We start from the raw sequence: 144,179 nt of genomic DNA on the forward strand, positions 1-144,179 counted from the left end.
ACAACATAACTACGACTTCCATGGTATATTTTTGCATTCTCTAAAAATTCGGCCAAAATGGAGGTTAAAAAATCTCCTCGTTAATTTAGGACATTACTCGTTTTCGACCCTTTTTAACTAGGAAGGCCATAATGTGGCCGATTTGCATTGAATCTTAGCATGTGACAATTCGTTGGATAGGTAAACAACATAACTACGACTTCCATGGTATATTTTTGCATTCTCAAAAAATTCGGCCAAAATGGAGGTTAAGAAAATCTCCTCGTTTCATTTTCGACCCTTTTTTACTAGGAAGGCCATAATGTGGCCGATTTGCATTGAATCTTAGCATGTGACAATTTGTTGGATAGGTAAACAACATTACTACGACTTCCATGGTATATTTTTGCATTCTCTAAAAATTCGGCCAAAATGGAGGTTAAAAAATCTCCTCGTTAATTTAGGACATTACTCGTTTTCGACCCTTTTTTACTAGGAAGGCCATAAAGTGGCCGATTTGTATTGAATCTTTGCATGTGACAATTCGTTGGATACGTAAACAACATAACTACGACTTCCATGGGATATTTTTGCATTCTCTAAAAATTCGGCCAAAATGGAGGTTAAGAAAATCTCCTCGTTAATTTAGGACATTACTCCTTTTCGACCCTTTTTTACTAGGAAGGCCATAAAGTGGCCGATTTGTATTGAATCTTAGCAAGTGACAATTCGTTGGATAGGTAAACAACATAAATACGACTTCCATGGGATATATTTGCATTCTCTAAAAATTCGGACAAAATGGAGGTTAAGAAAATCTCCTCGTTAATTTAGGACATTACTCCTTTTTGACCCTTTTTTACTAGGAAGGCCATAAAGTGGCCGATTTGTATTGAATCTTAGCATGTGACAATTCGTTGGATAGGTAAACAACATAACTACGACTTCCATGGGATATTTTTGCATTCTCAAAAAATTCGGCCAAAATGGAGGTTAAGAAAATCTCCTCGTTTCGTTTTCGACCCTTTTTTACTAGGAAGGCCATAATGTGGCCGATTTGCATTGAATCTTAGCATGTGACAATTCGTTGGATAGGTAAACAACATAACTACGACATCCATGGTATATTTTTGCATTCTCTAAAAATTCGGCCAAAATGGAGGTTAAAAAATCTCCTCGTTAATTTAGGACATTACTCGTTTTCGACCCTTTTTAACTAGGAAGGTCATAATGTGGCCGATTTGCATTGAATCTTAGCATGTGACAATTCGTTGGATAGGTAAACAACATAACTACGACTTCCATGGTATATTTTTGCATTCTCAAAAAATTCGGCCAAAATGGAGGTTAAGAAAATCTCCTCGTTTCATTTTCGACCCTTTTTTACTAGGAAGGCCATAATGTGGCCGATTTGCATTGAATCTTAGCATGTGACAATTTGTTGGATAGGTAAACAACATAACTACGACTTCCATGGTATATTTTTGCATTCTCTAAAAATTCGGCCAAAATGGAGGTTAAAAAATCTCCTCGTTAATTTAGGACATTACTCGTTTTCGACCCTTTTTTACTAGGAAGGCCATAAAGTGGCCGATTTGTATTGAATCTTTGCATGTGACAATTCGTTGGATATGTAAACAACATAACTACGACTTCCATGGGATATTTTTGCATTCTCTAAAAATTCGGCCAAAATGGAGGTTAAGAAAATCTCCTCGTTAATTTAGGACATTACTCCTTTTCGACCCTTTTTTACTAGGAAGGCCATAAAGTGGCCGATTTGTATTGAATCTTAGCAAGTGACAATTCGTTGGATAGGTAAACAACATAAATACGACTTCCATGGGATATATTTGCATTCTCTAAAAATTCGGACAAAATGGAGGTTAAGAAAATCTCCTCGTTAATTTAGGACATTACTCCTTTTCGACCCATTTTTACTAGGAAGGCCATAAAGTGGCCGATTTGTATTGAATCTTTGCATGTGACAATTCGTTGGATAGGTAAACAACATAACTACGACTTCCATGGGATATTTTTGCATTCTCTAAAAATTTGGCCAAAATGGAGGTTAAGAAAATCTCCTCGTTAATTTAGGACATTACTCCTTTTCGACCCTTTTTTACTAGGAAGGCCATAAAGTGGCCGATTTGTATTGAATCTTAGCAAGTGACAATTCGTTGGATAGGTAAACAACATAACTACGACTTCCATGGTATATTTTTGCATTCTCTAAAAATTCGGCCAAAATGGAGGTTAAAAAATCTCCTCGTTAATTTAGGACATTACTCGTTTTCGACCCTTTTTAACTAGGAAGGCCATAATGTGGCCGATTTGCATTGAATCTTAGCATGTGACAATTCGTTGGATAGGTTAACAACATAACTACGACTTCCATGGTATATTTTTGCATTCTCAAAAAATTCGGCCAAAATGGAGGTTAAGAAAATCTCCTCGTTTCATTTTCGACCCTTTTTTACTAGGAAGGCCATAATGTGGCCGATTTGCATTGAATCTTAGCATGTGACAATTTGTTGGATAGGTAAACAACATAACTACGACTTCCATGGTATATTTTTGCATTCTCTAAAAATTCGGCCAAAATGGAGGTTAAAAAATCTCCTCGTTAATTTAGGACATTACTCGTTTTCGACCCTTTTTTACTAGGAAGGCCATAAAGTGGCCGATTTGTATTGAATCTTTGCATGTGACAATTCGTTGGATACGTAAACAACATAACTACGACTTCCATGGGATATTTTTGCATTCTCTAAAAATTCGGCCAAAATGGAGGTTAAGAAAATCTCCTCGTTAATTTAGGACATTACTCCTTTTCGACCCTTTTTTACTAGGAAGGCCATAAAGTGGCCGATTTGTATTGAATCTTAGCAAGTGACAATTCGTTGGATAGGTAAACAACATAAATACGACTTCCATGGGATATATTTGCATTCTCTAAAAATTCGGACAAAATGGAGGTTAAGAAAATCTCCTCGTTAATTTAGGACATTACTCCTTTTCGACCCTTTTTTACTAGGAAGGCCATAAAGTGGCCGATTTGTATTGAATCTTTGCATGTGACAATTCGTTGGATAGGTAAACAACATAACTACGACTTCCATGGGATATTTTTGCATTCTCTAAAAATTTGGCCAAAATGGAGGTTAAGAAAATCTCCTCGTTAATTTAGGACATTACTCCTTTTCGACCCTTTTTTACTAGGAAGGCCATAAAGTGGCCGATTTGTATTGAATCTTAGCAAGTGACAATTCGTTGGATAGGTAAACAACATAACTACGACTTCCATGGTATATTTTTGCATTCTCTAAAAATTCGGCCAAAATGGAGGTTAAAAAATCTCCACGTTAATTTAGGACATTACACGTTTTCGACCCTTTTTAACTAGGAAGGCCATAATGTGGCCGATTTGCATTGAATCTTAGCATGTGACAATTCGTTGGATAGGTAAACAACATAACTACGACTTCCATGGTATATTTTTGCATTCTCAAAAAATTCGGCCAAAATGGAGGTTAAGAAAATCTCCTCGTTTCATTTTCGACCCTTTTTTACTAGGAAGGCCATAATGTGGCCGATTTGCATTGAATCTTAGCATGTGACAATTTGTTGGATAGGTAAACAACATAACTACGACTTCCATGGTATATTTTTGCATTCTCTAAAAATTCGGCCAAAATGGAGGTTAAAAAATCTCCTCGTTAATTTAGGACATTACTCGTTTTCGACCCTTTTTTACTAGGAAGGCCATAAAGTGGCCGATTTGTATTGAATCTTTGCATGTGACAATTCGTTGGATACGTAAACAACATAACTACGACTTCCATGGGATATTTTTGCATTCTCTAAAAATTCGGCCAAAATGGAGGTTAAGAAAATCTCCTCGTTAATTTAGGACATTACTCCTTTTCGACCCTTTTTTACTAGGAAGGCCATAAAGTGGCCAATTTGTATTGAATCTTAGCAAGTGACAATTCGTTGGATAGGTAAACAACATAAATACGACTTCCATGGGATATATTTGCATTCTCTAAAAATTCGGACAAAATGGAGGTTAAGAAAATCTCCTCGTTAATTTAGGACATTACTCCTTTTCGACCCTTTTTTACTAGGAAGGCCATAAAGTGGCCGATTTGTATTGAATCTTTGCATGTGACAATTCGTTGGATAGGTAAACAACATAACTACGACATCCATGGTATATTTTTGCATTCTCTAAAAATTCGGCCAAAATGGAGGTTACAAAATCTCCTCGTTAATTTAGGACATTACTCGTTTTCGACCCTTTTTTACTAGGAAGGCCATAAAGTGGCCGATTTGTATTGAATCTTTGCATGTGACAATTCGTTGGATACGTAAACAACATAACTACGACTTCCATGGGATATTTTTGCATTCTCTAAAAATTCGGCCAAAATGGAGGTTAAGAAAATCTCCTCGTTAATTTAGGACATTACTCCTTTTCGACCCTTTTTTACTAGGAAGGCCATAAAGTGGCCAATTTGTATTGAATCTTAGCAAGTGACAATTCGTTGGATAGGTAAACAACATAAATACGACTTCCATGGGATATATTTGCATTCTCTAAAAATTCGGACAAAATGGAGGTTAAGAAAATCTCCTCGTTAATTTAGGACATTACTCCTTTTCGACCCTTTTTTACTAGGAAGGCCATAAAGTGGCCGATTTGTATTGAATCTTTGCATGTGACAATTTGTTGGATAGGTAAACAACATAACTACGACTTCCATGGGATATTTTTGCATTCTCTAAAAATTTGGCCAAAATGGAGGTTAAGAAAATCTCGTTAATTTAGGACATTACTCCTTTTCGACCCTTTTTTACTAGGAAGGCCATAAAGTGGCCGATTTGTATTGAATCTTAGCAAGTGACAATTCGTTGGATAGGTAAACAACATAACTACGACTTCCATGGTATATTTTTGCATTCTCTAAAAATTCGGCCAAAATGGAGGTTAAAAAATCTCCTCGTTAATTTAGGACATTACTCGTTTTCGACCCTTTTTAACTAGGAAGGCCATAATGTGGCCGATTTGCATTGAATCTTAGCATGTGACAATTCGTTGGATAGGTAAACAACATAACTACGACTTCCATGGTATATTTTTGCATTCTCAAAAAATTCGGCCAAAATGGAGGTTAAGAAAATCTCCTCGTTTCATTTTCGACCCTTTTTTACTAGGAAGGCCATAATGTGGCCGATTTGCATTGAATCTTAGCATGTGACAATTTGTTGGATAGGTAAACAACATAACTACGACATCCATGGTATATTTTTGCATTCTCTAAAAATTCGGCCAAAATGGAGGTTAAAAAATCTCCTCGTTAATTTAGGACATTACTCGTTTTCGACCCTTTTTTACTAGGAAGGCCATAAAGTGGCCGATTTGTATTGAATCTTTGCATGTGGCAATTCGTTGGATAGGTAGACAACATAACTACGACTTCCATGGGATATTTTTGCATTCTCTAAAAATTTGGCCAAAATGGAGGTTAAGAAAATCTCCTCGTTAATTTAGGACATTACTCCTTTTCGACCCTTTTTTACTAGGAAGGCCATAAAGTGGCCGATTTGTATTGAATCTTAGCAAGTGACAATTCGTTGGATAGGTAAACAACATAACTACGACATCCATGGTATATTTTTGCATTCTCTAAAAATTCGGCCAAAATGGAGGTTAAAAAATCTCCTCGTTAATTTAGGACATTACTCGTTTTCGACCCTTTTTTACTAGGAAGGCCATAAAGTGGCCGATTTGTATTGAATCTTTGCATGTGACAATTCGTTGGATAGGTAAACAACATAACTACGACTTCCATGGGATATTTTTGCATTCTCTAAAAATTTGGCCAAAATGGAGGTTAAGAAAATCTCCTCGTTAATTTAGGACATTACTCCTTTTCGACCCTTTTTTACTAGGAAGGCCATAAAGTGGCCGATTTGTATTGAATCTTAGCAAGTGACAATTCGTTGGATAGGTAAACAACATAACTACGACTTCCATGGTATATTTTTGCATTCTCTAAAAATTCGGCCAAAATGGAGGTTAAAAAATCTCCTCGTTAATTTAGGACATTACTCGTTTTCGACCCTTTTTAACTAGGAAGGTCATAATGTGGCCGATTTGCATTGAATCTTAGCATGTGACAATTCGTTGGATAGGTAAACAACATAACTACAACTTCCATGGTATATTTTTGCATTCTCAAAAAATTCGGCCAAAATGGAGGTTAAGAAAATCTCCTCGTTTCATTTTCGACCCTTTTTTACTAGGAAGGCCATAATGTGGCCGATTTGCATTGAATCTTAGCATGTGACAATTTGTTGGATAGGTAAACAACATAACTACGACTTCCATGGTATATTTTTGCATTCTCTAAAAATTCGGCCAAAATGGAGGTTAAAAAATCTCCTCGTTAATTTAGGACATTACTCGTTTTCGACCCTTTTTTACTAGGAAGGCCATAAAGTGGCCGATTTGTATTGAATCTTTGCATGTGACAATTCGTTGGATATGTAAACAACATAACTACGACTTCCATGGGATATTTTTGCATTCTCTAAAAATTCGGCCAAAATGGAGGTTAAGAAAATCTCCTCGTTAATTTAGGACATTACTCCTTTTCGACCCTTTTTTACTAGGAAGGCCATAAAGTGGCCGATTTGTATTGAATCTTAGCAAGTGACAATTCGTTGGATAGGTAAACAACATAAATACGACTTCCATGGGATATATTTGCATTCTCTAAAAATTCGGACAAAATGGAGGTTAAGAAAATCTCCTCGTTAATTTAGGACATTACTCCTTTTCGACCCATTTTTACTAGGAAGGCCATAAAGTGGCCGATTTGTATTGAATCTTTGCATGTGACAATTCGTTGGATAGGTAAACAACATAACTACGACTTCCATGGGATATTTTTGCATTCTCTAAAAATTTGGCCAAAATGGAGGTTAAGAAAATCTCCTCGTTAATTTAGGACATTACTCCTTTTCGACCCTTTTTTACTAGGAAGGCCATAAAGTGGCCGATTTGTATTGAATCTTAGCAAGTGACAATTCGTTGGATAGGTAAACAACATAACTACGACTTCCATGGTATATTTTTGCATTCTCTAAAAATTCGGCCAAAATGGAGGTTAAAAAATCTCCTCGTTAATTTAGGACATTACTCGTTTTCGACCCTTTTTAACTAGGAAGGCCATAATGTGGCCGATTTGCATTGAATCTTAGCATGTGACAATTCGTTGGATAGGTAAACAACATAACTACGACTTCCATGGTATATTTTTGCATTCTCAAAAAATTCGGCCAAAATGGAGGTTAAGAAAATCTCCTCGTTTCATTTTCGACCCTTTTTTACTAGGAAGGCCATAATGTGGCCGATTTGCATTGAATCTTAGCATGTGACAATTTGTTGGATAGGTAAACAACATAACTACGACTTCCATGGTATATTTTTGCATTCTCTAAAAATTCGGCCAAAATGGAGGTTAAAAAATCTCCTCGTTAATTTAGGACATTACTCGTTTTCGACCCTTTTTTACTAGGAAGGCCATAAAGTGGCCGATTTGTATTGAATCTTTGCATGTGACAATTCGTTGGATACGTAAACAACATAACTACGACTTCCATGGGATATTTTTGCATTCTCTAAAAATTCGGCCAAAATGGAGGTTAAGAAAATCTCCTCGTTAATTTAGGACATTACTCCTTTTCGACCCTTTTTTACTAGGAAGGCCATAAAGTGGCCGATTTGTATTGAATCTTAGCACGTGACAATTCGTTGGATAGGTAAACAACATAAATACGACTTCCATGGGATATATTTGCATTCTCTAAAAATTCGGACAAAATGGAGGTTAAGAAAATCTCCTCGTTAATTTAGGACATTACTCCTTTTCGACCCTTTTTTACTAGGAAGGCCATAAAGTGGCCGATTTGTATTGAATCTTTGCATGTGACAATTCGTTGGATAGGTAAACAACATAACTACGACTTCCATGGGATATTTTTGCATTCTCTAAAAATTTGGCCAAAATGGAGGTTAAGAAAATCTCCTCGTTAATTTAGGACATTACTCCTTTTCGACCCTTTTTTACTAGGAAGGCCATAAAGTGGCCGATTTGTATTGAATCTTAGCAAGTGACAATTCGTTGGATAGGTAAACAACATAACTACGACTTCCATGGTATATTTTTGCATTCTCTAAAAATTCGGCCAAAATGGAGGTTAAAAAATCTCCTCGTTAATTTAGGACATTACACGTTTTCGACCCTTTTTAACTAGGAAGGCCATAATGTGGCCGATTTGCATTGAATCTTAGCATGTGACAATTCGTTGGATAGGTAAACAACATAACTACGACTTCCATGGTATATTTTTGCATTCTCAAAAAATTCGGCCAAAATGGAGGTTAAGAAAATCTCCTCGTTTCATTTTCGACCCTTTTTTACTAGGAAGGCCATAATGTGGCCGATTTGCATTGAATCTTAGCATGTGACAATTTGTTGGATAGGTAAACAACATAACTACGACTTCCATGGTATATTTTTGCATTCTCTAAAAATTCGGCCAAAATGGAGGTTAAAAAATCTCCTCGTTAATTTAGGACATTACTCGTTTTCGACCCTTTTTTACTAGGAAGGCCATAAAGTGGCCGATTTGTATTGAATCTTTGCATGTGACAATTCGTTGGATACGTAAACAACATAACTACGACTTCCATGGGATATTTTTGCATTCTCTAAAAATTCAGACAAAATGGAGGTTAAGAAAATCTCCTCGTTAATTTAGGACATTACTCCTTTTCGACCCTTTTTTACTAGGAAGGCCATAAAGTGGCCAATTTGTATTGAATCTTAGCAAGTGACAATTCGTTGGATAGGTAAACAACATAAATACGACTTCCATGGGATATATTTGCATTCTCTAAAAATTCGGACAAAATGGAGGTTAAGAAAATCTCCTCGTTAATTTAGGACATTACTCCTTTTCGACCCTTTTTTACTAGGAAGGCCATAAAGTGGCCGATTTGTATTGAATCTTTGCATGTGACAATTTGTTGGATAGGTAAACAACATAACTACGACTTCCATGGGATATTTTTGCATTCTCTAAAAATTTGGCCAAAATGGAGGTTAAGAAAATCTCGTTAATTTAGGACATTACTCCTTTTCGACCCTTTTTTACTAGGAAGGCCATAAAGTGGCCGATTTGTATTGAATCTTAGCAAGTGACAATTCGTTGGATAGGTAAACAACATAACTACGACTTCCATGGTATATTTTTGCATTCTCTAAAAATTCGGCCAAAATGGAGGTTAAAAAATCTCCTCGTTAATTTAGGACATTACTCGTTTTCGACCCTTTTTAACTAGGAAGGCCATAATGTGGCCGATTTGCATTGAATCTTAGCATGTGACAATTCGTTGGATAGGTAAACAACATAACTACGACTTCCATGGTATATTTTTGCATTCTCAAAAAATTCGGCCAAAATGGAGGTTAAGAAAATCTCCTCGTTTCATTTTCGACCCTTTTTTACTAGGAAGGCCATAATGTGGCCGATTTGCATTGAATCTTAGCATGTGACAATTTGTTGGATAGGTAAACAACATAACTACGACATCCATGGTATATTTTTGCATTCTCTAAAAATTCGGCCAAAATGGAGGTTAAAAAATCTCCTCGTTAATTTAGGACATTACTCGTTTTCGACCCTTTTTTACTAGGAAGGCCATAAAGTGGCCGATTTGTATTGAATCTTTGCATGTGGCAATTCGTTGGATAGGTAGACAACATAACTACGACTTCCATGGGATATTTTTGCATTCTCTAAAAATTTGGCCAAAATGGAGGTTAAGAAAATCTCCTCGTTAATTTAGGACATTACTCCTTTTCGACCCTTTTTTACTAGGAAGGCCATAAAGTGGCCGATTTGTATTGAATCTTAGCAAGTGACAATTCGTTGGATAGGTAAACAACATAACTACGACTTCCATGGTATATTTTTGCATTCTCTTAAAATTCGGCCAAAATGGAGGTTAAAAAATCTCCTCGTTAATTTAGGACATTACTCGTTTTCGACCCTTTTTAACTAGGAAGGCCATAATGTGGCCGATTTGCATTGAATCTTAGCATGTGACAATTCGTTGGATAGGTAAACAACATAACTACGACTTCCATGGTATATTTTTGCATTCTCAAAAAATTCGGCCAAAATGGAGGTTAAGAAAATCTCCTCGTTTCATTTTCGACCCTTTTTTACTAGGAAGGCCATAATGTGGCCGATTTGCATTGAATCTTAGCATGTGACAATTTGTTGGATAGGTAAACAACATAACTACGACTTCCATGGTATATTTTTGCATTCTCTAAAAATTCGGCCAAAATGGAGGTTAAAAAATCTCCTCGTTAATTTAGGACATTACTCGTTTTCGACCCTTTTTTACTAGGAAGGCCATAAAGTGGCCGATTTGTATTGAATCTTTGCATGTGACAATTCGTTGGATACGTAAACAACATAACTACGACTTCCATGGGATATTTTTGCATTCTCTAAAAATTCGGCCAAAATGGAGGTTAAGAAAATCTCCTTGTTAATTTAGGACATTACTCCTTTTCGACCCTTTTTTACTAGGAAGGCCATAAAGTGGCCGATTTGTATTGAATCTTAGCAAGTGACAATTCGTTGGATAGGTAAACAACATAAATACGACTTCCATGGGATATATTTGCATTCTCTAAAAATTCGGACAAAATGGAGGTTAAGAAAATCTCCTCGTTAATTTAGGACATTACTCCTTTTCGACCCTTTTTTACTAGGAAGGCCATAAAGTGGCCGATTTGTATTGAATCTTTGCATGTGACAATTCGTTGGATAGGTAAACAACATAACTACGACTTCCATGGGATATTTTTGCATTCTCTAAAAATTTGGCCAAAATGGAGGTTAAGAAAATCTCCTCGTTAATTTAGGACATTACTCCTTTTCGACCCTTTTTTACTAGGAAGGCCATAAAGTGGCCGATTTGTATTGAATCTTAGCAAGTGACAAATCGTTGGATAGGTAAACAACATAACTACGACTTCCATGGTATATTTTTGCATTCTCTAAAAATTCGGCCAAAATGGAGGTTAAAAAATCTCCTCGTTAATTTAGGACATTACACGTTTTCGACCCTTTTTAACTAGGAAGGCCATAATGTGGCCGATTTGCATTGAATCTTAGCATGTGACAATTCGTTGGATAGGTAAACAACATAACTACGACTTCCATGGTATATTTTTGCATTCTCAAAAAATTCGGCCAAAATGGAGGTTAAGAAAATCTCCTCGTTTCATTTTCGACCCTTTTTTACTAGGAAGGCCATAATGTGGCCGATTTGCATTGAATCTTAGCATGTGACAATTTGTTGGATAGGTAAACAACATAACTACGACTTCCATGGTATATTTTTGCATTCTCTAAAAATTCGGCCAAAATGGAGGTTAAAAAATCTCCTCGTTAATTTAGGACATTACTCGTTTTCGACCCTTTTTTACTAGGAAGGCCATAAAGTGGCCGATTTGTATTGAATCTTTGCATGTGACAATTCGTTGGATACGTAAACAACATAACTACGACTTCCATGGGATATTTTTGCATTCTCTAAAAATTCGGCCAAAATGGAGGTTAAGAAAATCTCCTCGTTAATTTAGGACATTACTCCTTTTCGACCCTTTTTTACTAGGAAGGCCATAAAGTGGCCAATTTGTATTGAATCTTAGCAAGTGACAATTCGTTGGATAGGTAAACAACATAAATACGACTTCCATGGGATATATTTGCATTCTCTAAAAATTCGGACAAAATGGAGGTTAAGAAAATCTCCTCGTTAATTTAGGACATTACTCCTTTTCGACCCTTTTTTACTAGGAAGGCCATAAAGTGGCCGATTTGTATTGAATCTTTGCATGTGACAATTTGTTGGATAGGTAAACAACATAACTACGACTTCCATGGGATATTTTTGCATTCTCTAAAAATTTGGCCAAAATGGAGGTTAAGAAAATCTCGTTAATTTAGGACATTACTCCTTTTCGACCCTTTTTTACTAGGAAGGCCATAAAGTGGCCGATTTGTATTGAATCTTAGCAAGTGACAATTCGTTGGATAGGTAAACAACATAACTACGACTTCCATGGTATATTTTTGCATTCTCTAAAAATTCGGCCAAAATGGAGGTTAAAAAATCTCCTCGTTAATTTAGGACATTACTCGTTTTCGACCCTTTTTAACTAGGAAGGCCATAATGTGGCCGATTTGCATTGAATCTTAGCATGTGACAATTCGTTGGATAGGTAAACAACATAACTACGACTTCCATGGTATATTTTTGCATTCTCAAAAAATTCGGCCAAAATGGAGGTTAAGAAAATCTCCTCGTTTCATTTTCGACCCTTTTTTACTAGGAAGGCCATAATGTGGCCGATTTGCATTGAATCTTAGCATGTGACAATTTGTTGGATAGGTAAACAACATAACTACGACATCCATGGTATATTTTTGCATTCTCTAAAAATTCGGCCAAAATGGAGGTTAAAAAATCTCCTCGTTAATTTAGGACATTACTCGTTTTCGACCCTTTTTTACTAGGAAGGCCATAAAGTGGCCGATTTGTATTGAATCTTTGCATGTGGCAATTCGTTGGATAGGTAGACAACATAACTACGACTTCCATGGGATATTTTTGCATTCTCTAAAAATTTGGCCAAAATGGAGGTTAAGAAAATCTCCTCGTTAATTTAGGACATTACTCCTTTTCGACCCTTTTTTACTAGGAAGGCCATAAAGTGGCCGATTTGTATTGAATCTTAGCAAGTGACAATTCGTTGGATAGGTAAACAACATAACTACGACTTCCATGGTATATTTTTGCATTCTCTAAAAATTCGGCCAAAATGGAGGTTAAAAAATCTCCTCGTTAATTTAGGACATTACTCGTTTTCGACCCTTTTTAACTAGGAAGGCCATAATGTGGCCGATTTGCATTGAATCTTAGCATGTGACAATTCGTTGGATAGGTAAACAACATAACTACGACTTCCATGGTATATTTTTGCATTCTCAAAAAATTCGGCCAAAATGGAGGTTAAGAAAATCTCCTCGTTTCATTTTCGACCCTTTTTTACTAGGAAGGCCATAATGTGGCCGATTTGCATTGAATCTTAGCATGTGACAATTTGTTGGATAGGTAAACAACATAACTACGACTTCCATGGTATATTTTTGCATTCTCTAAAAATTCGGCCAAAATGGAGGTTAAAAAATCTCCTCGTTAATTTAGGACATTACTCGTTTTCGACCCTTTTTTACTAGGAAGGCCATAAAGTGGCCGATTTGTATTGAATCTTTGCATGTGACAATTCGTTGGATACGTAAACAACATAACTACGACTTCCATGGGATATTTTTGCATTCTCTAAAAATTCGGCCAAAATGGAGGTTAAGAAAATCTCCTTGTTAATTTAGGACATTACTCCTTTTCGACCCTTTTTTACTAGGAAGGCCATAAAGTGGCCGATTTGTATTGAATCTTAGCAAGTGACAATTCGTTGGATAGGTAAACAACATAAATACGACTTCCATGGGATATATTTGCATTCTCTAAAAATTCGGACAAAATGGAGGTTAAGAAAATCTCCTCGTTAATTTAGGACATTACTCCTTTTCGACCCTTTTTTACTAGGAAGGCCATAAAGTGGCCGATTTGTATTGAATCTTTGCATGTGACAATTCGTTGGATAGGTAAACAACATAACTACGACTTCCATGGGATATTTTTGCATTCTCTAAAAATTTGGCCAAAATGGAGGTTAAGAAAATCTCGTTAATTTAGGACATTACTCCTTTTCGACCCTTTTTTACTAGGAAGGCCATAAAGTGGCCGATTTGTATTGAATCTTAGCAAGTGACAATTCGTTGGATAGGTAAACAACATAACTACGACTTCCATGGTATATTTTTGCATTCTCTAAAAATTCGGCCAAAATGGAGGTTAAAAAATCTCCTCGTTAATTTAGGACATTACTCGTTTTCGACCCTTTTTAACTAGGAAGGCCATAATGTGGCCGATTTGCATTGAATCTTAGCATGTGACAATTCGTTGGATAGGTAAACAACATAACTACGACTTCCATGGTATATTTTTGCATTCTCAAAAAATTCGGCCAAAATGGAGGTTAAGAAAATCTCCTCGTTTCATTTTCGACCCTTTTTTACTAGGAAGGCCATAATGTGGCCGATTTGCATTGAATCTTAGCATGTGACAATTTGTTGGATAGGTAAACAACATAACTACGACATCCATGGTATATTTTTGCATTCTCTAAAAATTCGGCCAAAATGGAGGTTAAAAAATCTCCTCGTTAATTTAGGACATTACTCGTTTTCGACCCTTTTTTACTAGGAAGGCCATAAAGTGGCCGATTTGTATTGAATCTTTGCATGTGGCAATTCGTTGGATAGGTAGACAACATAACTACGACTTCCATGGGATATTTTTGCATTCTCTAAAAATTTGGCCAAAATGGAGGTTAAGAAAATCTCCTCGTTAATTTAGGACATTACTCCTTTTCGACCCTTTTTTACTAGGAAGGCCATAAAGTGGCCGATTTGTATTGAATCTTAGCAAGTGACAATTCGTTGGATAGGTAAACAACATAACTACGACTTCCATGGTATATTTTTGCATTCTCTTAAAATTCGGCCAAAATGGAGGTTAAAAAATCTCCTCGTTAATTTAGGACATTACTCGTTTTCGACCCTTTTTAACTAGGAAGGCCATAATGTGGCCGATTTGCATTGAATCTTAGCATGTGACAATTCGTTGGATAGGTAAACAACATAACTACGACTTCCATGGTATATTTTTGCATTCTCAAAAAATTCGGCCAAAATGGAGGTTAAGAAAATCTCCTCGTTTCATTTTCGACCCTTTTTTACTAGGAAGGCCATAATGTGGCCGATTTGCATTGAATCTTAGCATGTGACAATTTGTTGGATAGGTAAACAACATAACTACGACTTCCATGGTATATTTTTGCATTCTCTAAAAATTCGGCCAAAATGGAGGTTAAAAAATCTCCTCGTTAATTTAGGACATTACTCGTTTTCGACCCTTTTTTACTAGGAAGGCCATAAAGTGGCCGATTTGTATTGAATCTTTGCATGTGACAATTCGTTGGATACGTAAACAACATAACTACGACTTCCATGGGATATTTTTGCATTCTCTAAAAATTCGGCCAAAATGGAGGTTAAGAAAATCTCCTTGTTAATTTAGGACATTACTCCTTTTCGACCCTTTTTTACTAGGAAGGCCATAAAGTGGCCGATTTGTATTGAATCTTAGCAAGTGACAATTCGTTGGATAGGTAAACAACATAAATACGACTTCCATGGGATATATTTGCATTCTCTAAAAATTCGGACAAAATGGAGGTTAAGAAAATCTCCTCGTTAATTTAGGACATTACTCCTTTTCGACCCTTTTTTACTAGGAAGGCCATAAAGTGGCCGATTTGTATTGAATCTTTGCATGTGACAATTCGTTGGATAGGTAAACAACATAACTACGACTTCCATGGGATATTTTTGCATTCTCTAAAAATTTGGCCAAAATGGAGGTTAAGAAAATCTCGTTAATTTAGGACATTACTCCTTTTCGACCCTTTTTTACTAGGAAGGCCATAAAGTGGCCGATTTGTATTGAATCTTAGCAAGTGACAATTCGTTGGATAGGTAAACAACATAACTACGACTTCCATGGTATATTTTTGCATTCTCTAAAAATTCGGCCAAAATGGAGGTTAAAAAATCTCCTCGTTAATTTAGGACATTACTCGTTTTCGACCCTTTTTAACTAGGAAGGCCATAATGTGGCCGATTTGCATTGAATCTTAGCATGTGACAATTCGTTGGATAGGTAAACAACATAACTACGACTTCCATGGTATATTTTTGCATTCTCAAAAAATTCGGCCAAAATGGAGGTTAAGAAAATCTCCTCGTTTCATTTTCGACCCTTTTTTACTAGGAAGGCCATAATGTGGCCGATTTGCATTGAATCTTAGCATGTGACAATTTGTTGGATAGGTAAACAACATAACTACGACTTCCATGGTATATTTTTGCATTCTCTAAAAATTCGGCCAAAATGGAGGTTAAAAAATCTCCTCGTTAATTTAGGACATTACTCGTTTTCGACCCTTTTTTACTAGGAAGGCCATAAAGTGGCCGATTTGTATTGAATCTTTGCATGTGACAATTCGTTGGATACGTAAACAACATAACTACGACTTCCATGGGATATTTTTGCATTCTCTAAAAATTCGGCCAAAATGGAGGTTAAGAAAATCTCCTCGTTAATTTAGGACATTACTCCTTTTCGACCCTTTTTTACTAGGAAGGCCATAAAGTGGCCAATTTGTATTGAATCTTAGCAAGTGACAATTCGTTGGATAGGTAAACAACATAAATACGACTTCCATGGGATATATTTGCATTCTCTAAAAATTCGGACAAAATGGAGGTTAAGAAAATCTCCTCGTTAATTTAGGACATTACTCCTTTTCGACCCTTTTTTACTAGGAAGGCCATAAAGTGGCCGATTTGTATTGAATCTTTGCATGTGACAATTTGTTGGATAGGTAAACAACATAACTACGACTTCCATGGGATATTTTTGCATTCTCTAAAAATTTGGCCAAAATGGAGGTTAAGAAAATCTCGTTAATTTAGGACATTACTCCTTTTCGACCCTTTTTTACTAGGAAGGCCATAAAGTGGCCGATTTGTATTGAATCTTAGCAAGTGACAATTCGTTGGATAGGTAAACAACATAACTACGACTTCCATGGTATATTTTTGCATTCTCTAAAAATTCGGCCAAAATGGAGGTTAAAAAATCTCCTCGTTAATTTAGGACATTACTCGTTTTCGACCCTTTTTAACTAGGAAGGCCATAATGTGGCCGATTTGCATTGAATCTTAGCATGTGACAATTCGTTGGATAGGTAAACAACATAACTACGACTTCCATGGTATATTTTTGCATTCTCAAAAAATTCGGCCAAAATGGAGGTTAAGAAAATCTCCTCGTTTCATTTTCGACCCTTTTTTACTAGGAAGGCCATAATGTGGCCGATTTGCATTGAATCTTAGCATGTGACAATTTGTTGGATAGGTAAACAACATAACTACGACATCCATGGTATATTTTTGCATTCTCTAAAAATTCGGCCAAAATGGAGGTTAAAAAATCTCCTCGTTAATTTAGGACATTACTCGTTTTCGACCCTTTTTTACTAGGAAGGCCATAAAGTGGCCGATTTGTATTGAATCTTTGCATGTGGCAATTCGTTGGATAGGTAGACAACATAACTACGACTTCCATGGGATATTTTTGCATTCTCTAAAAATTTGGCCAAAATGGAGGTTAAGAAAATCTCCTCGTTAATTTAGGACATTACTCCTTTTCGACCCTTTTTTACTAGGAAGGCCATAAAGTGGCCGATTTGTATTGAATCTTAGCAAGTGACAATTCGTTGGATAGGTAAACAACATAACTACGACTTCCATGGTATATTTTTGCATTCTCTTAAAATTCGGCCAAAATGGAGGTTAAAAAATCTCCTCGTTAATTTAGGACATTACTCGTTTTCGACCCTTTTTAACTAGGAAGGCCATAATGTGGCCGATTTGCATTGAATCTTAGCATGTGACAATTCGTTGGATAGGTAAACAACATAACTACGACTTCCATGGTATATTTTTGCATTCTCAAAAAATTCGGCCAAAATGGAGGTTAAGAAAATCTCCTCGTTTCATTTTCGACCCTTTTTTACTAGGAAGGCCATAATGTGGCCGATTTGCATTGAATCTTAGCATGTGACAATTTGTTGGATAGGTAAACAACATAACTACGACTTCCATGGTATATTTTTGCATTCTCTAAAAATTCGGCCAAAATGGAGGTTAAAAAATCTCCTCGTTAATTTAGGACATTACTCGTTTTCGACCCTTTTTTACTAGGAAGGCCATAAAGTGGCCGATTTGTATTGAATCTTTGCATGTGACAATTCGTTGGATACGTAAACAACATAACTACGACTTCCATGGGATATTTTTGCATTCTCTAAAAATTCGGCCAAAATGGAGGTTAAGAAAATCTCCTCGTTAATTTAGGACATTACTCCTTTTCGACCCTTTTTTACTAGGAAGGCCATAAAGTGGCCAATTTGTATTGAATCTTAGCAAGTGACAATTCGTTGGATAGGTAAACAACATAAATACGACTTCCATGGGATATATTTGCATTCTCTAAAAATTGGGACAAAATGGAGGTTAAGAAAATCTCCTCGTTAATTTAGGACATTACTCCTTTTCGACCCTTTTTTACTAGGAAGGCCATAAAGTGGCCGATTTGTATTGAATCTTTGCATGTGACAATTTGTTGGATAGGTAAACAACATAACTACGACTTCCATGGGATATTTTTGCATTCTCTAAAAATTTGGCCAAAATGGAGGTTAAGAAAATCTCGTTAATTTAGGACATTACTCCTTTTCGACCCTTTTTTACTAGGAAGGCCATAAAGTGGCCGATTTGTATTGAATCTTAGCAAGTGACAATTCGTTGGATAGGTAAACAACATAACTACGACTTCCATGGTATATTTTTGCATTCTCTAAAAATTCGGCCAAAATGGAGGTTAAAAAATCTCCTCGTTAATTTAGGACATTACTCGTTTTCGACCCTTTTTAACTAGGAAGGCCATAATGTGGCCGATTTGCATTGAATCTTAGCATGTGACAATTCGTTGGATAGGTAAACAACATAACTACGACTTCCATGGTATATTTTTGCATTCTCAAAAAATTCGGCCAAAATGGAGGTTAAGAAAATCTCCTCGTTTCATTTTCGACCCTTTTTTACTAGGAAGGCCATAATGTGGCCGATTTGCATTGAATCTTAGCATGTGACAATTTGTTGGATAGGTAAACAACATAACTACGACATCCATGGTATATTTTTGCATTCTCTAAAAATTCGGCCAAAATGGAGGTTAAAAAATCTCCTCGTTAATTTAGGACATTACTCGTTTTCGACCCTTTTTTACTAGGAAGGCCATAAAGTGGCCGATTTGTATTGAATCTTTGCATGTGGCAATTCGTTGGATAGGTAGACAACATAACTACGACTTCCATGGGATATTTTTGCATTCTCTAAAAATTTGGCCAAAATGGAGGTTAAGAAAATCTCCTCGTTAATTTAGGACATTACTCCTTTTCGACCCTTTTTTACTAGGAAGGCCATAAAGTGGCCGATTTGTATTGAATCTTAGCAAGTGACAATTCGTTGGATAGGTAAACAACATAACTACGACTTCCATGGTATATTTTTGCATTCTCTTAAAATTCGGCCAAAATGGAGGTTAAAAAATCTCCTCGTTAATTTAGGACATTACTCGTTTTCGACCCTTTTTAACTAGGAAGGCCATAATGTGGCCGATTTGCATTGAATCTTAGCATGTGACAATTCGTTGGATAGGTAAACAACATAACTACGACTTCCATGGTATATTTTTGCATTCTCAAAAAATTCGGCCAAAATGGAGGTTAAGAAAATCTCCTCGTTTCATTTTCGACCCTTTTTTACTAGGAAGGCCATAATGTGGCCGATTTGCATTGAATCTTAGCATGTGACAATTTGTTGGATAGGTAAACAACATAACTACGACTTCCATGGTATATTTTTGCATTCTCTAAAAATTCGGCCAAAATGGAGGTTAAACAATCTCCTCGTTAATTTAGGACATTACTCGTTTTCGACCCTTTTTTACTAGGAAGGCCATAAAGTGGCCGATTTGTATTGAATCTTTGCATGTGACAATTCGTTGGATACGTAAACAACATAACTACGACTTCCATGGGATATTTTTGCATTCTCTAAAAATTCGGCCAAAATGGAGGTTAAGAAAATCTCCTTGTTAATTTAGGACATTACTCCTTTTCGACCCTTTTTTACTAGGAAGGCCATAAAGTGGCCGATTTGTATTGAATCTTAGCAAGTGACAATTCGTTGGATAGGTAAACAACATAAATACGACTTCCATGGGATATATTTGCATTCTCTAAAAATTCGGACAAAATGGAGGTTAAGAAAATCTCCTCGTTAATTTAGGACATTACTCCTTTTCGACCCTTTTTTACTAGGAAGGCCATAAAGTGGCCGATTTGTATTGAATCTTTGCATGTGACAATTCGTTGGATAGGTAAACAACATAACTACGACTTCCATGGGATATTTTTGCATTCTCTAAAAATTTGGCCAAAATGGAGGTTAAGAAAATCTCCTCGTTAATTTAGGACATTACTCCTTTTCGACCCTTTTTTACTAGGAAGGCCATAAAGTGGCCGATTTGTATTGAATCTTAGCAAGTGACAAATCGTTGGATAGGTAAACAACATAACTACGACTTCCATGGTATATTTTTGCATTCTCTAAAAATTCGGCCAAAATGGAGGTTAAAAAATCTCCTCGTTAATTTAGGACATTACACGTTTTCGACCCTTTTTAACTAGGAAGGCCATAATGTGGCCGATTTGCATTGAATCTTAGCATGTGACAATTCGTTGGATAGGTAAACAACATAACTACGACTTCCATGGTATATTTTTGCATTCTCAAAAAATTCGGCCAAAATGGAGGTTAAGAAAATCTCCTCGTTTCATTTTCGACCCTTTTTTACTAGGAAGGCCATAATGTGGCCGATTTGCATTGAATCTTAGCATGTGACAATTTGTTGGATAGGTAAACAACATAACTACGACTTCCATGGTATATTTTTGCATTCTCTAAAAATTCGGCCAAAATGGAGGTTAAAAAATCTCCTCGTTAATTTAGGACATTACTCGTTTTCGACCCTTTTTTACTAGGAAGGCCATAAAGTGGCCGATTTGTATTGAATCTTTGCATGTGACAATTCGTTGGATACGTAAACAACATAACTACGACTTCCATGGGATATTTTTGCATTCTCTAAAAATTCGGCCAAAATGGAGGTTAAGAAAATCTCCTCGTTAATTTAGGACATTACTCCTTTTCGACCCTTTTTTACTAGGAAGGCCATAAAGTGGCCAATTTGTATTGAATCTTAGCAAGTGACAATTCGTTGGATAGGTAAACAACATAAATACGACTTCCATGGGATATATTTGCATTCTCTAAAAATTCGGACAAAATGGAGGTTAAGAAAATCTCCTCGTTAATTTAGGACATTACTCCTTTTCGACCCTTTTTTACTAGGAAGGCCATAAAGTGGCCGATTTGTATTGAATCTTTGCATGTGACAATTTGTTGGATAGGTAAACAACATAACTACGACTTCCATGGGATATTTTTGCATTCTCTAAAAATTTGGCCAAAATGGAGGTTAAGAAAATCTCGTTAATTTAGGACATTACTCCTTTTCGACCCTTTTTTACTAGGAAGGCCATAAAGTGGCCGATTTGTATTGAATCTTAGCAAGTGACAATTCGTTGGATAGGTAAACAACATAACTACGACTTCCATGGTATATTTTTGCATTCTCTAAAAATTCGGCCAAAATGGAGGTTAAAAAATCTCCTCGTTAATTTAGGACATTACTCGTTTTCGACCCTTTTTAACTAGGAAGGCCATAATGTGGCCGATTTGCATTGAATCTTAGCATGTGACAATTCGTTGGATAGGTAAACAACATAACTACGACTTCCATGGTATATTTTTGCATTCTCAAAAAATTCGGCCAAAATGGAGGTTAAGAAAATCTCCTCGTTTCATTTTCGACCCTTTTTTACTAGGAAGGCCATAATGTGGTCGATTTGCATTGAATCTTAGCATGTGACAATTTGTTGGATAGGTAAACAACATAACTACGACATCCATGGTATATTTTTGCATTCTCTAAAAATTCGGCCAAAATGGAGGTTAAAAAATCTCCTCGTTAATTTAGGACATTACTCGTTTTCGACCCTTTTTTACTAGGAAGGCCATAAAGTGGCCGATTTGTATTGAATCTTTGCATGTGGCAATTCGTTGGATAGGTAGACAACATAACTACGACTTCCATGGGATATTTTTGCATTCTCTAAAAATTTGGCCAAAATGGAGGTTAAGAAAATCTCCTCGTTAATTTAGGACATTACTCCTTTTCGACCCTTTTTTACTAGGAAGGCCATAAAGTGGCCGATTTGTATTGAATCTTAGCAAGTGACAATTCGTTGGATAGGTAAACAACATAACTACGACTTCCATGGTATATTTTTGCATTCTCTTAAAATTCGGCCAAAATGGAGGTTAAAAAATCTCCTCGTTAATTTAGGACATTACTCGTTTTCGACCCTTTTTAACTAGGAAGGCCATAATGTGGCCGATTTGCATTGAATCTTAGCATGTGACAATTCGTTGGATAGGTAAACAACATAACTACGACTTCCATGGTATATTTTTGCATTCTCAAAAAATTCGGCCAAAATGGAGGTTAAGAAAATCTCCTCGTTTCATTTTCGACCCTTTTTTACTAGGAAGGCCATAATGTGGCCGATTTGCATTGAATCTTAGCATGTGACAATTTGTTGGATAGGTAAACAACATAACTACGACTTCCATGGTATATTTTTGCATTCTCTAAAAATTCGGCCAAAATGGAGGTTAAAAAATCTCCTCGTTAATTTAGGACATTACTCGTTTTCGACCCTTTTTTACTAGGAAGGCCATAAAGTGGCCGATTTGTATTGAATCTTTGCATGTGACAATTCGTTGGATACGTAAACAACATAACTACGACTTCCATGGGATATTTTTGCATTCTCTAAAAATTCGGCCAAAATGGAGGTTAAGAAAATCTCCTTGTTAATTTAGGACATTACTCCTTTTCGACCCTTTTTTACTAGGAAGGCCATAAAGTGGCCGATTTGTATTGAATCTTAGCAAGTGACAATTCGTTGGATAGGTAAACAACATAAATACGACTTCCATGGGATATATTTGCATTCTCTAAAAATTCGGACAAAATGGAGGTTAAGAAAATCTCCTCGTTAATTTAGGACATTACTCCTTTTCGACCCTTTTTTACTAGGAAGGCCATAAAGTGGCCGATTTGTATTGAATCTTTGCATGTGACAATTCGTTGGATAGGTAAACAACATAACTACGACTTCCATGGGATATTTTTGCATTCTCTAAAAATTTGGCCAAAATGGAGGTTAAGAAAATCTCGTTAATTTAGGACATTACTCCTTTTCGACCCTTTTTTACTAGGAAGGCCATAAAGTGGCCGATTTGTATTGAATCTTAGCAAGTGACAATTCGTTGGATAGGTAAACAACATAACTACGACTTCCATGGTATATTTTTGCATTCTCTAAAAATTCGGCCAAAATGGAGGTTAAAAAATCTCCTCGTTAATTTAGGACATTACTCGTTTTCGACCCTTTTTAACTAGGAAGGCCATAATGTGGCCGATTTGCATTGAATCTTAGCATGTGACAATTCGTTGGATAGGTAAACAACATAACTACGACTTCCATGGTATATTTTTGCATTCTCAAAAAATTCGGCCAAAATGGAGGTTAAGAAAATCTCCTCGTTTCATTTTCGACCCTTTTTTACTAGGAAGGCCATAATGTGGCCGATTTGCATTGAATCTTAGCATGTGACAATTTGTTGGATAGGTAAACAACATAACTACGACTTCCATGGTATATTTTTGCATTTTCTAAAAATTCGGCCAAAATGGAGGTTAAAAAATCTCCTCGTTAATTTAGGACATTACTCGTTTTCGACCCTTTTTTACTAGGAAGGCCATAAAGTGGCCGATTTGTATTGAATCTTTGCATGTGACAATTCGTTGGATACGTAAACAACATAACTACGACTTCCATGGGGTATTTTTGCATTCTCTAAAAATTCGGCCAAAATGGAGGTTAAGAAAATCTCCTCGTTAATTTAGGACATTACTCCTTTTCGACCCTTTTTTACTAGGAAGGCCATAAAGTGGCCGATTTGTATTGAATCTTAGCAAGTGACAATTCGTTGGATAGGTAAACAACTTAAATACGACTTCCATGGGATATATTTGCATTCTCTAAAAATTCGGACAAAATGGAGGTTAAGAAAATCTCCTCGTTAATTTAGGACATTACTCCTTTTCGACCCTTTTTTACTAGGAAGGCCATAAAGTGGCCGATTTGTATTGAATCTTTGCACGTGACAATTCGTTGGATAGGTAAACAACATAACTACGACTTCCATGGGATATTTTTGCATTCTCTAAAAATTTGGCCAAAATGGAGGTTAAGAAAATCTCGTTAATTTAGGACATTACTCCTTTTCGACCCTTTTTTACTAGGAAGGCCATAAAGTGGCCGATTTGTATTGAATCTTAGCAAGTGACAATTCGTTGGATAGGTAAACAACATAACTACGACTTCCATGGTATATTTTTGCATTCTCTAAAAATTCGGCCAAAATGGAGGTTAAAAAATCTCCTCGTTAATTTAGGACATTACTCGTTTTCGACCCTTTTTAACTAGGAAGGCCATAATGTGGCCGATTTGCATTGAATCTTAGCATGTGACAATTCGTTGGATAGGTAAACAACATAACTACGACTTCCATGGTATATTTTTGCATTCTCAAAAAATTCGGCCAAAATGGAGGTTAAGAAAATCTCCTCGTTTCATTTTCGACCCTTTTTTACTAGGAAGGCCATAATGTGGCCGATTTGCATTGAATCTTAGCATGTGACAATTTGTTGGATAGGTAAACAACATAACTACGACTTCCATGGTATATTTTTGCATTTTCTAAAAATTCGGCCAAAATGGAGGTTAAAAAATCTCCTCGTTAATTTAGGACATTACTCGTTTTCGACCCTTTTTTACTAGGAAGGCCATAAAGTGGCCGATTTGTATTGAATCTTTGCATGTGACAATTCGTTGGATACGTAAACAACATAACTACGACTTCCATGGGGTATTTTTGCATTCTCTAAAAATTCGGCCAAAATGGAGGTTAAGAAAATCTCCTCGTTAATTTAGGACATTACTCCTTTTCGACCCTTTTTTACTAGGAAGGCCATAAAGTGGCCGATTTGTATTGAATCTTAGCAAGTGACAATTCGTTGGATAGGTAAACAACATAAATACGACTTCCATGGGATATATTTGCATTCTCTAAAAATTCGGACAAAATGGAGGTTAAGAAAATCTCCTCGTTAATTTAGGACATTACTCCTTTTCGACCCTTTTTTACTAGGAAGGCCATAAAGTGGCCGATTTGTATTGAATCTTTGCATGTGACAATTCGTTGGATAGGTAAACAACATAACTACGACTTCCATGGGATATTTTTGCATTCTCTAAAAATTTGGCCAAAATGGAGGTTAAGAAAATCTCGTTAATTTAGGACATTACTCCTTTTCGACCCTTTTTTACTAGGAAGGCCATAAAGTGGCCGATTTGTATTGAATCTTAGCAAGTGACAATTCGTTGGATAGGTAAACAACATAACTACGACTTCCATGGTATATTTTTGCATTCTCTAAAAATTCGGCCAAAATGGAGGTTAAAAAATCTCCTCGTTAATTTAGGACATTACTCGTTTTCGACCCTTTTTAACTAGGAAGGCCATAATGTGGCCGATTTGCATTGAATCTTAGCATGTGACAATTCGTTGGATAGGTAAACAACATAACTACGACTTCCATGGTATATTTTTGCATTCTCAAAAAATTCGGCCAAAATGGAGGTTAAGAAAATCTCCTCGTTTCATTTTCGACCCTTTTTTACTAGGAAGGCCATAATGTGGCCGATTTGCATTGAATCTTAGCATGTGACAATTTGTTGGATAGGTAAACAACATAACTACGACTTCCATGGTATATTTTTGCATTTTCTAAAAATTCGGCCAAAATGGAGGTTAAAAAATCTCCTCGTTAATTTAGGACATTACTCGTTTTCGACCCTTTTTTACTAGGAAGGCCATAAAGTGGCCGATTTGTATTGAATCTTTGCATGTGACAATTCGTTGGATACGTAAACAACATAACTACGACTTCCATGGGGTATTTTTGCATTCTCTAAAAATTCGGCCAAAATGGAGGTTAAGAAAATCTCCTCGTTAATTTAGGACATTACTCCTTTTCGACCCTTTTTTACTAGGAAGGCCATAAAGTGGCCGATTTGTATTGAATCTTAGCAAGTGACAATTCGTTGGATAGGTAAACAACTTAAATACGACTTCCATGGGATATATTTGCATTCTCTAAAAATTCGGACAAAATGGAGGTTAAGAAAATCTCCTCGTTAATTTAGGACATTACTCCTTTTCGACCCTTTTTTACTAGGAAGGCCATAAAGTGGCCGATTTGTATTGAATCTTTGCATGTGACAATTCGTTGGATAGGTAAACAACATAACTACGACTTCCATGGGATATTTTTGCATTCTCTAAAAATTTGGCCAAAATGGAGGTTAAGAAAATCTCGTTAATTTAGGACATTACTCCTTTTCGACCCTTTTTTACTAGGAAGGCCATAAAGTGGCCGATTTGTATTGAATCTTAGCAAGTGACAATTCGTTGGATAGGTAAACAACATAACTACGACTTCCATGGTATATTTTTGCATTCTCTAAAAATTCGGCCAAAATGGAGGTTAAAAAATCTCCTCGTTAATTTAGGACATTACTCGTTTTCGACCCTTTTTAACTAGGAAGGCCATAATGTGGCCGATTTGCATTGAATCTTAGCATGTGACAATTCGTTGGATAGGTAAACAACATAACTACGACTTCCATGGTATATTTTTGCATTCTCAAAAAATTCGGCCAAAATGGAGGTTAAGAAAATCTCCTCGTTTCATTTTCGACCCTTTTTTACTAGGAAGGCCATAATGTGGCCGATTTGCATTGAATCTTAGCATGTGACAATTTGTTGGATAGGTAAACAACATAACTACGACTTCCATGGTATATTTTTGCATTTTCTAAAAATTCGGCCAAAATGGAGGTTAAAAAATCTCCTCGTTAATTTAGGACATTACTCGTTTTCGACCCTTTTTTACTAGGAAGGCCATAAAGTGGCCGATTTGTATTGAATCTTTGCATGTGACAATTCGTTGGATACGTAAACAACATAACTACGACTTCCATGGGGTATTTTTGCATTCTCTAAAAATTCGGCCAAAATGGAGGTTAAGAAAATCTCCTCGTTAATTTAGGACATTACTCCTTTTCGACCCTTTTTTACTAGGAAGGCCATAAAGTGGCCGATTTGTATTGAATCTTAGCAAGTGACAATTCGTTGGATAGGTAAACAACATAAATACGACTTCCATGGGATATATTTGCATTCTCTAAAAATTCGGACAAAATGGAGGTTAAGAAAATCTCCTCGTTAATTTAGGACATTACTCGTTTTCGACCCTTTTTAACTAGGAAGGCCATAATGTGGCCGATTTGCATTGAATCTTAGCATGTGACAATTCGTTGGATAGGTAAACAACATAACTACGACTTCCATGGTATATTTTTGCATTCTCAAAAAATTCGGCCAAAATGGAGGTTAAGAAAATCTCCTCGTTTCATTTTCGACCCTTTTTTACTAGGAAGGCCATAATGTGGCCGATTTGCATTGAATCTTAGCATGTGACAATTTGTTGGATAGGTAAACAACATAACTACGACTTCCATGGTATATTTTTGCATTTTCTAAAAATTCGGCCAAAATGGAGGTTAAAAAATCTCCTCGTTAATTTAGGACATTACTCGTTTTCGACCCTTTTTTACTAGGAAGGCCATAAAGTGGCCGATTTGTATTGAATCTTTGCATGTGACAATTCGTTGGATACGTAAACAACATAACTACGACTTCCATGGGGTATTTTTGCATTCTCTAAAAATTCGGCCAAAATGGAGGTTAAGAAAATCTCCTCGTTAATTTAGGACATTACTCCTTTTCGACCCTTTTTTACTAGGAAGGCCATAAAGTGGCCGATTTGTATTGAATCTTAGCAAGTGACAATTCGTTGGATAGGTAAACAACATAAATACGACTTCCATGGGATATATTTGCATTCTCTAAAAATTCGGACAAAATGGAGGTTAAGAAAATCTCCTCGTTAATTTAGGACATTACTCCTTTTCGACCCTTTTTTACTAGGAAGGCCATAAAGTGGCCGATTTGTATTGAATCTTTGCATGTGACAATTCGTTGGATAGGTAAACAACATAACTACGACTTCCATGGGATATTTTTGCATTCTCTAAAAATTTGGCCAAAATGGAGGTTAAGAAAATCTCGTTAATTTAGGACATTACTCCTTTTCGACCCTTTTTTACTAGGAAGGCCATAAAGTGGCCGATTTGTATTGAATCTTAGCAAGTGACAATTCGTTGGATAGGTAAACAACATAACTACGACTTCCATGGTATATTTTTGCATTCTCTAAAAATTCGGCCAAAATGGAGGTTAAAAAATCTCCTCGTTAATTTAGGACATTACTCGTTTTCGACCCTTTTTAACTAGGAAGGCCATAATGTGGCCGATTTGCATTGAATCTTAGCATGTGACAATTCGTTGGATAGGTAAACAACATAACTACGACTTCCATGGTATATTTTTGCATTCTCAAAAAATTCGGCCAAAATGGAGGTTAAGAAAATCTCCTCGTTTCATTTTCGACCCTTTTTTACTAGGAAGGCCATAATGTGGCCGATTTGCATTGAATCTTAGCATGTGACAATTTGTTGGATAGGTAAACAACATAACTACGACTTCCATGGTATATTTTTGCATTTTCTAAAAATTCGGCCAAAATGGAGGTTAAAAAATCTCCTCGTTAATTTAGGACATTACTCGTTTTCGACCCTTTTTTACTAGGAAGGCCATAAAGTGGCCGATTTGTATTGAATCTTTGCATGTGACAATTCGTTGGATACGTAAACAACATAACTACGACTTCCATGGGGTATTTTTGCATTCTCTAAAAATTCGGCCAAAATGGAGGTTAAGAAAATCTCCTCGTTAATTTAGGACATTACTCCTTTTCGACCCTTTTTTACTAGGAAGGCCATAAAGTGGCCGATTTGTATTGAATCTTAGCAAGTGACAATTCGTTGGATAGGTAAACAACTTAAATACGACTTCCATGGGATATATTTGCATTCTCTAAAAATTCGGACAAAATGGAGGTTAAGAAAATCTCCTCGTTAATTTAGGACATTACTCCTTTTCGACCCTTTTTTACTAGGAAGGCCATAAAGTGGCCGATTTGTATTGAATCTTTGCATGTGACAATTCGTTGGATAGGTAAACAACATAACTACGACTTCCATGGGATATTTTTGCATTCTCTAAAAATTTGGCCAAAATGGAGGTTAAGAAAATCTCGTTAATTTAGGACATTACTCCTTTTCGACCCTTTTTTACTAGGAAGGCCATAAAGTGGCCGATTTGTATTGAATCTTAGCAAGTGACAATTCGTTGGATAGGTAAACAACATAACTACGACTTCCATGGTATATTTTTGCATTCTCTAAAAATTCGGCCAAAATGGAGGTTAAAAAATCTCCTCGTTAATTTAGGACATTACTCGTTTTCGACCCTTTTTAACTAGGAAGGCCATAATGTGGCCGATTTGCATTGAATCTTAGCATGTGACAATTCGTTGGATAGGTAAACAACATAACTACGACTTCCATGGTATATTTTTGCATTCTCAAAAAATTCGGCCAAAATGGAGGTTAAGAAAATCTCCTCGTTTCATTTTCGACCCTTTTTTACTAGGAAGGCCATAATGTGGCCGATTTGCATTGAATCTTAGCATGTGACAATTTGTTGGATAGGTAAACAACATAACTACGACTTCCATGGTATATTTTTGCATTTTCTAAAAATTCGGCCAAAATGGAGGTTAAAAAATCTCCTCGTTAATTTAGGACATTACTCGTTTTCGACCCTTTTTTACTAGGAAGGCCATAAAGTGGCCGATTTGTATTGAATCTTTGCATGTGACAATTCGTTGGATACGTAAACAACATAACTACGACTTCCATGGGGTATTTTTGCATTCTCTAAAAATTCGGCCAAAATGGAGGTTAAGAAAATCTCCTCGTTAATTTAGGACATTACTCCTTTTCGACCCTTTTTTACTAGGAAGGCCATAAAGTGGCCGATTTGTATTGAATCTTAGCAAGTGACAATTCGTTGGATAGGTAAACAACATAAATACGACTTCCATGGGATATATTTGCATTCTCTAAAAATTCGGACAAAATGGAGGTTAAGAAAATCTCCTCGTTAATTTAGGACATTACTCCTTTTCGACCCTTTTTTACTAGGAAGGCCATAAAGTGGCCGATTTGTATTGAATCTTAGCATGTGACAATTCGTTGGATAGGTAAACAACATAACTACAACTTCCATGGGATATTTTTGCATTCTCAAAAAATTCGGCCAAAATGGAGGTTAAGAAAATCTCCTCGTTTCGTTTTCGACCCTTTTTTACTAGGAAGGCCATAATGTGGCCGATTTGCATTGAATCTTAGCATGTGACAATTCGTTGGATAGGTAAACAACATAACTACGACATCCATGGTATATTTTTGCATTCTCTAAAAATTCGGCCAAAATGGAGGTTAAAAAATCTCCTCGTTAATTTAGGACATTACTCGTTTTCGACCCTTTTTTACTAGGAAGGCCATAAAGTGGCCGATTTGTATTGAATCTTTGCATGTGACAATTCGTTGGATAGGTAAACAACATAACTACGACTTCCATGGGATGTTTTTGCATTCTCTAAAAATTTGGCCAAAATGGAGGTTAAGAAAATCTCCTCGTTAATTTAGGACATTACTCCTTTTCGACCCTTTTTTACTAGGAAGGCCATAAAGTGGCCGATTTGTATTGAATCTTAGCAAGTGACAATTCGTTGGATAGGTAAACAACATAACTACGACTTCCATGGTATATTTTTGCATTCTCTAAAAATTCGGCCAAAATGGAGGTTAAAAAATCTCCTCGTTAATTTAGGACATTACTCGTTTTCGACCCTTTTTTACTAGGAAGGCCATAAAGTGGCCGATTTGTATTGAATCTTTGCATGTGACAATTCGTTGGATAGGTAAACAACATAACTACGACTTCCATGGGATATTTTTGCATTCTCTAAAAATTTGGCCAAAATGGAGGTTAAGAAAATCTCCTCGTTAATTTAGGACATTACTCCTTTTCGAACCTTTTTTACTAGGAAGGCCATAAAGTGGCCGATTTGTATTGAATCTTAGCAAGTGACAATTCGTTGGATAGGTAAACAACATAAATACGACTTCCATGGGATATATTTGCATTCTCTAAAAATTCGGACAAAATGGAGGTTAAGAAAATCTCCTCGTTAATTTAGGACATTACTCCTTTTCGACCCTTTTTTACTAGGAAGGCCATAAAGTGGCCGATTTGTATTGAATCTTAGCATGTGACAATTCGTTGGATAGGTAAACAACATAACTACGACTTCCATGGGATATTTTTGCATTCTCAAAAAATTCGGCCAAAATGGAGGTTAAGAAAATCTCCTCGTTTCGTTTTCGACCCTTTTTTACTAGGAAGGCCATAATGTGGCCGATTTGCATTGAATCTTAGCATGTGACAATTCGTTGGATAGGTAAACAACATAACTACGACATCCATGGTATATTTTTGCATTCTCTAAAAATTCGGCCAAAATGGAGGTTAAAAAATCTCCTCGTTAATTTAGGACATTACTCGTTTTCGACCCTTTTTTACTAGGAAGGCCATAAAGTGGCCGATTTGTATTGAATCTTTGCATGTGACAATTCGTTATTCTCTAAAAATTTGGCCAAAATGGAGGTTAAGAAAATCTCCTCGTTAATTTAGGACATTACTCCTTTTCGACCCTTTTTTACTAGGAAGGCCATAAAGTGGCCGATTTGTATTGAATCTTAGCAAGTGACAATTCGTTGGATAGGTAAACAACATAACTACGACTTCCATGGTATAATTTTGCATTCTCTAAAAATTCGGCCAAAATGGAGGTTAAAAAATCTCCTCGTTAATTTAGGACATTACTCGTTTTCGACCCTTTTTTACTAGGAAGGCCATAAAGTGGCCGATTTGTATTGAATCTTTGCATGTGACAATTCGTTGGATAGGTAAACAACATAACTACGACTTCCATGGGATATTTTTGCATTCTCTAAAAATTTGGCCAAAATGGAGGTTAAGAAAATCTCCTCGTTAATTTAGGACATTACTCCTTTTCGAACCTTTTTTACTAGGAAGGCCATAAAGTGGCCGATTTGTATTGAATCTTAGCAAGTGACAATTCGTTGGATAGGTAAACAACATAACTACGACTTCCATGGGATATTTTTGCATTCTCTAAAAATTCAGACAAAATGGAGGTTAAGAAAATTTCCTCGTTAATTTAGGACATTACTCGTTTTCGACCCTTTTTTACTAGGAAGGCCATAATGTGGCCGATTTGCATTGAATCTTCGCATGTGACAATTTGTTGGATAGGTAAACAACAAAGCTACGACTGCCATGGTATATTTTTGCATTCTCTAAAAGTTCGGCCAAAATGGAGGTTAAGAAAAACTCCTCGTTAATTTAGGACATTACTCGTTTTCGACCCTTTTTAACTAGGAAGGCCATAATGTGGCCGATTTGCATTGAATCTTAGCATGTGACAATTCGTTGGATAGGTAAACAACATAACTACGACTTCCATGGTATATTTTTGCATTCTCAAAAAATTCGGCCAAAATGGAGGTTAAGAAAATCTCCTCGTTTCATTTTCGACCCTTTTTTACTAGGAAGGCCATAATGTGGCCGATTTGCATTGAATCTTAGCATGTGACAATTTGTTGGATAGGTAAACAACATAACTACGACTTCCATGGTATATTTTTGCATTCTCTAAAAATTCGGCCAAAATGGAGGTTAAAAAATCTCCTCGTTAATTTAGGACATTACTCGTTTTCGACCCTTTTTAACTAGGAAGGCCATAATGTGGCCGATTTGCATTGAATCTTAGCATGTGACAATTCGTTGGATAGGTAAACAACATAACTACGACTTCCATGGTATATTTTTGCATTCTCAAAAAATTCGGCCAAAATGGAGGTTAAGAAAATCTCCTCGTTTCATTTTCGACCCTTTTTTACTAGGAAGGTCATAATGTGGCCGATTTGCATTGAATCTTCGCATGTGACAATTTGTTGGATAGGTAAACAACAAAGCTACGACTGCCATGGTATATTTTTGCATTCTCTAAAAGTTCGGCCAAAATGGAGGTTAAGAAAAACTCCTCGTTAATTTAGGACATTACTCGTTTTCGACCCTTTTTAACTAGGAAGGCCATAATGTGGCCGATTTGCATTGAATCTTAGCATGTGACAATTCGTTGGATAGGTAAACAACATAACTACGACTTCCATGGTATATTTTTGCATTCTCAAAAAATTCGGCCAAAATGGAGGTTAAGAAAATCTCCTCGTTTCATTTTCGACCCTTTTTTACTAGGAAGGCCATAATGTGGCCGATTTGCATTGAATCTTAGCATGTGACAATTTGTTGGATAGGTAAACAACATAACTACGACTTCCATGGTATATTTTTGCATTCTCTAAAAATTCGGCCAAAATGGAGGTTAAAAAATCTCCTCGTTAATTTAGGACATTACTCGTTTTCGACCCTTTTTTACTAGGAAGGCCATAAAGTGGCCGATTTGTATTGAATCTTTGCATGTGACAATTCGTTGGATAGGTAAACAACATAACTACGACTTCCATGGGATATTTTTGCATTCTCTAAAAATTCGGCCAAAATGGAGGTTAAAAAATCTCCTCGTTAATTTAGGACATTACTCGTTTTCGACCCTTTTTTACTAGGAAGGCCATAAAGTGGCCGATTTGTATTGAATCTTTGCATGTGACAATTCGTTGGATAGGTAAACAACATAACTACGACTTCCATGGGATATTTTTGCATTCTCTAAAAATTTGGCCAAAATGGAGGTTAAGAAAATCTCCTCGTTAATTTAGGACATTACTCCTTTTCGAACCTTTTTTACTAGGAAGGCCATAAAGTGGCCGATTTGTATTGAATCTTAGCAAGTGACAATTCGTTGGATAGGTAAACAACATAACTACGACTTCCATGGGATATTTTTGCATTCTCTAAAAATTCAGACAAAATGGAGGTTAAGAAAATTTCCTCGTTAATTTAGGACATTACTCGTTTTCGACCCTTTTTTACTAGGAAGGCCATAATGTGGCCGATTTGCATTGAATCTTCGCATGTGACAATTTGTTGGATAGGTAAACAACAAAGCTACGACTGCCATGGTATATTTTTGCATTCTCTAAAAGTTCGGCCAAAATGGAGGTTAAGAAAAACTCCTCGTTAATTTAGGATATTACTCGTTTTCGACCCTTTTTAACTAGGAAGGCCATAATGTGGCCGATTTGCATTGAATCTTAGCATGTGACAATTCGTTGGATAGGTAAACAACATAACTACGACTTCCATGGTATATTTTTGCATTCTCAAAAAATTCGGCCAAAATGGAGGTTAAGAAAATCTCCTCGTTTCATTTTCGACCCTTTTTTACTAGGAAGGCCATAATGTGGCCGATTTGCATTGAATCTTAGCATGTGACAATTTGTTGGATAGGTAAACAACATAACTACGACTTCCATGGTATATTTTTGCATTCTCTAAAAATTCGGCCAAAATGGAGGTTAAAAAATCTCCTCGTTAATTTAGGACATTACTCGTTTTCGACCCTTTTTTACTAGGAAGGCCATAAAGTGGCCGATTTGTATTGAATCTTTGCATGTGACAATTCGTTGGATACGTAAACAACATAACTACGACTTCCATGGGATATTTTTGCATTCTCTAAAAATTCGGCCAAAATGGAGGTTAAGAAAATCTCCTCGTTAATTTAGGACATTACTCCTTTTCGACCCTTTTTTACTAGGAAGGCCATAAAGTGGCCGATTTGTATTGAATCTTAGCAAGTGACAATTCGTTGGATAGGTAAACAACATAAATACGACTTCCATGGGATATATTTGCATTCTCTAAAAATTCGGACAAAATGGAGGTTAAGAAAATTTCCTCGTTAATTTAGGACATTACTCGTTTTCGACCCTTTTTAATTAGGAAGGCCATAAAGTGGCCGATTTGTATTGAATCTTAGCATGAGACAATTCGTTGGATAGGTAAACAACATAACTACGACTTCCATGGGATATTTTTGCATTCTCAAAAAATTCGGCCAAAATGGAGGTTAAGAAAATCTCCTCGTTTCGTTTTCGACCCTTTTTTACTAGGAAGGCCATAATGTGGCCGATTTGCATTGAATCATAGCATGTGACAATTCGTTGGATAGGTAAACAACATAACTACGACATCCATGGTATATTTTTGCATTCTCTAAAAATTCGGCCAAAATGGAGGTTAAAAAATCTCCTCGTTAATTTAGGACATTACTCGTTTTCGACCCTTTTTTACTAGGAAGGCCATAAAGTGGCCGATTTGTATTGAATCTTTGCATGTGACAATTCGTTGGATAGGTAAACAACATAACTACGACTTCCATGGGATATTTTTGCATTCTCTAAAAATTTGGCCAAAATGGAGGTTAAGAAAATCTCCTCGTTAATTTAGGACATTACTCCTTTTCGAACCTTTTTTACTAGGAAGGCCATAAAGTGGCCGATTTGTATTGAATCTTAGCATGTGACAATTCGTTGGATAGGTAAACAACATAACTACGACTTCCATGGGATATTTTTGCATTCTCAAAAAATTCGGCCAAAATGGAGGTTAAGAAAATCTCCTCGTTTCGTTTTCGACCCTTTTTTACTAGGAAAGCCATAATGTGGCCGATTTGCATTGAATCTTAGCATGTGACAATTTGATGGATAGGTAAACAACATAACTACGACATCCATGGTATATTTTTGCATTCTCTAAAAATTCGGCCAAAATGGAGGTTAAAAAATCTCCTCGTTAATTTAGGACATTACTCGTTTTCGACCCTTTTTTACTAGGAAGGCCATAAAGTGGCCGATTTGTATTGAATCTTTGCATGTGACAATTCGTTATTCTCTAAAAATTTGGCCAAAATGGAGGTTAAGAAAATCTCCTCGTTAATTTAGGACATTACTCCTTTTCGACCCTTTTTTACTAGGAAGGCCATAAAGTGGCCGATTTGTATTGAATCTTTGCATGTGACAATTCGTTGGATAGGTAAACAACATAACTACGACTTCCATGGGATATTTTTGCATTCTCTAAAAATTTGGCCAAAATGGAGGTTAAGAAAATCTCCTCGTTAATTTAGGACATTACTCCTTTTCGAACCTTTTTTACTAGGAAGGCCATAAAGTGGCCGATTTGTATTGAATCTTAGCAAGTGACAATTCGTTGGATAGGTAAACAACATAACTACGACTTCCATGGGATATTTTTGCATTCTCTAAAAATTCAGACAAAATGGAGGTTAAGAAAATTTCCTCGTTAATTTAGGACATTACTCGTTTTCGACCCTTTTTTACTAGGAAGGCCATAATGTGGCCGATTTGCATTGAATCTTCGCATGTGACAATTTGTTGGATAGGTAAACAACAAAGCTACGACTGCCATGGTATATTTTTGCATTCTCTAAAAGTTCGGCCAAAATGGAGGTTAAGAAAAACTCCTCGTTAATTTAGGACATTACTCGTTTTCGACCCTTTTTAACTAGGAAGGCCATAATGTGGCCGATTTGCATTGAATCTTAGCATGTGACAATTCGTTGGATAGGTAAACAACATAACTACGACTTCCATGGTATATTTTTGCATTCTCAAAAAATTCGGCCAAAATGGAGGTTAAGAAAATCTCCTCGTTTCATTTTCGACCCTTTTTTACTAGGAAGGCCATAATGTGGCCGATTTGCATTGAATCTTAGCATGTGACAATTTGTTGGATAGGTAAACAACATAACTACGACTTCCATGGTATATTTTTGCATTCTCTAAAAATTCGGCCAAAATGGAGGTTAAAAAATCTCCTCGTTAATTTAGGACATTACTCGTTTTCGACCCTTTTTAACTAGGAAGGCCATAATGTGGCCGATTTGCATTGAATCTTAGCATGTGACAATTCGTTGGATAGGTAAACAACATAACTACGACTTCCATGGTATATTTTTGCATTCTCAAAAAATTCGGCCAAAATGGAGGTTAAGAAAATCTCCTCGTTTCATTTTCGACCCTTTTTTACTAGGAAGGCCATAATGTGGCCGATTTGCATTGAATCTTCGCATGTGACAATTTGTTGGATAGGTAAACAACAAAGCTACGACTGCCATGGTATATTTTTGCATTCTCTAAAAGTTCGGCCAAAATGGAGGTTAAGAAAAACTCCTCGTTAATTTAGGACATTACTCGTTTTCGACCCTTTTTAACCAGGAAGGCCATAATGTGGCCGATTTGCATTGAATCTTAGCATGTGACAATTCGTTCGATAGGTAAACAACATAACTACGACTTCCATGGTATATTTTTGCATTCTCAAAAAATTCGGCCAAAATGGAGGTTAAGAAAATCTCCTCGTTTCATTTTCGACCCTTTTTTACTAGGAAGGCCATAATGTGGCCGATTTGCATTGAATCTTAGCATGTGACAATTTGTTGGATAGGTAAACAACATAACTACGACTTCCATGGTATATTTTTGCATTCTCTAAAAATTCGGCCAAAATGGAGGTTAAAAAATCTCCTCGTTAATTTAGGACATTACTCGTTTTCGACCCTTTTTTACTAGGAAGGCCATAAAGTGGCCGATTTGTATTGAATCTTTGCATGTGACAATTCGTTGGATAGGTAAACAACATAACTACGACTTCCATGGGATATTTTTGCATTCTCTAAAAATTCGGCCAAAATGGAGGTTAAAAAATCTCCTCGTTAATTTAGGACATTACTCGTTTTCGACCCTTTTTTACTAGGAAGGCCATAAAGTGGCCGATTTGTATTGAATCTTTGCATGTGACAATTCGTTGGATAGGTAAACAACATAACTACGACTTCCATGGGATATTTTTGCATTCTCTAAAAATTTGGCCAAAATGGAGGTTAAGAAAATCTCCTCGTTAATTTAGGACATTACTCCTTTTCGAACCTTTTTTACTAGGAAGGCCATAAAGTGGCCGATTTGCATTGAATCTTAGCATGTGACAATTCGATGGATAGGTAAACAACATAACTACGACATCCATGGTATATTTTTGCATTCTCTAAAAATTCGGCCAAAATGGAGGTTAAAAAATCTCCTCGTTAATTTAGGACATTACTCGTTTTCGACCCTTTTTTACTAGGAAGGCCATAAAGTGGCCGATTTGTATTGAATCTTTGCATGTGACAATTCGTTATTCTCTAAAAATTTGGCCAAAATGGAGGTTAAGAAAATCTCCTCGTTAATTTAGGACATTACTCCTTTTCGACCCTTTTTTACTAGGAAGGCCATAAAGTGGCCGATTTGTATTGAATCTTAGCAAGTGACAATTCGTTGGATAGGTAAACAACATAACTACGACTTCCATGGTATATTTTTGCATTCTCTAAAAATTCGGCCAAAATGGAGGTTAAAAAATCTCCTCGTTAATTTAGGACATTACTCGTTTTCGACCCTTTTTTACTAGGAAGGCCATAAAGTGGCCGATTTGTATTGAATCTTTGCATGTGACAATTCGTTGGATAGGTAAACAACATAACTACGACTTCCATGGGATATTTTTGCATTCTCTAAAAATTTGGCCAAAATGGAGGTTAAGAAAATCTCCTCGTTAATTTAGGACATTACTCCTTTTCGAACCTTTTTTACTAGGAAGGCCATAAAGTGGCCGATTTGTATTGAATCTTAGCAAGTGACAATTCGTTGGATAGGTAAACAACATAACTACGACTTCCATGGGATATTTTTGCATTCTCTAAAAATTCAGACAAAATGGAGGTTAAGAAAATTTCCTCGTTAATTTAGGACATTACTCGTTTTCGACCCTTTTTTACTAGGAAGGCCATAATGTGGCCGATTTGCATTGAATCTTCGCATGTGACAATTTGTTGGATAGGTAAACAACAAAGCTACGACTGCCATGGTATATTTTTGCATTCTCTAAAAGTTCGGCCAAAATGGAGGTTAAGAAAAACTCCTCGTTAATTTAGGACATTACTCGTTTTCGACCCTTTTTAACTAGGAAGGCCATAATGTGGCCGATTTGCATTGAATCTTAGCATGTGACAATTCGTTGGATAGGTAAACAACATAACTACGACTTCCATGGTATATTTTTGCATTCTCAAAAAATTCGGCCAAAATGGAGGTTAAGAAAATCTCCTCGTTTCATTTTCGACCCTTTTTTACTAGGAAGGCCATAATGTGGCCGATTTGCATTGAATCTTAGCATGTGACAATTTGTTGGATAGGTAAACAACATAACTACGACTTCCATGGTATATTTTTGCATTCTCTAAAAATTCGGCCAAAATGGAGGTTAAAAAATCTCCTCGTTAATTTAGGACATTACTCGTTTTCGACCCTTTTTAACTAGGAAGGCCATAATGTGGCCGATTTGCATTGAATCTTAGCATGTGACAATTCGTTGGATAGGTAAACAACATAACTACGACTTCCATGGTATATTTTTGCATTCTCAAAAAATTCGGCCAAAATGGAGGTTAAGAAAATCTCCTCGTTTCATTTTCGACCCTTTTTTACTAGGAAGGCCATAATGTGGCCGATTTGCATTGAATCTTCGCATGTGACAATTTGTTGGATAGGTAAACAACAAAGCTACGACTGCCATGGTATATTTTTGCATTCTCTAAAAGTTCGGCCAAAATGGAGGTTAAGAAAAACTCCTCGTTAATTTAGGACATTACTCGTTTTCGACCCTTTTTAACTAGGAAGGCCATAATGTGGCCGATTTGCATTGAATCTTAGCATGTGACAATTCGTTGGATAGGTAAACAACATAACTACGACTTCCATGGTATATTTTTGCATTCTCAAAAAATTCGGCCAAAATGGAGGTTAAGAAAATCTCCTCGTTTCATTTTCGACCCTTTTTTACTAGGAAGGCCATAATGTGGCCGATTTGCATTGAATCTTAGCATGTGACAATTTGTTGGATAGGTAAACAACATAACTACGACTTCCATGGTATATTTTTGCATTCTCTAAAAATTCGGCCAAAATGGAGGTTAAAAAATCTCCTCGTTAATTTAGGACATTACTCGTTTTCGACCTTTTTTTACTAGGAAGGCCATAAAGTGGCCGATTTGTATTGAATCTTTGCATGTGACAATTCGTTGGATAGGTAAACAACATAACTACGACTTCCATGGGATATTTTTGCATTCTCTAAAAATTCGGCCAAAATGGAGGTTAAAAAATCTCCTCGTTAATTTAGGACATTACTCGTTTTCGACCCTTTTTTACTAGGAAGGCCATAAAGTGGCCGATTTGTATTGAATCTTTGCATGTGACAATTCGTTGGATAGGTAAACAACATAACTACGACTTCCATGGGATATTTTTGCATTCTCTAAAAATTTGGCCAAAATGGAGGTTAAGAAAATCTCCTCGTTAATTTAGGACATTACTCCTTTTCGAACCTTTTTTACTAGGAAGGCCATAAAGTGGCCGATTTGTATTGAATCTTAGCGAGTGACAATTCGTTGGATAGGTAAACAACATAACTACGACTTCCATGGGATATTTTTGCATTCTCTAAAAATTCAGACAAAATGGAGGTTAAGAAAATTTCCTCGTTAATTTAGGACATTACTCGTTTTCGACCCTTTTTTACTAGGAAGGCCATAATGTGGCCGATTTGCATTGAATCTTCGCATGTGACAATTTGTTGGATAGGTAAACAACAAAGCTACGACTGCCATGGTATATTTTTGCATTCTCTAAAAGTTCGGCCAAAATGGAGGTTAAGAAAAACTCCTCGTTAATTTAGGACATTACTCGTTTTCGACCCTTTTTAACTAGGAAGGCCATAATGTGGCCGATTTGCATTGAATCTTAGCATGTGACAATTCGTTGGATAGGTAAACAACATAACTACGACTTCCATGGTATATTTTTGCATTCTCAAAAAATTCGGCCAAAATGGAGGTTAAGAAAATCTCCTCGTTTCATTTTCGACCCTTTTTTACTAGGAAGGCCATAATGTGGCCGATTTGCATTGAATCTTAGCATGTGACAATTTGTTGGATAGGTAAACAACATAACTACGACTTCCATGGTATATTTTTGCATTCTCTAAAAATTCGGCCAAAATGGAGGTTAAAAAATCTCCTCGTTAATTTAGGACATTACTCGTTTTCGACCCTTTTTTACTAGGAAGGCCATAAAGTGGCCGATTTGTATTGAATCTTTGCATGTGACAATTCGTTGGATACGTAAACAACATAACTACGACTTCCATGGGATATTTTTGCATTCTCTAAAAATTCGGCCAAAATGGAGGTTAAGAAAATCTCCTCGTTAATTTAGGACATTACTCCTTTTCGACCCTTTTTTACTAGGAAGGCCATAAAGTGGCCGATTTGTATTGAATCTTAGCAAGTGACAATTCGTTGGATAGGTAAACAACATAAATACGACTTCCATGGGATATATTTGCATTCTCTAAAAATTCGGACAAAATGGAGGTTAAGAAAATTTCCTCGTTAATTTAGGACATTACTCGTTTTCGACCCTTTTTAATTAGGAAGGCCATAAAGTGGCCGATTTGTATTGAATCTTAGCATGAGACAATTCGTTGGATAGGTAAACAACATAACTACGACTTCCATGGGATATTTTTGCATTCTCAAAAAATTCGGCCAAAATGGAGGTTAAGAAAATCTCCTCGTTTCGTTTTCGACCCTTTTTTACTAGGAAGGCCATAATGTGGCCGATTTGCATTGAATCATAGCATGTGACAATTCGTTGGATAGGTAAACAACATAACTACGACATCCATGGTATATTTTTGCATTCTCTAAAAATTCGGCCAAAATGGAGGTTAAAAAATCTCCTCGTTAATTTAGGACATTACTCGTTTTCGACCCTTTTTTACTAGGAAGGCCATAAAGTGGCCGATTTGTATTGAATCTTTGCATGTGACAATTCGTTGGATAGGTAAACAACATAACTACGACTTCCATGGGATATTTTTGCATTCTCTAAAAATTTGGCCAAAATGGAGGTTAAGAAAATCTCCTCGTTAATTTAGGACATTACTCCTTTTCGAACCTTTTTTACTAGGAAGGCCATAAAGTGGCCGATTTGTATTGAATCTTAGCAAGTGACAATTCATTGGATAGGTAAACAACATAACTACGACTTCCATGGGATATTTTTGCATTCTCTAAAAATTCAGACAAAATGGAGGTTAAGAAAATTTCCTCGTTAATTTAGGACATTACTCGTTTTCGACCCTTTTTTACTAGGAAGGCCATAATGTGGCCGATTTGCATTGAATCTTCGCATGTGACAATTTGTTGGATAGGTAAACAACAAAGCTACGACTGCCATGGTATATTTTTGCATTCTCTAAAAGTTCGGCCAAAATGGAGGTTAAGAAAAACTCCTCGTTAATTTAGGACATTACTCGTTTTCGACCCTTTTTAACTAGGAAGGCCATAATGTGGCCGATTTGCATTGAATCTTAGCATGTGACAATTCGTTGGATAGGTAAACAACATAACTACGACTTCCATGGTATATTTTTGCATTCTCAAAAAATTCGGCCAAAATGGAGGTTAAGAAAATCTCCTCGTTTCATTTTCGACCCTTTTTTACTAGGAAGGCCATAATGTGGCCGATTTGCATTGAATCTTAGCATGTGACAATTTGTTGGATAGGTAAACAACATAACTACGACTTCCATGGTATATTTTTGCATTCTCTAAAAATTCGGCCAAAATGGAGGTTAAAAAATCTCCTCGTTAATTTAGGACATTACTCGTTTTCGACCCTTTTTTACTAGGAAGGCCATAAAGTGGCCGATTTGTATTGAATCTTTGCATGTGACAATTCGTTGGATACGTAAACAACATAACTACGACTTCCATGGGATATTTTTGCATTCTCTAAAAATTCGGCCAAAATGGAGGTTAAGAAAATCTCCTCGTTAATTTAGGACATTACTCCTTTTCGACCCTTTTTTACTAGGAAGGCCATAAAGTGGCCGATTTGTATTGAATCTTAGCAAGTGACAATTCGTTGGATAGGTAAACAACATAAATACGACTTCCATGGGATATATTTGCATTCTCTAAAAATTCGGACAAAATGGAGGTTAAGAAAATTTCCTCGTTAATTTAGGACATTACTCGTTTTCGACCCTTTTTAATTAGGAAGGCCATAAAGTGGCCGATTTGTATTGAATCTTAGCATGAGACAATTCGTTGGATAGGTAAACAACATAACTACGACTTCCATGGGATATTTTTGCATTCTCAAAAAATTCGGCCAAAATGGAGGTTAAGAAAATCTCCTCGTTTCGTTTTCGACCCTTTTTTACTAGGAAGGCCATAATGTGGCCGATTTGCATTGAATCATAGCATGTGACAATTCGTTGGATAGGTAAACAACATAACTACGACATCCATGGTATATTTTTGCATTCTCTAAAAATTCGGCCAAAATGGAGGTTAAAAAATCTCCTCGTTAATTTAGGACATTACTCGTTTTCGACCCTTTTTTACTAGGAAGGCCATAAAGTGGCCGATTTGTATTGAATCTTTGCATGTGACAATTCGTTGGATAGGTAAACAACATAACTACGACTTCCATGGGATATTTTTGCATTCTCTAAAAATTTGGCCAAAATGGAGGTTAAGAAAATCTCCTCGTTAATTTAGGACATTACTCCTTTTCGAACCTTTTTTACTAGGAAGGCCATAAAGTGGCCGATTTGTATTGAATCTTAGCAAGTGACAATTCATTGGATAGGTAAACAACATAACTACGACTTCCATGGGATATTTTTGCATTCTCTAAAAATTCAGACAAAATGGAGGTTAAGAAAATTTCCTCGTTAATTTAGGACATTACTCGTTTTCGACCCTTTTTTACTAGGAAGGCCATAATGTGGCCGATTTGCATTGAATCTTCGCATGTGACAATTTGTTGGATAGGTAAACAACATAGCTACAACTGCCATGGTATATTTTTGCATTCTCTAAAAGTTCGGCCAAAATGGAGGTTAAGAAAATCTCCTCGTTAATTTAGGACATTACTCGTTTTCGACCCTTTTTTACTAGGAAGGCCATAATGTGGCCGATTTGCATTGAATCTTAGCATGTGACAATTCGTTGGATAGGTAAACAACATAACTACGACTTCCATGGTATATTTTTGCATTCTCAAAAAATTCGGCCAAAATGGAGGTTAAGAAAATCTCCTCGTTTCATTTTCGACCCTTTTTTACTAGGAAGGCCATAATGTGGCCGATTTGCATTGAATCTTAGCATGTGACAATTTGTTGGATAGGTAAACAACATAACTACGACTTCCATGGTATATTTTTGCATTCTCTAAAAATTCGGCCAAAATGGAGGTTAAAAAATCTCCTCGTTAATTTAGGACATTACTCGTTTTCGACCCTTTTTTACTAGGAAGGCCATAAAGTGGCCGATTTGTATTGAATCTTTGCATGTGACAATTCGTTGGATACGTAAACAACATAAATACGACTTCCATGGGATATTTTTGCATTCTCTAAAAATTCGGCCAAAATGGAGGTTAAGAAAATCTCCTCATTAATTTAGGACATTACTCCTTTTCGACCCTTTTTTACTAGTAAGGCCATAAAGTGGCCGATTTGTATTGAATCTTAGCAAGTGACAATTCGTTGGATAGGTAAACAACATAAATACGACTTCCATGGGATATATTTGCATTCTCTAAAAATTCGGACAAAATGGAGGTTAAGAAAATTTCCTCGTTAATTTAGGACATTACTCGTTTTCGACCCTTTTTAATTAGGAAGGCCATAAAGTGGCCGATTTGTATTGAATCTTAGCATGTGGCAATTCGTTGGATAGGTAAACAACATAACTACGACTTCCATGGGATATTTTTGCATTCTCTAAAAATTTGGCCAAAATGGAGGTTAAGAAAATCTCCTCGTTAATTTAGGACATTACTCCTTTTCGACCCTTTTTCACTAGGAAGGCCATAAAGTGGCCGATTTGTATTGAATCTTAGCAAGTGACAATTCGTTGGATAGGTAAACAACATAACTACGACTTCCATGGTATATTTTTGCATTCTCTAATAATTCGGCCAAAATGGAGGATAAAAAATCTCCTCGTTAATTTTGGACATTACTCGTTTTCGACCCTTTTTTACTAGGAAGGCCATAAAGTGGCCGATTTGTATTGAATCTTTGCATGTGACAATTCGTTGGATAGGTAAACAACATAACTACGACTTCCATGGGATATTTTTGCATTCTCTAAAAATTTGGCCAAAATGGAGGTTAAGAAAATCTCCTCGTTAATTTAGGACATTACTCCTTTTCGAACCTTTTTTACTAGGAAGGCCATAAAGTGGCCGATTTGTATTGAATCTTAGCAAGTGACAATTCGTTGGATAGGTAAACAACATAACTACGACTTCCATGGGATATTTTTGCATTCTCTAAAAATTCAGACAAAATGGAGGTTAAGAAAATTTCCTCGTTAATTTAGGACATTACTCGTTTTCGACCCTTTTTTACTAGGAAGGCCATAATGTGGCCTATTTGCATTGAATCTTCGCATGTGACAATTTGTTGGATAGGTAAACAACATAGCTACGACTGCCATGGTATATTTTTGCATTCTCTAAAAATTCGGCCAAAATGGAGGTTAAGAAAATCTCCTCGTTAATTTAGGACATTACTCGTTTTCGACCCTTTTTAACTAGGAAGGCCATAATGTGGCCGATTTGCATTGAATTTTAGCATGTGACAATTCGTTGGATAGGTAAACAACATAACTACGACTTCCATGGTATATTTTTGCATTCTCAAAAAATTCGGCCAAAATGGAGGTTAAGAAAATCTCCTCGTTAATTTAGGACATTACTCCTTTTCGACCCTTTTTTACTAGGAAGGCCATAAAGTGGCCGATTTGTATTGAATCTTAGCAAGTGACAATTCGTTGGATAGGTAAACAACATAAATACGACTTCCATGGGATATTTTTGCATTATCTAAAAATTCGGACAAAATGGAGGTTAAGAAAATTTCCTCGTTAATTTAGGACATTACTCGTTTTCGACCCTTTTTTATTAGGAAGGCCATAAAGTGGTCGATTTGTATTGAATCTTAGCATGTGACAATTCGTTGGATAGGTAAACAACATAACTACGACTTCCATGGGATATTTTTGCATTCTCAAAAAATTCGGCCAAAATGGAGGTTAAGAAAATCTCCTCGTTTCGTTTTCGACCCTTTTTTACTAGGAAGGCCATAATGTGGCCGATTTGCATTGAATCTTAGCATGTGACAATTCGTTGGATAGGTAAACAACATAACTACGACTTCCATGGTATATTTTTGCATTCTCTAAAAATTCGGCCAAAATGGAGGTTAAGAAATCTCCTCGTTAATTTAGGACATTACTCGTTTTCGACCCTTTTTTACTAGGAAGGCCATAAAGTGGCCGATTTGTATTGAATCTTTGCATGTGACAATTCGTTGGATAGGTAAACAACATAACTACGACTTCCATGGGATATTTTTGCATTCTCTAAAAATTCAGACAAAATGGAGGTTAAGAAAATTTCCTCGTTAATTTAGGACATTACTCGTTTTCGACCCTTTTCTACTAGGAAGGCCATAATGTGGCCGATTTGCATTGAATCTTCGCATGTGACAATTTTTTGGATAGGTAAACAACATAGCTACGACTGCCATGGTATATTTTTGCATTCTCTAAAAGTTCGGCCAAAATGGAGGTTAAGAAAATCTCCTCGTTTCATTTTCGACCCTTTTTTACTAGGAAGGCCATAATGTGGCCGATTTGCATTGAATCTTAGCATGTGACAATTTGTTGGATAGGTAAACAACATAACTACGACTTCCATGGTATATTTTTGCATTCTCTAAAAATTCGGCCAAAATGGAGGTTAAAAAATCTCCTCGTTAATTTAGGACATTACTCGTTTTCGACCCTTTTTTACTAGGAAGGCCATAAAGTGGCCGATTTGTATTGAATCTTTGCATGTGACAACTCGTTGGATACGTAAACAACATAACTACGACTTCCATGGGATATTTTTGCATTCTCTAAAAATTCGGCCAAAATGGAGGTTAAGAAAATCTGCTCGTTAATTTAGGACATTACTCCTTTTCGACCCTTTTTTACTAGGAAGGCCATAAAGTGGCCGATTTGTATTGAATCTTAGCAAGTGACAATTCGTTGGATAGGTAAACAACATAAATACGACTTCCATGGGATATATTTGCATTCTCTAAAAATTCGGACAAAATGGAGGTTAAGAAAATCTCCTCGTTAATTTAGGACATTACTCCTTTTCGACCCTTTTTTACTAGGAAGGCCATAAAGTGGCCGATTTGTATTGAATCTTAGCATGTGACAATTCGTTGGATAGGTAAACAACATAACTACGACTTCCATGGGATATTTTTGCATTCTCAAAAAATTCGGCCAAAATGGAGGTTAAGAAAATCTCCTCGTTTCGTTTTCGACCCTTTTTTACTAGGAAGGCCATAATGTGGCCGATTTGCATTGAATCTTAGCATGTGACAATTCGTTGGATAGGTAAACAACATAACTACGACTTCCATGGTATATTTTTGCATTCTCTAATAATTCGGCCAAAATGGAGGATAAAAAATCTCCTCGTTAATTTTGGACATTACTCGTTTTCGACCCTTTTTTACTAGGAAGGCCATAAAGTGGCCGATTTGTATTGAATCTTTGCATGTGACAATTCGTTGGATAGGTAAACAACATAACTACGACTTCCATGGGATATTTTTGCATTCTCTAAAAATTTGGCCAAAATGGAGGTTAAGAAAATCTCCTCGTTAATTTAGGACATTACTCCTTTTCGAACCTTTTTTACTAGGAAGGCCATAAAGTGGCCGATTTGTATTGAATCTTAGCAAGTGACAATTCGTTGGATAGGTAAACAACATAACTACGACTTCCATGGGATATTTTTGCATTCTCTAAAAATTCAGACAAAATGGAGGTTAAGAAAATTTCCTCGTTAATTTAGGACATTACTCGTTTTCGACCCTTTTTTACTAGGAAGGCCATAATGTGGCCTATTTGCATTGAATCTTCGCATGTGACAATTTGTTGGATAGGTAAACAACATAGCTACGACTGCCATGGTATATTTTTGCATTCTCTAAAAATTCGGCCAAAATGGAGGTTAAGAAAATCTCCTCGTTAATTTAGGACATTACTCGTTTTCGACCCTTTTTAACTAGGAAGGCCATAATGTGGCCGATTTGCATTGAATTTTAGCATGTGACAATTCGTTGGATAGGTAAACAACATAACTACGACTTCCATGGTATATTTTTGCATTCTCAAAAAATTCGGCCAAAATGGAGGTTAAGAAAATATCCTCGTTAATTTAGGACATTACTCCTTTTCGACCCTTTTTTACTAGGAAGGCCATAAAGTGGCCGATTTGTATTGAATCTTAGCAAGTGACAATTCGTTGGATAGGTAAACAACATAAATACGACTTCCATGGGATATTTTTGCATTATCTAAAAATTCGGACAAAATGGAGGTTAAGAAAATTTCCTCGTTAATTTAGGACATTACTCGTTTTCGACCCTTTTTTATTAGGAAGGCCATAAAGTGGTCGATTTGTATTGAATCTTAGCATGTGACAATTCGTTGGATAGGTAAACAACATAACTACGACTTCCATGGGATATTTTTGCATTCTCAAAAAATTCGGCCAAAATGGAGGTTAAGAAAATCTCCTCGTTTCGTTTTCGACCCTTTTTTACTAGGAAGGCCATAATGTGGCCGATTTGCATTGAATCTTAGCATGTGACAATTCGTTGGATAGGTAAACAACATAACTACGACTTCCATGGTATATTTTTGCATTCTCTAAAAATTCGGCCAAAATGGAGGTTAAGAAATCTCCTCGTTAATTTAGGACATTACTCGTTTTCGACCCTTTTTTACTAGGAAGGCCATAAAGTGGCCGATTTGTATTGAATCTTTGCATGTGACAATTCGTTGGATAGGTAAACAACATAACTACGACTTCCATGGGATATTTTTGCATTCTCTAAAAATTCAGACAAAATGGAGGTTAAGAAAATTTCCTCGTTAATTTAGGACATTACTCGTTTTCGACCCTTTTTTACTAGGAAGGCCATAATGTGGCCGATTTGCATTGAATCTTCGCATGTGACAATTTTTTGGATAGGTAAACAACATAGCTACGACTGCCATGGTATATTTTTGCATTCTCTAAAAGTTCGGCCAAAATGGAGGTTAAGAAAATCTCCTCGTTAATTTAGGACATTACTCGTTTTCGACCCTTTTTAACTAGGAAGGCCATAATGTGGCCGATTTGCATTGAATCTTAGCATGCGACAATTCGTTGGATAGGTAAACAACATAACTACGACTTCCATGGTATATTTTTGCATTCTCAAAAAATTCGGCCAAAATGGAGGTTAAGAAAATCTCCTCGTTTCATTTTCGACCCTTTTTTACTAGGAAGGCCATAATGTGGCCGATTTGCATTGAATCTTAGCATGTGACAATTTGTTGGATAGGTAAACAACATAACTACGACTTCCATGGTATATTTTTGCATTCTCTAAAAATTCGGCCAAAATGGAGGTTAAAAAATCTCCTCGTTAATTTAGGACATTACTCGTTTTCGACCCTTTTTTACTAGGAAGGCCATAAAGTGGCCGATTTGTATTGAATCTTTGCATGTGACAACTCGTTGGATACGTAAACAACATAACTACGACTTCCATGGGATATTTTTGCATTCTCTAAAAATTCGGCCAAAATGGAGGTTAAGAAAATCTGCTCGTTAATTTAGGACATTACTCCTTTTCGACCCTTTTTTACTAGGAAGGCCATAAAGTGGCCGATTTGTATTGAATCTTAGCAAGTGACAATTTGTTGGATAGGTAAACAACATAAATACGACTTCCATGGGATATATTTGCATTCTCTAAAAATTCGGACAAAATGGAGGTTAAGAAAATCTCCTCGTTAATTTAGGACATTACTCCTTTTCGACCCTTTTTTACTAGGAAGGCCATAAAGTGGCCGATTTGTATTGAATCTTAGCATGTGACAATTCGTTGGATAGGTAAACAACATAACTACGACTTCCATGGGATATTTTTGCATTCTCAAAAAATTCGGCCAAAATGGAGGTTAAGAAAATCTCCTCGTTTCGTTTTCGACCCTTTTTTACTAGGAAGGCCATAATGTGGCCGATTTGCATTGAATCTTAGCATGTGACAATTCGTTGGATAGGTAAACAACATAACTACGACATCCATGGTATATTTTTGCATTCTCTAAAAATTCGGCCAAAATGGAGGTTAAAAAATCTCCTCGTTAATTTAGGACATTACTCGTTTTCGACCCTTTTTTACTAGGAAGGCCATAAAGTGGCCGATTTGTATTGAATCTTTGCATGTGACAATTCGTTGGATAGGTAAACAACATAACTACGACTTCCATGGGATATTTTTGCATTCTCTAAAAATTTGGCCAAAATGGAGGTTAAGAAAATCTCCTCGTTAATTTAGGACATTACTCCTTTTCGACCCTTTTTTACTAGGAAGGCCATAAAGTGGCCGATTTGTATTGAATCTTAGCAAGTGACAATTCGTTGGATAGGTAAACAACATAACTACGACTTCCATGGTATATTTTTGCATTCTCTAAAAATTCGGCCAAAATGGAGGTTAAAAAATCTCCTCGTTAATTTAGGACATTACTCGTTTTCGACCCTTTTTAACTAGGAAGGCCATAATGTGGCCGATTTGCATTGAATCTTAGCATGTGACAATTCGTTGGATAGGTAAACAACATAACTACGACTTCCATGGTATATTTTTGCATTCTCAAAAAATTCGGCCAAAATGGAGGTTAAGAAAATTTCCTCGTTTCATTTTCGACCCTTTTTTACTAGGAAGGCCATAATGTGGCCGATTTGCATTGAATCTTAGCATGTGACAATTTGTTGGATAGGTAAACAACATAACTACGACTTCCATGGTATATTTTTGCATTCTCTAAAAATTCGGCCAAAATGGAGGTTAAAAAATCTCCTCGTTAATTTAGGACATTACTCGTTTTCGACCCTTTTTTACTAGGAAGGCCATAAAGTGGCCGATTTGTATTGAATCTTTGCATGTGACAATTCGTTGGATACGTAAACAACATAACTACGACTTCCATGGGATATTTTTGCATTCTCTAAAAATTCGGCCAAAATGGAGGTTAAGAAAATCTCCTCGTTAATTTAGGACATTACTCCTTTTCGACCCTTTTTTACTAGGAAGGCCATAAAGTGGCCGATTTGTATTGAATCTTAGCAAGTGACAATTCGTTGGATAGGTAAACAACATAAATACGACTTCCATGGGATATATTTGCATTCTCTAAAAATTCGGACAAAATGGAGGTTAAGAAAATCTCCTCGTTAATTTAGGACATTACTCCTTTTCGACCCTTTTTTACTAGGAAGGCCATAAAGTGGCCGATTTGTATTGAATCTTTGCATGTGACAATTCGTTGGATAGGTAAACAACATAACTACGACTTCCATGGGATATTTTTGCATTCTCTAAAAATTTGGCCAAAATGGAGGTTAAGAAAATCTCGTTAATTTAGGACATTACTCCTTTTCGACCCTTTTTTACTAGGAAGGCCATAAAGTGGCCGATTTGTATTGAATCTTAGCAAGTGACAATTCGTTGGATAGGTAAACAACATAACTACGACTTCCATGGTATATTTTTGCATTCTCTAAAAATTCGGCCAAAATGGAGGTTAAAAAATCTCCTCGTTAATTTAGGACATTACTCGTTTTCGACCCTTTTTAACTAGGAAGGCCATAATGTGGCCGATTTGCATTGAATCTTAGCATGTGACAATTCGTTGGATAGGTAAACAACATAACTACGACTTCCATGGTATATTTTTGCATTCTCAAAAAATTCGGCCAAAATGGAGGTTAAGAAAATCTCCTCGTTTCATTTTCGACCCTTTTTTACTAGGAAGGCCATAATGTGGCCGATTTGCATTGAATCTTAGCATGTGACAATTTGTTGGATAGGTAAACAACATAACTACGACTTCCATGGTATATTTTTGCATTTTCTAAAAATTCGGCCAAAATGGAGGTTAAAAAATCACCTCGTTAATTTAGGACATTACTCGTTTTCGACCCTTTTTTACTAGGAAGGCCATAAAGTGGCCGATTTGTATTGAATCTTTGCATGTGACAATTCGTTGGATACGTAAACAACATAACTATGACTTCCATGGGGTATTTTTGCATTCTCTAAAAATTCGGCCAAAATGGAGGTTAAGAAAATCTCCTCGTTAATTTAGGACATTACTCCTTTTCGACCCTTTTTTACTAGGAAGGCCATAAAGTGGCCGATTTGTATTGAATCTTAGCAAGTGACAATTCGTTGGATAGGTAAACAACATAAATACGACTTCCATGGGATATATTTGCATTCTCTAAAAATTCGGACAAAATGGAGGTTAAGAAAATCTCCTCGTTAATTTAGGACATTACTCCTTTTCGACCCTTTTTTACTAGGAAGGCCATAAAGTGGCCGATTTGTATTGAATCTTTGCATGTGACAATTCGTTGGATAGGTAAACAACATAACTACGACTTCCATGGGATATTTTTGCATTCTCTAAAAATTTGGCCAAAATGGAGGTTAAGAAAATCTCGTTAATTTAGGACATTACTCCTTTTCGACCCTTTTTTACTAGGAAGGCCATAAAGTGGCCGATTTGTATTGAATCTTTGCATGTGACAATTCGTTGGATACGTAAACAACATAACTACGACTTCCATGGGATATTTTTGCATTCTCTAAAAATTCGGCCAAAATGGAGGTTAAGAAAATCTCCTCGTTAATTTAGGACATTACTCCTTTTCGACCCTTTTTTACTAGGAAGGCCATAAAGTGGCCGATTTGTATTGAATCTTAGCAAGTGACAATTCGTTGGATAGGTAAACAACATAAATACGACTTCCATGGGATATATTTGCATTCTCTAAAAATTCGGACAAAATGGAGGTTAAGAAAATCTCCTCGTTAATTTAGGACATTACTCCTTTTCGACCCTTTTTTACTAGGAAGGCCATAAAGTGGCCGATTTGTATTGAATCTTTGCATGTGACAATTCGTTGGATAGGTAAACAACATAACTACGACTTCCATGGGATATTTTTGCATTCTCTAAAAATTTGGCCAAAATGGAGGTTAAGAAAATCTCGTTAATTTAGGACATTACTCCTTTTCGACCCTTTTTTACTAGGAAGGCCATAAAGTGGCCGATTTGTATTGAATCTTAGCAAGTGACAATTCGTTGGATAGGTAAACAACATAACTACGACTTCCATGGTATATTTTTGCATTCTCTAAAAATTCGGCCAAAATGGAGGTTAAAAAATCTCCTCGTTAATTTAGGACATTACTCGTTTTCGACCCTTTTTAACTAGGAAGGCCATAATGTGGCCGATTTGCATTGAATCTTAGCATGTGACAATTCGTTGGATAGGTAAACAACATAACTACGACTTCCATGGTATATTTTTGCATTCTCAAAAAATTCGGCCAAAATGGAGGTTAAGAAAATCTCCTCGTTTCATTTTCGACCCTTTTTTACTAGGAAGGCCATAATGTGGCCGATTTGCATTGAATCTTAGCATGTGACAATTTGTTGGATAGGTAAACAACATAACTACGACTTCCATGGTATATTTTTGCATTTTCTAAAAATTCGGCCAAAATGGAGGTTAAAAAATCACCTCGTTAATTTAGGACATTACTCGTTTTCGACCCTTTTTTACTAGGAAGGCCATAAAGTGGCCGATTTGTATTGAATCTTTGCATGTGACAATTCGTTGGATACGTAAACAACATAACTACGACTTCCATGGGGTATTTTTGCATTCTCTAAAAATTCGGCCAAAATGGAGGTTAAGAAAATCTCCTCGTTAATTTAGGACATTACTCCTTTTCGACCCTTTTTTACTAGGAAGGCCATAAAGTGGCCGATTTGTATTGAATCTTAGCAAGTGACAATTCGTTGGATAGGTAAACAACATAAATACGACTTCCATGGGATATATTTGCATTCTCTAAAAATTCGGACAAAATGGAGGTTAAGAAAATCTCCTCGTTAATTTAGGACATTACTCCTTTTCGACCCTTTTTTACTAGGAAGGCCATAAAGTGGCCGATTTGTATTGAATCTTAGCATGTGACAATTCGTTGGATAGGTAAACAACATAACTACGACTTCCATGGGATATTTTTGCATTCTCAAAAAATTCGGCCAAAATGGAGGTTAAGAAAATCTCCTCGTTTCGTTTTCGACCCTTTTTTACTAGGAAGGCCATAATGTGGCCGATTTGCATTGAATCTTAGCATGTGACAATTCGTTGGATAGGTAAACAACATAACTACGACATCCATGGTATATTTTTGCATTCTCTAAAAATTCGGCCAAAATGGAGGTTAAAAAATCTCCTCGTTAATTTAGGACATTACTCGTTTTCGACCCTTTTTTACTAGGAAGGCCATAAAGTGGCCGATTTGTATTGAATCTTTGCATGTGACAATTCGTTGGATAGGTAAACAACATAACTACGACTTCCATGGGATATTTTTGCATTCTCTAAAAATTTGGCCAAAATGGAGGTTAAGAAAATCTCGTTAATTTAGGACATTACTCCTTTTCGACCCTTTTTTACTAGGAAGGCCATAAAGTGGCCGATTTGTATTGAATCTTAGCAAGTGACAATTCGTTGGATAGGTAAACAACATAACTACGACTTCCATGGTATATTTTTGCATTCTCTAAAAATTCGGCCAAAATGGAGGTTAAAAAATCTCCTCGTTAATTTAGGACATTACTCGTTTTCGACCCTTTTTAACTAGGAAGGCCATAATGTGGCCGATTTGCATTGAATCTTAGCATGTGACAATTCGTTGGATAGGTAAACAACATAACTACGACTTCCATGGTATATTTTTGCATTCTCAAAAAATTCGGCCAAAATGGAGGTTAAGAAAATCTCCTAGTTTCATTTTCGACCCTTTTTTACTAGGAAGGCCATAATGTGGCCGATTTGCATTGAATCTTAGCATGTGACAATTTGTTGGATAGGTAAACAACATAACTACGACTTCCATGGTATATTTTTGCATTTTCTAAAAATTCGGCCAAAATGGAGGTTAAAAAATCTCCTCGTTAATTTAGGACATTACTCGTTTTCGACCCTTTTTTATTAGGAAGGCCATAAAGTGGCCGATTTGTATTGAATCTTTGCATGTGACAATTCGTTGGATACGTAAACAACATAACTACGACTTCCATGGGGTATTTTTGCATTCTCTAAAAATTCGGCCGAAATGGAGGTTAAGAAAATCTCCTCGTTAATTTAGGACATTACTCCTTTTCGACCCTTTTTTACTAGGAAGGCCATAAAGTGGCCGATTTGTATTGAATCTTAGCAAGTGACAATTCGTTGGATAGGTAAACAACATAAATACGACTTCCATGGGATATATTTGCATTCTCTAAAAATTCGGACAAAATGGAGGTTAAGAAAATCTCCTCGTTAATTTAGGACATTACTCCTTTTCGACCCTTTTTTACTAGGAAGGCCATAAAGTGGCCGATTTGTATTGAATCTTAGCATGTGACAATTCGTTGGATAGGTAAACAACATAACTACGACTTCCATGGGATATTTTTGCATTCTCAAAAAATTCGGCCAAAATGGAGGTTAAGAAAATCTCCTCGTTTCGTTTTCGACCCTTTTTTACTAGGAAGGCCATAATGTGGCCGATTTGCATTGAATCTTAGCATGTGACAATTCGTTGGATAGGTAAACAACATAACTACGACATCCATGGTATATTTTTGCATTCTCTAAAAATTCGGCCAAAATGGAGGTTAAAAAATCTCCTCGTTAATTTAGGACATTACTCGTTTTCGACCCTTTTTTACTAGGAAGGCCATAAAGTGGCCGATTTGTATTGAATCTTTGCATGTGACAATTCGTTGGATAGGTAAACAACATAACTACGACTTCCATGGGATATTTTTGCATTCTCTAAAAATTTGGCCAAAATGGAGGTTAAGAAAATCTCCTCGTTAATTTAGGACATTACTCCTTTTCGACCCTTTTTTACTAGGAAGGCCATAAAGTGGCCGATTTGTATTGAATCTTAGCAAGTGACAATTCGTTGGATAGGTAAACAACATAACTACGACTTCCATGGTATATTTTTGCATTCTCTAAAAATTCGGCCAAAATGGAGGTTAAAAAATCTCCTCGTTAATTTAGGACATTACTCGTTTTCGACCCTTTTTAACTAGGAAGGCCATAATGTGGCCGATTTGCATTGAATCTTAGCATGTGACAATTCGTTGGATAGGTAAACAACATAACTACGACTTCCATGGTATATTTTTGCATTCTCAAAAAATTCGGCCAAAATGGAGGTTAAGAAAATCTCCTAATTTCATTTTCGACCCTTTTTTACTAGGAAGGCCATAATGTGGCCGATTTGCATTGAATCTTAGCATGTGACAATTTGTTGGATAGGTAAACAACATAACTACGACTTCCATGGTATATTTTTGCATTTTCTAAAAATTCGGCCAAAATGGAGGTTAAAAAATCTCCTCGTTAATTTAGGACATTACTCGTTTTCGACCCTTTTTTACTAGGAAGGCCATAAAGTGGCCGATTTGTATTGAATCTTTGCATGTGACAATTCGTTGGATACGTAAACAACATAACTACGACTTCCATGGGGTATTTTTGCATTCTCTAAAAATTCGGCCAAAATGGAGGTTAAGAAAATCTCCTCGTTAATTTAGGACATTACTCCTTTTCGACCCTTTTTTACTAGGAAGGCCATAAAGTGGCCGATTTGTATTGAATCTTAGCAAGTGACAATTCGTTGGATAGGTAAACAACATAAATACGACTTCCATGGGATATATTTGCATTCTCTAAAAATTCGGACAAAATGGAGGTTAAGAAAATCTCCTCGTTAATTTAGGACATTACTCCTTTTCGACCCTTTTTTACTAGGAAGGCCATAAAGTGGCCGATTTGTATTGAATCTTAGCATGTGACAATTCGTTGGATAGGTAAACAACATAACTACGACTTCCATGGGATATTTTTGCATTCTCAAAAAATTCGGCCAAAATGGAGGTTAAGAAAATCTCCTCGTTTCGTTTTCGACCCTTTTTTACTAGGAAGGCCATAATGTGGCCGATTTGCATTGAATCTTAGCATGTGACAATTCGTTGGATAGGTAAACAACATAACTACGACATCCATGGTATATTTTTGCATTCTCTAAAAATTCGGCCAAAATGGAGGTTAAAAAATCTCCTCGTTAATTTAGGACATTACTCGTTTTCGACCCTTTTTTACTAGGAAGGCCATAAAGTGGCCGATTTGTATTGAATCTTTGCATGTGACAATTCGTTGGATAGGTAAACAACATAACTACGACTTCCATGGGATATTTTTGCATTCTCTAAAAATTTGGCCAAAATGGAGGTTAAGAAAATCTCCTCGTTAATTTAGGACATTACTCCTTTTCGACCCTTTTTTACTAGGAAGGCCATAAAGTGGCCGATTTGTATTGAATCTTAGCAAGTGACAATTCGTTGGATAGGTAAACAACATAACTACGACTTCCATGGTATATTTTTGCATTCTCTAAAAATTCGGCCAAAATGGAGGTTAAAAAATCTCCTCGTTAATTTAGGACATTACTCGTTTTCGACCCTTTTTAACTAGGAAGGCCATAATGTGGCCGATTTGCATTGAATCTTAGCATGTGACAATTCGTTGGATAGGTAAACAACATAACTACGACTTCCATGGTATATTTTTGCATTCTCAAAAAATTCGGCCAAAATGGAGGTTAAGAAAATCTCCTCGTTTCATTTTCGACCCTTTTTTACTAGGAAGGCCATAATGTGGCCGATTTGCATTGAATCTTAGCATGTGACAATTTGTTGGATAGGTAAACAACATAACTACGACTTCCATGGTATATTTTTGCATTTTCTAAAAATTCGGCCAAAATGGAGGTTAAAAAATCTCCTCGTTAATTTAGGACATTACTCGTATTCGACCCTTTTTTACTAGGAAGGCCATAAAGTGGCCGATTTGTATTGAATCTTTGCATGTGACAATTCGTTGGATACGTAAACAACATAACTACGACTTCCATGGGGTATTTTTGCATTCTCTAAAAATTCGGCCAAAATGGAGGTTAAGAAAATCTCCTCGTTAATTTAGGACATTACTCCTTTTCGACCCTTTTTTACTAGGAAGGCCATAAAGTGGCCGATTTGTATTGAATCTTAGCAAGTGACAATTCGTTGGATAGGTAAACAACATAAATACGACTTCCATGGGATATATTTGCATTCTCTAAAAATTCGGACAAAATGGAGGTTAAGAAAATCTCCTCGTTAATTTAGGACATTACTCCTTTTCGACCCTTTTTTACTAGGAAGGCCATAAAGTGGCCGATTTGTATTGAATCTTAGCATGTGACAATTCGTTGGATAGGTAAACAACATAACTACGACTTCCATGGGATATTTTTGCATTCTCAAAAAATTCGGCCAAAATGGAGGTTAAGAAAATCTCCTCGTTTCGTTTTCGACCCTTTTTTACTAGGAAGGCCATAATGTGGCCGATTTGCATTGAATCTTAGCATGTGACAATTCGTTGGATAGGTAAACAACATAACTACGACATCCATGGTATATTTTTGCATTCTCTAAAAATTCGGCCAAAATGGAGGTTAAAAAATCTCCTCGTTAGTTTAGGACATTACTCGTTTTCGACCCTTTTTTACTAGGAAGGCCATAAAGTGGCCGATTTGTATTGAATCTTTGCATGTGACAATTCGTTGGATAGGTAAACAACATAACTACGACTTCCATGGGATATTTTTGCATTCTCTAAAAATTTGGCCAAAATGGAGGTTAAGAAAATCTCCTCGTTAATTTAGGACATTACTCCTTTTCGACCCTTTTTTACTAGGAAGGCCATAAAGTGGCCGATTTGTATTGAATCTTAGCAAGTGACAATTCGTTGGATAGGTAAACAACATAACTACGACTTCCATGGTATATTTTTGCATTCTCTAAAAATTCGGCCAAAATGGAGGTTAAAAAATCTCCTCGTTAATTTAGGACATTACTCGTTTTCGACCCTTTTTTACTAGGAAGGCCATAAAGTGGCCGATTTGTATTGAATCTTTGCATGTGACAATTCGTTGGATAGGTAAACAACATAACTACGACTTCCATGGGATATTTTTGCATTCTCTAAAAATTTGGCCAAAATGGAGGTTAAGAAAATCTCCTCGTTAATTTAGGACATTACTCCTTTTCGAACCTTTTTTACTAGGAAGGCCATAAAGTGGCCGATTTGTATTGAATCTTAGCAAGTGACAATTCGTTGGATAGGTAAACAAAATAACTACGACTTCCATGGGATATTTTTGCATTCTCTAAAAATTCAGACAAAATGGAGGTTAAGAAAATTTCCTCGTTAATTTAGGACATTACTCGTTTTCGACCCTTTTTTACTAGGAAGGCCATAATGTGGCCGATTTGCATTGAATCTTCGCATGTGACAATTTGTTGGATAGGTAAACAACAAAGCTACGACTGCCATGGTATATTTTTGCATTCTCTAAAAGTTCGGCCAAAATGGAGGTTAAGAAAAACTCCTCGTTAATTTAGGACATTACTCGTTTTCGACCCTTTTTAACTAGGAAGGCCATAATGTGGCCGATTTGCATTGAATCTTAGCATGTGACAATTCGTTGGATAGGTAAACAACATAACTACGACTTCCATGGTATATTTTTGCATTCTCAAAAAATTCGGCCAAAATGGAGGTTAAGAAAATCTCCTCGTTAATTTAGGACATTACTCCTTTTCGACCCTTTTTCACTAGGAAGGCCATAAAGTGGCCGATTTGTATTGAATCTTAGCAAGTGACAATTCGTTGGATAGGTAAACAACATAACTACGACTTCCATGGTATATTTTTGCATTCTCTAAAAATTCGGCCAAAATGGAGGATAAAAAATCTCCTCGTTAATTTAGGACATTACTCGTTTTCGACCCTTTTATACTAGGAAGGCCATAAAGTGGCCGATTTGTATTGAATCTTTGCATGTGACAATTCGTTGGATAGGTAAACAACATAACTACGACTTCCATGGGATATTTTTGCATTCTCTAAAAATTTGGCCAAAATGGAGGTTAAGAAAATCTCCTCGTTAATTTAGGACATTACTCCTTTTCGACCCTTTTTCACTAGGAAGGCCATAAAGTGGCCGATTTGTATTGAATCTTAGCAAGTGACAATTCGTTGGATAGGTAAACAACATAACTACGACTTCCATGGTATATTTTTGCATTCTCTAAAAATTCGGCCAAAATGGAGGATAAAAAATCTCCTCGTTAATTTAGGACATTACTCGTTTTCGACCCTTTTTTACTAGGAAGGCCATAAAGTGGCCGATTTGTATTGAATCTTTGCATGTGACAATTCGTTGGATAGGTAAACAACATAACTACGACTTCCATGGGATATTTTTGCATTCTCTAAAAATTTGGCCAAAATGGAGGTTAAGAAAATCTCCTCGTTAATTTAGGACATTACTCCTTTTCGAACCTTTTTTACTAGGAAGGCCATAAAGTGGCCGATTTGTATTGAATCTTAGCAAGTGACAATTCGTTGGATAGGTAAACAACATAACTACGACTTCCATGGGATATTTTTGCATTCTCTAAAAATTCAGACAAAATGGAGGTTAAGAAAATTTCCTCGTTAATTTAGGACATTACTCGTTTTCGACCCTTTTTTACTAGGAAGGCCATAATGTGGCCGATTTGCATTGAATCTTAGCATGTGACAATTCGTTGGATAGGTAAACAACATAACTACGACTTCCATGGTATATTTTTGCATTCTCAAAAAATTCGGCCAAAATGGAGGTTAAGAAAATCTCCTCGTTAATTTAGGACATTACTCCTTTTCGAACCTTTTTTACTAGGAAGGCCATAAAGTGGCCGATTTGTATTGAATCTTAGCAAGTGACAATTCGTTGGATAGGTAAACAACATAACTACGACTTCCATGGGATATTTTTGCATTCTCTAAAACTTCAGACAAAATGGAGGTTAAGAAAATTTCCTCGTTAATTTAGGACATTACTCGTTTTCGACCCTTTTTAACTAGGAAGGCCATAATGTGGCCGATTTGCATTGAATCTTAGCATGTGACAATTCGTTGGATAGGTAAACAACATAACTACGACTTCCATGGTATATTTTTGCATTCTCAAAAAATTCGGCCAAAATGGAGGTTAAGAAAATCTCCTCGTTTCATTTTCGACCCTTTTTTACTAGGAAGGCCATAATGTGGCCGATTTGCATTGAATCTTAGCATGTGACAATTTGTTGGATAGGTAAACAACATAACTACGACTTCCATGGTATATTTTTGCATTCTCTAAAAATTCGGCCAAAATGGAGGTTAAAAAATCTCCTCGTTAATTTAGGACATTACTCGTTTTCGACCCTTTTTTACTAGGAAGGCCATAAAGTGGCCGATTTGTATTGAATCTTTGCATGTGACAATTCGTTGGATACGTAAACAACATAACTACGACTTCCATGGGATATTTTTGCATTCTCTAAAAATTCGGCCAAAATGGAGGTTAAGAAAATCTCCTCGTTAATTTAGGACATTACTCCTTTTCGAACCTTTTTTACTAGGAAGGCCATAAAGTGGCCGATTTGTATTGAATCTTAGCAAGTGACAATTCGTTGGATAGGTAAACAACATAACTACGACTTCCATGGGATATTTTTGCATTCTCTAAAACTTCAGACAAAATGGAGGTTAAGAAAATTTCCTCGTTAATTTAGGACATTACTCGTTTTCGACCCTTTTTAACTAGGAAGGCCATAATGTGGCCGATTTGCATTGAATCTTAGCATGTGACAATTCGTTGGATAGGTAAACAACATAACTACGACTTCCATGGTATATTTTTGCATTCTCAAAAAATTCGGCCAAAATGGAGGTTAAGAAAATCTCCTCGTTTCATTTTCGACCCTTTTTTACTAGGAAGGCCATAATGTGGCCGATTTGCATTGAATCTTAGCATGTGACAATTTGTTGGATAGGTAAACAACATAACTACGACTTCCATGGTATATTTTTGCATTCTCTAAAAATTCGGCCAAAATGGAGGTTAAAAAATCTCCTCGTTAATTTAGGACATTACTCGTTTTCGACCCTTTTTTACTAGGAAGGCCATAAAGTGGCCGATTTGTATTGAATCTTTGCATGTGACAATTCGTTGGATACGTAAACAACATAACTACGACTTCCATGGGATATTTTTGCATTCTCTAAAAATTCGGCCAAAATGGAGGTTAAGAAAATCTCCTCGTTAATTTAGGACATTACTCCTTTTCGACCCTTTTTTACTAGGAAGGCCATAAAGTGGCCGATTTGTATTGAATCTTAGCAAGTGACAATTCGTTGGATAGGTAAACAACATAAATACGACTTCCATGGGATATATTTGCATTCTCTAATAATTCGGACAAAATGGAGGTTAAGAAAATTTCCTCGTTAATTTAGGACATTACTCGTTTTCGACCCTTTTTAATTAGGAAGGCCATAAAGTGGCCGATTTGTATTGAATCTTAGCATGAGACAATTCGTTGGATAGGTAAACAACATAACTACGACTTCCATGGGATATTTTTGCATTCTCAAAAAATTCGGCCAAAATGGAGGTTAAGAAAATCTCCTCGTTTCGTTTTCGACCCTTTTTTACTAGGAAGGCCATAATGTGGCCGATTTGCATTGAATCATAGCATGTGACAATTCGTTGGATAGGTAAACAACATAACTACGACATCCATGGTATATTTTTGCATTCTCTAAAAATTCGGCCAAAATGGAGGTTAAAAAATCTCCTCGTTAATTTAGGACATTACTCGTTTTCGACCCTTTTTTACTAGGAAGGCCATAAAGTGGCCGATTTGTATTGAATCTTTGCATGTGACAATTCGTTGGATAGGTAAACAACATAACTACGACTTCCATGGGATATTTTTGCATTCTCTAAAAATTTGGCCAAAATGGAGGTTAAGAAAATCTCCTCCTTAATTTAGGACATTACTCCTTTTCGAACCTTTTTTACTAGGAAGGCCATAAAGTGGCCGATTTGTATTGAATCTTAGCAAGTGACAATTCATTGGATAGGTAAACAACATAACTACGACTTCCATGGGATATTTTTGCATTCTCTAAAAATTCAGACAAAATGGAGGTTAAGAAAATTTCCTCGTTAATTTAGGACATTACTCGTTTTCGACCCTTTTTTACTAGGAAGGCCATAATGTGGCCGATTTGCATTGAATCTTCGCATGTGACAATTTGTTGGATAGGTAAACAACATAGCTACAACTGCCATGGTATATTTTTGCATTCTCTAAAAGTTCGGCCAAATGGAGGTTAAGAAAATCTCCTCGTTAATTTAGGACATTACTCGTTTTCGACCCTTTTTAACTAGGAAGGCCATAATGTGGCCGATTTGCATTGAATCTTAGCATGTGACAATTCGTTGGATAGGTAAACAACATAACTACGACTTCCATGGTATATTTTTGCATTCTCAAAAAATTCGGCCAAAATGGAGGTTAAGAAAATCTCCTCGTTTCATTTTCGACCCTTTTTTACTAGGAAGGCCATAATGTGGCCGATTTGCATTGAATCTTAGCATGTGACAATTTGTTGGATAGGTAAACAACATAACTACGACTTCCATGGTATATTTTTGCATTCTCTAAAAATTCGGCCAAAATGGAGGTTAAAAAATCTCCTCGTTAATTTAGGACATTACTCGTTTTCGACCCTTTTTTACTAGGAAGGCCATAAAGTGGCCGATTTGTATTGAATCTTTGCATGTGACAATTCGTTGGATACGTAAACAACATAAATACGACTTCCAGGGGATATTTTTGCATTCTCTAAAAATTCGGCCAAAATGGAGGTTAAGAAAATCTCCTCATTAATTTAGGACATTACTCCTTTTCGACCCTTTTTTACTAGGAAGGCCATAAAGTGGCCGATTTGTATTGAAACTTAGCAAGTGACAATTCGTTGGATAGGTAAACAACATAAATACGACTTCCATGGGATATATTTGCATTCTCTAAAAATTCGGACAAAATGGAGGTTAAGAAAATTTCCTCGTTAATTTAGGACATTACTCGTTTTCGACCCTTTTTAATTAGGAAGCCCATAAAGTGGCCGATTTGTATTGAATCTTAGCATGTGGCAATTCGTTGGATAGGTAAACAACATAACTACGACTTCCATGGGATATTTTTGCATTCTCTAAAAATTTGGCCAAAATGGAGGTTAAGAAAATCTCCTCGTTAATTTAGGACATTACTCCTTTTCGACCCTTTTTCACTAGGAAGGCCATAAAGTGGCCGATTTGTATTGAATCTTAGCAAGTGACAATTCGTTGGATAGGTAAACAACATAACTACGACTTCCATGGTATATTTTTGCATTCTCTAAAAATTCGGCCAAAATGGAGGATAAAAAATCTCCTCGTTAATTTAGGACATTACTCGTTTTCGACCCTTTTTTACTAGGAAGGCCATAAAGTGGCCGATTTGTATTGAATCTTTGCATGTGACAATTCGTTGGATAGGTAAACAACATAACTACGACTTCCATGGGATATTTTTGCATTCTCTAAAAATTTGGCCAAAATGGAGGTTAAGAAAATCTCCTCGTTAATTTAGGACATTACTCCTTTTCGACCCTTTTTCACTAGGAAGGCCATAAAGTGGCCGATTTGTATTGAATCTTAGCAAGTGACAATTCGTTGGATAGGTAAACAACATAACTACGACTTCCATGGTATATTTTTGCATTCTCTAAAAATTCGGCCAAAATGGAGGATAAAAAATCTCCTCGTTAATTTAGGACATTACTCGTTTTCGACCCTTTTTTACTAGGAAGGCCATAAAGTGGCCGATTTGTATTGAATCTTTGCATGTGACAATTCGTTGGATAGGTAAACAACATAACTACGACTTCCATGGGATATTTTTGCATTCTCTAAAAATTTGGCCAAAATGGAGGTTAAGAAAATCTCCTCGTTAATTTAGGACATTACTCCTTTTCGACCCTTTTTCACTAGGAAGGCCATAAAGTGGCCGATTTGTATTGAATCTTAGCAAGTGACAATTCGTTGGATAGGTAAACAACATAACTACGACTTCCATGGTATATTTTTGCATTCTCTAAAAATTCGGCCGAAATGGAGGATAAAAAATCTCCTCGTTAATTTAGGACATTACTCGTTTTCGACCCTTTTTTACTAGGAAGGCCATAAAGTGGCCGATTTGTATTGAATCTTTGCATGTGACAATTCGTTGGATAGGTAAACAACATAACTACGACTTCCATGGGATATTTTTGCATTCTCTAAAAATTTGGCCAAAATGGAGGTTAAGAAAATCTCCTCGTTAATTTAGGACATTACTCCTTTTCGAATCTTTTTTACTAGGAAGGCCATAAAGTGGCCGATTTGTATTGAATCTTAGCAAGTGACAATTCGTTGGATAGGTAAACAACATAACTACGACTTCCATGGGATATTTTTGCATTCTCTAAAAATTCAGACAAAATGGAGGTTAAGAAAATTTCCTCGTTAATTTAGGACATTACTCGTTTTCGACCCTTTTTTACTAGGAAGGCCATAATGTGGCCGATTTGCATTGAATCTTCGCATGTGACAATTTGTTGGATAGGTAAACAACATAGCTACGACTGCCATGGTATATTTTTGCATTCTCTAAAAATTCGGCCAAAATGGAGGTTAAGAAAATCTCCTCGTTAATTTAGGACATTACTCGTTTTCGACCCTTTTTAACTAGGAAGGCCATAATGTGGCCGATTTGCATTGAATTTTAGCATGTGACAATTCGTTGGATAGGTAAACAACATAACTACGACTTCCATGGTATATTTTTGCATTCTCAAAAAATTCGGCCAAAATGGAGGTTAAGAAAATCTCCTCGTTAATTTAGGACATTACTCCTTTTCGAACCTTTTTTACTAGGAAGGCCATAAAGTGGCCGATTTGTATTGAATCTTAGCAAGTGACAATTCGTTGGATAGGTAAACAACATAACTACGACTTCCATGGGATATTTTTGCATTCTCTAAAAATTCAGACAAAATGGAGGTTAAGAAAATTTCCTCGTTAATTTAGGACATTACTCGTTTTCGACCCTTTTTTACTAGGAAGGCCATAATGTGGCCGATTTGCATTGAATCTTCGCATGTGACAATTTGTTGGATAGGTAAACAACATAGCTACGACTGCCATGGTATATTTTTGCATTCTCTAAAAATTCGGCCAAAATGGAGGTTAAGAAAATCTCCTCGTTAATTTAGGACATTACTCGTTTTCGACCCTTTTTAACTAGGAAGGCCATAATGTGGCCGATTTGCATTGAATTTTAGCATGTGACAATTCGTTGGATAGGTAAACAACATAACTACGACTTCCATGGTATATTTTTGCATTCTCAAAAAATTCGGCCAAAATGGAGGTTAAGAAAATCTCCTCGTTAATTTAGGACATTACTCCTTTTCGACCCTTTTTTACTAGGAAGGCCATAAAGTGGCCGATTTGTATTGAATCTTAGCAAGTGACAATTCGTTGGATAGGTAAACAACATAAATACGACTTCCATGGGATATTTTTGCATTATCTAAAAATTCGGACAAAATGGAGGTTAAGAAAATTTCCTCGTTAATTTAGGACATTACTCGTTTTCGACCCTTTTTTATTAGGAAGGCCATAAAGTGGTCGATTTGTATTGAATCTTAGCATGTGACAATTCGTTGGATAGGTAAACAACATAACTACGACTTCCATGGGATATTTTTGCATTCTCAAAAAATTCGACCAAAATGGAGGTCAAGAAAATCTCCTCGTTTCGTTTTCGACCCTTTTTTACTAGGAAGGCCATAATGTGGCTGATTTGCATTGAATCTTAGCATGTGACAATTCGTTGGATAGGTAAACAACATAACTACGACTTCCATGGTATATTTTTGCATTCTCTAAAAATTCGGCCAAAATGGAGGTTAAGAAAATCTCCTCATTAATTTAGGACATTACTCCTTTTCGACCCTTTTTTACTAGGAAGGCCATAAAGTGGCCGATTTGTATTGAATCTTAGCAAGTGACAATTCGTTGGATAGGTAAACAACATAAATACGACTTCCATGGGATATATTTGCATTCTCTAAAAATTCGGACAAAATGGAGGTTAAGAAAATTTCCTCGTTAATTTAGGACATTACTCGTTTTCGACCCTTTTTAATTAGGAAGGCCATAAAGTTGCCGATTTGTATTGAATCTTAGCATGTGGCAATTCGTTGGATAGGTAAACAACATAACTACGACTTCCATGGGATATTTTTGCATTCTCTAAAAATTTGGCCAAAATGGAGGTTAAGAAAATCTCCTTGTTAATTTAGGACATTACTCCTTTTCGACCCTTTTTCAATAGGAAGGCCATAAAGTGGCCGATTTGTATTGAATCTTAGCAAGTGACAATTCGTTGGATAGGTAAACAACATAAATACGACTTCCATGGGATATTTTTGCATTATCTAAAAATTCGGACAAAATGGAGGTTAAGAAAATTTCCTCGTTAATTTAGGACATTACTCGTTTTCGACCCTTTTTTATTAGGAAGGCCATAAAGTGGTCGATTTGTATTGAATCTTAGCATGTGACAATTCGTTGGATAGGTAAACAACATAACTACGACTTCCATGGGATATTTTTGCATTCTCAAAAAATTCGACCAAAATGGAGGTCAAGAAAATCTCCTCGTTTCGTTTTCGACCCTTTTTTACTAGGAAGGCCATAATGTGGCTGATTTGCATTGAATCTTAGCATGTGACAATTCGTTGGATAGGTAAACAACATAACTACGACTTCCATGGTATATTTTTGCATTCTCTAAAAATTCGGCCAAAATGGAGGTTAAGAAAATCTCCTCATTAATTTAGGACATTACTCCTTTTCGACCCTTTTTTACTAGGAAGGCCATAAAGTGGCCGATTTGTATTGAATCTTAGCAAGTGACAATTCGTTGGATAGGTAAACAACATAAATACGACTTCCATGGGATATATTTGCATTCTCTAAAAATTCGGACAAAATGGAGGTTAAGAAAATTTCCTCGTTAATTTAGGACATTACTCGTTTTCGACCCTTTTTAATTAGGAAGGCCATAAAGTTGCCGATTTGTATTGAATCTTAGCATGTGGCAATTCGTTGGATAGGTAAACAACATAACTACGACTTCCATGGGATATTTTTGCATTCTCTAAAAATTTGGCCAAAATGGAGGTTAAGAAAATCTCCTTGTTAATTTAGGACATTACTCCTTTTCGACCCTTTTTCAATAGGAAGGCCATAAAGTGGCCGATTTGTATTGAATCTTAGCAAGTGACAATTCGTTGGATAGGTAAACAACATAACTACGACTTCCATGGTATATTTTTGCATTCTCTAAAAATTCGGCCAAAATGGAGGATAAAAAATCTCCTCGTTAATTTAGGACATTACTCGTTTTCGACCCTTTTTTACTAGGAAGGCCATAAAGTGGCCGATTTGTATTGAATCTTTGCATGTGACAATTCGTTGGATAGGTAAACAACATAACTACGACTTCCATGGGATATTTTTGCATTCTCTAAAAATTTGGCCAAAATGGAGGTTAAGAAAATCTCCTCGTTAATTTAGGACATTACTCCTTTTCGAACCTTTTTTACTAGGAAGGCCATAAAGTGGCCGATTTGTATTGAATCTTAGCAAGTGACAATTCGTTGGATAGGTAAACAACATAACTACGACTTCCATGGGATATTTTTGCATTCTCTAAAAATTCAGACAAAATGGAGGTTAAGAAAATTTCCTCGTTAATTTAGGACATTACTCGTTTTCGACCCTTTTTTACTAGGAAGGCCATAATGTGGCCGATTTGCATTGAATCTTCGCATGTGACAATTTGTTGGATAGGTAAACAACATAGCTACGACTGCCATGGTATATTTTTGCATTCTCTAAAAATTCGGCCAAAATGGAGGTTAAGAAAATCTCCTCGTTAATTTAGGACATTACTCGTTTTCGACCCTTTTTAACTAGGAAGGCCATAATGTGGCCGATTTGCATTGAATTTTAGCATGTGACAATTCGTTGGATAGGTAAACAACATAACTACGACTTCCATGGTATATTTTTGCATTCTCAAAAAATTCGGCCAAAATGGAGGTTAAGAAAATCTCCTCGTTAATTTAGGACATTACTCCTTTTCGACCCTTTTTTACTAGGAAGGCCATAAAGTGGCCGATTTGTATTGAATCTTAGCAAGTGACAATTCGTTGGATAGGTAAACAACATAAATACGACTTCCATGGGATATTTTTGCATTATCTAAAAATTCGGACAAAATGGAGGTTAAGAAAATTTCCTCGTTAATTTAGGACATTACTCGTTTTCGACCCTTTTTTATTAGGAAGGCCATAAAGTGGTCGATTTGTATTGAATCTTAGCATGTGACAATTCGTTGGATAGGTAAACAACATAACTACGACTTCCATGGGATATTTTTGCATTCTCAAAAAATTCGACCAAAATGGAGGTTAAGAAAATCTCCTCGTTTCGTTTTCGACCCTTTTTTACTAGGAAGGCCATAATGTGGCTGATTTGCATTGAATCTTAGCATGTGACAATTCGTTGGATAGGTAAACAACATAACTACGACTTCCATGGTATATTTTTGCATTCTCTAAAAATTCGGCCAAAATGGAGGTTAAGAAAATCTCCTCATTAATTTAGGACATTACTCCTTTTCGACCCTTTTTTACTAGGAAGGCCATAAAGTGGCCGATTTGTATTGAATCTTAGCAAGTGACAATTCGTTGGATAGGTAAACAACATAAATACGACTTCCATGGGATATATTTGCATTCTCTAAAAATTCGGACAAAATGGAGGTTAAGAAAATTTCCTCGTTAATTTAGGACATTACTCGTTTTCGACCCTTTTTAATTAGGAAGGCCATAAAGTTGCCGATTTGTATTGAATCTTAGCATGTGGCAATTCGTTGGATAGGTAAACAACATAACTACGACTTCCATGGGATATTTTTGCATTCTCTAAAAATTTGGCCAAAATGGAGGTTAAGAAAATCTCCTTGTTAATTTAGGACATTACTCCTTTTCGACCCTTTTTCAATAGGAAGGCCATAAAGTGGCCGATTTGTATTGAATCTTAGCAAGTGACAATTCGTTGGATAGGTAAACAACATAACTACGACTTCCATGGTATATTTTTGCATTCTCTAAAAATTCGGCCAAAATGGAGGATAAAAAATCTCCTCGTTAATTTAGGACATTACTCCTTTTCGAACCTTTTTTACTAGGAAGGCCATAAAGTGGCCGATTTGTATTGAATCTTAGCAAGTGACAATTCGTTGGATAGGTAAACAACATAACTACGACTTCCATGGGATATTTTTGCATTCTCTAAAAATTCAGACAAAATGGAGGTTAAGAAAATTTCCTCGTTAATTTAGGACATTACTCGTTTTCGACCCTTTTTTACTAGGAAGGCCATAATGTGGCCGATTTGCATTGAATCTTCGCATGTGACAATTTGTTGGATAGGTAAACAACATAGCTACGACTGCCATGGTATATTTTTGCATTCTCTAAAAATTCGGCCAAAATGGAGGTTAAGAAAATTTCCTCGTTAATTTAGGACATTACTCGTTTTCGACCCTTTTTTACTAGGAAGGCCATAATGTGGCCGATTTGCATTGAATCTTTGCATGTGACAATTTTTTGGATAGGTAAACAACATAGCTACGACTTCCATGGTATATTTTTGCATTCTCTAAAAGTTCGGCCAAAATGGAGGTTAAGAAAATCTCCTCGTTAATTTAGGACATTACTCGTTTTCGACCCTTTTTAACTAGGAAGGCCATAATGTGGCCGATTTGCATTGAATCTTAGCATGCGACAATTCGTTGGATAGGTAAACAACATAACTACGACTTCCATGGTATATTTTTGCATTCTCAAAAAATTCGGCCAAAATGGAGGTTAAGAAAATCTCCTCGTTTCATTTTCGACCCTTTTTTACTAGGAAGGCCATAATGTGGCCGATTTGCATTGAATCTTAGCATGTGACAATTTGTTGGATAGGTAAACAACATAACTACGACTTCCATGGTATATTTTTGCATTCTCTAAAAATTCGGCCAAAATGGAGGTTAAAAAATCTCCTCGTTAATTTAGGACATTACTCGTTTTCGACCCTTTTTTACTAGGAAGGCCATAAAGTGGCCGATTTGTATTGAATCTTTGCATGTGACAATTCGTTGGATACGTAAACAACATAACTACGACTTCCATGGGATATTTTTGCATTCTCTAAAAATTCGGCCAAAATGGAGGTTAAGAAAATCTCCTCGTTAATTTAGGACATTACTCCTTTTCGACCCTTTTTTACTAGGAAGGCCATAAAGTGGCCGATTTGTATTGAATCTTAGCAAGTGACAATTCGTTGGATAGGTAAACAACATAAATACGACTTCCATGGGATATATTTGCATTCTCTAAAAATTCAGACAAAATGGAGGTTAAGAAAATCTCCTCGTTAATTTAGGACATTACTCCTTTTCGACCCTTTTTTACTAGGAAGGCCATAAAGTGGCCGATTTGTATTGAATCTTAGCATGTGACAATTCGTTGGATAGGTAAACAACATAACTACGACTTCCATGGGATATTTTTGCATTCTCAAAAAATTCGGCCAAAATGGAGGTTAAGAAAATCTCCTCGTTTCGTTTTCGACCCTTTTATACTAGGAAGGCCATAATGTGGCCGATTTGCATTGAATCTTAGCATGTGACAATTCGTTGGATAGGTAAACAACATAACTACGACTTCCATGGGATATTTTTGCATTCTCTAAAAATTCAGACAAAATGGAGGTTAAGAAAATTTCCTCGTTAATTTAGGACATTACTCGTTTTCGACCCTTTTTTACTAGGAAGGCCATAATGTGGCCGATTTGCATTGAATCTTAGCATGTGACAATTTGTTGGATAGGTAAACAACATAGCTACGACTGCCATGGTATATTTTTGCATTCTCTAAAAATTCGGCCAAAATGGAGGTTAAGAAAATTTCCTCGTTAATTTAGGACATTACTCGTTTTCGACCCTTTTTTACTAGGAAGGCCATAATGTGGCCGATTTGCATTGAATCTTCGCATGTGACAATTTTTTGGATAGGTAAACAACATAGCTACGACTTCCATGGTATATTTTTGCATTCTCTAAAAGTTCGGCCAAAATGGAGGTTAAGAAAATCTCCTCGTTAATTTAGGACATTACTCGTTTTCGACCCTTTTTAACTAGGAAGGCCATAATGTGGCCGATTTGCATTGAATCTTAGCATGCGACAATTCGTTGGATAGGTAAACAACATAACTACGACTTCCATGGTATATTTTTGCATTCTCAAAAAATTCGGCCAAAATGGAGGTTAAGAAAATCTCCTCGTTTCATTTTCGACCCTTTTTTACTAGGAAGGCCATAATGTGGCCGATTTGCATTGAATCTTAGCATGTGACAATTTGTTGGATAGGTAAACAACATAACTACGACTTCCATGGTATATTTTTGCATTCTCTAAAAATTCGGCCAAAATGGAGGTTAAAAAATCTCCTCGTTAATTTAGGACATTACTCGTTTTCGACCCTTTTTTACTAGGAAGGCCATAAAGTGGCCGATTTGTATTGAATCTTTGCATGTGACAATTCGTTGGATACGTAAACAACATAACTACGACTTCCATGGGATATTTTTGCATTCTCTAAAAATTCGGCCAAAATGGAGGTTAAGAAAATCTCCTCGTTAATTTAGGACATTACTCCTTTTCGACCCTTTTTTACTAGGAAGGCCATAAAGTGGCCGATTTGTATTGAATCTTAGCAAGTGACAATTCGTTGGATAGGTAAACAACATAAATACGACTTCCATGGGATATATTTGCATTCTCTAAAAATTCAGACAAAATGGAGGTTAAGAAAATCTCCTCGTTAATTTAGGACATTACTCCTTTTCGACCCTTTTTTACTAGGAAGGCCATAAAGTGGCCGATTTGTATTGAATCTTAGCATGTGACAATTCGTTGGATAGGTAAACAACATAACTACGACTTCCATGGGATATTTTTGCATTCTCAAAAAATTCGGCCAAAATGGAGGTTAAGAAAATCTCCTCGTTTCGTTTTCGACCCTTTTATACTAGGAAGGCCATAATGTGGCCGATTTGCATTGAATCTTAGCATGTGACAATTCGTTGGATAGGTAAACAACATAACTACGACTTCCATGGGATATTTTTGCATTCTCTAAAAATTCAGACAAAATGGAGGTTAAGAAAATTTCCTCGTTAATTTAGGACATTACTCGTTTTCGACCCTTTTTTACTAGGAAGGCCATAATGTGGCCGATTTGCATTGAATCTTCGCATGTGACAATTTGTTGGATAGGTAAACAACATAGCTACGACTGCCATGGTATATTTTTGCATTCTCTAAAAATTCGGCCAAAATGGAGGTTAAGAAAATCTCCTCGTTAATTTAGGACATTACTCGTTTTCGACCCTTTTTAACTAGGAAGGCCATAATGTGGCCGATTTGCATTGAATTTTAGCATGTGACAATTCGTTGGATAGGTAAACAACATAACTACGACTTCCATGGTATATTTTTGCATTCTCAAAAAATTCGGCCAAAATGGAGGTTAAGAAAATCTCCTCGTTAATTTAGGACATTACTCCTTTTCGACCCTTTTTCAATAGGAAGGCCATAAAGTGGCCGATTTGTATTGAATCTTAGCAAGTGACAATTCGTTGGATAGGTAAACAACATAACTACGACTTCCATGGTATATTTTTGCATTCTCTAAAAATTCGGCCAAAATGGAGGATAAAAAATCTCCTCGTTAATTTAGGACATTACTCCTTTTCGAACCTTTTTTACTAGGAAGGCCATAAAGTGGCCGATTTGTATTGAATCTTAGCAAGTGACAATTCGTTGGATAGGTAAACAACATAACTACGACTTCCATGGGATATTTTTGCATTCTCTAAAAATTCAGACAAAATGGAGGTTAAGAAAATTTCCTCGTTAATTTAGGACATTACTCGTTTTCGACCCTTTTTTACTAGGAAGGCCATAATGTGGCCGATTTGCATTGAATCTTAGCATGCGACAATTCGTTGGATAGGTAAACAACATAACTACGACTTCCATGGTATATTTTTGCATTCTCAAAAAATTCGGCCAAAATGGAGGTTAAGAAAATCTCCTCGTTTCATTTTCGACCCTTTTTTACTAGGAAGGCCATAATGTGGCCGATTTGCATTGAATCTTAGCATGTGACAATTTGTTGGATAGGTAAACAACATAACTACGACTTCCATGGTATATTTTTGCATTCTCTAAAAATTCGGCCAAAATGGAGGTTAAAAAATCTCCTCGTTAATTTAGGACATTACTCGTTTTCGACCCTTTTTTACTAGGAAGGCCATAAAGTGGCCGATTTGTATTGAATCTTTGCATGTGACAATTCGTTGGATACGTAAACAACATAACTACGACTTCCATGGGATATTTTTGCATTCTCTAAAAATTCGGCCAAAATGGAGGTTAAGAAAATCTCCTCGTTAATTTAGGACATTACTCCTTTTCGACCCTTTTTTACTAGGAAGGCCATAAAGTGGCCGATTTGTATTGAATCTTAGCAAGTGACAATTCGTTGGATAGGTAAACAACATAAATACGACTTCCATGGGATATATTTGCATTCTCTAAAAATTCAGACAAAATGGAGGTTAAGAAAATCTCCTCGTTAATTTAGGACATTACTCCTTTTCGACCCTTTTTTACTAGGAAGGCCATAATGTGGCCGATTTGCATTGAATCTTAGCATGCGACAATTCGTTGGATAGGTAAACAACATAACTACGACTTCCATGGTATATTTTTGCATTCTCAAAAAATTCGGCCAAAATGGAGGTTAAGAAAATCTCCTCGTTTCATTTTCGACCCTTTTTTACTAGGAAGGCCATAATGTGGCCGATTTGCATTGAATCTTAGCATGTGACAATTTGTTGGATAGGTAAACAACATAACTACGACTTCCATGGTATATTTTTGCATTCTCTAAAAATTCGGCCAAAATGGAGGTTAAAAAATCTCCTCGTTAATTTAGGACATTACTCGTTTTCGACCCTTTTTTACTAGGAAGGCCATAAAGTGGCCGATTTGTATTGAATCTTTGCATGTGACAATTCGTTGGATACGTAAACAACATAACTACGACTTCCATGGGATATTTTTGCATTCTCTAAAAATTCGGCCAAAATGGAGGTTAAGAAAATCTCCTCGTTAATTTAGGACATTACTCCTTTTCGACCCTTTTTTACTAGGAAGGCCATAAAGTGGCCGATTTGTATTGAATCTTAGCAAGTGACAATTCGTTGGATAGGTAAACAACATAAATACGACTTCCATGGGATATATTTGCATTCTCTAAAAATTCAGACAAAATGGAGGTTAAGAAAATCTCCTCGTTAATTTAGGACATTACTCCTTTTCGACCCTTTTTTACTAGGAAGGCCATAAAGTGGCCGATTTGTATTGAATCTTAGCATGTGACAATTCGTTGGATAGGTAAACAACATAACTACGACTTCCATGGGATATTTTTGCATTCTCAAAAAATTCGGCCAAAATGGAGGTTAAGAAAATCTCCTCGTTTCGTTTTCGACCCTTTTATACTAGGAAGGCCATAATGTGGCCGATTTGCATTGAATCTTAGCATGTGACAATTCGTTGGATAGGTAAACAACATAACTACGACTTCCATGGGATATTTTTGCATTCTCTAAAAATTCAGACAAAATGGAGGTTAAGAAAATTTCCTCGTTAATTTAGGACATTACTCGTTTTCGACCCTTTTTTACTAGGAAGGCCATAATGTGGCCGATTTGCATTGAATCTTCGCATGTGACAATTTGTTGGATAGGTAAACAACATAGCTACGACTGCCATGGTATATTTTTGCATTCTCTAAAAATTCGGCCAAAATGGAGGTTAAGAAAATCTCCTCGTTAATTTAGGACATTACTCGTTTTCGACCCTTTTTAACTAGGAAGGCCATAATGTGGCCGATTTGCATTGAATTTTAGCATGTGACAATTCGTTGGATAGGTAAACAACATAACTACGACTTCCATGGTATATTTTTGCATTCTCAAAAAATTCGGCCAAAATGGAGGTTAAGAAAATCTCCTCGTTAATTTAGGACATTACTCCTTTTCGACCGTTTTTCAATAGGAAGGCCATAAAGTGGCCGATTTGTATTGAATCTTAGCAAGTGACAATTCGTTGGATAGGTAAACAACATAACTACGACTTCCATGGTATATTTTTGCATTCTCTAAAAATTCGGCCAAAATGGAGGATAAAAAATCTCCTCGTTAATTTAGGACATTACTCCTTTTCGAACCTTTTTTACTAGGAAGGCCATAAAGTGGCCGATTTGTATTGAATCTTAGCAAGGGACAATTCGTTGGATAGGTAAACAACATAACTACGACTTCCATGGGATATTTTTGCATTCTCTAAAAATTCAGACAAAATGGAGGTTAAGAAAATTTCCTCGTTAATTTAGGACATTACTCGTTTTCGACCCTTTTTTACTAGGAAGGCCATAAAGTGGCCGATTTGTATTGAATCTTTGCATGTGACAATTCGTTGGATACGTAAACAACATAACTACGACTTCCATGGTATATTTTTGCATTCTCTAAAAATTCGGCCAAAATGGAGGTTAAAAAATCTCCTCGTTAATTTAGGACATTACTCGTTTTCGACCCTTTTTTACTAGGAAGGCCATAAAGTGGCCGATTTGTATTGAATCTTTGCATGTGACAATTCGTTGGATACGTAAACAACATAACTACGACTTCCATGGGATATTTTTGCATTCTCTAAAAATTCGGCCAAAATGGAGGTTAAGAAAATCTCCTCGTTAATTTAGGACATTACTCCTTTTCGACCCTTTTTTACTAGGAAGGCCATAAAGTGGCCGATTTGTATTGAATCTTAGCAAGTGACAATTCGTTGGATAGGTAAACAACATAAATACGACTTCCATGGGATATATTTGCATTCTCTAAAAATTCAGACAAAATGGAGGTTAAGAAAATCTCCTCGTTAATTTAGGACATTACTCCTTTTCGACCCTTTTTTACTAGGAAGGCCATAAAGTGGCCGATTTGTATTGAATCTTAGCATGTGACAATTCGTTGGATAGGTAAACAACATAACTACGACTTCCATGGGATATTTTTGCATTCTCAAAAAATTCGGCCAAAATGGAGGTTAAGAAAATCTCCTCGTTTCGTTTTCGACCCTTTTATACTAGGAAGGCCATAATGTGGCCGATTTGCATTGAATCTTAGCATGTGACAATTCGTTGGATAGGTAAACAACATAACTACGACTTCCATGGGATATTTTTGCATTCTCTAAAAATTCAGACAAAATGGAGGTTAAGAAAATTTCCTCGTTAATTTAGGACATTACTCGTTTTCGACCCTTTTTTACTAGGAAGGCCATAATGTGGCCGATTTGCATTGAATCTTCGCATGTGACAATTTGTTGGATAGGTAAACAACATAGCTACGACTGCCATGGTATATTTTTGCATTCTCTAAAAATTCGGCCAAAATGGAGGTTAAGAAAATCTCCTCGTTAATTTAGGACATTACTCGTTTTCGACCCTTTTTAACTAGGAAGGCCATAATGTGGCCGATTTGCATTGAATTTTAGCATGTGACAATTCGTTGGATAGGTAAACAACATAACTACGACTTCCATGGTATATTTTTGCATTCTCAAAAAATTCGGCCAAAATGGAGGTTAAGAAAATCTCCTCGTTAATTTAGGACATTACTCCTTTTCGACCGTTTTTCAATAGGAAGGCCATAAAGTGGCCGATTTGTATTGAATCTTAGCAAGTGACAATTCGTTGGATAGGTAAACAACATAACTACGACTTCCATGGTATATTTTTGCATTCTCTAAAAATTCGGCCAAAATGGAGGATAAAAAATCTCCTCGTTAATTTAGGACATTACTCCTTTTCGAACCTTTTTTACTAGGAAGGCCATAAAGTGGCCGATTTGTATTGAATCTTAGCAAGGGACAATTCGTTGGATAGGTAAACAACATAACTACGACTTCCATGGGATATTTTTGCATTCTCTAAAAATTCAGACAAAATGGAGGTTAAGAAAATTTCCTCGTTAATTTAGGACATTACTCGTTTTCGACCCTTTTTTACTAGGAAGGCCATAATGTGGCCGATTTGCATTGAATCTTCGCATGTGACAATTTGTTGGATAGGTAAACAACATAGCTACGACTGCCATGGTATATTTTTGCATTCTCTAAAAATTCGGCCAAAATGGAGGTTAAGAAAATTTCCTCGTTAATTTAGGACATTACTCGTTTTCGACCCTTTTTTACTAGGAAGGCCATAATGTGGCCGATTTGCATTGAATCTTCGCATGTGACAATTTTTTGGATAGGTAAACAACATAGCTACGACTGCCATGGTATATTTTTGCATTCTCTAAAAGTTCGGCCAAAATGGAGGTTAAGAAAATCTCCTCGTTAATTTAAAACATTACTCGTTTTCGACCCTTTTTAACTAGGAAGGCCATAATGTGGCCGATTTGCATTGAATCTTAGCATGCGACAATTCGTTGGATAGGTAAACAACATAACTACGACTTCCGTGGTATATTTTTGCATTCTCAAAAAATTCGGCCAAAATGGAGGTTAAGAAAATCTCCTCGTTTCATTTTCGACCCTTTTTTACTAGGAAGGCCATAATGTGGCCGATTTGCATTGAATCTTAGCATGTGACAATTTGTTGGATAGGTAAACAACATAACTACGACTTCCATGGGATATTTTTGCATTCTCTAAAAATTCGGCCAAAATGGAGGTTAAGAAAATCTCCTCGTTAATTTAGGACATTACTCCTTTTCGACCCTTTTTTACTAGGAAGGCCATAAAGTGGCCGATTTGTATTGAATCTTAGCAAGTGACAATTCGTTGGATAGGTAAACAACATAAATACGACTTCCATGGGATATATTTGCATTCTCTAAAAATTCGGACAAAATGGAGGTTAAGAAAATCTCCTCGTTAATTTAGGACATTACTCCTTTTCGACCCTTTTTTACTAGGAAGGCCATAAAGTGGCCGATTTGTATTGAATCTTAGCAAGTGACAATTCGTTGGATAGGTAAACAACATAAATACGACTTCCATGGGATATATTTGCATTCTCTAAAAATTCGGACAAAATGGAGGTTAAGAAAATCTCCTCGTTAATTTAGGACATTACTCCTTTTCGACCCTTTTTTACTAGGAAGGCCATAAAGTGGCCGATTTGTATTGAATCTTAGCATGTGACAATTCGTTGGATAGGTAAACAACATAACTACGACTTCCATGGGATATTTTTGCATTCTCAAAAAATTCGGCCAAAATGGAGGTTAAGAAAATCTCCTCGTTTCGTTTTCGACCCTTTTATACTAGGAAGGCCATAATGTGGCCGATTTGCATTGAATCTTAGCATGTGACAATTCGTTGGATAGGTAAACAACATAACTACGACTTCCATGGGATATTTTTGCATTCTCTAAAAATTCAGACAAAATGGAGGTTAAGAAAATTTCCTCGTTAATTTAGGACATTACTCGTTTTCGACCCTTTTTTACTAGGAAGGCCATAATGTGGCCGATTTGCATTGAATCTTCGCATGTGACAATTTGTTGGATAGGTAAACAACATAGCTACGACTGCCATGGTATATTTTTGCATTCTCTAAAAATTCGGCCAAAATGGAGGTTAAGAAAATCTCCTCGTTAATTTAGGACATTACTCGTTTTCGACCCTTTTTAACTAGGAAGGCCATAATGTGGCCGATTTGCATTGAATTTTAGCATGTGACAATTCGTTGGATAGGTAAACAACATAACTACGACTTCCATGGTATATTTTTGCATTCTCAAAAAATTCGGCCAAAATGGAGGTTAAGAAAATCTCCTCGTTAATTTAGGACATTACTCCTTTTCGACCCTTTTTTACTAGGAAGGCCATAAAGTGGCCGATTTGTATTGAATCTTAGCAAGTGACAATTCGTTGGATAGGTAAACAACATAAATACGACTTCCATGGGATATTTTTGCATTATCTAAAAATTCGGACAAAATGGAGGTTAAGAAAATTTCCTCGTTAATTTAGGACATTACTCGTTTTCGACCCTTTTTTATTAGGAAGGCCATAAAGTGGTCGATTTGTATTGAATCTTAGCATGTGACAATTCGTTGGATAGGTAAACAACATAACTACGACTTCCATGGGATATTTTTGCATTCTCAAAAAATTCGGCCAAAATGGAGGTTAAGAAAATCTCCTCGTTTCGTTTTCGACCCTTTTTTACTAGGAAGGCCATAATGTGGCTGATTTGCATTGAATCTTAGCATGTGACAATTCGTTGGATAGGTAAACAACATAACTACGACTTCCATGGTATATTTTTGCATTCTCTAAAAATTCGGCCAAAATGGAGGTTAAGAAAATCTCCTCATTAATTTAGGACATTACTCCTTTTCGACCCTTTTTTACTAGGAAGGCCATAAAGTGGCCGATTTGTATTGAATCTTAGCAAGTGACAATTCGTTGGATAGGTAAACAACATAAATACGACTTCCATGGGATATATTTGCATTCTCTAAAAATTCGGACAAAATGGAGGTTAAGAAAATTTCCTCGTTAATTTAGGACATTACTCGTTTTCGACCCTTTTTAATTAGGAAGGCCATAAAGTGGCCGATTTGTATTGAATCTTAGCATGTGGCAATTCGTTGGATAGGTAAACAACATAACTACGACTTCCATGGGATATTTTTGCATTCTCTAAAAATTTGGCCAAAATGGAGGTTAAGAAAATCTCCTCGTTAATTTAGGACATTACTCCTTTTCGACCCTTTTTCAATAGGAAGGCCATAAAGTGGCCGATTTGTATTGAATCTTAGCAAGTGACAATTCGTTGGATAGGTAAACAACATAACTACGACTTCCATGGTATATTTTTGCATTCTCTAAAAATTCGGCCAAAATGGAGGATAAAAAATCTCCTCGTTAATTTAGGACATTACTCCTTTTCGAACCTTTTTTACTAGGAAGGCCATAAAGTGGCCGATTTGTATTGAATCTTAGCAAGTGACAATTCGTTGGATAGGTAAACAACATAACTACGACTTCCATGGGATATTTTTGCATTCTCTAAAAATTCAGACAAAATGGAGGTTAAGAAAATTTCCTCGTTAATTTAGGACATTACTCGTTTTCGACCCTTTTTTACTAGGAAGGCCATAATGTGGCCGATTTGCATTGAATCTTCGCATGTGACAATTTGTTGGATAGGTAAACAACATAGCTACGACTGCCATGGTATATTTTTGCATTCTCTAAAAATTCGGCCAAAATGGAGGTTAAGAAAATCTCCTCGTTAATTTAGGACATTACTCCTTTTCGACCCTTTTTTACTAGGAAGGCCATAAAGTGGCCGATTTGTATTGAATCTTAGCAAGTGACAATTCGTTGGATAGGTAAACAACATAAATACGACTTCCATGGGATATATTTGCATTCTCTAAAAATTCGGACAAAATGGAGGTTAAGAAAATCTCCTCGTTAATTTAGGACATTACTCCTTTTCGACCCTTTTTTACTAGGAAGGCCATAAAGTGGCCGATTTGTATTGAATCTTAGCATGTGACAATTCGTTGGATAGGTAAACAACATAACTACGACTTCCATGGGATATTTTTGCATTCTCAAAAAATTCGGCCAAAATGGAGGTTAAGAAAATCTCCTCGTTTCGTTTTCGACCCTTTTATACTAGGAAGGCCATAATGTGGCCGATTTGCATTGAATCTTAGCATGTGACAATTCGTTGGATAGGTAAACAACATAACTACGACATCCATGGTATATTTTTGCATTCTCTAAAAATTCGGCCAAAATGGAGGTTAAAAAATCTCCTCGTTAATTTAGGACATTACTCGTTTTCGACCCTTTTTTACTAGGAAGGCCATAAAGTGGCCGATTTGTATTGAATCTTAGCAAGTGACAATTCGTTGGATAGGTAAACAACATAACTACGACTTCCATGGGATATTTTTGAATTCTCTAAAAATTCAGACAAAATGGAGGATAAGAAAATTTCCTCGTTAATTTAGGACATTACTCGTTTTCGACCCTTTTTTACTAGGAAGGCCATAATGTGGCCGATTTGCATTGAATCTTCGCATGTGACAATTTGTTGGATAGGTAAACAACATAGCTACGACTGCCATGGTATATTTTTGCATTCTCTAAAAATTCGGCCAAAATGGAGGTTAAGAAAATCTCCTCGTTAATTTAGGACATTACTCCTTTTCGACCCTTTTTTACTAGGAAGGCCATAAAGTGGCCGATTTGTATTGAATCTTAGCAAGTGACAATTCGTTGGATAGGTAAACAACATAAATACGACTTCCATGGGATATATTTGCATTCTCTAAAAATTCGGACAAAATGGAGGTTAAGAAAATCTCCTCGTTAATTTAGGACATTACTCCTTTTCGACCCTTTTTTACTAGGAAGGCCATAAAGTGGCCGATTTGTATTGAATCTTAGCATGTGACAATTCGTTGGATAGGTAAACAACATAACTACGACTTCCATGGGATATTTTTGCATTCTCAAAAAATTCGGCCAAAATGGAGGTTAAGAAAATCTCCTCGTTTCGTTTTCAACCCTTTTATACTAGGAAGGCCATAATGTGGCCGATTTGCATTGAATCTTAGCATGTGACAATTCGTTGGATAGGTAAACAACATAACTACGACATCCATGGTATATTTTTGCATTCTCTAAAAATTCGGACAAAATGGAGGTTAAGAAAATTTCCTCGTTAATTTAGGACATTACTCGTTTTCGACCCTTTTTTATTAGGAAGGCCATAAAGTGGTCGATTTGTATTGAATCTTAGCATGTGACAATTCGTTGGATAGGTAAACAACATAACTACGACTTCCATGGGATATTTTTGCATTCTCAAAAAATTCGGCCAAAATGGAGGTTAAGAAAATCTCCTCGTTTCGTTTTCGACCCTTTTTTACTAGGAAGGCCATAATGTGGCTGATTTGCATTGAATCTTAGCATGTGACAATTCGTTGGATAGGTAAACAACATAACTACGACTTCCATGGTATATTTTTGCATTCTCTAAAAATTCGGCCAAAATGGAGGTTAAGAAAATCTCCTCATTAATTTAGGACATTACTCCTTTTCGACCCTTTTTTACTAGGAAGGCCATAAAGTGGCCGATTTGTATTGAATCTTAGCAAGTGACAATTCGTTGGATAGGTAAACAACATAAATACGACTTCCATGGGATATATTTGCATTCTCTAAAAATTCGGACAAAATGGAGGTTAAGAAAATTTCCTCGTTAATTTAGGACATTACTCGTTTTCGACCCTTTTTAATTAGGAAGGCCATAAAGTGGCCGATTTGTATTGAATCTTAGCATGTGGCAATTCGTTGGATAGGTAAACAACATAACTACGACTTCCATGGGATATTTTTGCATTCTCTAAAAATTTGGCCAAAATGGAGGTTAAGAAAATCTCCTCGTTAATTTAGGACATTACTCCTTTTCGACCCTTTTTCAATAGGAAGGCCATAAAGTGGCCGATTTGTATTGAATCTTAGCAAGTGACAATTCGTTGGATAGGTAAACAACATAACTACGACTTCCATGGTATATTTTTGCATTCTCTAAAAATTCGGCCAAAATGGAGGATAAAAAATCTCCTCGTTAATTTAGGACATTACTCCTTTTCGAACCTTTTTTACTAGGAAGGCCATAAAGTGGCCGATTTGTATTGAATCTTAGCAAGTGACAATTCGTTGGATAGGTAAACAACATAACTACGACTTCCATGGGATATTTTTGCATTCTCTAAAAATTCAGACAAAATGGAGGTTAAGAAAATTTCCTCGTTAATTTAGGACATTACTCGTTTTCGACCCTTTTTTACTAGGAAGGCCATAATGTGGCCGATTTGCATTGAATCTTCGCATGTGACAATTTGTTGGATAGGTAAACAACATAGCTACGACTGCCATGGTATATTTTTGCATTCTCTAAAAATTCGGCCAAAATGGAGGTTAAGAAAATCTCCTCGTTAATTTAGGACATTACTCCTTTTCGACCCTTTTTTACTAGGAAGGCCATAAAGTGGCCGATTTGTATTGAATCTTAGCAAGTGACAATTCGTTGGATAGGTAAACAACATAAATACGACTTCCATGGGATATATTTGCATTCTCTAAAAATTCGGACAAAATGGAGGTTAAGAAAATCTCCTCGTTAATTTAGGACATTACTCCTTTTCGACCCTTTTTTACTAGGAAGGCCATAAAGTGGCCGATTTGTATTGAATCTTAGCATGTGACAATTCGTTGGATAGGTAAACAACATAACTACGACTTCCATGGGATATTTTTGCATTCTCAAAAAATTCGGCCAAAATGGAGGTTAAGAAAATCTCCTCGTTTCGTTTTCGACCCTTTTATACTAGGAAGGCCATAATGTGGCCGATTTGCATTGAATCTTAGCATGTGACAATTCGTTGGATAGGTAAACAACATAACTACGACATCCATGGTATATTTTTGCATTCTCTAAAAATTCGGCCAAAATGGAGGTTAAAAAATCTCCTCGTTAATTTAGGACATTACTCGTTTTCGACCCTTTTTTACTAGGAAGGCCATAAAGTGGCCGATTTGTATTGAATCTTAGCAAGTGACAATTCGTTGGATAGGTAAACAACATAACTACGACTTCCATGGGATATTTTTGAATTCTCTAAAAATTCAGACAAAATGGAGGATAAGAAAATTTCCTCGTTAATTTAGGACATTACTCGTTTTCGACCCTTTTTTACTAGGAAGGCCATAATGTGGCCGATTTGCATTGAATCTTCGCATGTGACAATTTGTTGGATAGGTAAACAACATAGCTACGACTGCCATGGTATATTTTTGCATTCTCTAAAAATTCGGCCAAAATGGAGGTTAAGAAAATCTCCTCGTTAATTTAGGACATTACTCCTTTTCGACCCTTTTTTACTAGGAAGGCCATAAAGTGGCCGATTTGTATTGAATCTTAGCAAGTGACAATTCGTTGGATAGGTAAACAACATAAATACGACTTCCATGGGATATATTTGCATTCTCTAAAAATTCGGACAAAATGGAGGTTAAGAAAATCTCCTCGTTAATTTAGGACATTACTCCTTTTCGACCCTTTTTTACTAGGAAGGCCATAAAGTGGCCGATTTGTATTGAATCTTAGCATGTGACAATTCGTTGGATAGGTAAACAACATAACTACGACTTCCATGGGATATTTTTGCATTCTCAAAAAATTCGGCCAAAATGGAGGTTAAGAAAATCTCCTCGTTTCGTTTTCAACCCTTTTATACTAGGAAGGCCATAATGTGGCCGATTTGCATTGAATCTTAGCATGTGACAATTCGTTGGATAGGTAAACAACATAACTACGACATCCATGGTATATTTTTGCATTCTCTAAAAATTCGGCCAAAATGGAGGTTAAAAAATCTCCTCGTTAATTTAGGACATTACTCGTTTTCGACCCTTTTTTACTAGGAAGGCCATAAAGTGGCCGATTTGTATTGAATCTTTGCATGTGACAATTCGTTGGATACGTAAACAACATAACTACGACTTCCATGGGATATTTTTGCATTCTCTAAAAATTCGGCCAAAATGGAGGTTAAGAAAATCTCCTCGTTAATTTAGGACATTACTCCTTTTCGACCCTCTTTTACTAGGAAGGCCATAAAGTGGCCGATTTGTATTGAATCTTAGCAAGTGACAATTCGTTGGATAGGTAAACAACATAAATACGACTTCCATGGGATATATTTGCATTCTCTAAAAATTCGGACAAAATGGAGGTTAAGAAAATCTCCTCGTTAATTTAGGACATTACTCCTTTTCGACCCTTTTTTACTAGGAAGGCCATAAAGTGGCCGATTTGTATTGAATCTTAGCATGTGACAATTCGTTGGATAGGTAAACAACATAACTACGACTTCCATGGGATATTTTTGCATTCTCAAAAAATTCGGCCAAAATGGAGGTTAAGAAAATCTCCTCGTTTCGTTTTCGACCCTTTTATACTAGGAAGGCCATAATGTGGCCGATTTGCATTGAATCTTAGCATGTGACAATTCGTTGGATAGGTAAACAACATAACTACGACATCCATGGTATATTTTTGCATTCTCTAAAAATTCGGCCAAAATGGAGGTTAAAAAATCTCCTCGTTAATTTAGGACATTACTCGTTTTCGACCCTTTTTTACTAGGAAGGCCATAAAGTGGCCGATTTGTATTGAATCTTTGCATGTGACAATTCGTTGGATACGTAAACAACATAACTACGACTTCCATGGGATATTTTTGCATTCTCTAAAAATTCGGCCAAAATGGAGGTTAAGAAAATCTCCTCGTTAATTTAGGACATTACTCCTTTTCGACCCTTTTTTACTAGGAAGGCCATAAAGTGGCCGATTTGTATTGAATCTTAGCAAGTGACAATTCGTTGGATAGGTAAACAACATAAATACGACTTCCATGGGATATATTTGCATTCTCTAAAAATTCGGACAAAATGGAGGTTAAGAAAATCTCCTCGTTAATTTAGGACATTACTCCTTTTCGACCCTTTTTTACTAGGAAGGCCATAAAGTGGCCGATTTGTATTGAATCTTAGCATGTGACAATTCGTTGGATAGGTAAACAACATAACTACGACTTCCATGGGATATTTTTGCATTCTCAAAAAATTCGGCCAAAATGGAGGTTAAGAAAATCTCCTCGTTTCGTTTTCGACCCTTTTATACTAGGAAGGCCATAATGTGGCCGATTTGCATTGAATCTTAGCATGTGACAATTCGTTGGATAGGTAAACAACATAACTACGACATCCATGGTATATTTTTGCATTCTCTAAAAATTCGGCCAAAATGGAGGTTAAAAAATCTCCTCGTTAATTTAGGACATTACTCGTTTTCGACCCTTTTTTACTAGGAAGGCCATAAAGTGGCCGATTTGTATTGAATCTTTGCATGTGACAATTCGTTGGATACGTAAACAACATAACTACGACTTCCATGGGATATTTTTGCATTCTCTAAAAATTCGGCCAAAATGGAGGTTAAGAAAATCTCCTCGTTAATTTAGGACATTACTCCTTTTCGACCCTTTTTTACTAGGAAGGCCATAAAGTGGCCGATTTGTATTGAATCTTAGCAAGTGACAATTCGTTGGATAGGTAAACAACATAAATACGACTTCCATGGGATATATTTGCATTCTCTAAAAATTCGGACAAAATGGAGGTTAAGAAAATCTCCTCGTTAATTTAGGACATTACTCCTTTTCGACCCTTTTTTACTAGGAAGGCCATAAAGTGGCCGATTTGTATTGAATCTTAGCATGTGACAATTCGTTGGATAGGTAAACAACATAACTACGACTTCCATGGGATATTTTTGCATTCTCAAAAAATTCGGCCAAAATGGAGGTTAAGAAAATCTCCTCGTTTCGTTTTCGACCCTTTTATACTAGGAAGGCCATAATGTGGCCGATTTGCATTGAATCTTAGCATGTGACAATTCGTTGGATAGGTAAACAACATAACTACGACATCCATGGTATATTTTTGCATTCTCTAAAAATTCGGCCAAAATGGAGGTTAAAAAATCTCCTCGTTAATTTAGGACATTACTCGTTTTCGACCCTTTTTTACTAGGAAGGCCATAAAGTGGCCGATTTGTATTGAATCTTTGCATGTGACAATTCGTTGGATAGGTAAACAACATAACTACGACTTCCATGGGATATTTTTGCATTCTCTAAAAATTTGGCCAAAATGGAGGTTAAGAAAATCTCCTCGTTAATTTAGGACATTACTCCTTTTCGACCCTTTTTTACTAGGAAGGCCATAAAGTGGCCGATTTGTATTGAATCTTAGCAAGTGACAATTCGTTGGATAGGTAAACAACATAACTACGACTTCCATGGTATATTTTTGCATTCTCTAAAAATTCGGCCAAAATGGAGGTTAAAAAATCTCCTCGTTAATTTAGGACATTACTCGTTTTCGACCCTTTTTAACTAGGAAGGCCATAATGTGGCCGATTTGCATTGAAGTTTAGCATGTGACAATTCGTTGGATAGGTAAACAACATAACTACGACTTCCATGGTATATTTTTGCATTCTCAAAAAATTCGGCCAAAATGGAGGTTAAGAAAATCTCCTCGTTTCATTTTCGACCCTTTTTTACTAGGAAGGCCATAATGTGGCCGATTTGCATTGAATCTTAGCATGTGACAATTTGTTGGATAGGTAAACAACATAACTAAGACTTCCATGGTATATTTTTGCATTCTCTAAAAATTCGGCCAAAATGGAGGTTAAAAAATCTCCTCGTTAATTTAGGACATTACTCCTTTTCGACCCTTTTTTACTAGGAAGGCCATAAAGTGGCCGATTTGTATTGAATCTTTGCATGTGACAATTCGTTGGATAGGTAAACAACATAAATACGACTTCCATGGGATATATTTGCATTCTCTAAAAATTCGGACAAAATGGAGGTTAAGAAAATCTCCTCGTTAATTTAGGACATTACTCCTTTTCGACCCTTTTTTACTAGGAAGGCCATAAAGTGGCCGATTTGTATTGAATCTTAGCATGTGACAATTCGTTGGATAGGTAAACAACATAACTACGACTTCCATGGGATATTTTTGCATTCTCAAAAAATTCGGCCAAAATGGAGGTTAAGAAAATCTCCTCGTTTCGTTTTCGACCCTTTTATACTAGGAAGGCCATAATGTGGCCGATTTGCATTGAATCTTAGCATGTGACAATTCGTTGGATAGGTAAACAACATAACTACGACATCCATGGTATATTTTTGCATTCTCTAAAAATTCGGCCAAAATGGAGGTTAAAAAATCTCCTCGTTAATTTAGGACATTACTCGTTTTCGACCCTTTTTTACTAGGAAGGCCATAAAGTGGCCGATTTGTATTGAATCTTTGCATGTGACAATTCGTTGGATACGTAAACAACATAACTACGACTTCCATGGGATATTTTTGCATTCTCTAAAAATTCGGCCAAAATGGAGGTTAAGAAAATCTCCTCGTTAATTTAGGACATTACTCCTTTTCGACCCTTTTTTACTAGGAAGGCCATAAAGTGGCCGATTTGTATTGAATCTTAGCAAGTGACAATTCGTTGGATAGGTAAACAACATAAATACGACTTCCATGGGATATATTTGCATTCTCTAAAAATTCGGACAAAATGGAGGTTAAGAAAATCTCCTCGTTAATTTAGGACATTACTCCTTTTCGACCCTTTTTTACTAGGAAGGCCATAAAGTGGCCGATTTGTATTGAATCTTAGCATGTGACAATTCGTTGGATAGGTAAACAACATAACTACGACTTCCATGGGATATTTTTGCATTCTCAAAAAATTCAGCCAAAATGGAGGTTAAGAAAATCTCCTCGTTTCGTTTTCGACCCTTTTATACTACGAAGGCCATAATGTGGCCGATTTGCATTGAATCTTAGCATGTGACAATTTGTTGGATAGGTAAACAACATAACTACGACATCCATGGTATATTTTTGCATTCTCTAAAAATTCGGCCAAAATGGAGGTTAAAAAATCTCCTCGTTAATTTAGGACATTACTCGTTTTCGACCCTTTTTTACTAGGAAGGCCATAAAGTGGCCGATTTGTATTGAATCTTTGCATGTGACAATTCGTTGGATAGGTAAACAACATAACTACGACTTCCATGGGATATTTTTGCATTCTCTAAAAATTTGGCCAAAATGGAGGTTAAGAAAATCTCCTCGTTAATTTAGGACATTACTCCTTTTCGACCCTTTTTTACTAGGAAGGCCATAAAGTGGCCGATTTGTATTGAATCTTAGCAAGTGACAATTCGTTGGATAGGTAAACAACATAACTACGACTTCCATGGTATATTTTTGCATTCTCTAAAAATTCGGCCAAAATGGAGGTTAAAAAATCTCCTCGTTAATTTAGGACATTACTCGTTTTCGACCCTTTTTAACTAGGAAGGCCATAATGTGGCCGATTTGCATTGAATCTTAGCATGTGACAATTCGTTGGATAGGTAAACAACATAACTACGACTTCCATGGTATATTTTTGCATTCTCAAAAAATTCGGCCAAAATGGAGGTTAAGAAAATCTCCTCGTTTCGTTTTCGACCCTTTTATACTAGGAAGGCCATAATGTGGCCGATTTGCATTGAATCTTAGCATGTGACAATTCGTTGGATAGGTAAACAACATAACTACGACATCCATGGTATATTTTTGCATTCTCTAAAAATTCGGCCAAAATGGAGGTTAAAAAATCTCCTCGTTAATTTAGGACATTACTCGTTTTCGACCCTTTTTTACTAGGAAGGCCATAAAGTGGCCGATTTGTATTGAATCTTTGCATGTGACAATTCGTTGGATAGGTAAACAACATAACTACGACTTCCATGGGATATTTTTGCATTCTCTAAAAATTTGGCCAAAATGGAGGTTAAGAAAATCTCGTCGTTAATTTAGGACATTACTCCTTTTCGACCCTTTTTTACTAGGAAGGCCATAAAGTGGCCGATTTGTATTGAATCTTAGCAAGTGACAATTCGTTGGATAGGTAAACAACATAACTACGACTTCCATGGTATATTTTTGCATTCTCTAAAAATTCGGCCAAAATGGAGGTTAAAAAATCTCCTCGTTAATTTAGGACATTACTCGTTTTCGACCCTTTTTAACTAGGAAGGCCATAATGTGGCCGATTTGCATTGAATCTTAGCATGTGACAATTCGTTGGATAGGTAAACAACATAACTACGACTTCCATGGTATATTTTTGCATTCTCAAAAAATTCGGCCAAAATGGAGGTTAAGAAAATCTCCTCGTTTCATTTTCGACCCTTTTTTACTAGGAAGGCCATAATGTGGCCGATTTGCATTGAATCTTAGCATGTGACAATTTGTTGGATAGGTAAACAACATAACTACGACTTCCATGGTATATTTTTGCATTCTCTAAAAATTCGGCCAAAATGGAGGTTAAAAAATCTCCTCGTTAATTTAGGACATTACTCGTTTTCGACCCTTTTTTACTAGGAAGGCCATAAAGTGGCCGATTTGTATTGAATCTTTGCATGTGACAATTCGTTGGATACGTAAACAACATAACTACGACTTCCATGGGATATTTTTGCATTCTCTAAAAATTCGGCCAAAATGGAGGTTAAGAAAATCTCCTCGTTAATTTAGGACATTACTCCTTTTCGACCCTTTTTTACTAGGAAGGCCATAAAGTGGCCGATTTGTATTGAATCTTAGCAAGTGACAATTCGTTGGATAGGTAAACAACATAAATACGACTTCCATGGGATATATTTGCATTCTCTAAAAATTCGGCCAAAATGGAGGTTAAAAAATCTCCTCGTTAATTTAGGACATTACTCGTTTTCGACCCTTTTTAACTAGGAAGGCCATAATGTGGCCGATTTGCATTGAATCTTAGCATGTGACAATTCGTTGGATAGGTAAACAACATAACTACGACATCCATGGTATATTTTTGCATTCTCTAAAAATTCGGCCAAAATGGAGGTTAAAAAATCTCCTCGTTAATTTAGGACATTACTCGTTTTCGACCCTTTTTTACTAGGAAGGCCATAAAGTGGCCGATTTGTATTGAATCTTTGCATGTGACAATTCGTTGGATACGTAAACAACATAACTACGACTTCCATGGGATATTTTTGCATTCTCTAAAAATTCGGCCAAAATGGAGGTTAAGAAAATCTCCTCGTTAATTTAGGACATTACTCCTTTTCGACCCTTTTTTACTAGGAAGGCCATAAAGTGGCCGATTTGTATTGAATCTTAGCAAGTGACAATTCGTTGGATAGGTAAACAACATAAATACGACTTCCATGGGGTATATTTGCATTCTCTAAAAATTCGGACAAAATGGAGGTTAAGAAAATCTCCTCGTTAATTTAGGACATTACTCCTTTTCGACCCTTTTTTACTAGGAAGGCCATAAAGTGGCCGATTTGTATTGAATCTTAGCATGTGACAATTCGTTGGATAGGTAAACAACATAACTACGACTTCCATGGGATATTTTTGCATTCTCAAAAAATTCAGCCAAAATGGAGGTTAAGAAAATCTCCTCGTTTCGTTTTCGACCCTTTTATACTAGGAAGGCCATAATGTGGCCGATTTGCATTGAATCTTAGCATGTGACAATTTGTTGGATAGGTAAACAACATAACTACGACATCCATGGTATATTTTTGCATTCTCTAAAAATTCGGCCAAAATGGAGGTTAAAAAATCTCCTCGTTAATTTAGGACATTACTCGTTTTCGACCCTTTTTTACTAGGAAGGCCATAAAGTGGCCGATTTGTATTGAATCTTTGCATGTGACAATTCGTTGGATAGGTAAACAACATAACTACGACTTCCATGGGATATTTTTGCATTCTCTAAAAATTTGGCCAAAATGGAGGTTAAGAAAATCTCCTCGTTAATTTAGGACATTACTCCTTTTCGACCCTTTTTTACTAGGAAGGCCATAAAGTGGCCGATTTGTATTGAATCTTAGCAAGTGACAATTCGTTGGATAGGTAAACAACATAACTACGACTTCCATGGTATATTTTTGCATTCTCTAAAAATTCGGCCAAAATGGAGGTTAAAAAATCTCCTCGTTAATTTAGGACATTACTCGTTTTCGACCCTTTTTAACTAGGAAGGCCATAATGTGGCCGATTTGCATTGAATCTTAGCATGTGACAATTCGTTGGATAGGTAAACAACATAACTACGACTTCCATGGTATATTTTTGCATTCTCAAAAAATTCGGCCAAAATGGAGGTTAAGAAAATCTCCTCGTTTCGTTTTCGACCCTTTTATACTAGGAAGGCCATAATGTGGCCGATTTGCATTGAATCTTAGCATGTGACAATTCGTTGGATAGGTAAACAACATAACTACGACATCCATGGTATATTTTTGCATTCTCTAAAAATTCGGCCAAAATGGAGGTTAAAAAATCTCCTCGTTAATTTAGGACATTACTCGTTTTCGACCCTTTTTTACTAGGAAGGCCATAAAGTGGCCGATTTGTATTGAATCTTTGCATGTGACAATTCGTTGGATAGGTAAACAACATAACTACGACTTCCATGGGATATTTTTGCATTCTCTAAAAATTTGGCCAAAATGGAGGTTAAGAAAATCTCCTCGTTAATTTAGGACATTACTCCTTTTCGACCCTTTTTTACTAGGAAGGCCATAAAGTGGCCGATTTGTATTGAATCTTAGCAAGTGACAATTCGTTGGATAGGTAAACAACATAACTACGACTTCCATGGTATATTTTTGCATTCTCTAAAAATTCGGCCAAAATGGAGGTTAAAAAATCTCCTCGTTAATTTAGGACATTACTCGTTTTCGACCCTTTTTAACTAGGAAGGCCATAATGTGGCCGATTTGCATTGAATCTTAGCATGTGACAATTCGTTGGATAGGTAAACAACATAACTACGACTTCCATGGTATATTTTTGCATTCTCAAAAAATTCGGCCAAAATGGAGGTTAAGAAAATCTCCTCGTTTCATTTTCGACCCTTTTTTACTAGGAAGGCCATAATGTGGCCGATTTGCATTGAATCTTAGCATGTGACAATTTGTTGGATAGGTAAACAACATAACTACGACTTCCATGGTATATTTTTGCATTCTCTAAAAATTCGGCCAAAATGGAGGTTAAAAAATCTCCTCGTTAATTTAGGACATTACTCGTTTTCGACCCTTTTTTACTAGGAAGGCCATAAAGTGGCCGATTTGTATTGAATCTTTGCATGTGACAATTCGTTGGATACGTAAACAACATAACTACGACTTCCATGGGATATTTTTGCATTCTCTAAAAATTCGGCCAAAATGGAGGTTAAGAAAATCTCCTCGTTAATTTAGGACATTACTCCTTTTCGACCCTTTTTTACTAGGAAGGCCATAAAGTGGCCGATTTGTATTGAATCTTAGCAAGTGACAATTCGTTGGATAGGTAAACAACGTAAATACGACTTCCATGGGATATATTTGCATTCTCTAAAAATTCGGCCAAAATGGAGGTTAAAAAATCTCCTCGTTAATTTAGGACATTACTCGTTTTCGACCCTTTTTAACTAGGAAGGCCATAATGTGGCCGATTTGCATTGAATCTTAGCATGTGACAATTCGTTGGATAGGTAAACAACATAACTACGACATCCATGGTATATTTTTGCATTCTCTAAAAATTCGGCCAAAATGGAGGTTAAAAAATCTCCTCGTTAATTTAGGACATTACTCGTTTTCGACCCTTTTTTACTAGGAAGGCCATAAAGTGGCCGATTTGTATTGAATCTTTGCATGTGACAATTCGTTGGATACGTAAACAACATAACTACGACTTCCATGGGATATTTTTGCATTCTCTAAAAATTCGGCCAAAATGGAGGTTAAGAAAATCTCCTCGTTAATTTAGGACATTACTCCTTTTCGACCCTTTTTTACTAGGAAGGCCATAAAGTGGCCGATTTGTATTGAATCTTAGCAAGTGACAATTCGTTGGATAGGTAAACAACATAAATACGACTTCCATGGGATATATTTGCATTCTCTAAAAATTCGGACAAAATGGAGGTTAAGAAAATCTCCTCGTTAATTTAGGACATTACTCCTTTTCGACCCTTTTTTACTAGGAAGGCCATAAAGTGGCCGATTTGTATTGAATCTTAGCATGTGACAATTCGTTGGATAGGTAAACAACATAACTACGACTTCCATGGGATATTTTTGCATTCTCAAAAAATTCAGCCAAAATGGAGGTTAAGAAAATCTCCTCGTTTCGTTTTCGACCCTTTTATACTAGGAAGGCCATAATGTGGCCGATTTGCATTGAATCTTAGCATGTGACAATTTGTTGGATAGGTAAACAACATAACTACGACATCCATGGTATATTTTTGCATTCTCTAAAAATTCGGCCAAAATGGAGGTTAAAAAATCTCCTCGTTAATTTAGGACATTACTCGTTTTCGACCCTTTTTTACTAGGAAGGCCATAAAGTGGCCGATTTGTATTGAATCTTTGCATGTGACAATTCGTTGGATAGGTAAACAACATAACTACGACTTCCATGGGATATTTTTGCATTCTCTAAAAATTTGGCCAAAATGGAGGTTAAGAAAATCTCCTCGTTAATTTAGGACATTACTCCTTTTCGACCCTTTTTTACTAGGAAGGCCATAAAGTGGCCGATTTGTATTGAATCTTAGCAAGTGACAATTCGTTGGATAGGTAAACAACATAACTACGACTTCCATGGTATATTTTTGCATTCTCTAAAAATTCGGCCAAAATGGAGGTTAAAAAATCTCCTCGTTAATTTAGGACATTACTCGTTTTCGACCCTTTTTAACTAGGAAGGCCATAATGTGGCCGATTTGCATTGAATCTTAGCATGTGACAATTCGTTGGATAGGTAAACAACATAACTACGACTTCCATGGTATATTTTTGCATTCTCAAAAAATTCGGCCAAAATGGAGGTTAAGAAAATCTCCTCGTTTCGTTTTCGACCCTTTTATACTAGGAAGGCCATAATGTGGCCGATTTGCATTGAATCTTAGCATGTGACAATTCGTTGGATAGGTAAACAACATAACTACGACATCCATGGTATATTTTTGCATTCTCTAAAAATTCGGCCAAAATGGAGGTTAAAAAATCTCCTCGTTAATTTAGGACATTACTCGTTTTCGACCCTTTTTTACTAGGAAGGCCATAAAGTGGCCGATTTGTATTGAATCTTTGCATGTGACAATTCGTTGGATAGGTAAACAACATAACTACGACTTCCATGGGATATTTTTGCATTCTCTAAAAATTTGGCCAAAATGGAGGTTAAGAAAATCTCCTCGTTAATTTAGGACATTACTCCTTTTCGACCCTTTTTTACTAGGAAGGCCATAAAGTGGCCGATTTGTATTGAATCTTAGCAAGTGACAATTCGTTGGATAGGTAAACAACATAACTACGACTTCCATGGTATATTTTTGCATTCTCTAAAAATTCGGCCAAAATGGAGGTTAAAAAATCTCCTCGTTAATTTAGGACATTACTCGTTTTCGACCCTTTTTAACTAGGAAGGCCATAATGTGGCCGATTTGCATTGAATCTTAGCATGTGACAATTCGTTGGATAGGTAAACAACATAACTACGACTTCCATGGTATATTTTTGCATTCTCAAAAAATTCGGCCAAAATGGAGGTTAAGAAAATCTCCTCGTTTCATTTTCGACCCTTTTTTACTAGGAAGGCCATAATGTGGCCGATTTGCATTGAATCTTAGCATGTGACAATTTGTTGGATAGGTAAACAACATAACTACGACTTCCATGGTATATTTTTGCATTCTCTAAAAATTCGGCCAAAATGGAGGTTAAAAAATCTCCTCGTTAATTTAGGACATTACTCGTTTTCGACCCTTTTTTACTAGGAAGGCCATAAAGTGGCCGATTTGTATTGAATCTTTGCATGTGACAATTCGTTGGATACGTAAACAACATAACTACGACTTCCATAGGATATTTTTGCATTCTCTAAAAATTCGGCCAAAATGGAGGTTAAGAAAATCTCCTCGTTAATTTAGGACATTACTCCTTTTCGACCCTTTTTTACTAGGAAGGCCATAAAGTGGCCGATTTGTATTGAATCTTAGCAAGTGACAATTCGTTGGATAGGTAAACAACATAAATACGACTTCCATGGGATATATTTGCATTCTCTAAAAATTCGGCCAAAATGGAGGTTAAAAAATCTCCTCGTTAATTTAGGACATTACTCGTTTTCGACCCTTTTTAACTAGGAAGGCCATAATGTGGCCGATTTGCATTGAATCTTAGCATGTGACAATTCGTTGGATAGGTAAACAACATAACTACGACTTCCATGGTATATTTTTGCATTCTCAAAAAATTCGGCCAAAATGGAGGTTAAGAAAATCTCCTCGTTTCATTTTCGACCCTTTTTTACTAGGAAGGCCATAATGTGGCCGATTTGCATTGAATCTTAGCATGTGACAATTTGTTGGATAGGTAAACAACATAACTACGACTTCCATGGTATATTTTTGCATTTTCTAAAAATTCGGCCAAAATGGAGGTTAAAAAATCTCCTCGTTAATTTAGGACATTACTCGTTTTCGACCCTTTTTTACTAGGAAGGCCATAAAGTGGCCGATTTGTATTGAATCTTTGCATGTGACAATTCGTTGGATACGTAAACAACATAACTACGACTTCCATGGGGTATTTTTGCATTCTCTAAAAATTCGGCCAAAATGGAGGTTAAGAAAATCTCCTCGTTAATTTAGGACATTACTCCTTTTCGACCCTTTTTTACTAGGAAGGCCATAAAGTGGCCGATTTGTATTGAATCTTAGCAAGTGACAATTCGTTGGATAGGTAAACAACATAAATACGACTTCCATGGGATATATTTGCATTCTCTAAAAATTCGGACAAAATGGAGGTTAAGAAAATCTCCTCGTTAATTTAGGACATTACACCTTTTCGACCCTTTTTTACTAGGAAGGCCATAAAGTGGCCGATTTGTATTGAATCTTAGCATGTGACAATTCGTTGGATAGGTAAACAACATAACTACGACTTCCATGGGATATTTTTGCATTCTCAAAAAATTCGGCCAAAATGGAGGTTAAGAAAATCTCCTCGTTTCGTTTTCGACCCTTTTTTACTAGGAAGGCCATAATGTGGCCGATTTGCATTGAATCTTAGCATGTGACAATTCATTGGATAGGTAAACAACATAACTACGACATCCATGGTATATTTTTGCATTCTCTAAAAATTCGGCCAAAATGGAGGTTAAAAAATCTCCTCGTTAATTTAGGACATTACTCGTTTTCGACCCTTTTTTACTAGGAAGGCCATAAAGTGGCCGATTTGTATTGAATCTTTGCATGTGACAATTCGTTGGATAGGTAAACAACATAACTACGACTTCCATGGGATATTTTTGCATTCTCTAAAAATTTGGCCAAAATGGAGGTTAAGAAAATCTCCTCGTTAATTTAGGACATTACTCCTTTTCGACCCTTTTTTACTAGGAAGGCCATAAAGTGGCCGATTTGTATTGAATCTTAGCAAGTGACAATTCGTTGGATAGGTAAACAACATAACTACGACTTCCATGGTATATTTTTGCATTCTCTAAAAATTCGGCCAAAATGGAGGTTAAAAAATCTCCTCGTTAATTTAGGACATTACTCGTTTTCGACCCTTTTTTACTAGGAAGGCCATAAAGTGGCCGATTTGTATTGAATCTTTGCATGTGACAATTCTTTGGATAGGTAAACAACATAACTACGACTTCCATGGGATATTTTTGCATTCTCTAAAAATTTGGCCAAAATGGAGGTTAAGAAAATCTCCTCGTTAATTTAGGACATTACTCCTTTTCGAACCTTTTTTACTAGGAAGGCCATAAAGTGGCCGATTTGTATTGAATCTTAGCAAGTGACAATTCGTTGGATAGGCAAACAAAATAACTACGACTTCCATGGGATATTTTTGCATTCTCTAAAAATTCAGACAAAATGGAGGTTAAGAAAATTTCCTCGTTAATTTAGGACATTACTCGTTTTCGACCCTTTTTTACTAGGAAGGCCATAATGTGGCCGATTTGCATTGAATCTTCGCATGTGACAATTTGTTGGATAGGTAAACAACAAAGCTACGACTGCCATGGTATATTTTTGCATTCTCTAAAAGTTCGGCCAAAATGGAGGTTAAGAAAAACTCCTCGTTAATTTAGGACATTACTCGTTTTCGACCCTTTTTAACTAGGAAGGCCATAATGTGGCCGATTTGCATTGAATCTTAGCATGTGACAATTCGTTGGATAGGTAAACAACATAACTACGACTTCCATGGTATATTTTTGCATTCTCAAAAAATTCGGCCAAAATGGAGGTTAAGAAAATCTCCTCGTTTCATTTTCGACCCTTTTTTACTAGGAAGGCCATAATGTGGCCGATTTGCATTGAATCTTAGCATGTGACAATTTGTTGGATAGGTAAACAACATAACTACGACTTCCATGGTATATTTTTGCATTCTCTAAAAATTCGGCCAAAATGGAGGTTAAAAAATCTCCTCGTTAATTTAGGACATTACTCGTTTTCGACCCTTTTTTACTAGGAAGGCCATAAAGTGGCCGATTTGTATTGAATCTTTGCATGTGACAATTCGTTGGATACGTAAACAACATAACTACGACTTCCATGGGATATTTTTGCATTCTCTAAAAATTCGGCCAAAATGGAGGTTAGGAAAATCTCCTCGTTAATTTAGGACATTACTCCTTTTCGACCCTTTTTTACTAGGAAGGCCATAAAGTGGCCGATTTGTATTGAATCTTTGCATGTGACAATTCGTTGGATAGGTAAACAACATAACTACGACTTCCATGGGATATTTTTGCATTCTCTAAAAATTTGGCCAAAATGGAGGTTAAGAAAATCTCCTCGTTAATTTAGGACATTACTCCTTTTCGAACCTTTTTTACTAGGAAGGCCATAAAGTGGCCGATTTGTATTGAATCTTAGCAAGTGACAATTCGTTGGATAGGTAAACAACATAACTACGACTTCCATGGGATATTTTTGCATTCTCTAAAAATTCAGACAAAATGGAGGTTAAGAAAATTTCCTCGTTAATTTAGGACATTACTCGTTTTCGACCCTTTTTTACTAGGAAGGCCATAATGTGGCCGATTTGCATTGAATCTTCGCATGTGACAATTTGTTGGATAGGTAAACAACAAAGCTACGACTGCCATGGTATATTTTTGCATTCTCTAAAAGTTCGGCCAAAATGGAGGTTAAGAAAAACTCCTCGTTAATTTAGGACATTACTCGTTTTCGACCCTTTTTAACTAGGAAGGCCATAATGTGGCCGATTTGCATTGAATCTTAGCATGTGACAATTCGTTGGATAGGTAAACAACATAACTACGACTTCCATGGTATATTTTTGCATTCTCAAAAAATTCGGCCAAAATGGAGGTTAAGAAAATCTCCTCGTTTCATTTTCGACCCTTTTTTACTAGGAAGGCCATAATGTGGCCGATTTGCATTGAATCTTAGCATGTTACAATTTGTTGGATAGGTAAACAACATAACTACGACTTCCATGGTATATTTTTGCATTTTCTAAAAATTCGGCCAAAATGGAGGTTAAAAAATCTCCTCGTTAATTTAGGACATTACTCGTTTTCGACCCTTTTTTACTAGGAAGGCCATAAAGTGGCCGATTTGTATTGAATCTTTGCATGTGACAATTCGTTGGATACGTAAACAACATAACTACGACTTCCATGGGGTATTTTTGCATTCTCTAAAAATTCGGCCAAAATGGAGGTTAAGAAAATCTCCTCGTTAATTTAGGACATTACTCCTTTTCGACCCTTTTTTACTAGGAAGGCCATAAAGTGGCCGATTTGTATTGAATCTTAGCAAGTGACAATTCGTTGGATAGGTAAACAACATAAATACGACTTCCATGGGATATATTTGCATTCTCTAAAAATTCGGACAAAATGGAGGTTAAGAAAGTCTCCTCGTTAATTTAGGACATTACTCCTTTTCGACCCTTTTTTACTAGGAAGGCCATAAAGTGGCCGATTTGTATTGAATCTTAGCATGTGACAATTCGTTGGATAGGTAAACAACATAACTACGACTTCCATGGGATATTTTTGCATTCTCAAAAAATTCGGCCAAAATGGAGGTTAAGAAAATCTCCTCGTTTCGTTTTCGACCCTTTTTTACTAGGAAGGCCATAATGTGGCCGATTTGCATTGAATCTTAGCATGTGACAATTCATTGGATAGGTAAACAACATAACTACGACATCCATGGTATATTTTTGCATTCTCTAAAAATTCGGCCAAAATGGAGGTTAAAAAATCTCCTCGTTAATTTAGGACATTACTCGTTTTCGACCCTTTTTTACTAGGAAGGCCATAAAGTGGCCGATTTGTATTGAATCTTTGCATGTGACAATTCGTTGGATAGGTAAACAACATAACTACGACTTCCATGGGATATTTTTGCATTCTCTAAAAATTTGGCCAAAATGGAGGTTAAGAAAATCTCCTCGTTAATTTAGGACATTACTCCTTTTCGACCCTTTTTTACTAGGAAGGCCATAAAGTGGCCGATTTGTATTGAATCTTAGCAAGTGACAATTCGTTGGATAGGTAAACAACATAACTACGACTTCCATGGTATATTTTTGCATTCTCTAAAAATTCGGCCAAAATGGAGGTTAAAAAATCTCCTCGTTAATTTAGGACATTACTCGTTTTCGACCCTTTTTTACTAGGAAGGCCATAAAGTGGCCGATTTGTATTGAATCTTTGCATGTGACAATTCTTTGGATAGGTAAACAACATAACTACGACTTCCATGGGATATTTTTGCATTCTCTAAAAATTTGGCCAAAATGGAGGTTAAGAAAATCTCCTCGTTAATTTAGGACATTACTCCTTTTCGAACCTTTTTTACTAGGAAGGCCATAAAGTGGCCGATTTGTATTGAATCTTAGCAAGTGACAATTCGTTGGATAGGCAAACAACATAACTACGACTTCCATGGGATATTTTTGCATTCTCTAAAAATTCAGACAAAATGGAGGTTAAGAAAATTTCCTCGTTAATTTAGGACATTACTCGTTTTCGACCCTTTTTTACTAGGAAGGCCATAATGTGGCCGATTTGCATTGAATCTTCGCATGTGACAATTTGTTGGATAGGTAAACAACAAAGCTACGACTGCCATGGTATATTTTTGCATTCTCTAAAAGTTCGGCCAAAATGGAGGTTAAGAAAAACTCCTCGTTAATTTAGGACATTACTCGTTTTCGACCCTTTTTAACTAGGAAGGCCATAATGTGGCCGATTTGCATTGAATCTTAGCATGTGACAATTCGTTGGATAGGTAAACAACATAACTACGACTTCCATGGTATATTTTTGCATTCTCAAAAAATTCGGCCAAAATGGAGGTTAAGAAAATCTCCTCGTTTCATTTTCGTCCCTTTTTTACTAGGAAGGCCATAATGTGGCCGATTTGCATTGAATCTTAGCATGTGACAATTTGTTGGATAGGTAAACAACATAACTACGACTTCCATGGTATATTTTTGCATTCTCTAAAAATTCGGCCAAAATGGAGGTTAAAAAATCTCCTCGTTAATTTAGGACATTACTCGTTTTCGACCCTTTTTTACTAGGAAGGCCATAAAGTGGCCGATTTGTATTGAATCTTTGCATGTGACAATTCGTTGGATACGTAAACAACATAACTACGACTTCCATGGGATATTTTTGCATTCTCTAAAAATTCGGCCAAAATGGAGGTTAGGAAAATCTCCTCGTTAATTTAGGACATTACTCCTTTTCGACCCTTTTTTACTAGGAAGGCCATAAAGTGGCCGATTTGTATTGAATCTTTGCATGTGACAATTCGTTGGATAGGTAAACAACATAACTACGACTTCCATGGGATATTTTTGCATTCTCTAAAAATTTGGCCAAAATGGAGGTTAAGAAAATCTCCTCGTTAATTTAGGACATTACTCCTTTTCGAACCTTTTTTACTAGGAAGGCCATAAAGTGGCCGATTTGTATTGAATCTTAGCAAGTGACAATTCGTTGGATAGGTAAACAACATAACTACGACTTCCATGGGATATTTTTGCATTCTCTAAAAATTCAGACAAAATGGAGGTTAAGAAAATTTCCTCGTTAATTTAGGACATTACTCGTTTTCGACCCTTTTTTACTAGGAAGGCCATAATGTGGCCGATTTGCATTGAATCTTCGCATGTGACAATTTGTTGGATAGGTAAACAACAAAGCTACGACTGCCATGGTATATTTTTGCATTCTCTAAAAGTTCGGCCAAAATGGAGGTTAAGAAAAACTCCTCGTTAATTTAGGACATTACTCGTTTTCGACCCTTTTTAACTAGGAAGGCCATAATGTGGCCGATTTGCATTGAATCTTAGCATGTGACAATTCGTTGGATACGTAAACAACATAACTACGACTTCCATAGGATATTTTTGCATTCTCTAAAAATTCGGCCAAAATGGAGGTTAAGAAAATCTCCTCGTTAATTTAGGACATTACTCCTTTTCGACCCTTTTTTACTAGGAAGGCCATAAAGTGGCCGATTTGTATTGAATCTTAGCAAGTGACAATTCGTTGGATAGGTAAACAACATAAATACGACTTCCATGGGATATATTTGCATTCTCTAAAAATTCGGCCAAAATGGAGGTTAAAAAATCTCCTCGTTAATTTAGGACATTACTCGTTTTCGACCCTTTTTAACTAGGAAGGCCATAATGTGGCCGATTTGCATTGAATCTTAGCATGTGACAATTCGTTGGATAGGTAAACAACATAACTACGACTTCCATGGTATATTTTTGCATTCTCAAAAAATTCGGCCAAAATGGAGGTTAAGAAAATCTCCTCGTTTCATTTTCGACCCTTTTTTACTAGGAAGGCCATAATGTGGCCGATTTGCATTGAATCTTAGCATGTGACAATTTGTTGGATAGGTAAACAACATAACTACGACTTCCATGGTATATTTTTGCATTTTCTAAAAATTCGGCCAAAATGGAGGTTAAAAAATCTCCTCGTTAATTTAGGACATTACTCGTTTTCGACCCTTTTTTACTAGGAAGGCCATAAAGTGGCCGATTTGTATTGAATCTTTGCATGTGACAATTCGTTGGATACGTAAACAACATAACTACGACTTCCATGGGGTATTTTTGCATTCTCTAAAAATTCGGCCAAAATGGAGGTTAAGAAAATCTCCTCGTTAATTTTGGACATTACTCCTTTTCGACCCTTTTTTACTAGGAAGGCCATAAAGTGGCCGATTTGTATTGAATCTTAGCAAGTGACAATTCGTTGGATAGGTAAACAACATAAATACGACTTCCATGGGATATATTTGCATTCTCTAAAAATTCGGACAAAATGGAGGTTAAGAAAATCTCCTCGTTAATTTAGGACATTACTCCTTTTCGACCCTTTTTTACTAGGAAGGCCATAAAGTGGCCGATTTGTATTGAATCTTAGCATGTGACAATTCGTTGGATAGGTAAACAACATAACTACGACTTCCATGGGATATTTTTGCATTCTCAAAAAATTCGGCCAAAATGGAGGTTAAGAAAATCTCCTCGTTTCGTTTTCGACCCTTTTTTACTAGGAAGGCCATAATGTGGCCGATTTGCATTGAATCTTAGCATGTGACAATTCGTTGGATAGGTAAACAACATAACTACGACATCCATGGTATATTTTTGCATTCTCTAAAAATTCGGCCAAAATGGAGGTTAAAAAATCTCCTCGTTAATTTAGGACATTACTCGTTTTCGACCCTCTTTTACTAGGAAGGCCATAAAGTGGCCGATTTGTATTGAATCTTTGCATGTGACAATTCGTTGGATAGGTAAACAACATAACTACGACTTCCATGGGATATTTTTGCATTCTCTAAAAATTCAGACAAAATGGAGGTTAAGAAAATTTCCTCGTTAATTTAGGACATTACTCGTTTTCGACCCTTTTTTACTAGGAAGGCCATAATGTGGCCGATTTGCATTGAATCTTCGCATGTGACAATTTGTTGGATAGGTAAACAACAAAGCTACGACTGCCATGGTATATTTTTGCATTCTCTAAAAGTTCGGCCAAAATGGAGGTTAAGAAAAACTCCTCGTTAATTTAGGACATTACTCGTTTTCGACCCTTTTTAACTAGGAAGGCCATAATGTGGCCGATTTGCATTGAATCTTAGCATGTGACAATTCGTTGGATAGGTAAACAACATAACTACGACTTCCATGGTATATTTTTGCATTCTCAAAAAATTCGGCCAAAATGGAGGTTAAGAAAATCTCCTCGTTTCATTTTCGTCCCTTTTTTACTAGGAAGGCCATAATGTGGCCGATTTGCATTGAATCTTAGCATGTGACAATTTGTTGGATAGGTAAACAACATAACTACGACTTCCATGGTATATTTTTGCATTCTCTAAAAATTCGGCCAAAATGGAGGTTAAAAAATCTCCTCGTTAATTTAGGACATTACTCGTTTTCGACCCTTTTTTACTAGGAAGGCCATAAAGTGGCCGATTTGTATTGAATCTTTGCATGTGACAATTCGTTGGATACGTAAACAACATAACTACGACTTCCATGGGATATTTTTGCATTCTCTAAAAATTCGGCCAAAATGGAGGTTAGGAAAATCTCCTCGTTAATTTAGGACATTACTCCTTTTCGACCCTTTTTTACTAGGAAGGCCATAAAGTGGCCGATTTGTATTGAATCTTTGCATGTGACAATTCGTTGGATAGGTAAACAACATAACTACGACTTCCATGGGATATTTTTGCATTCTCTAAAAATTTGGCCAAAATGGAGGTTAAGAAAATCTCCTCGTTAATTTAGGACATTACTCCTTTTCGAACCTTTTTTACTAGGAAGGCCATAAAGTGGCCGATTTGTATTGAATCTTAGCAAGTGACAATTCGTTGGATAGGTAAACAACATAACTACGACTTCCATGGGATATTTTTGCATTCTCTAAAAATTCAGACAAAATGGAGGTTAAGAAAATTTCCTCGTTAATTTAGGACATTACTCGTTTTCGACCCTTTTTTACTAGGAAGGCCATAATGTGGCCGATTTGCATTGAATCTTCGCATGTGACAATTTGTTGGATAGGTAAACAACAAAGCTACGACTGCCATGGTATATTTTTGCATTCTCTAAAAGTTCGGCCAAAATGGAGGTTAAGAAAAACTCCTCGTTAATTTAGGACATTACTCGTTTTCGACCCTTTTTAACTAGGAAGGCCATAATGTGGCCGATTTGCATTGAATCTTAGCATGTGACAATTCGTTGGATACGTAAACAACATAACTACGACTTCCATAGGATATTTTTGCATTCTCTAAAAATTCGGCCAAAATGGAGGTTAAGAAAATCTCCTCGTTAATTTAGGACATTACTCCTTTTCGACCCTTTTTTACTAGGAAGGCCATAAAGTGGCCGATTTGTATTGAATCTTAGCAAGTGACAATTCGTTGGATAGGTAAACAACATAAATACGACTTCCATGGGATATATTTGCATTCTCTAAAAATTCGGCCAAAATGGAGGTTAAAAAATCTCCTCGTTAATTTAGGACATTACTCGTTTTCGACCCTTTTTAACTAGGAAGGCCATAATGTGGCCGATTTGCATTGAATCTTAGCATGTGACAATTCGTTGGATAGGTAAACAACATAACTACGACTTCCATGGTATATTTTTGCATTCTCAAAAAATTCGGCCAAAATGGAGGTTAAGAAAATCTCCTCGTTTCATTTTCGACCCTTTTTTACTAGGAAGGCCATAATGTGGCCGATTTGCATTGAATCTTAGCATGTGACAATTTGTTGGATAGGTAAACAACATAACTACGACTTCCATGGTATATTTTTGCATTTTCTAAAAATTCGGCCAAAATGGAGGTTAAAAAATCTCCTCGTTAATTTAGGACATTACTCGTTTTCGACCCTTTTTTACTAGGAAGGCCATAAAGTGGCCGATTTGTATTGAATCTTTGCATGTGACAATTCGTTGGATACGTAAACAACATAACTACGACTTCCATGGGGTATTTTTGCATTCTCTAAAAATTCGGCCAAAATGGAGGTTAAGAAAATCTCCTCGTTAATTTTGGACATTACTCCTTTTCGACCCTTTTTTACTAGGAAGGCCATAAAGTGGCCGATTTGTATTGAATCTTAGCAAGTGACAATTCGTTGGATAGGTAAACAACATAAATACGACTTCCATGGGATATATTTGCATTCTCTAAAAATTCGGACAAAATGGAGGTTAAGAAAATCTCCTCGTTAATTTAGGACATTACTCCTTTTCGACCCTTTTTTACTAGGAAGGCCATAAAGTGGCCGATTTGTATTGAATCTTAGCATGTGACAATTCGTTGGATAGGTAAACAACATAACTACGACTTCCATGGGATATTTTTGCATTCTCAAAAAATTCGGCCAAAATGGAGGTTAAGAAAATCTCCTCGTTTCGTTTTCGACCCTTTTTTACTAGGAAGGCCATAATGTGGCCGATTTGCATTGAATCTTAGCATGTGACAATTCGTTGGATAGGTAAACAACATAACTACGACATCCATGGTATATTTTTGCATTCTCTAAAAATTCGGCCAAAATGGAGGTTAAAAAATCTCCTCGTTAATTTAGGACATTACTCGTTTTCGACCCTCTTTTACTAGGAAGGCCATAAAGTGGCCGATTTGTATTGAATCTTTGCATGTGACAATTCGTTGGATAGGTAAACAACATAACTACGACTTCCATGGGATATTTTTGCATTCTCTAAAAATTTGGCCAAAATGGAGGTTAAGAAAATCTCCTCGTTAATTTAGGACATTACTCCTTTTCGACCCTTTTTTACTAGGAAGGCCATAAAGTGGCCGATTTGTATTGAATCTTAGCAAGTGACAATTCGTTGGATAGGTAAACAACATAACTACGACTTCCATGGTATATTTTTGCATTCTCTAAAAATTCGGCCAAAATGGAGGTTAAAAAATCTCGTTAATTTAGGACATTACTCGTTTTCGACCCTTTTTTACTAGGAAGGCCATAAAGTGGCCGATTTGTATTGAATCTTTGCATGTGACAATTCGTTGGATAGGTAAACAACATAACTACGACTTCCATGGGATATTTTTGCATTCTCTAAAAATTTGGCCAAAATGGAGGTTAAGAAAATCTCCTCGTTAATTTAGGACATTACTCCTTTTCGAACCTTTTTTACTAGGAAGGCCATAAAGTGGCCGATTTGTATTGAATCTTAGCAAGTGACAATTCGTTGGATAGGTAAACAACATAACTACGACTTCCATGGGATATTTTTGCATTCTCTAAAAATTCAGACAAAATGGAGGTTAAGAAAATTTCCTCGTTAATTTAGGACATTACTCGTTTTCGACCCTTTTTTACTAGGAAGGCCATAATGTGGCCGATTTGCATTGAATCTTCGCATGTGACAATTTGTTGGATAGGTAAACAACAAAGCTACGACTGCCATGGTATATTTTTGCATTCTCTAAAAGTTCGGCCAAAATGGAGGTTAAGAAAAACTCCTCGTTAATTTAGGACATTACTCGTTTTCGACCCTTTTTAACTAGGAAGGCCATAATGTGGCCGATTTGCATTGAATCTTAGCATGTGACAATTCGTTGGATAGGTAAACAACATAACTACGACTTCCATGGTATATTTTTGCATTCTCAAAAAATTCGGCCAAAATGGAGGTTAAGAAAATCTCCTCGTTTCATTTTCGACCCTTTTTTACTAGGAAGGCCATAATGTGGCCGATTTGCATTGAATCTTAGCATGTGACAATTTGTTGGATAGGTAAACAACATAACTACGACTTCCATGGTATATTTTTGCATTCTCTAAAAATTCGGCCAAAATGGAGGTTAAAAAATCTCCTCGTTAATTTAGGACATTACTCGTTTTCGACCCTTTTTTACTAGGAAGGCCATAAAGTGGCCGATTTGTATTGAATCTTTGCATGTGACAATTCGTTGGATACGTAAACAACATAACTACGACTTCCATGGGATATTTTTGCAATCTCTAAAAATTCGGCCAAAATGGAGGTTAAGAAAATCTCCTCGTTAATTTAGGACATTACTCCTTTTCGACCCTTTTTTACTAGGAAGGCCATAAAGTGGCCGATTTGTATTGAATCTTTGCATGTGACAATTCGTTGGATAGGTAAACAACATAACTACGACTTCCATGGGATATTTTTGCATTCTCTAAAAATTTGGCCAAAATGGAGGTTAAGAAAATCTCCTCGTTAATTTAGGACATTACTCCTTTTCGAACCTTTTTTACTAGGAAGGCCATAAAGTGGCCGATTTGTATTGAATCTTAGCAAGTGACAATTCGTTGGATAGGTAAACAACATAACTACGACTTCCATGGGATATTTTTGCATTCTCTAAAAATTCAGACAAAATGGAGGTTAAGAAAATTTCCTCGTTAATTTAGGACATTACTCGTTTTCGACCCTTTTTTACTAGGAAGGCCATAATGTGGCCGATTTGCATTGAATCTTCGCATGTGACAATTTGTTGGATAGGTAAACAACAAAGCTACGACTGCCATGGTATATTTTTGCATTCTCTAAAAGTTCGGCCAAAATGGAGGTTAAGAAAAACTCCTCGTTAATTTAGGACATTACTCGTTTTCGACCCTTTTTAACTAGGAAGGCCATAATGTGGCCGATTTGCATTGAATCTTAGCATGTGACAATTCGTTGGATAGGTAAACAACATAACTACGACTTCCATGGTATATTTTTGCATTCTCAAAAAATTCGGCCAAAATGGAGGTTAAGAAAATCTCCTCGTTTCATTTTCGACCCTTTTTTACTAGGAAGGCCATAATGTGGCCGATTTGCATTGAATCTTAGCATGTGACAATTTGTTGGATAGGTAAACAACATAACTACGACTTCCATGGTATATTTTTGCATTCTCTAAAAATTCGGCCAAAATGGAGGTTAAGAAAATCTCCTCGTTAATTTAGGACATTACTCCTTTTCGACCCTTTTTTACTAGGAAGGCCATAAAGTGGCCGATTTGTATTGAATCTTAGCAAGTGACAATTCGTTGGATAGGTAAACAACATAAATACGACTTCCATGGGATATATTTGCATTCTCTAAAAATTCGGACAAAATGGAGGTTAAGAAAATTTCCTCGTTAATTTAGGACATTACTCGTTTTCGACCCTTTTTAATTAGGAAGGCCATAAAGTGGCCGATTTGTATTGAATCTTAGCATGAGACAATTCGTTGGATAGGTAAACAACATAACTACGACTTCCATGGGATATTTTTGCATTCTCAAAAAATTCGGCCAAAATGGAGGTTAAGAAAATCTCCTCGTTTCGTTTTCGACCCTTTTTTACTAGGAAGGCCATAATGTGGCCGATTTGCATTGAATCATAGCATGTGACAATTCGTTGGATAGGTAAACAACATAACTACGACATCCATGGTATATTTTTGCATTCTCTAAAAATTCGGCCAAAATGGAGGTTAAAAAATCTCCTCGTTAATTTAGGACATTACTCGTTTTCGACCCTTTTTTACTAGGAATGCCATAAAGTGGCCGATTTGTATTGAATCTTTGCATGTGACAATTCGTTGGATAGGTAAACAACATAACTACGACTTCCATGGGATATTTTTGCATTCTCTAAAAATTTGGCCAAAATGGAGGTTAAGAAAATCTCCTCGTTAATTTAGGACATTACTCCTTTTCGAACCTTTTTTACTAGGAAGGCCATAAAGTGGCCGATTTGTATTGAATCTTAGCAAGTGACAATTCATTGGATAGGTAAACAACATAACTACGACTTCCATGGGATATTTTTGCATTCTCTAAAAATTCAGACAAAATGGAGGTTAAGAAAATTTCATCGTTAATTTAGGACATTACTCGTTTTCGACCCTTTTTTACTAGGAAGGCCATAATGTGGCCGATTTGCATTGAATCTTCGCATGTGACAATTTGTTGGATAGGTAAACAACATAGCTACAACTGCCATGGTATATTTTTGCATTCTCTAAAAGTTCGGCCAAAATGGAGGTTAAGAAAATCTCCTCGTTAATTTAGGACATTACTCGTTTTCGACCCTTTTTAACTAGGAAGGCCATAATGTGGCCGATTTGCATTGAATCTTAGCATGTGACAATTCGTTGGATAGGTAAACAACATAACTACGACATCCATGGTATATTTTTGCATTCTCTAAAAATTCGGCCAAAATGGAGGTTAAAAAATCTCCTCGTTAATTTAGGACATTACTCGTTTTCGACCCTTTTTTACTAGGAATGCCATAAAGTGGCCGATTTGTATTGAATCTTTGCATGTGACAATTCGTTGGATAGGTAAACAACATAACTACGACTTCCATGGGATATTTTTGCATTCTCTAAAAATTTGGCCAAAATGGAGGTTAAGAAAATCTCCTCGTTAATTTAGGACATTACTCCTTTTCGAACCTTTTTTACTAGGAAGGCCATAAAGTGGCCGATTTGTATTGAATCTTAGCAAGTGACAATTCATTGGATAGGTAAACAACATAACTACGACTTCCATGGGATATTTTTGCATTCTCTAAAAATTCAGACAAAATGGAGGTTAAGAAAATTTCATCGTTAATTTAGGACATTACTCGTTTTCGACCCTTTTTTACTAGGAAGGCCATAATGTGGCCGATTTGCATTGAATCTTCGCATGTGACAATTTGTTGGATAGGTAAACAACATAGCTACAACTGCCATGGTATATTTTTGCATTCTCTAAAAGTTCGGCCAAAATGGAGGTTAAGAAAATCTCCTCGTTAATTTAGGACATTACTCGTTTTCGACCCTTTTTAACTAGGAAGGCCATAATGTGGCCGATTTGCATTGAATCTTAGCATGTGACAATTCGTTGGATAGGTAAACAACATAACTACGACTTCCATGGTATATTTTTGCATTCTCAAAAAATTCGGCCAAAATGGAGGTTAAGAAAATCTCCTCGTTTCATTTTCGACCCTTTTTTACTAGGAAGGCCATAATGTGGCCGATTTGCATTGAATCTTAGCATGTGACAATTTGTTGGATAGGTAAACAACATAACTACGACTTCCATGGGATATTTTTGCATTCTCTAAAAATTCGGCCAAAATGGAGGTTAAGAAAATCTCCTCGTTAATTTAGGACATTACTCCTTTTCGACCCTTTTTTACTAGGAAGGCCATAAAGTGGCCGATTTGTATTGAATCTTAGCAAGTGACAATTCGTTGGATAGGTAAACAACATAAATACGACTTCCATGGGATATATTTGCATTCTCTAAAAATTCGGACAAAATGGAGGTTAAGAAAATTTCCTCGTTAATTTAGGACATTACTCGTTTTCGACCCTTTTTAATTAGGAAGGCCATAAAGTGGCCGATTTGTATTGAATCTTAGCAAGTGACAATTCGTTGGATAGGTAAACAACATAAATACGACTTCCATGGGATATATTTGCATTCTCTAAAAATTCGGACAAAATGGAGGTTAAGAAAATTTCCTCGTTAATTTAGGACATTACTCGTTTTCGACCCTTTTTAATTAGGAAGGCCATAAAGTGGCCGATTTGTATTGAATCTTAGCATGAGACAATTCGTTGGATAGGTAAACAACATAACTACGACTTCCATGGGATATTTTTGCATTCTCAAAAAATTCGGCCAAAATGGAGGTTAAGAAAATCTCCTCGTTTCGTTTTCGACCCTTTTTTACTAGGAAGGCCATAATGTGGCCGATTTGCATTGAATCATAGCATGTGACAATTCGTTGGATAGGTAAACAACATAACTACGACATCCATGGTATATTTTTGCATTCTCTAAAAATTCGGCCAAAATGGAGGTTAAAAAATCTCCTCGTTAATTTAGGACATTACTCGTTTTCGACCCTTTTTTACTAGGAAGGCCATAAAGTGGCCGATTTGTATTGAATCTTTGCATGTGACAATTCGTTGGATAGGTAAACAACATAACTACGACTTCCATGGGATATTTTTGCATTCTCTAAAAATTTGGCCAAAATGGAGGTTAAGAAAATCTCCTCGTTAATTTAGGACATTACTCCTTTTCGAACCTTTTTTACTAGGAAGGCCATAAAGTGGCCGATTTGTATTGAATCTTAGCAAGTGAGAATTCATTGGATAGGTAAACAACATAACTACGACTTCCATGGGATATTTTTGCATTCTCTAAAAATTCAGACAAAATGGAGGTTAAGAAAATTTCATCGTTAATTTAGGACATTACTCGTTTTCGACCCTTTTTACTAGGAAGGCCATAATGTGGCCGATTTGCATTGAATCTTCGCATGTGACAATTTGTTGGATAGGTAAACAACATAGCTACAACTGCCATGGTATATTTTTGCATTCTCTAAAAGTTCGGCCAAAATGGAGGTTAAGAAAATCTCCTCGTTAATTTAGGACATTACTCGTTTTCGACCCTTTTTAACTAGGAAGGCCATAATGTGGCCGATTTGCATTGAATCTTAGCATGTGACAATTCGTTGGATAGGTAAACAACATAACTACGACTTCCATGGTATATTTTTGCATTCTCAAAAAATTCGGCCAAAATGGAGGTTAAGAAAATCTCCTCATTTCATTTTCGACCCTTTTTTACTAGGAAGGCCATAATGTGGCCGATTTGCATTGAATCTTAGCATGTGACAATTTGTTGGATAGGTAAACAACATAACTACGACTTCCATGGTATATTTTTGCATTCTCTAAAAATTCGGCCAAAATGGAGGTTAAAAAATCTCCTCGTTAATTTAGGACATTACTCGTTTTCGACCCTTTTTTACTAGGAAGGCCATAAAGTGGCCGATTTGTATTGAATCTTTGCATGTGACAATTCGTTGGATACGTAAACAACATAACTACGACTTCCATGGGATATTTTTGCATTCTCTAAAAATTCGGCCAAAATGGAGGTTAAGAAAATCTCCTCGTTAATTTAGGACATTACTCCTTTTCGACCCTTTTTTACTAGGAAGGCCATAAAGTGGCCGATTTGTATTGAATCTTAGCAAGTGACAATTCGTTGGATAGGTAAACAACATAAATACGACTTCCATGGGATATATTTGCATTCTCTAAAAATTCGGACAAAATGGAGGTTAAGAAAATTTCCTCGTTAATTTAGGACATTACTCGTTTTCGACCCTTTTTAATTAGGAAGGCCATAAAGTGGCCGATTTGTATTGAATCTTAGCATGAGACAATTCGTTGGATAGGTAAACAACATAACTACGACTTCCATGGGATATTTTTGCATTCTCAAAAAATTCGGCCAAAATGGAGGTTAAGAAAATCTCCTCGTTTCGTTTTCGACCCTTTTTTACTAGGAAGGCCATAATGTGGCCGATTTGCATTGAATCATAGCATGTGACAATTCGTTGGATAGGTAAACAACATAACTACGACATCCATGGTATATTTTTGCATTCTCTAAAAATTCGGCCAAAATGGAGGTTAAAAAATCTCCTCGTTAATTTAGGACATTACTCGTTTTCGACCCTTTTTTACTAGGAAGGCCATAAAGTGGCCGATTTGTATTGAATCTTTGCATGTGACAATTCGTTGGATAGGTAAACAACATAACTACGACTTCCATGGGATATTTTTGCATTCTCTAAAAATTTGGCCAAAATGGAGGTTAAGAAAATCTCCTCGTTAATTTAGGACATTACTCCTTTTCGAACCTTTTTTACTAGGAAGGCCATAAAGTGGCCGATTTGTATTGAATCTTAGCAAGTGAGAATTCATTGGATAGGTAAACAACATAACTACGACTTCCATGGGATATTTTTGCATTCTCTAAAAATTCAGACAAAATGGAGGTTAAGAAAATTTCATCGTTAATTTAGGACATTACTCGTTTTCGACCCTTTTTTACTAGGAAGGCCATAATGTGGCCGATTTGCATTGAATCTTCGCATGTGACAATTTGTTGGATAGGTAAACAACATAGCTACAACTGCCATGGTATATTTTTGCATTCTCTAAAAGTTCGGCCAAAATGGAGGTTAAGAAAATCTCCTCGTTAATTTAGGACATTACTCGTTTTCGACCCTTTTTAACTAGGAAGGCCATAATGTGGCCGATTTGCATTGAATCTTAGCATGTGACAATTAGTTGGATAGGTAAACAACATAACTACGACTTCCATGGTATATTTTTGCATTCTCAAAAAATTCGGCCAAAATGGAGGTTAAGAAAATCTCCTCGTTTCATTTTCGACCCTTTTTTACTAGGAAGGCCATAATGTGGCCGATTTGCATTGAATCTTAGCATGTGACAATTTGTTGGATAGGTAAACAACATAACTACGACTTCCATGGTATATTTTTGCATTCTCTAAAAATTCGGCCAAAATGGAGGTTAAAAAATCTCCTCGTTAATTTAGGACATTACTCGTTTTCGACCCTTTTTTACTAGGAAGGCCATAAAGTGGCCGATTTGTATTGAATCTTTGCATGTGACAATTCGTTGGATACGTAAACAACATAACTACGACTTCCATGGGATATTTTTGCATTCTCTAAAAATTCGGCCAAAATGGAGGTTAAGAAAATCTCCTCGTTAATTTAGGACATTACTCTTTTTCGACCCTTTTTTACTAGGAAGGCCATAAAGTGGCCGATTTGTATTGAATCCTAGCAAGTGACAATTCGTTGGATAGGTAAACAACATAAATACGACTTCCATGGGATATATTTGCATTCTCTAAAAATTCGGACAAAATGGAGGTTAAGAAAATTTCCTCGTTAATTTAGGACATTACTCGTTTTCGACCCTTTTTAATTAGGAAGGCCATAAAGTGGCCGATTTGTATTGAATCTTAGCATGAGACAATTCGTTGGATAGGTAAACAACATAACTACGACTTCCATGGGATATTTTTGCATTCTCAAAAAATTCGGCCAAAATGGAGGTTAAGAAAATCTCCTCGTTTCATTTTCGACCCTTTTTTACTAGGAAGGCCATAATGTGGCCGATTTGCATTGAATCATAGCATGTGACAATTCGTTGGATAGGTAAACAACATAACTACGACATCCATGGTATATTTTTGCATTCCCTAAAAATTCGGCCAAAATGGAGGTTAAAAAATCTCCTCGTTAATTTAGGACATTACTCGTTTTCGACCCTTTTTTACTAGGAAGGCCATAAAGTGGCCGATTTGTATTGAATCTTTGCATGTGACAATTCGTTGGATAGGTAAACAACATAACTACGACTTCCATGGGATATTTTTGCATTCTCTAAAAATTTGGCCAAAATGGAGGTTAAGAAAATCTCCTCGTTAATTTAGGACATTACTCCTTTTCGAACCTTTTTTACTAGGAAGGCCATAAAGTGGCCGATTTGTATTGAATCTTAGCAAGTGAGAATTCATTGGATAGCTAAACAACATAACTACGACTTCCATGGGATATTTTTGCATTCTCTAAAAATTCAGACAAAATGGAGGTTAAGAAAATTTCATCGTTAATTTAGGACATTACTCGTTTTCGACCCTTTTTTACTAGGAAGGCCATAATGTGGCCGATTTGCATTGAATCTTCGCATGTGACAATTTGTTGGATAGGTAAACAACATAGCTACAACTGCCATGGTATATTTTTGCATTCTCTAAAAGTTCGGCCAAAATGGAGGTTAAGAAAATCTCCTCGTTAATTTAGGACATTACTCGTTTTCGACCCTTTTTAACTAGGAAGGCCATAATGTGGCCGATTTGCATTGAATCTTAGCATGTGACAATTAGTTGGATAGGTAAACAACATAACTACGACTTCCATGGTATATTTTTGCATTCTCAAAAAATTCGGCCAAAATGGAGGTTAAGAAAATCTCCTCGTTTCATTTTCGACCCTTTTTTACTAGGAAGGCCATAATGTGGCCGATTTGCATTGAATCTTAGCATGTGACAATTTGTTGGATAGGTAAACAACATAACTACGACTTCCATGGTATATTTTTGCATTCTCTAAAAATTCGGCCAAAATGGAGGTTAAAAAATCTCCTCGTTAATTTAGGACATTACTCGTTTTCGACCCTTTTTTACTAGGAAGGCCATAAAGTGGCCGATTTGTATTGAATCTTTGCATGTGACAATTCGTTGGATACGTAAACAACATAACTACGACTTCCATGGGATATTTTTGCATTCTCTAAAAATTCGGCCAAAATGGAGGTTAAGAAAATCTCCTCGTTAATTTAGGACATTACTCCTTTTCGACCCTTTTTTACTAGGAAGGCCATAAAGTGGCCGATTTGTATTGAATCTTAGCAAGTGACAATTCGTTGGATAGGTAAACAACATAAATACGACTTCCATGGGATATATTTGCATTCTCTAAAAATTCGGACAAAATGGAGGTTAAGAAAATTTCCTCGTTAATTTAGGACATTACTCGTTTTCGACCCTTTTTAATTAGGAAGGCCATAAAGTGGCCGATTTGTATTGAATCTTAGCATGTGGCAATTCGTTGGATAGGTAAACAACATAACTACGACTTCCATGGGATATTTTTGCATTCTCTAAAAATTTGGCCAAAATGGAGGTTAAGAAAATCTCCTCGTTAATTTAGGACATTACTCCTTTTCGACCCTTTTTCACTAGGAAGGCCATAAAGTGGCCGATTTGTATTGAATCTTAGCAAGTGACAATTCGTTGGATAGGTAAACAACATAACTACGACTTCCATGGTATATTTTTGCATTCTCTAAAAATTCGGCCAAAATGGAGGATAAAAAATCTCCTCGTTAATTTAGGACATTACTCGTTTTCGACCCTTTTTTGCTAGGAAGGCCATAAAGTGGCCGATTTGTATTGAATCTTTGCATGTGACAATTCGTTGGATAGGTAAACAACATAACTACGACTTCCATGGGATATTTTTGCATTCTCTAAAAATTCGGCCAAAATGGTGGTTAAGAAAATCTCCTCGTTAATTTAGGACATTACTCCTTTTCGAACCTTTTTTACTAGGAAGGCCATAAAGTGGCCGATTTGTATTGAATCTTAGCAAGTGACAATTCGTTGGATAGGTAAACAACATAACTACGACTTCCATGGGATATTTTTGCATTCTCTAAAAATTCAGACAAAATGGAGGTTAAGAAAATTTCCTCGTTAATTTAGGACATTACTCGTTTTCGACCCTTTTTTACTAGGAAGGCCATAATGTGGCCGATTTGCATTGAATCTTCGCATGTGACAATTTGTTGGATAGGTAAACAACATAGCTACGACTGCCATGGTATATTTTTGCATTCTCTAAAAATTCGGCCAAAATGGAGGTTAAGAAAATCTCCTCGTTAATTTAGGACATTACTCGTTTTCGACCCTTTTTAACTAGGAAGGCCATAATGTGGCCGATTTGCATTGAATTTTAGCATGTGACAATTCGTTGGATAGGTAAACAACATAACTACGACTTCCATGGTATATTTTTGCATTCTCAAAAAATTCGGCCAAAATGGAGGTTAAGAAAATCTCCTCGTTAATTTAGGACATTACTCATTTTCGACCCTTTTTTACTAGGAAGGCCATAATGTGGCCGATTTGCATTGAATCTTAGCATGTGACAATTTGTTGGATAGGTAAACAACATAACTACGACTTCCATGGTATATTTTTGCATTCTCTAAAAATTCGGCCAAAATGGAGGTTAAAAAATCTCCTCGTTAATTTAGGACATTACTCGTTTTCGACCCTTTTTTACTAGGAAGGCCATAAAGTGGCCGATTTGTATTGAATCTTTGCATGTGACAATTCGTTGGATAGGTAAACAACATAACTACGACTTCCATGGGATATTTTTGCATTCTCTAAAAATTTGGCCAAAATGGTGGTTAAGAAAATCTCCTCGTTAATTTAGGACATTACTCCTTTTCGAACCTTTTTTACTAGGAAGGCCATAAAGTGGCCGATTTGTATTGAATCTTAGCAAGTGACAATTCGTTGGATAGGTAAACAACATAACTACGACTTCCATGGGATATTTTTGCATTCTCTAAAAATTCAGACAAAATGGAGGTTAAGAAAATTTCCTCGTTAATTTAGGACATTACTCGTTTTCGACCCTTTTTTACTAGGAAGGCCATAATGTGGCCGATTTGCATTGAATCTTCGCATGTGACAATTTGTTGGATAGGTAAACAACATAGCTACGACTGCCATGGTATATTTTTGCATTCTCTAAAAATTCGGCCAAAATGGAGGTTAAGAAAATCTCCTCGTTAATTTAGGACATTACTCGTTTTCGACCCTTTTTAACTAGGAAGGCCATAATGTGGCCGATTTGCATTGAATTTTAGCATGTGACAATTCGTTGGATAGGTAAACAACATAACTACGACTTCCATGGTATATTTTTGCATTCTCAAAAAATTCGGCCAAAATGGAGGTTAAGAAAATCTTCTCGTTAATTTAGGACATTACTCATTTTCGACCCTTTTTTACTAGGAAGGCCATAATGTGGCCGATTTGCATTGAATCTTAGCATGTGACAATTTGTTGGATAGGTAAACAACATAACTACGACTTCCATGGTATATTTTTGCATTCTCTAAAAATTCGGCCAAAATGGAGGTTAAAAAATCTCCTCGTTAATTTAGGACATTACTCGTTTTCGACCCTTTTTTACTAGGAAGGCCATAAAGTGGCCGATTTGTATTGAATCTTTGCATGTGACAATTCGTTGGATACGTAAACAACATAACTACGACTTCCATGGGATATTTTTGCATTCTCTAAAAATTCGGCCAAAATGGAGGTTAAGAAAATCTCCTCGTTAATTTAGGACATTACTCCTTTTCGACCCTTTTTTACTAGGAAGGCCATAAAGTGGCCGATTTGTATTGAATCTTAGCAAGTGACAATTCGTTGGATAGGTAAACAACATAAATACGACTTCCATGGGATATATTTGCATTCTCTAAAAATTCGGACAAAATGGAGGTCAAGAAAATTTCCTCGTTAATTTAGGACATTACTCGTTTTCGACCCTTTTTAATTAGGAAGGCCATAAAGTGGCCGATTTGTATTGAATCTTAGCATGAGACAATTCGTTGGATAGGTAAACAACATAACTACGACATCCATGGTATATTTTTGCATTCTCTAAAAATTCGGCCAAAATGGAGGTTAAAAAATCTCCTCGTTAATTTAGGACATTACTCGTTTTCGACCCTTTTTTACTAGGAAGGCCATAAAGTGGCCGATTTGTATTGAATCTTTGCATGTGACAATTCGTTGGATAGGTAAACAACATAACTACGACTTCCATGGGATATTTTTGCATTCTCTAAAAATTTGGCCAAAGTGGAGGTTAAGAAAATCTCCTCGTTAATTTAGGACATTACTCCTTTTCGAACCTTTTTTACTAGGAAGGCCATAAAGTGGCCGATTTGTATTGAATCTTAGCAAGTGACAATTCGTTGGATCGGTAAACAACATAACTACGACTTCCATGGGATATTCTTGCATTCTCTAAAAATTCAGACAAAATGGAGGTTAAGAAAATTTCATCGTTAATTTAGGACATTACTCGTTTTCGACCCTTTTTTACTAGGAAGGCCATAATGTGGCCGATTTGCATTGAATCTTCGCATGTGACAATTTGTTGGATAGGTAAACAACATAGCTACAACTGCCATGGTATATTTTTGCATTCTCTAAAAGTTCGGCCAAAATGGAGGTTAAGAAAATCTCCTCGTTAATTTAGGACATTACTCGTTTTCGACCCTTTTTAACTAGGAAGGCCATAATGTGGCCGATTTGCATTGAATCTTAGCATGTGACAATTCGTTGGATAGGTAAACAACATAACTACGACTTCCATGGTATATTTTTGCATTCTCAAAAAATTCGGCCAAAATGGAGGTTAAGAAAATCTCCTCGTTTCGTTTTCGACCCTTTTTTACTAGGAAGGCCATAATGTGGCCGATTTGCATTGAATCATAGCATGTGACAATTCGTTGGATAGGTAAACAACATAACTACGACATCCATGGTATATTTTTGCATTCTCTAAAAATTCGGCCAAAATGGAGGTTAAAAAATCTCCTCGTTAATTTAGGACATTACTCGTTTTCGACCCTTTTTTACTAGGAAGGCCATAAAGTGGCCGATTTGTATTGAATCTTTGCATGTGACAATTCGTTGGATAGGTAAACAACATAACTACGACTTCCATGGGATATTTTTGCATTCTCTAAAAATTTGGCCAAAGTGGAGGTTAAGAAAATCTCCTCGTTAATTTAGGACATTACTCCTTTTCGAACCTTTTTTACTAGGAAGGCCATAAAGTGGCCGATTTGTATTGAATCTTAGCAAGTGACAATTCGTTGGATCGGTAAACAACATAACTACGACTTCCATGGGATATTCTTGCATTCTCTAAAAATTCAGACAAAATGGAGGTTAAGAAAATTTCATCGTTAATTTAGGACATTACTCGTTTTCGACCCTTTTTTACTAGGAAGGCCATAATGTGGCCGATTTGCATTGAATCTTCGCATGTGACAATTTGTTGGATAGGTAAACAACATAGCTACAACTGCCATGGTATATTTTTGCATTCTCTAAAAGTTCGGCCAAAATGGAGGTTAAGAAAATCTCCTCGTTAATTTAGGACATTACTCGTTTTCGACCCTTTTTAACTAGGAAGGCCATAATGTGGCCGATTTGCATTGAATCTTAGCATGTGACAATTCGTTGGATAGGTAAACAACATAACTACGACTTCCATGGTATATTTTTGCATTCTCAAAAAATTCGGCCAAAATGGAGGTTAAGAAAATCTCCTCGTTTCATTTTCGACCCTTTTTTACTAGGAAGGCCATAATGTGGCCGATTTGCATTGAATCTTAGCATGTGACAATTTGTTGGATAGGTAAACAACATAACTACGACTTCCATGGTATATTTTTGCATTCTCTAAAAATTCGGCCAAAATGGAGGTTAAAAAATCTCCTCGTTAATTTAGGACATTACTCGTTTTCGACCCTTTTTTACTAGGAAGGCCATAAAGTGGCCGATTTGTATTGAATCTTTGCATGTGACAATTCGTTGGATACGTAAACAACATAACTACGACTTCCATGGGATATTTTTGCATTCTCTAAAAATTCGGCCAAAATGGAGGTTAAGAAAATCTCCTCGTTAATTTAGGACATTACTCCTTTTCGACCCTTTTTTACTAGGAAGGCCATAAAGTGGCCGATTTGTATTGAATCTTAGCAAGTGACAATTCGTTGGATAGGTAAACAACATAAATACGACTTCCATGGGATATATTTGCATTCTCTAAAAATTCAGACAAAATGGAGGTTAAGAAAATTTCCTCGTTAATTTAGGACATTACTCGTTTTCGACCCTTTTTAATTAGGAAGGCCATAAAGTGGCCGATTTGTATTGAATCTTAGCATGTGGCAATTCGTTGGATAGGTAAACAACATAACTACGACTTCCATGGGATATTTTTGCATTCTCTAAAAATTTGGCCAAAATGGAGGTTAAGAAAATCTCCTCGTTAATTTAGGACATTACTCCTTTTCGACCCTTTTTCACTAGGAAGGCCATAAAGTGGCCGATTTGTATTGAATCTTAGCAAGTGACAATTCGTTGGATAGGTAAACAACATAACTACGACTTCCATGGTATATTTTTGCATTCTCTAAAAATTCGGCCAAAATGGAGGATAAAAAATCTCCTCGTTAATTTAGGACATTACTCGTTTTCGACCCTTTTTTGCTAGGAAGGCCATAAAGTGGCCGATTTGTATTGAATCTTTGCATGTGACAATTCGTTGGATAGGTAAACAACATAACTACGAATTCCATGGGATATTTTTGCATTCTCTAAAAATTTGGCCAAAATGGTGGTTAAGAAAATCTCCTCGTTAATTTAGGACATTACTCCTTTTCGAACCTTTTTTACTAGGAAGGCCATAAAGTGGCCGATTTGTATTGAATCTTAGCAAGTGACAATTCGTTGGATAGGTAAACAACATAACTACGACTTCCATGGGATATTTTTGCATTCTCTAAAAATTCAGACAAAATGGAGGTTAAGAAAATTTCCTCGTTAATTTAGGACATTACTCGTTTTCGACCCTTTTTTACTAGGAAGGCCATAAAGTGGCCGATTTGTATTGAATCTTTGCATGTGACAATTCGTTGGATACGTAAACAACATAACTACGACTTCCATGGGATATTTTTGCATTCTCTAAAAATTCGGCCAAAATGGAGGTTAAGAAAATCTCCTCGTTAATTTAGGACATTACTCCTTTTCGACCCTTTTTTACTAGGAAGGCCATAAAGTGGCCGATTTGTATTGAATCTTAGCAAGTGACAATTCGTTGGATAGGTAAACAACATAAATACGACTTCCATGGGATATATTTGCATTCTCTAAAAATTCGAACAAAATGGAGGTTAAGAAAATTTCCTCGTTAATTTAGGACATTACTCGTTTTCGACCCTTTTTAATTAGGAAGGCCATAAAGTGGCCGATTTGTATTGAATCTTAGCATGTGGCAATTCGTTGGATAGGTAAACAACATAACTACGACTTCCATGGGATATTTTTGCATTCTCTAAAAATTTGGCCAAAATGGAGGTTAAGAAAATCTCCTCGTTAATTTAGGACATTACTCCTTTTCGACCCTTTTTCACTAGGAAGGCCATAAAGTGGCCGATTTGTATTGAATCTTAGCAAGTGACAATTCGTTGGATAGGTAAACAACATAACTACGACTTCCATGGTATATTTTTGCATTCTCTAAAAATTCGGCCAAAATGGAGGATAAAAAATCTCCTCGTTAATTTAGGACATTACTCGTTTTCGACCCTTTTTTACTAGGAAGGCCATAAAGTGGCCGATTTGTATTGAATCTTTGCATGTGACAATTCGTTGGATAGGTAAACAACATAACTACGACTTCCATGGGATATTTTTGCATTCTCTAAAAATTTGGCCAAAATGGTGGTTAAGAAAATCTCCTCGTTAATTTAGGACATTACTCCTTTTCGAACCTTTTTTACTAGGAAGGCCATAAAGTGGTCGATTTGTATTGAATCTTAGCAAGTGACAATTCGTTGGATAGGTAAACAACATAACTACGACTTCCATGGGATATTTTTGCATTCTCTAAAAATTCAGACAAAATGGAGGTTAAGAAAATTTCCTCGTTAATTTAGGACATTACTCGTTTTCGACCCTTTTTTACTAGGAAGGCCATAATGTGGCTGATTTGCATTGAATCTTCGCATGTGACAATTTGTTGGATAGGTAAACAACAAAGCTACGACTGCCATGGTATATTTTTGCATTCTCTAAAAGTTCGGCCAAAATGGAGGTTAAGAAAAACTCCTCGTTAATTTAGGACATTACTCGTTTTCGACCCTTTTTAACTAGGAAGGCCATAATGTGGCCGATTTGCATTGAATTTTAGCATGTGACAATTCGTTGGATAGGTAAACAACATAACTACGACTTCCATGGTATATTTTTGCATTCTCAAAAAATTCGGCCAAAATGGAGGTTAAGAAAATCTCCTCGTTAATTTAGGACATTACTCCTTTTCGACCCTTTTTTACTAGGAAGGCCATAAAGTGGCCGATTTGTATTGAATCTTAGCAAGTGACAATTCGTTGGATAGGTAAACAACATAAATACGACTTCCATGGGATATTTTTGCATTATCTAAAAATTCGGACAAAATGGAGGTTAAGAAAATTTCCTCGTTAATTTAGGACATTACTCGTTTTCGACCCTTTTTTATTAGGAAGGCCATAAAGTGGTCGATTTGTATTGAATCTTAGCATGTGACAATTCGTTGGATAGGTAAACAACATAACTACGACTTCCATGGGATATTTTTGCATTCTCAAAAAATTCGGCCAAAATGGAGGTTAAGAAAATCTCCTCGTTTCGTTTTCGACCCTTTTTTACTAGGAAGGCCATAATGTGGCTGATTTGCATTGAATCTTAGCATGTGACAATTCGTTGGATAGGTAAACAACATAACTACGACTTCCATGGTATATTTTTGCATTCTCTAAAAATTCGGCCAAAATGGAGGTTAAGAAAATCTCCTCATTAATTTAGGACATTACTCCTTTTCGACCCTTTTTTACTAGGAAGGCCATAAAGTGGCCGATTTGTATTGAATCTTAGCAAGTGACAATTCGTCGGATAGGTAAACAACATAAATACGACTTCCATGGGATATATTTGCATTCTCTAAAAATTCGGACAAAATGGAGGTTAAGAAAATTTCCTCGTTAATTTAGGACATTACTCGTTTTCGACCCTTTTTAATTAGGAAGGCCATAAAGTGGCCGATTTGTATTGAATCTTAGCATGTGGCAATTCGTTGGATAGGTAAACAACATAACTACGACTTCCATGGGATATTTTTGCATTCTCTAAAAATTTGGCCAAAATGGAGGTTAAGAAAATCTCCTCGTTAATTTAGGACATTACTCCTTTTCGACCCTTTTTCACTAGGAAGGCCATAAAGTGGCCGATTTGTATTGAATCTTAGCAAGTGACAATTCGTTGGATAGGTAAACAACATAACTACGACTTCCATGGTATATTTTTGCATTCTCTAAAAATTCGGCCAAAATGGAGGATAAAAAATCTCCTCGTTAATTTAGGACATTACTCGTTTTCGACCCTTTTTTACTAGGAAGGCCATAAAGTGGCCGATTTGTATTGAATCTTTGCATGTGACAATTCGTTGGATAGGTAAACAACATAACTACGACTTCCATGGGATATTTTTGCATTCTCTAAAAATTTGGCCAAAATGGAGGTTAAGAAAATCTCCTCGTTAATTTAGGACATTACTCCTTTTCGAACCTTTTTTACTAGGAAGGCCATAAAGTGGCCGATTTGTATTGAATCTTAGCAAGTGACAATTCGTTGGATAGGTAAACAACATAACTACGACTTCCATGGGATATTTTTGCATTCTCTAAAAATTCAGACAAAATGGAGGTTAAGAAAATTTCCTCGTTAATTTAGGACATTACTCGTTTTCGACCCTTTTTTACTAGGAATGCCATAATGTGGCCGATTTGCATTGAATCTTCGCATGTGACAATTTGTTGGATAGGTAAACAACATAGCTACGACTGCCATGGTATATTTTTGCATTCTCTAAAAATTCGGCCAAAATGGAGGTTAAGAAAATCTCCTCGTTAATTTAGGACATTACTCGTTTTCGACCCTTTTTAACTAGGAAGGCCATAATGTGGCCGATTTGCATTGAATTTTAGCATGTGACAATTCGTTGGATAGGTAAACAACATAACTACGACTTCCATGGTATATTTTTGCATTCTCAAAAAATTCGGCCAAAATGGAGGTTAAGAAAATCTCCTCGTTTCATTTTCGACCCTTTTTTACTAGGAAGGCCATAATGTGGCCGATTTGCATTGAATCTTAGCATGTGACAATTTGTTGGATAGGTAAACAACATAACTACGACTTCCATGGTATATTTTTGCATTCTCTAAAAATTCGGCCAAAATGGAGGATAAAAAATCTCCTCGTTAATTTAGGACATTACTCGTTTTCGACCCTTTTTTACTAGGAAGGCCATAAAGTGGCCGATTTGTATTGAATCTTTGCATGTGACAATTCGTTGGATAGGTAAACAACATAACTACGACTTCCATGGGATATTTTTGCATTCTCTAAAAATTTGGCCAAAATGGAGGTTAAGAAAATCTCCTCGTTAATTTAGGACATTACTCCTTTTCGAACCTTTTTTACTAGGAAGGCCATAAAGTGGCCGATTTGTATTGAATCTTAGCAAGTGACAATTCGTTGGATAGGTAAACAACATAACTACGACTTCCATGGGATATTTTTGCATTCTCTAAAAATTCAGACAAAATGGAGGTTAAGAAAATTTCCTCGTTAATTTAGGACATTACTCGTTTTCGACCCTTTTTTACTAGGAATGCCATAATGTGGCCGATTTGCATTGAATCTTCGCATGTGACAATTTGTTGGATAGGTAAACAACATAGCTACGACTGCCATGGTATATTTTTGCATTCTCTAAAAATTCGGCCAAAATGGAGGTTAAGAAAATCTCCTCGTTAATTTAGGACATTACTCGTTTTCGACCCTTTTTAACTAGGAAGGCCATAATGTGGCCGATTTGCATTGAATTTTAGCATGTGACAATTCGTTGGATAGGTAAACAACATAACTACGACTTCCATGGTATATTTTTGCATTCTCAAAAAATTCGGCCAAAATGGAGGTTAAGAAAATCTCCTCGTTTCATTTTCGACCCTTTTTTACTAGGAAGGCCATAATGTGGCCGATTTGCATTGAATCTTAGCATGTGACAATTTGTTGGATAGGTAAACAACATAACTACGACTTCCATGGTATATTTTTGCATTCTCTAAAAATTTGGCCAAAATGGAGGTTAGAAAATCTCCTCGTTAATTTAGGACATTACTCGTTTTCGACCCTTTTTTACTAGGAAGGCCATAAAGTGGCCGATTTGTATTGAATCTTTGCATGTGACAATTCGTTGGATACGTAAACAACATAACTACGACATCCATGGGATATTTTTGCATTCTCTAAAAATTCGGCCAAAATGGAGGTTAAGAAAATCTCCTCGTTAATTTAGGACATTACTCCTTTTCGACCCTTTTTTACTAGGAAGGCCATAAAGTGGCCGATTTGTATTGAATATTAGCAAGTGACAATTCGTTGGATAGGTAAACAACATAACTACGACTTCCATGGGATATTTTTGCATTCTCTAAAAATTTGGCCAAAATGGAGGTTAAGAAAATCTCCTCGTTAATTTAGGACATTACTCCTTTTCGACCCTTTTTTACTAGGAAGGCCATAAAGTGGCCGATTTGTATTGAATATTAGCATGTGACAATTCGTTGGATAGGTAAACAACATAACTACGACTTCCATGGGATATTTTTGCATTCTCTAAAAATTTGGCCAAAATGGAGGTTAAGAAAATCTCCTCGTTAATTTAGGACATTACTCCTTTTCGACCCTTTTTTACTAGGAAGGCCATAAAGTGGCCGATTTGTATTGAATCTTAGCAAGTGACAATTCGTTGGATAGGTAAACAACATAACTACGACTTCCATGGGATATTTTTGCATTCTCTAAAAATTCAGACAAAATGGAGGTTAAGAAAATTTCCTCGTTAATTTAGGACATTACTCGTTTTCGACCCTTTTTTACTAGGAAGGCCATAATGTGGCCGATTTGCATTGAATCTTCGCATGTGACAATTTGTTGGATAGGTAAACAACATAGCTACGACTGCCATGGTATATTTTTGCATTCTCTAAAAGTTCGGCCAAAATGGAGGTTAAGAAAATCTCCTCGTTAATTTAGGACATTACTCGTTTTCGACCCTTTTTAACTAGGAAGGCCATAATGTGGCCGATTTGCATTGAATCTTAGCATGTGACAATTCGTTGGATAGGTAAACAACATAACTACGACTTCCATGGTATATTTTTGCATTCTCAAAAAATTCGGCCAAAATGGAGGTTAAGAAAATCTCCTCGTTTCATTTTCGACCCTTTTTTACTAGGAAGGCCATAATGTGGCCGATTTGCATTGAATCTTAGCATGTGACAATTTGTTGGATAGGTAAACAACATAACTACGACTTCCATGGTATATTTTTGCATTCTCTAAAAATTCGGCCAAAATGGAGGTTAGAAAATCTCCTCGTTAATTTAGGACATTACTCGTTTTCGACCCTTTTTTACTAGGAAGGCCATAAAGTGGCCGATTTGTATTGAATCTTTGCATGTGACAATTCGTTGGATACGTAAACAACATAACTACGACTTTCATGGGATATTTTTGCATTCTCTAAAAATTCGGCCAAAATGGAGGTTAAGAAAATCTCCTCGTTAATTTAGGACATTACTCCTTTTCGACCCTTTTTTACTAGGAAGGCCATAAAGTGGCCGATTTGTATTGAATATTAGCAAGTGACAATTCGTTGGATAGGTAAACAACATAAATACGACTTCCATGGGATATATTTGCATTCTCTAAAAATTCGGACAAAATGGAGGTTAAGAAAATTTCCTCGTTAATTTAGGACATTACTCGTTTTCGACCCTTTTTAATTAGGAAGGCCATAAAGTGGCCGATTTGTATTGAATCTTAGCAAGTGACAATTCGTTGGATAGGTAAACAACATAACTACGACTTCCATGGGATATTTTTGCATTCTCTAAAAATTCAGACAAAATGGAGGTTAAGAAAATTTCCTCGTTAATTTAGGACATTACTCGTTTTCGACCCTTTTTTACTAGGAAGGCCATAATGTGGCCGATTTGCATTGAATCTTCGCATGTGACAATTTGTTGGATAGGTAAACAACATAACTACGACATCCATGGTATATTTTTGCATTCTCTAAAAATTCGGCCAAAATGGAGGTTAAAAAATCTCCTCGTTAATTTAGGACATTACTCGTTTTCGACCCTTTTTTACTAGGAAGGCCATAAAGTGGCCGATTTGTATTGAATCTTTGCATGTGACAATTCGTTGGATAGGTAAACAACATAACTACGACTTCCATGGGATATTTTTGCATTCTCTAAAAATTTGGCCAAAATGGAGGTTAAGAAAATTTCCTCGTTAATTTAGGACATTACTCGTTTTCGACCCTTTTTTACTAGGAAGGCCATAATGTGGCCGATTTGCATTGAATCTTCGCATGTGACAATTTGTTGGATAGGTAAACAACATAGCTACGATTGCCATGGTATATTTTTGCATTCTCTAAAAATTCGGCCAAAATGGAGGTTAAGAAAATCTCCTCGTTAATTTAGGACATTACTCGTTTTCGACCCTTTTTAACTAGGAAGGCCATAATGTGGCCGATTTGCATTGAATCTTAGCAAGTGACAATTCGTTGGATAGGTAAACAACATAACTACGACTTCCATGGGATATTTTTGCATTCTCTAAAAATTCAGACAAAATGGAGGTTAAGAAAATTTCCTCGTTAATTTAGGACATTACTCGTTTTCGACCCTTTTTTACTAGGAAGGCCATAAAGTGGCCGATTTGTATTGAATCTTTGCATGTGACAATTCGTTGGATAGGTAAACAACATAACTACGACTTCCATGGGATATTTTTGCATTCTCTAAAAATTTGGCCAAAATGGAGGTTAAGAAAATCTCCTCGTTAATTTAGGACATTACTCCTTTTCGGCCCTTTTTTACTAGGAAGGCCATAAAGTGGCCGATTTGTATTGAATCTTAGCAAGTGACAATTCGTTGGATAGGTAAACAACATAACTACGACTTCCATGGGATATTTTTGCATTCTCTAAAAATTCAGACAAAATGGAGGTTAAGAAAATTTCCTCGTTAATTTAGGACATTACTCGTTTTCGACCCTTTTTTACTAGGAAGGCCATAATGTGGCCGATTTGCATTGAATCTTCGCATGTGACAATTTGTTGGATAGGTAAACAACATAGCTACGACTGCCATGGTATATTTTTGCATTCTCTAAAAATTCGGCCAAAATGGAGGTTAAGAAAATCTCCTCGTTAATTTAGGACATTACTCGTTTTCGACCCTTTTTAACTAGGAAGGCCATAATGTGGCCGATTTGCATTGAATCTTAGCAAGTGACAATTCGTTGGATAGGTAAACAACATAACTACGACTTCCATGGGATATTTTTGCATTCTCTAAAAATTCAGACAAAATGGAGGTTAAGAAAATTTCCTCGTTAATTTAGGACATTACTCGTTTTCGACCCTTTTTTACTAGGAAGGCCATAAAGTGGCCGGTTTGTATTGAATCTTAGCATGTGACAATTCGTTGGATAGGTAAACAACATAACAACGACTTCCATGTGATATTCTTGCATTCTCTAAAAATTAGGCCAAAATGGAGGTTAAGAAAATCTCCTCGTTAATTTAGGACATTACTCGTTTTCGACCCTTTTTTACTAGGAAGGCCATAATGTGGCCGATTTGCATTGAATCTTCGCATGTGACAATTTGTTGGATAGGTAAACAACATAGCTACGACTGCCATGGTATATTTTTGCATTCTATAAAAGTTCGGCCAAAATGGAGGTTAAGAAAATCTCCTCGTTAATTTAGGACATTACTCGTTTTCGACCCTTTTTAACTAGGAAGGCCATAATGTGGCCGATTTGCATTGAATCTTAGCATGTGACAATTCGTTGGATAGGTAAACAACATAACTACGACTTCCATGGTATATTTTTGCATTCTCAAAAAATTCGGCCAAAATGGAGGTTAAGAAAATCTCCTCGTTTCATTTTCGACCCTTTTTTACTAGGAAGGCCATAATGTGGCCGATTTGCATTGAATCTTAGCATGTGACAATTTGTTGGATAGGTAAACAACATAACTACGACTTCCATGGTATATTTTTGCATTCTCTAAAAATTCGGCCAAAATGGAGGTTAGAAAATCTCCTCGTTAATTTAGGACAATACTCGTTTTCGACCCTTTTTTACTAGGAAGGCCATAAAGTGGCCGATTTGTATTGAATCTTTGCATGTGACAATTCGTTGGATACGTAAACAACATAACTACGACTTCCATGGGATATTTTTGCATTCTCTAAAAATTCGGCCAAAATGGAGGTTAAGAAAATCTCCTCGTTAATTTAGGACATTACTCCTTTTCGACCCTTTTTTACTAGGAAGGCCATAAAGTGGCCGATTTGTATTGAATATTAGCAAGTGACAATTCATTGGATAGGTAAACAACATAAATACGACTTCCATGGGATATATTTGCATTCTCTAAAAATTTGGACAAAATGGAGGTTAAGAAAATTTCCTCGTTAATTTAGGACATTACTCGTTTTCGACCCTTTTTAATTAGGAAGACCATAAAGTGGCCGATTTGTATTGAATCTTAGCAAGTGACAATTCGTTGGATAGGTAAACAAAATAACTACGACTTCCATGGGATATTTTTGCATTCTCTAAAAATTCAGACAAAATGGAGGTTAAGAAATTTTCCTCGTTAATTTAGGACATTACTCGTTTTCGACCCTTTTTTACTAGGAAGGCCATAATGTGGCCGATTTGCATTGAATCTTCGCATGTGACAATTTGTTGGATAGGTAAACAACATAACTACGACATCCATGGTATATTTTTGCATTCTCTAAAAATTCGGCCAAAATGGAGGTTAAAAAATCTCCTCGTTAATTTAGGACATTACTCGTTTTCGACCCTTTTTTACTAGGAAGGCCATAAAGTGGCCGATTTGTATTGAATCTTTGCATGTGACAATTCGTTGGATAGGTAAACAACATAACTACGACTTCCATGGGATATTTTTGCATTCTCTAAAAATTTGGCCAAAATGGAGGTTAAGAAAATCTCCTCGTTAATTTAGGACATTACTCCTTTTCGACCCTTTTTTACTAGGAAGGCCATAAAGTGGCCGATTTGTATTGAATCTTAGCAAGTGACAATTCGTTGGATAGGTAAACAACATAACTACGACTTCCATGGGATATTTTTGCATTCTCTAAAAATTCAGACAAAATGGAGGTTAAGAAAATTTCCTCGTTAATTTAGGACATTACTCGTTTTCGACCCTTTTTTACTAGGAAGGCCATAATGTGGCCGATTTGCATTGAATCTTCGCATGTGACAATTTGTTGGATAGGTAAACAACATAGCTACGACTGCCATGGTATATTTTTGCATTCTCTAAAAATTCGGCCAAAATGGAGGTTAAGAAAATCTCCTCGTTAATTTAGGACATTACTCGTTTTCGACCCTTTTTAACTAGGAAGGCCATAATGTGGCCGATTTGCATTGAATCTTAGCATGTGACAATTCGTTGGATAGGTAAACAACATAACTACGACTTCCATGGGATATTTTTGCATTCTCTAAAAATTCAGACAAAATGGAGGTTAAGAAAATTTCCTCGTTAATTTAGGACATTACTCGTTTTCGACCCATTTTTACTAGGAAGGCCATAATGTGGCCGATTTGCATTGAATCTTCGCATGTGACAATTTGTTGGATAGGTAAACAACATAGCTACGACTGCCATGGTATATTTTTGCATTCTCTAAAAGTTCGGCCAAAATGGAGGTTAAGAAAATCTCCTCGTTAATTTAGGACATTACTCGTTTTCGACCCTTTTTAACTAGGAAGGCCATAATATGGCCGATTTGCATTGAATCTTAGCATGTGACAATTCGTTGGATAGGTAAACAACATAACTACGACTTCCATGGTATATTTTTGCATTCTCAAAAAATTCGGCCAAAATGGAGGTTAAGAAAATCTCCTCGTTTCATTTTCGACCCTTTTTTACTAGGAAGGCCATAATGTGGCCGATTTGCATTGAATCTTAGCATGTGACAATTTGTTGGATAGGTAAACAACATAACTACGACTTCCATGGGATATATTTGCATTCTCTAAAAATTCGGACAAAATGGAGGTTAAGAAAATTTCCTCGTTAATTTAGGACATTACTCGTTTTCGACCCTTTTTAATTAGGAAGGCCATAAGGTGGCCGATTTGTATTGAATCTTAGCATGTGACAATTCGTTGGATAGGTAAACAAAATAACTACGACTTCCATGGGATATTTTTGGATTCTCAAAAAATTCGGCCAAAATGGAGGTTAAGAAAATCTCCTCGTTTCGTTTTCGACTCTTTTTTACTAGGAAGGCCATAATGTGGCCGATTTGCATTGAATCTTAGCATGTGACAATTCGTTGGATAGGTAAACAACATAACTACGACATCCATGGTATATTTTTGCATTCTCTAAAAATTCGGCCAAAATGGAGGTTAAAAAATCTCCTCGTTAATTTAGGACATTACTCGTTTTCGACCCTTTTTTACTAGGAAGGCCATAAAGTGGCCGATTTGTATTGAATCTTTGCATGTGACAATTCGTTGGATAGGTAAACAACATAACTACGACTTCCATGGGATATTTTTGCATTCTCTAAAAATTTGGCCAAAATGGAGGTTAAGAAAATCTCCTCGTTAATTTAGGACATTACTCCTTTTCGACCCTTTTTTACTAGGAAGGCCATAAAGTGGCCGATTTGTATTGAATCTTAGCAAGTGACAATTCGTTGGATAGGTAAACAACATAACTACGACTTCCATGGGATATTTTTGCATTCTCTAAAAATTCAGACAAAATGGAGGTTAAGAAAATTTCCTCGTTAATTTAGGACATTACTCGTTTTCGACCCTTTTTTACTAGGAAGGCCATAATGTGGCCGATTTGCATTGAATCTTCGCATGTGACAATTTGTTGGATAGGTAAACAACATAGCTACGACTGCCATGGTATATTTTTGCATTCTCTAAAAATTCGGCCAAAATGGAGGTTAAGAAAATCTCCTCGTTAATTTAGGACATTACTCGTTTTCGACCCTTTTTAACTAGGAAGGCCATAATGTGGCCGATTTGCATTGAATCTTAGCATGTGACAATTCGTTGGATAGGTAAACAACATAACTACGACTTCCATGGGATATTTTTGCATTCTCTAAAAATTCAGACAAAATGGAGGTTAAGAAAATTTCCTCGTTAATTTAGGACATTACTCGTTTTCGACCCATTTTTACTAGGAAGGCCATAATGTGGCCGATTTGCATTGAATCTTCGCATGTGACAATTTGTTGGATAGGTAAACAACATAGCTACGACTGCCATGGTATATTTTTGCATTCTCTAAAAATTCGGCCAAAATGGAGGTTAAGAAAATCTCCTCGTTAATTTAGGACATTACTCGTTTTCGACCCTTTTTAACTAGGAAGGCCATAATGTGGCCGATTTGCATTGAATCTTAGCATGTGACAATTAGTTGGATAGGTAAACAACATAACTACGACTTCCATGGTATATTTTTGCATTCTCAAAAAATTCGGCCAAAATGGAGGTTAAGAAAATCTCCTCGTTTCGTTTTCGACCCTTTTTTACTAGGAAGGCCATAATGTGGCCGATTTGCATTGAATCTTAGCATGTGACAATTCGTTGGATAGGTAAACAACATAACTACGTCTTCCATGGTATATTTTTTCATTCTCTAAAAATTCGGCCAAAATGGAGGTTAAAAAATCTCCTCGTTAATTTAGGACATTACTCGTTTTCGACCCTTTTTTACTAGGAAGGCCATAAAGTGGCCGATTTGTATTGAATCTTAGCAAGTGACAATTCGTTGGATAGGTAAACAACATAAATACGACTTCCATGGGATATTTTTGCATTCTCTAAAAATTCGGCCAAAATGGAGGTTAAGAAAATCTCCTCGTTAATTTTGGACATTACTCCTTTTCGACCCTTTTTTACTAGGAAGGCCATAAAGTGGCCGGTTTGTATTGAATCTTAGCAAGTGACAATTCGTTGGATAGGTAAACAACATAAATACGACTTCCATGGGATATTTTTGCATTCTCTAAAAATTCGGACAAAATGGAGGTTAAGAAAATTTCCTCGTTAATTTAGGACATTACTCGTTTTCGACCCTTTTTTATTAGGAAGGCCATAAAGTGGCCGATTTGTATTGAATCTTAGCATGTGACAATTCGTTGGATAGGTAAACAACATAACTACGACATCCATGGTATATTTTTGCATTCTCTAAAAATTCGGCCAAAATGGAGGTTAAAAAATCTCCTCGTTAATTTAGGACATTACTCGTTTTCGACCCTTTTTAACTAGGAAGGCCATAATGTGGCCGATTTGCATTGAATCTTAGCATGTGACAATTCGTTGGATAGGTAAACAACATAACTACGACTTCCATGGTATATTTTTGCATTCTCTAAAAATTCGGCCAAAATGGAGGTTAAAAAATCTCCTCGTTAATTTAGGACATTACTCGTTTTCGACCCTTTTTAACTAGGAAGGCCATAATGTGGCCGATTTGCATTGAATCTTAGCATGTGACAATTCGTTGGATAGGTAAACAACATAACTACGACTTCCATGGTATATTTTTGCATTCTCAAAAAATTCGGCCAAAATGGAGGTTAAGATAATCTCCTCGTTTCGTTTTCGACCCTTTTTTACTAGGAAGGCCATAATGTGGCCGATTTGCATTGAATCTTAGCGTGTGACAATTCGTTGGATAGGTAAACAACATAACTACAACTTCCATGGGATATTTTTGCATTCTCAAAAAATTCGGCCAAAATGGAGGTTAAGAAAATCTCCTCGTTTCGTTTTCGACCCTTTTTTACTAAGAAGGCCATAATGTGGCCGATTTGCATTGAATCTTAGCATGTGACAATTCGTTGGATAGGTAAACAACATAACTACGACATCCATGGTATATTTTTGCATTCTCTAAAAATTCGGCCAAAATGGAGGTTAAAAAATCTCCTCGTTAATTTAGGACATTACTCGTTTTCGACCCTTTTTTACTAGGAAGGCCATAAAGTGGCCGATTTGAATTGAATCTTTGCATGTGACAATTCGTTGGATAGGTAAACAACATAACTACGACTTCCATGGGATATTTTTGCATTCTCTAAAAATTCAGACAAAATGGAGGTTAAGAAAATCTCCTCGTTAATTTAGGACATTACTCCTTTTCGACCCTTTTTTACTAGGAAGGCCATAAAGTGGCCGATTTGCATTGAATCTTAGCAAGTGACAATGCGTTGGATAGGTAAACAACATAACTACGACTGCCATGGTATATTTTTGCATTCTCTGAAAATTCGGCCAAAATGGAGGTTAAGAAAATCTCCTCGTTAATTTAGGACATTACTCCTTTTCGACCCTTTTTTACTAGGAAGGCCATAAAGTGGCCGATTTGTATTGAATCTTAGCAAGTGACAATTCGTTGGATAGGTAAACAACATAAATACGACTTCCATGGGATATATTTGCATTCTCTAAAAATTCGGACAAAATGGAGGTTAAGAAAATTTCCTCGTTAATTTAGGACATTACTCGTTTTCGACCCTTTTTAATTAGGAAGGCCATAAAGTGGCCGATTTGTATTGAATCTTAGCATGTGACAATTCGTTGGATAGGTATACAACATAACTACGACTTCCATGGGATATTTTTGCATTCTCAAAAAATTCGGCCAAAATGGAGGTTAAGAAAATCTCCTCGTTTCGTTTTCGACCCTTTTTTACTAGGAAGGCCATAATGTGGCCGATTTGCATTGAATCTTAGCATGTGACAATTCGTTGGATAGGTAAACAACATAACTACGACATCCATGGTATATTTTTGCATTCTCTAAAAATTCGGCCAAAATGGAGGTTAAAAAATCTCCTCGTTAATTTAGGACATTACTCGTTTTCGACCCTTTTTAACTAGGAAGGCCATAATGTGGCCGATTTGCATTGAATCTTAGCATGTGACAATTCGTTGGATAGGTAAACAACATAACTACGACTTCCATGGTATATTTTTGCATTCTCTAAAAATTCGGCCAAAATGGAGGTTAAAAAATCTCCTCGTTAATTTAGGACATTACTCGTTTTCGACCCTTTTTAACTAGGAAGGCCATAATGTGGCCGATTTGCATTGAATCTTAGCATGTGACAATTCGTTGGATAGGTAAACAACATAACTACGACTTCCATGGTATATTTTTGCATTCTCAAAAAATTCGGCCAAAATGGAGGTTAAGATAATCTCCTCGTTTCGTTTTCGACCCTTTTTTACTAGGAAGGCCATAATGTGGCCGATTTGCATTGAATCTTAGCGTGTGACAATTCGTTGGATAGGTAAACAACATAACTACAACTTCCATGGGATATTTTTGCATTCTCAAAAAATTCGGCCAAAATGGAGGTTAAGAAAATCTCCTCGTTTCGTTTTCGACCCTTTTTTACTAAGAAGGCCATAATGTGGCCGATTTGCATTGAATCTTAGCATGTGACAATTCGTTGGATAGGTAAACAACATAACTACGACATCCATGGTATATTTTTGCATTCTCTAAAAATTCGGCCAAAATGGAGGTTAAAAAATCTCCTCGTTAATTTAGGACATTACTCGTTTTCGACCCTTTTTTACTAGGAAGGCCATAAAGTGGCCGATTTGAATTGAATCTTTGCATGTGACAATTCGTTGGATAGGTAAACAACATAACTACGACTTCCATGGGATATTTTTGCATTCTCTAAAAATTCAGACAAAATGGAGGTTAAGAAAATCTCCTCGTTAATTTAGGACATTACTCCTTTTCGACCCTTTTTTACTAGGAAGGCCATAAAGTGGCCGATTTGCATTGAATCTTAGCAAGTGACAATGCGTTGGATAGGTAAACAACATAACTACGACTGCCATGGTATATTTTTGCATTCTCTGAAAATTCGGCCAAAATGGAGGTTAAGAAAATCTCCTCGTTAATTTAGGACATTACTCCTTTTCGACCCTTTTTTACTAGGAAGGCCATAAAGTGGCCGATTTGTATTGAATCTTAGCAAGTGACAATTCGTTGGATAGGTAAACAACATAAATACGACTTCCATGGGATATATTTGCATTCTCTAAAAATTCGGACAAAATGGAGGTTAAGAAAATTTCCTCGTTAATTTAGGACATTACTCGTTTTCGACCCTTTTTAATTAGGAAGGCCATAAAGTGGCCGATTTGTATTGAATCTTAGCATGTGACAATTCGTTGGATAGGTATACAACATAACTACGACTTCCATGGGATATTTTTGCATTCTCAAAAAATTCGGCCAAAATGGAGGTTAAGAAAATCTCCTCGTTTCGTTTTCGACCCTTTTTTACTAGGAAGGCCATAATGTGGCCGATTTGCATTGAATCTTAGCATGTGACAATTCGTTGGATAGGTAAACAACATAACTACGACATCCATGGTATATTTTTGCATTCTCTAAAAATTCGGCCAAAATGGAGGTTAAAAAATCTCCTCGTTAATTTAGGACATTACTCGTTTTCGACCCTTTTTAACTAGGAAGGCCATAATGTGGCCGATTTGCATTGAATCTTAGCATGTGACAATTCGTTGGATAGGTAAACAACATAACTACGACTTCCATGGTATATTTTTGCATTCTCAAAAAATTCGGCCAAAATGGAGGTTAAGATAATCTCCTCGTTTCGTTTTCGACCCTTTTTTACTAGGAAGGCCATAATGTGGCCGATTTGCATTGAATCTTAGCGTGTGACAATTCGTTGGATAGGTAAACAACATAACTACGACTTCCATGGGATATTTTTGCATTCTCAAAAAATTCGGCCAAAATGGAGGTTAAGAAAATCTCCTCGTTTCGTTTTCGACCCTTTTTTACTAGGAAGGCCATAATGTGGCCGATTTGCATTGAATCTTAGCATGTGACAATTCGTTGGATAGGTAAACAACATAACTACGACATCCATGGTATATTTTTGCATTCTCTAAAAATTCGGCCAAAATGGAGGTTAAAAAATCTCCTCGTTAATTTAGGACATTACTCGTTTTCGACCCTTTTTTACTAGGAAGGCCATAAAGTGGCCGATTTGAATTGAATCTTTGCATGTGACAATTCGTTGGATAGGTAAACAACATAACTACGACTTCCATGGGATATTTTTGCATTCTCTAAAAATTTGGCCAAAATGGAGGTTAAGAAAATCTCCTCGTTAATTTAGGACATTACTCCTTTTCGACCCTTTTTTACTAGGAAGGCCATAAAGTGGCCGATTTGTATTGAATCTTAGCAAGTGACAATTCGTTGGATAGGTAAACAACATAACTACGACTTCCATGGGATATTTTTGCATTCTCTAAAAATTCAGACAAAATGGAGGTTAAGAAAATTTCCTCGTTAATTTAGGACATTACTCGTTTTCGACCCTTTTTTACTAGGAAGGCCATAATGTGGCCGATTTGCATTGAATCTTCGCATGTGACAATTTGTTGGATAGGTAAACAACATAGCTACGACTGCCATGGTATATTTTTGCATTCTCTAAAAATTCGGCCAAAATGGAGGTTAAGAAAATCTCCTCGTTAATTTAGGACATTACTCGTTTTCGACCCTTTTTAACTAGGAAGGCCATAATGTGGCCGATTTGCATTGAATCTTAGCATGTGACAATTAGTTGGATAGGTAAACAACATAACTACGACTTCCATGGTATATTTTTGCATTCTCAAAAAATTCGGCCAAAATGGAGGTTAAGAAAATCTCCTCGTTTCGTTTTCGACCCTTTTTTACTAGGAAGGCCATAATGTGGCCGATTTGCATTGAATCTTAGCATGTGACAATTCGTTGGATAGGTAAACAACATAACTACGTCTTCCATGGTATATTTTTTCATTCTCTAAAAATTCGGCCAAAATGGAGGTTAAAAAATCTCCTCGTTAATTTAGGACATTACTCGTTTTCGACCCTTTTTTACTAGGAAGGCCATAAAGTGGCCGATTTGTATTGAATCTTAGCAAGTGACAATTCGTTGGATAGGTAAACAACATAAATACGATTTCCATGGGATATTTTTGCATTCTCTAAAAATTCGGCCAAAATGGAGTTTAAGAAAATCTCCTCGTTAATTTTGGACATTACTCCTTTTCGACCCTTTTTTATTAGGAAGGCCATAAAGTGGCCGGTTTGTATTGAATCTTAGCAAGTGACAATTCGTTGGATAGGTAAACAACATAAATACGACTTCCATGGGATATTTTTGCATTCTCTAAAAATTCGGACAAAATGGAGGTTAAGAAAATTTCCTCGTTAATTTAGGACATTACTCGTTTTCGACCCTTTTTTATTAGGAAGGCCATAAAGTGGCCGATTTGTATTGAATCTTAGCATGTGACAATTCGTTGGATAGGTAAACAACATAACTACGACATCCATGGTATATTTTTGCATTCTCTAAAAATTCGGCCAAAATGGAGGTTAAAAAATCTCCTCGTTAATTTAGGACATTACTCGTTTTCGACCCTTTTTAACTAGGAAGGCCATAATGTGGCCGATTTGCATTGAATCTTAGCATGTGACAATTCGTTGGATAGGTAAACAACATAACTACGACTTCCATGGGATATTTTTGCATTCTCTAAAAATTCAGACAAAATGGAGGTTAAGAAAATCTCCTCGTTAATTTAGGACATTACTCCTTTTCGACCCTTTTTTACTAGGAAGGCCATAAAGTGGCCGATTTGCATTGAATCTTAGCAAGTGACAATGCGTTGGATAGGTAAACAACATAACTACGACTGCCATGGTATATTTTTGCATTCTCTGAAAATTCGGCCAAAATGGAGGTTAAGAAAATCTCCTCGTTAATTTAGGACATTACTCCTTTTCGACCCTTTTTTACTAGGAAGGCCATAAAGTGGCCGATTTGTATTGAATCTTAGCAAGTGACAATTCGTTGGATAGGTAAACAACATAAATACGACTTCCATGGGATATATTTGCATTCTCTAAAAATTCGGACAAAATGGAGGTTAAGAAAATTTCCTCGTTAATTTAGGACATTACTCGTTTTCGACCCTTTTTAATTAGGAAGGCCATAAAGTGGCCGATTTGTATTGAATCTTAGCATGTGACAATTCGTTGGATAGGTATACAACATAACTACGACTTCCATGGGATATTTTTGCATTCTCAAAAAATTCGGCCAAAATGGAGGTTAAGAAAATCTCCTCGTTTCGTTTTCGACCCTTTTTTACTAGGAAGGCCATAATGTGGCCGATTTGCATTGAATCTTAGCATGTGACAATTCGTTGGATAGGTAAACAACATAACTACGACTTCCATGGTATATTTTTGCATTCTCAAAAAATTCGGCCAAAATGGAGGTTAAGATAATCTCCTCGTTTCGTTTTCGACCCTTTTTTACTAGGAAGGCCATAATGTGGCCGATTTGCATTGAATCTTAGCGTGTGACAATTCGTTGGATAGGTAAACAACATAACTACGACTTCCATGGGATATTTTTGCATTCTCAAAAAATTCGGCCAAAATGGAGGTTAAGAAAATCTCCTCGTTTCGTTTTCGACCCTTTTTTACTAGGAAGGCCATAATGTGGCCGATTTGCATTGAATCTTAGCATGTGACAATTCGTTGGATAGGTAAACAACATAACTACGACATCCATGGTATATTTTTGCATTCTCTAAAAATTCGGCCAAAATGGAGGTTAAAAAATCTCCTCGTTAATTTAGGACATTACTCGTTTTCGACCCTTTTTTACTAGGAAGGCCATAAAGTGGCCGATTTGAATTGAATCTTTGCATGTGACAATTCGTTGGATAGGTAAACAACATAACTACGACTTCCATGGGATATTTTTGCATTCTCTAAAAATTCAGACAAAATGGAGGTTAAGAAAATCTCCTCGTTAATTTAGGACATTACTCCTTTTCGACCCTTTTTTACTAGGAAGGCCATAAAGTGGCCGATTTGCATTGAATCTTAGCAAGTGACAATGCGTTGGTTAGGTAAACAACATAACTACGACTGCCATGGTATATTTTTGCATTCTCTGAAAATTCGGCCAAAATGGAGGTTAAGAAAATCTCCTCGTTAATTTAGGACATTACTCCTTTTCGACCCTTTTTTACTAGGAAGGCCATAAAGTGGCCGATTTGTATTGAATCTTAGCAAGTGACAATTCGTTGGATAGGTAAACAACATAAATACGACTTCCATGGGATATATTTGCATTCTCTAAAAATTCGGACAAAATGGAGGTTAAGAAAATTTCCTCGTTAATTTAGGACATTACTCGTTTTCGACCCTTTTTAATTAGGAAGGCCATAAAGTGGCCGATTTGTATTGAATCTTAGCATGTGACAATTCGTTGGATAGGTATACAACATAACTACGACTTCCATGGGATATTTTTGCATTCTCAAAAAATTCGGCCAAAATGGAGGTTAAGAAAATCTCCTCGTTTCGTTTTCGACCCTTTTTTACTAGGAAGGCCATAATGTGGCCGATTTGCATTGAATCTTAGCATGTGACAATTCGTTGGATAGGTAAACAACATAACTACGACATCCATGGTATATTTTTGCATTCTCTAAAAATTCGGCCAAAATGGAGGTTAAGAAAATCTCCTCGTTAATTTAGGACATTACTCGTTTTCGACCCTTTTTAACTAGGAAGGCCATAATGTGGCCGATTTGCATTGAATCTTAGCATGTGACAATTCGTTGGATAGGTAAACAACATAACTACGACTTCCATGGTATATTTTTGCATTCTCAAAAAATTCGGCCAAAATGGAGGTTAAGAAAATCTCCTCGTTT

This window comes from Medicago sativa, chromosome 1 (genome assembly GCF_051527215.1).
Source record: "Medicago sativa cultivar Bolivia chromosome 1, Bolivia_mono, whole genome shotgun sequence".
NCBI classification, from domain to species: Eukaryota; Viridiplantae; Streptophyta; class Magnoliopsida; order Fabales; family Fabaceae; genus Medicago; species Medicago sativa.